Below are 144,179 nucleotides of genomic sequence, written 5' to 3'. Positions count from 1 at the left end.
ACTGGAATACGCTGCCAAACTACATGAATTTAGACGCGCAACGCGCAACGCTCTTGATAAATCGGGTAATTGCAAGTAAACAATGGAATTTCCCTAAATAATTTAACAGATTAATATTTTTAATCAAGATTTCTATCTTTTTCATTGTGATACTCTAGCAGTAAATGTGCTGGCACACTAGTTTTCAGTTGGCACCTGTTTTCGAGACTTCTTTGTTCCTTACAGGATAAGAATTAAGATGAGATTTAGTTGATTAAACGATAATAGATTTAGTTAATCCAAGTAAAAAGAACGTACTTTATGTAATATAATTTTATGTAATTTTATTACTACTAGTTGATGATACAGATATTACTTGTCAGTTTTATTATGAAATTTAAAGGTCCAGAAACCCTTTCTAAATTTCACGCAGTTGTACCTCATTCCTAGACTGTCATCTGTCTAAAAAATCTTTAAAATTATGGCAGAAAAGGACATGTAACATACAGAAACATTATTGCAAATGTACGCGAACATATTTCCCAGATTTAAAGGAGTTCGGATAAATTCGCCAATTCTGAAAATGACACTGCTGAATATGTTGATAGAACAAACGAAATTTCTTGTGCACTTCGATCTCCTGCCATCACATTGATTAGAGATCAGTAAAATCCTTCGCAAAATAGCTCTACTGAGTGTGATCACAGACACTTGGGGTTCGGACCCCCACATACCCCATTCTCCGCCGCCCCTGGTTAAGTTTAGCCAATGTTTTTAGCATTTTACCATGACGTAGGTGACGATTATAAAACGCATTTTGTAACATTTCAACGTGTTTTTAAAAAATGTATTTTTACCATAAATGCTCTCAATATTAATATTAAACTTAACCAGGGGCGGAGGAGAATGGGGTGTGTGGAGGTCCGAACCCCAAGTGTCTGTGAGTGTGATCAGACATGTAATATTAAAAATCATTTTTCACTTTCAAGTGAACCACTATAAGTGAAGACAATTTTGATACATGCAACTATGACAGTTCATCTTCAGACACAGATTCTAAAGACTCTGTGATACATATTTCTTGTTTGTTTTTATGAAATGACTTTCTGTTAAAAGACTTCAGTTAGAGATGGTACCTGAAAAATTCAACTTCATCTTTATATGTTTTTTTTTCAGAGTGAAATGATAGCTAAGTGCATCAATTTTCTAAATATATTTATGGTTTTCCTCTTCTCCATGTCAAAAATAGAAATATTTGATATCTAAAAAATGACTTTCTCAAAATATCTGAAGCAAAATGGATAACTCCTGTATTGACTGTTTTTCAAAGATTTTAGGACTTCCCCAATTATAGTCTATATCAAAAGCTCCCACAGCTAAATAAATTCAATAGAGTATAAGGTAATTTTACTCTACTTTCAACATTTTGAAAGAGCCTATACTGAACTTCCTTTTGTCTTTTAATAAAGTCAAATTCCCAGACTAGCCAAGAGTCTAAAACGCTTGAAAAAAATTCTGAGTGAAAGAGAATGACATGCTCTTTATAATAACCTTACCAAAACCATACCAAAAATGTACCTTAAAGAAGTTATTAAAGATTTTATATTGTAAACAAACCCCTACACCATTTTACCATCAATATTTTCCACTCATGAATGCACTCAATTCAGGTGATAATTGTTGATATATTTGTAAATGAGAGGCCCCAACAAAAACCTTTTTTCAAGTTGTATAAACAGTATAAGTTTTAAATTAATGTTGATACTGAAATTATCCGATTACTTTGTTTTCAACAATAAACAAAACACCTTTTAGTTTGTTTAGGGTAGTCGACCTGTAATGAAAATCATCAAATAGAGTAATCTCCATATGCTTTTTCAGCATTTATTCGTTTTTCAAGGAAAGCAAATGATCGTGCTAGTTCCCTCCAGAGAATGTTTAAATTGAGAATTGCTTAAAATACATTACATAGAGTCATTACCTGTCAGTTACCTTAACATGTAGTAATTACAACCACTACCTTAAAACATTGTAATTATATTTGACGACAATGAATTTTTGTGTTACCAGTTTTTTGTTATTTCTCGTTGTTGGATATATACATTTTACATTTTGATATATTAATGTTGTGTAAACCAATGTATCACCATTGAGAACAATAAATAAACAACTTTGGCTAAAAGATCAAAACTTAATAACGTTTCTTAATGTCGTTAATTTTCTTCAAAGGAATGTATGCATTATTCTATATAATCTTCATGCATTACTAAACTTTCTATCAGGATCTCACTACAACTTACAAAATAACTGTCAGTGTAAGTCATGAGAAAAGCGTGCATATTGTATATTGAATACAAAGGGATTTAAACAAATGTAGGTCATATTTTGTCTGCCTGATAACTTGTTTGAAAAAGGACCTATCTGATTTTTCTTTCACTTTTGATCAATGTTTAATGTTGGCTTCAGTTAATTGTTCAATTCAGAGTTGTCCCCCTTTGATTTATTTGGGTAGGTACCATCTCTACTTCAGTAGACGACAGCGATAAGAGAATATACAGGTTTTAGACTATGTTTGATTTATGGGTGTAGAGATTATTTCCAAAAATTGTTGGCATACAGACACTAAATAGAAAAGGGCGCGAAAAAAATGTTGTTGTTTTTTTGGCTCTGTAGATCTATTTTCCTTTCTTTTTTTGCATTTGTTTTTGCTAAAATCACATGACAGATCTATGATTGACATGTAGATAGCATTTTCATAATGAAATAACAACAGGACAGAATTTTTCACGGAAACTTAGATCATACACCAACACTACAATTTTGGTTCTCATTTTTAGCTGATTTTGCACTGAAAATATTTTTCTTGCATCAAACATGACACCCACTTTTCTTTTCTCCATGTTCATAATTCTACGCTTCTGGTTAAAATATTGTCAATATTATGGAAGCCCTGGAGGGCCATTTAAAATTGATACTTAACATTTTAAATGGCACTCCAGGGCTTCCATACAGCTGCTTTTTGGAAACCGTCGCCAAATGCATGTGTCGTGTTCTCGCTCTCTCTACTTAATATTTAGATATTAAGTTTTAATCAATTAATATTAAAAATTAACTTTTAAGTTTTGAATTTTAAGTATTAATTTTAAATGGCCCTCTAGGGCTTCCAAAAGTGCAAGTCTCGGAATATATGTGTGATGTAAAATAGATAGAAATAAAATGCACATTATATAATCATTTTACGACCGTAAAAGCGTTTAAACGCTGGTCTAAACATTGAGCCGTCTTTTCTTCGTTTTATGCAGGCGAATCCATTTTAACAAATAACAAAGTCATAAACGCGCAAACGGAAGACATAAAAAGACACGGAAAACGGTTGTTTTATGATGGTAACAAAATTCTTTCTTTTATATAATGAACATCCCCGGAAACTCCAAAGAAAGCGTTGCTTTAATAACGTAACACGATATTGTGTGTATCAATAGTATGATAAATACCTAATTTTAAAACTCTAAAAATGTATTTCTAAACGGAGTAACTCGAACGCCATTAACAAAAAATGAAATCCAAAACTGACAAAACGTTTACAGGATATTAAATTACATCTGCTTTACTACGGCTACTTTTGTTACCCTACGGCTGGTGTTACGTAATCGTTTAGAATATTGTTCCTTCGCGTTGTGTCTCTGGTGGGTAATCAAGAACTCATGTATATGTGAAACGAGAAGAGTTGGAAAATAAACAAACACACTGTCAGTTTTTATAATGTATTGATTGTTAACTAAAATGTGCAGAATTAATCACACGCGAGCCTCTCTCTGTATTTACGTATATACAAGTTAAAATAGGTAAAACAGTTAATAGTAAAATAGTCCCAAATGTCTTTCAATACAGCACACCCTGACGCAAAATTGGTGGCTGGAAAATAACGTGTGTACTCTACAAGTATCTGTCTAACAATGCGCACCACAGTACCGTGGTATATGGGTTTTATAACAAAACTATGTGACCTTTAACCGTCTAGACATGAGAACATAGTTATTATTAGCCTCTTTCTAAATATATGTTTGACCAATGCCCATTTGATATGTCACGCGCCGATGTGTGTGTACCTGTCTGACCGGTTAAGGTATTTCATGTTTAAACTGAAATATACGAATATACATGAAAGATTGAATGCTAGATATCATAATGATCAGGGTAAACGTTAAAGTATAACACTTTGGCCAACTTTATCAGAAAATAGTAACGTTGAAAATAAACCGTGTATATCTTTTTGTCTCATTCTATATTGCCCAATATAATATTCACTATATATTTTGTATGGAAAGAAAAAAAAACGTTTATTTTCATGTAAACAACATTAGTTTAATAATATCAACAAAAGGCCCTTTCAGCGAGATTGATCGTGCAGTCCGCCTTCATTCGCAAAAAATGGCGTCGTGTGAGAAATTCTTTCAAAATTGGACAACAAAAGTTAAAAAAGAACATTAAGTTAAAGACAAAACTAATTTTTCGACGGAAAATATCAAAATTCAACCGACACTTCTGTATGACTTGTCACTTGATTTAGCAATATTCTAAATTTAATCCAAAAACCAATTACAATTCTTGTCGGCTGTTATATTTAGATGTTAAAGAAATCGATACCACGACATTTATTTTGATTTATTTTCTGATCCTCATTTCGTAGCAAGCTTCTTTAATTTGAGAGTTAAATCTTGTTTTTGTCATTCGTTTATACGGGTATACGGGTATAAACCACATTGTGACTTCTAGCGCGATTCATGGATTTGCACGCTCAAAATAGTATTTAATTCTTAATAACAAACTAAAATAAAAAATATGCCGAAAATGTTCCATTTCTAAGCTCTTATATATTGCTGTTGATCATTGTCTAGGTGCCGTTAGAAATCTGTGGTACATGTATTACATTTTTGCCTGGTCTTTTGGTATCATGGAGTCTATTAAATGTTCCTGTTTACAGCTCGAACTAGAGGGGAGTGAAAATTTTGCAAATTTCATTGCCTCGTGGTAATTGTTATTCATTTTGTTGATTTCTAAAGGATATATTTTCTTGTGATCAAAATACCTGATGAGCCGCACCCTGAGAAAACCAACATAGTGCATTTGCGACCATCATGGATCCAGACCAGCCTGCGCATCCGCGCAGTCTGGTCAGGATCATGCTGTTTGCTAACGGATTCTCTAACTGCAATAGACTTTGAGAGCGAACAGCATGGATCCTGACCAGACTGCGCGGATGTGCAGGCTGGTCTGGATCCATGCTGGGCGCAAACGCACTATGTTGATTTTCTCATGGCGAGGCTCAAATGTGAACAGAGAGGATATCTTTAATTTCCAGTCTAGAAATGGAACACCCGAATATGCTTTGTACCTCGTTTATACTTGTCTGCATATGATGTTTTTCCTCATACTTACATGTTTCATATATAGCTTGAAATAATACGTATTAAAACCTTTGATCTAATAATCTTTGGCGGAGCATTATCATTAATATAAGTTTCACGCATTGATGCGACGTGACACTAACATCTAAAAGTCATATAAAACTATTCATCCGTACTAGTATAAAATGTAAATTGCATTTTGTGTAGTATAGACTGTGTAAAATTTGAATTTTACTCTTGTTATGGTCTATTACAGAAGAATAAACACAAACAAATTGTAATGTAATCCTATTATTACACTTAAATATAGGAGTGCATCCAACTGGAATTTTACATAACAAGTCTGGATAAAACGGTCCCGAGGAGTTCGCTGAAACCGGAATTCACTGTAATTATATTTGCTTTAAATTATAACACATTCTTTGTTTAGACTTTTTTTCTCATATAACACAGTAGCTATTGCTTACAAGTACAAATGCATATTACAGGTTTACCTATAACGTATTTATTTTTCTTTGCTTTTACTTTGTTAAAATAATTCTGCTTGATTCCTTGCAACGATACTGTTTTAGCTTGTACCTTCGTTTATAGGTCGATTGTGAAGCAAATTATACAACTTATAATTATATTAATCACTCTCGCCACGTCGTTCCTGGTGAAATCTATCGCCACGAGGGTATGAAGGAATCTTTCTGTACTGAGAGCCAAGCAAGGGGGCTACTGAAACGATTTTTCACGTCTTAGTATGACGCCGCCGGGGATCTAACCCGCACCCGAAGCGGACCCTCTACCGCTAGGCTATCGAAACCTGTATCTAATAATGCGGTTATTCAGTTATGGTAGCAACAAACAGAATCAAAATCTTACATATTTAAGTGCCAAAATTGATCACTTCCGGCGAAGCCGATTGGCAAACAAATCAATGTCGTCTAAATTAAAACTTATTGCTGACTTACAAGGTTCTTTACAACCCTGTTAAAGTAACTCTAAAGGTAAAGCTAAGCATATCTCATGGAGCCTGACTTACAACACCCCAAATGTGATAAATGCTGTTTTTCTTGCACATAGAATAAAAATGGAGTGCATCTTTCAATAAGTTATCATTAGGAATCATTGCAAGAGCTTGTAATAATTTACTTTATTTTTGTTTTGATTTCGTATGTACCTCGTTTATATTTGTCTACATATGTTTTCCCCTTATACTTACATGTTTCATATATAGACTGAAATAATGTATGCTGAAAACTTCAGCCTGATACCGTTTGGTGGAGCATATCATTAATGTTTGACACAATTATGAAACATATCAGAAAAATCGAAAAGTTGAATAACAATGCGAAACATATTATGCATCCGTTTTAAAGCTTCAAAACATGAAATGAGCCGCACCATGAGAAAACCAACATAGTGCATTTGCGACCAGCATAGATCTAGACCAGCCTGCGCATCAGCGCAATCTGGTCAGGATCCATGCTGTTCGCTTTCAAAGACTATTGCAATCAGAAAAACTGTTAGCGAACAGCATGGATACACAAGCCGGTCTGGATCCATGCTGGCCGCAAATGCACTACGCTGGTTTTCTCAGGGTGCGGCTCATATATAAAACGTCACTTATTACTTTTACATATTTAAGAAACTTGCCTTTGTTAACTTTTATGCTGCAAAATTTCTAAAATAGGCCGGTCCATAATTCAGTTTAGGCAGTTCCACTTCTTATTCAACGGGATGTTCACTGAAAATTTACTGACTGAATAGCGAACAGTGCAGACCATTAGGCTGATCTTGGTCTGCACTGGTCGCAAAGGCAGAATCACTTGTCGACAGCAGGCTAAAGGGTATATCCGTCATAACTGCCCGTGAATATTGTCTTTCCCGGCTGTAGTTTCGGTATTTTAGCTGAGTTACCAGCACACATACAACATTAGCTGTGCACAATTACTGAACCGTTTAGGAAAGTAAACTTGTAACATTCACCTCGTAAAAATACAAACTTCAAGTAGGCAACGCAATCTTTATTTAAATGACACACTTGTTTAGGTTTATTACAATAACTGATAGAATAGATTCAAACCATGTTGAAATTTATCAAATATACCACTGTCAATAAAGAAAATTTAAATTCAGTGTGTGTGTGAATCTAAGTTGTATGTTTAGGGCATGCATTTATTTTTTCTTAAGATTAAATTATATCAAGTGCACGACATCTTATCTCGAGCGCACGACATCTTATTTTGAGCGCATGACATCTTATCTCGAGCGCTCCACATCTTATATCGTGCGAACGACAACTAATCTCAAGCACTCGACATCTTATCTCATTAGCACGACATCTTATATCGAGCGCTTGACATCTTATCTCGTGTGCACAACATCTTATCTCGTGCGCAAAACATCTTATCTCGAGTGCTCGACATCTTATTTCCTGCGCTTAACATCTTATCTCGAGCGTTCAACATCTTGTCCCGTGCGCACTTCATTTTATCTCGAGCGCACAACATCTTTTCTCTTGCGCACAACTTCTTATCTCGAACGCTCAACATTTTATCTCGTGCGCATCACATCTTATCTCGAGCGCACCACGTCTTATTTCGAGCGCACGACATTTTATCTCGTGCGAACGACATCTTATCTCATGCGAACGACATCTTACCTCGAGCGCTTGACATCTTATCTCATGCGCATGACATCTTATCTCGAGCGCTCGACATCTTATCTCATGCGCACGACATGTTTTCTCGTGCGCATAACATCTTATCTCGTGCGCACAACATCTTATCTCGAGCGCTCGACATTTTATCTCGTGCGCACAACATCTTATCTCGAGCGTTCGACGACATCTTGTCTCGTGCGCACTACATCTTATCTCGTACGCACGACGTCTTTTTTCGTGCGCACGACTTCTTATCTCGCACGCTCAACAGCTTATCTCGTGCGCATGACATCTTATCTCGATCACACGACATATCTGTATATATATATGGGCCCTTTTGTGTATTTAGGTCATCAGTAAAAACGTATGGACAAGGTCCCGCCTAATCAGATGTCATTTAAATTTCGGCTTTTAACCTTTAGCCTGCTGGCAGCAGTGATTCTGCTTTAGCGACCAGTGCAGACTAAGATCAGCCTGCACATCCGCGCAGGCTGATCATTGTCTGCACTGTTCGCTAATTAGTCACATGCGCGGATCCAGAGGGTGTGGGGGTCCGGACCCACCTCCCCCCACTTGAAATCCAAAGAAAAAAAAAGAAAAGAGAAGAAGAAATGAAAATGGTTTTTCGAAAAGTGTATATGGCTGCTGCTACATACGACCGTGGCGTAATTCATATTTATGTTAATTATCTCAAAGAAATAAAGACTTTTACCTTAACTTAATTTTATTATTTTTCCTGAATTTAACAGGTGAGCTCATAAAAACGTGAAAATAAAGGATATATTGTTTATATAATTGCAGTGGAAAATGTGCTCTTAAATGCTCCAAAAATGCCCCAGAATGCAGGAAATGAAGCGCTGAATCAAAAAATGTTCCAGGGGGGCATGCCCCCGTGCTCCCCTAGGTAGTCGACTTCTTTTCTACTTCAGCCTGTTCAACAAACTATTTTTGGTAATCCTGTATTTGTAAACGGCTAGCATCCACATAAACATACATCAAATTAGTTAGTGTATAGAGACAAATGTTTGTCATAGTGAGGGGTCGTCGGATCCCCTCTGAGAAAATTGGCTGGATTCGCGCATGAGTCAGTAAGTTTTTATTTAACACCCCTTGAAATGATAAATGATATTGTCCAAATTGAACTGTAGACAAGTCCATTTTAGAAATTTAGCAGGCTAAAGGTCAAAGCTAATTTTCACTTTTGATTTCAGGATTGGATTTAAAGATCAAAGAGATGGCACGGCAGTGGAGATTAGTGTCTTTAAAAAGTCCACTGAATATTGGAAGATGGAAGTCATCATCTTTGATTGCAGCAATTTCTATTATTCTGTTGTTCTCGATGAGTATATACAGAATTACTGACAGTATTCTGGACCGAATAGCATATCCTTACAATATGTACCAAGGCTATCCATTATCCATTTACGACAATCCCTTTAACATTATTACAAACAATACATGTTTGGATAATTCGAGAATCAACATAATAATCGTTATTCATTCTAAAGTAACAAATTTTGTGAAACGTGCATCAATAAGACAATCATGGGCCAATAAACATCTGCTATCCGGGTACGGCGTGAAAGTTGTTTTCGTCTTGGGTCTGCCTTACAATAATGATATACAAGCTCTTGTCCATCAAGAGTCTTTGTACTATAACGATATTATACAGGGAACAGTCTATGATTCATACACAAATATAACTCACAAAGCTGTTTTGTGGATGAGATGGGTGAAGGAATATTGTCCAAACGCGCCTTACGTTCTCAAACTTGATGATGACGTTTTTGTCAACGTGTTTTCGTTATACAACCATATTTTACTAAACTATAAGAATACCTCAATGAAAATGTGGTGTGAAGTTAAGGATGCTGGAAAACAGGCAATTTCAAGATTGAGGGGGAAAAAGTGGAGAGTTGCTAGTCATGAGTTGGTAGGTTTAAAATACTACCCTCTAACATTTTGTAGAGGATATTTTGTGATAATGACACAAGATAGTATTGGGCCGATGTACGAAACAGCAAAACGGACACCTTTCTTTTGGATGGATGATTATTATGTGTTTGGAATTTTAGCAAATGCTACAGGAGTGAAACATTCTTCTCTATCACAGTTCCTTAGCGACGAAGATAAAGCTTTTCTATGTTTTAAATCGAGAACACAGTTATGTCCATTACTTGGCGCTTTGCTTGAATCGTCAGATTCAGATTCTATGAAGACACTTTGGATACAGGCAACTACCCATGTAAATAATGATTTTAGCTTGGATTGATACTTCTCACACTAGTCTTGTTCCCCGAGAATGTATGATATACAGTGCGCAGGTTCCTTCAATCCATTTCATATTTTTATAAAGTTGTTCCTCTTTTTCGACTTATGTTTTGTATGTAAGCTGGTAATTCAGTAACCTTTAAATTTCGCACACCTATAAACTTTCAGCGCCGTAGCCACACTGAGGTAATTTGAGAAGCCGAAAATATATCCCACACTGATGAAAACTTGAGTTATAAAAGTTCAAAAAAGTATATCAGGTGAGGCAGAAATCCTTACAGTCGTATATCCAGGGCCGGGCCGAGGAGCCCATGCCCCCCTCCCCCCTCCCCTCTGACCCCAAGTCATAGTCTCATATATACTCATCAAAGCTGCACCCAGTTATATATTATTACTATCAAATTTAAATCAAAAAACGCATTAAAATGGGGGGACCCCCTCCCATACCTTAATATTTAGGTAGAAAATGCGCTAGAGGCCACCATTTCATACCTGTATTTAAAACATTTCTAGGTGAATAGCCCCATGATCCCCCCCACCCTATAAAATGAAGGGCTTTCCCCTACAGTACCTCAACATTTAGACCAAAAATTGAATGTACTATAGACCATCATTTCGTATCTGTAAAGTTCCCAGGAGTAGACCCTCCTGACCCCACTAAAATGAAAGGGTTACCCGTTACCCCCTTCCCTTCAGTACCTCAAAATTAAACAAAAACACCTGTATTTCAAGATTTCTATCGGGAGACCCCATGACACCCCTCCCCCAACACGGACAGAACGCCCCTCACCCTTCCGTATCTACCCCCTCTCGGGCTATAAACTAGTAAGCTATTGGTAAACTGAAAAATAGCATGTTGTTGTATGTCTTTACTGATGGTTTTTCTGATTTTATTGCCTTTCAATTACAAAAATGATTGTATATAATTAGACTACTCTTGGGAGGAACGAAAAGTTGTCTTAAAAAGGTGGTATTTATTCACACCTTTAATACTAGTATTATATTGTTAATAAGCACACTAAATGAAATTATTTTGTTATCATAGATGTATCAGTTCAATGAAATGTAAGACTGTTATAGTGTCATTTACAGAACAGAACAGAACAAAATTTATTGATTTAAGCATCCAAGCTCATCATCATAACATCAATATGACAGTCGCTATAAATCATGTATAAATCATAATATAGATACATGTCAATGTCAATACAATCACATTCAAAATAACAATAAATAATACATATCGAGAGTGATCATATAAAAACAAACATAAGTCAAGCGTTTTTTACGTATTCAAAGTATCATTTCTGAGTTTAAAGCTTTTAATGCAATATAGTGCCAGTTTAGTCAACAAACTTTTGTTTTTCTGAGTTCTACAAAGATACAAATTTGTACAATACTAGGTCGAGTCGTATAGAACCTCGGAATATACATATTTCTAATCTGGGTATACAATGCACATTCTAATATAAAGTGAAACATTTAAGTTGCATAAAGTACATATTCGTTGATTCCTTTCAATATTTATATGGCAACCAGTTTCAATATTTTAGTTATGAGAATTCAATCTTATTTTTGCTATAATATTTTTAAACTTTGGGATTTCTGTAATATTTAGGTAATAAGCACGGGATATACCAGTACTGATATGTCTGTAAAGGTACAATAAAGGACAAGCTTCCACTCGAACGTGCCATTCTGTTTGATATATATCTATAAGTCGAGTATTAAACAAAGGTATAAAAACAATTATATTAACTGATTCTGGAAATAACGACATACCTGGAAACCCTGAGGTTTACAAAATATTTCGTGCCTTTGATGACTAATTTGTAATTGTCGGTAAGTATTTCCATTCTTTGTTTATCTACAATTGTTTTTATGATACGTACAAATATTTTGTTTGCAACCATATAGTTTCAACCAGTATTTTATAATTATAGTTTGACGATTAACATATAGTGGAAATCTACCTAGTTCAGCATATAAAGACAATGTATTAGTTGATCTTTTTACATTTAACAGCCATTTGCAATACTTTCTATGGATGCGTTCTATTTTGTCTCCATCTCCATATTTCACAACCATAGTTTAAAACAGATAAAGCATATGAATCAAACAAGTTAAAAATTATATTTACAAGTACTTCCATATTTCTAGTTACACTAAATAGAAAATTCATAGCGCAAAGACCTTTCCGGCTTTTCTGACATAAATATATGATCAATTCACGGAACATTTGTTAGCAAATCAAAATAATGCAGGATGGAATATTAATGCTGGCGAAGCAGTATGAACGATTCTGTACCGATTGTTCAGAATAACCATTTCCAGTTTCGCTATGATTTTAATCATCATTCGACCACGGACCAGTACCGTCATACTATAGTAGAGAGACGCACGGATTGTTATTATCGAAAAGAAAGGCCAAAACAGAACGACTAGCCTCAAAATAAGTGTCTGTCCCCATTATCTAGTTTACATACAGGACCTGGAGCAAAACTGACATTTGACACTTAAAGAAGAACAAGACCCTCTGTAACAACAAGATGATTTCAGGAAGACACGGTCATGTGACTCGCAGCTGATCACTTACACTCAGAGCATCACCTGTTCCGCAAGTTCCCTTTTGGAAAAGGCCAAATAAATGCAATTCTGCCTGATTTATCCAAAGATATTAACAAGTTCCCTCAACCATCGGCAGCTGTTACAGCTCGACTTCTACGGCATGAGATACAGTACCTTCTACTGGATCAAATCCTTCCATGCCTTACTTGATGGCACAGACAATTCTATCCAGCATATATCCCAATACAAACTAAACGTACATTTGTATTTCATTCGCATTCACTACTAACTTACAAGGAGTTACCACGTCATCCTATACATGAACTCAGTAGTTTCACAATTTCTGGACTGACCAATATGCAAGAATTCTCAAGGAAAAATTCTGCTCTTTGGATAGATAGGAAGAGAACTGGTAGATGAAATTTCTCCCAGAGAAATGTCAGTTTATTCACGGAAGCACCGACACGAGAAACATATAGTTAAAGATCGTTCATTGTCATACTTGCAACAAAAAGCCTGAAAAAACGATGCTACGTTACCTGTGTAGGACCTTTGATGTCATACTTCAGCTCATAGAAATCAACTGAGGTTACCTCATCGAACCTGTTTATAGGGGTGCGTTTGTGTGTTTGTGAGTCTAAAGCGGTGCCCTTCTGTGTTCTTGTATCTTACTTGTCCGTTTTTCTATGTTAGTTGCGCTATTGTGGTTTACGTTCAAGTGTAACTGTGGTTAAGGAACGTAGCATTCCCTTTGTATATTCATCCTTGTTCTAATTTCCCCTTCAATTTCCTCCCCTAACCCCCATCCCCTATTTTACCCCTAACCACTCTCTCCCCCTCTTTCTATATTTGGCATACATTTATACGTACTTGTTAGATTTTTGAAGCAACCCGTCTGTAATATTTTTCCATCACGGCTTCTTTTTTGTTGTGGGCCTTCTTTGTAAATACGTGTCTCTGAGGCTATGTTTTGGTGCTCTGTGCTTCCGAGAAATCTACCCTTACCTATTATCTTTTGTACTGGTACAAAATCCAGGAATAACTGCCCGCCCTTACATAACTGAAATACTGTTGTAAAAAGGCGTACCCAAAACAAGAAATATATTTGGTCTTCATACATGACCCACCGAACGAGTTACCCTCCTCTGGGTTAGGCGTAAATGTGGGTGATATATCGTGCAGCAATGCCATATTGGCTGACGATATCTCACTTGTTGTATCTTCACCAAAACAATTGCAAATAATGCTTAATTGTTGGTTCAAGACTGGAGGTTTAAGTTTGAAATAAATCTCCAGAAGTCTTGCACAATGGCCTTCTCAAACAGAAGGTAAACACAGCCTGTCCACGTTACCTACAATCACGCTTATTTAACACAAGCACATAAAGCAACTTTGTTGATGCGCCTTTGGGTTGGGTGTTACCATCTGGAAGATAAATTCGCATAGTGTTTTTGGCTAAGTATACAACCCTAGAGTTAGATAATATGTGAAAGTATTGTATCGCCGGTAGCTTTTTTATTTGCGATATCATCCTGTTTATATGCCTACCCATAGATACACTTCTTGGGCAGATAAGACATTCTTACACAATCTGATAGCATTTGGTATACAACCAGATTTTCACATCAAAATTTATCTAACCTTTAGCAATGATCATTTGCTTCTGAATAAAAATACTCAACATGCTTAAAATGAAGCCTGTTATTGGTGATAATATAGAACAGTACCCATAGCGAGTGGAATAAATCATACCGCATTTAGAAAAAGTATCAGAATATCATTTATTTTTGAAGAGTAAATACAAGATCAGAAACACATTTATTTACATGAGTTTATAGTAAATTTAGTAATGTGTCTAACAATTTTATTCGGTGTGTGTATATTGTGTATTAAAGTATATATAGCAAATAATGTTACCCTTCCTCCACCCCCGTCATCCATACAAATAAAAGAAAAAATAGTATTGTCGATATTGAGTTTGATCTATGTCAGGATATTTTACTTGTTATTGTATAAAGATGATTTCCTAAAATAAAACAAAAGTAGATGATAGTAAATGATAATCATGAATAAGATTAACGTTTGTCCATACAGTTTCTTAAACAAATACAAAATTGCACGGATTTAATACTCAGGAACGCTTAAATGAAGAAAATAAATATCCTCATAACAAAATATACTGCACGTACACACATAAGACGGTAATAAGATAATTAGCCATATGCAATTTTATGAATGTGTCTGCAAAAATGACAATGAAATACAATGTCCAGCAGTTACAGAATAGAACAAAACAAATGTGTTGGTGTTGCACACGAATAAAGGGCATTACCTAAACATTTGTGTTGCTTATATACACTCATGGGCTTTAATAACCCTTCGTCCGTATATGGCATTTATTTCATTGTTGCGACTTGTATTCAAATTTTTCGATATTCAGTTGTATCCATTAAATCTGATCTAAACTGGTGGTTTGTTTTGTGATACTTGATGCGTAACCGTTATCACCTGTGAATGTGTACAAAATGTACAGTGCATATTAAAAACATTAAATGTTATTTCATGCTAAAGTCGATGACAAACTCATGAACAACCTTTATTTAAAAAAAATAATCCAGACTTGTTATCAAATAAAATCTGTATTCATTAGTATTGACCTTTTATTATTCTGAAAAGTAAGCGTTTCTCAAAATCTTTTATTGAAACGGTAAAATCGGCAATATCAAACATCATTTTTTTTCCTGATGGGAGAGTCACCACAATTATACCGGACTGGCGTTTTGCTACGTGAAAATAAACAACCTTTTATCAATGTAAAACTGATCAATTTATTTATCTTTAGACGGCGTATCGGCTCAAAGGGACGTTTGATATTCTTCTCCGGCGGCGACAACCGAATCTCTGTGGATCCAAATAAACTTATCCGAATACGAGCTTCAGTTTAGCACAGAAAAAAATCATTTTATATCCTTATTTATTATGCATATTTCATTAATATGCATTACAAAAATCTTCTTTGATAGGATTTTCAAAATACATCGATGAGGCGTTTTAAAGTCTTAGAGTGTACATATTATCTGATAAACCAAAGACGCGGCCTATGTTATTTCTGAAACATTTTTCACTACATATGTAAAATGTTAAAGATATCTACCACAATCATTATCTAATAATTTATATCTCATCAGATCTGTACCTTCCTCATTGTCTCACTCTAAGCCGGGTACCTGGTGTTCACAGTCCATATCAGCACATATCAGTGCATTTCAATCCGTTGGACAAACAAACAAACGTTGGAAGTATGCAGGCGGGTCAATAAATTAAGTACAGCCTCGAGTGCTGGCTAACCATGTGTACCACTAACTGTTCAACGCCGTCGTCTTCATCTATCTTCCATCCTCGACGAACAGGACTTGGTGTTTTGGGGTCCTGTTTCAAGCAACGTCTCCATACTGCAGCCTGATAGTTTGCTCTTTGTGTGTTAAGCAGTCCCAACACAGAGGAAGCTTGTGGAGATCCACCAAGCCGTTTCTGAGATGAAATCATTTAAATTTATTTCTGTTTTTTGCTTCAGCGGTCCATAAAAGGGGTCAGCCTACAACAGATGAAGCAACTTAATAGAGGACTATGCAAGGACGATACCTACCGAGTTTGGTGTTAAACGTAAAAATGATAGCAAAAATGCTGGTATTCATGAGTAATAATCCAGATAACACATGCCCCCGACGCTGACAGATGTATAGCCATAGTTCCCCGGACTAACGTCACGGCTAACTAAAAACTTGTTTCCAGGCAACGGAAGAAGAGGGGAATTAAAAATCAGATAAACCCAAAATACCTTTACTTTTGAGTGCTCCACCATTTGGTCGAACAATTCTGAATATTACAAGATTGACTTACAGATGTATTAGATAGCACGCTCACCAACAATCAGTAAAATGCCTTTAAAGTATCATAGTTTTATGTTTCGTTGAAAATCATGCAAGCCTGGCCTTCTGCCTTTATGAATGAGCAAACAACCTTTCTAACTGCCTTTTATGATCTTTAATGTATAAGGACTGGTCTATCCGTGCCTGTAATTGCCCACACCACTAAATGCTAGACAGGCAACATTTCAACATCATTTCTATAAAAGTATACCACACCTCCTTGGGCGGAAATAATAATATTGAATTGAATTGAGTTATGTTTAACTGGAATAAAAATGTACCCAACATATTTCCCATGAAAATACCAAACTACATCTGTACATAAACATGTCATAAATATTATGAAGTCAAAAAGAGAGGTGCTTTACAAACTCACTGGTACAGTGAGAGTAGCTTTATTGAAATTATATGCCCACTATGGCAAAACGTAATTTGATTTATAATGCAAATAGTTTGTCTGCATAGAAATATATGAAATAACTGGTATGTAAAGTAGAGACATGATACGTGATTAAAGAACCTTTTCATGATTAAATTCAAATATAAGAATATCTGAAGATTCAGAATCGTTCACTGTACAAAACCTGTATTACAATTTATTTAGAATTTCAATATACTTTATCACAGTATCTACTAAAATAAGGTTAGATCTAGTAATAATATATAAACTGTATCAGATTATGTGAGTAATTTAGCAACGGCTGTTATCTGTAACTCGGATCAAGTTAACATGCACAATGCGGAAGTATAAAATAACCTCCACATATATCCGGTATGTTTGATTCATAAACAAAATTTTACCTCTCCTTTTCTTTTAGTCATTAATGCTTTATAACCAGTTGTTAAAATATCATGGATATAAAATCAAAGGAAATAATTTTATTTTTCATTTCGGCAATTATTCTCAGTAGTATATATTCGACACATAGCAAAACATCTAATGGCAGATATTATGATAAATTTAGTAAAGACCTCGGGTGTAGCCGTGGTTATAATGGCGTTGCACGTTATGCTAAGAAACTAAAATTAGTAGGCGAAGGATTATCTCTCCTAAAACAAATATCTGGCGATTTTCACAAAATAGAGGACTTAGAAATATCAGGAAATGAAGATGCGTTCACAGTTCCATACTGTTTGCTACTACCATTTTATAACCTGAAGACATTGCGGTTTTACAACTGCAACGTGGTGGACATAGAACCTGGAGCTTTTCGCAGTTTGAACAAACTAGAGGTTCTAGAAATATCGGGAAATCCTTCCCTGACCTTTGATAATATTACGAAGGGACTTAATCAGCTGAATTCTTCAAATCTGCGGGTGTTTAATATTAGCGGAAACCATAACGCCACAAATCTTCCTGGAGCGTTTATTAGAAAACCGATGTTTGAGCTTCTTTCTAACACTTCCTTGAAAATTCTGGACGTCAGTTGGACCAAATTAACAAGATTGTTGGCACCATTCGATTCACTACCTCACCTCGAAACACTTAATATATCAGGTACTCTATTACAAGGTTCCACTAGTTGTTTTTCTAGTATTATATCACTGGCCAATTTTTCTTTTGTGGCATTTGACCACTGGCCGGTTTTACAAAGAGGATATAACAATATTCAACGGAGAGCAGGGCCGCGCGGTTTGTTCAAACGGAGTACCGAAAATGCTTGTACAACCAGGAAGTATATATCGGAAAATGGATGTTTTATTACAGGAAAAAGTATTCGTACTTTACAGACAAAATATTTTGATATCAACAATTTCTTCTTTGATATAAGTAAAGATGTGTGCATTGATGAAAATAATATTTTATATCATACGTTATCAAAAAGTAAAATTTCAAAGCAGCTTGGAATTATATCAGGATACAATAAGCTGCAGTTATTTGACATGTCATATCCAGACGTTTCATTTGGAGGCCCTTTGATAAAGCCAAATATGTTTTATGCAATGCCTTCTTTGAAAGTTTTACGATTGGCGGGATTTCACCTTAATAGGTTGAGTAATGAACATATAGAAAAGCTTGTCTCCCGAAATAACAATCTGACTGAACTGGATATTTCACACAATCAACAAACATACATACCAAAGAAAATGTTCGTCGAAATTATAGTCTTAGAGTATTTGAATATATCATGGAATAAACTCGCTGTGTCTGAAACAGATCTTTCACCTTGTGTAAATCTTTTGTCGGTAGATCTTTAACAAAATTTACTTAAAGTGATAGGTGTAGCTGTGATTCAACATTTTACTTCCTTAGGAAGACATATCGAAATTAACTTGAAGGATAATGCATTAGAATGTGACTGCCAGCTTACTGAAGATGTAAACGTATCAACAACACCCTTCAGTTGTAGCTTTGAAGGTGAAAATATATTGATCAGTAAAAATATTGCTCATGCATTCGTACAAAATGTTTGCGCTGAAGAAGATGAACGTAATTTGATGACTTTGTTGAGTGCTATATTTGGGGCAGTTGCATTGCTTTTCGTGGCAGTTGTGATTTATAGAAAAAGAAAACATTCTGCTGTCAAAGACACAGATCAACAAAACATACCTGTCATAATTCATTTGAAAGACTGTGAGTCAATGGAAGAGTATCCTCACAGAAACCCAAAGTTTGTCGTATTCCTTGCATATTGTTCCAAAGATTCCGAATTCGTCCTAAAGAAAATTTACAGAAAATTAAAAAATAAGTTATTAAAGCTGTTGGAAAAACACTAAATGTGTAAAAGATCCAGATCATTTAATTATTCTATATGATAAACATTTCTTAGCAGGAGTAGATATTGATGAAATTTGTCGTAAAGCAATTACAGAAAGTCATGTGACTGTAGCTGTAGTAACTGAAAATTTTCTAGAAAGTTCATGGTGTAATTTAGAAGTTAAAATGGCAATTTCTTCAAACGTTCCGTTATTGCCTTTGTTTATTACAAAATGTGACCCAGGAAGGTTGACAGGATTTTTAAGAGTCGTGTATGAAGAAAAGGTTAGACTTCTCTGGCCGGATACATCTCTGTTGGACGATAGGCTGACGGAAGCAGAAGAAAACAAGCTCTTGGACACTTTGTGTACTCACATTATGTCTTATGTTAAGCTTCATCAAGATCAGGCTTGTAATTTGTAACTGAGAGGCATTAAACAATAACGACACAGTATTTAAGTCGCATCTTTATTGAAATATGGAAAGTTTTATTTTGTTGTTACGATACTTGGATTCGCGCACTACTATGGGAAAATCTAGGATCGGGCATTGCATCGATTATTTAATTCTTAGACCAGTCATAAACTAATTTGTTTTACACCTTCTGAAAATAATATTCATGTACAAATTGAAATATATGTAGACATATGTGAACCAACAGGGCATGCAAAAAGCAACTGAAAATATACTGAAACTTATGTTATGTGTTATGTTTACTTTATTAAATTAACCCGAGCTTTCAAGGTTTCATTGTTTCCAATTTGAACACGCACCATTAACAAAGATTTTGTACCATTAACAAAACGACACAGCGAAATATGCCCCAAAAACCGCAAGCACGCCAATGCGACATAACGAAATGTCCAATATCAGCCACCATAGGGATGTGAGTCCGCAGTAATTTGTCATGAAATGTTTTATCGGAGAGTATTAATTCTATCTTGAATACAACTTAGACAGTCATCAGATTTACAACATAGTTTTTTTGTGTGCTTGAGATATATCATGTCGTGACAGAACGAGTTGAAAGCTCGGGTTAATTTAATAAAGTAAACATAAAACATAACATAAGTTTCAGTATATTTTGTTGACGTCACGTCGACTTGATATTTAGCGCCATGTACGCATCGAGAAATAGCGTTTTCAAATTTGATCAACTATTTTATTTAAAAACATGTTTAAACCAAATTGTCACACAGCATATCTGTCTAAATTAATGTATACACATACACACAGGGCAAAATAATCCGCCATCATTTGCGCCCTAATGGAACTATTCCGCAACACGTATTACCATTTCCTGTCTTGGCGTGTATAAACAAAGGAGCGTGTCGACCTATACCGTTTGGCGCCATTAACAGTATCTAAATTTTACAAAAAAAGATATATTAAAATCGAAATAATTTATAACAAAACCGTGTTTGAACACTATTTATACACTCAGGCGGTTACTCGTCGCACTGAATAATTTCACTTGGGCTCCGCCCTCGTGAAATTATTACTCCCGACGTATAACCACCCATCGTTAATAAATAATGTTAAAACACAGTGTTATAAATTATTTCTTAATTAGTGTCATTGATTATGTGTTTCATTATTAGTTTAGTTTAGTTTATTTCAGTCTCTTCCATTTACATTTACGTAAATATACATATAAAAGACACTAAAACTACATGTAAATGACCATTCATATAGATGAATTATAAAAGACTATACAAATATCATATCACATTTTAACTATACAATAAAGCACTGGCAGAGTGTCTTGATACGGTTGCAGCGTCAAGCAACCCCTAATGACACCCCACCACATAGTCCAGCGACTATCGATGAAAGCGCACAACAACAGTTTTTGCTATGCCCTTCCATCAACAGAAGCATAACCCCCTAGCAACCCACCACAAAATCCCGTCCCACATTGCAACACTAAAAGATCAGTGATCTTACATTAATTAAAAGTCAGGCAAACTGTGTTAATCCTACCATTGGTGTCATGGTTAAAAACTGCCATAGAAAAGTACATTAAAACACTGAATTGATAAAAAGACTATTGCCAAATTAAGATACGTCTTAAGATTTTTATCATTTTAGACCAGGCCTAAAATGAACTGATTAGCACAGCCTGCATGCACTCTTGTAAAACATGTCATTCATTAAGACAATATTGCATTACTAATATTTACTGTATTATGTAAAAACTATTCCATTATTTTAAAAGAAAAACTTGTTTTATGATGTTACCAAACTTTGCGCCGCAGTGCGTTCTGTTGACGACAGATATACTCTTCGCATGGAGGTAATGAATTAACTGAACATAGTAGGCCTATAGATTCTATGGTTTCGGTAATTATTACCGATACTGAAACACTGCATTAAAATGAAAAGATAATTAAATCAGTAATAGATCAATGTGAAATCATTTATAACTAGTAACTAATATAAATACGTCGTTACAATTTTATTTGATTAAACAGCAATTAAACACATTAACAATAACAAGAATCACAGTTTTGCCCGTCCTGTTCACTATACGTCAGATGTTCGTTATAAAGTTGATTCAAAGCGAACTAGCGTCGAGTTCTTTATAACCGAGTTTTAATGTGTTTATAACTTCTCTCAAAATCCATGAACAATATCTGTCAGTTATAAGACATTATAGCCCATACATACTTTGCTGGTTTAGGCTTCTGTTGTGTCCCCTGGAAATATCAAACGACATTCTAAAACTTGTGCCGACTGATGAGGACTGTTTCAACTCGGATTAATAAATGTGTGTAAGATGACCATTCCCATTCCCATTCCGATGTATTTTAGAGGGTTGATATATGTTTTAAGATGGCTGGGCTAAAATCTATCAGCCAGGCCATCGAACTCTTTAAGGGTCATAATGATTTTGTTTATAATTTCACTGCCGCATTTTTTTGTTATGAACATGAACTACCTTAATTGCTTGTTGTTTCCTGTGGTAATATAATGCAATTTTATTTATTTTAATACAATAGAAAGTTTTACTGCCTCAGTTGCTTTTTATTATTTCCATTTATGGCTCATGTTCATCTATGCAGAGTATATACGGTACATCACGTGGTTATGTACTGGCAGGAATCTCATGTAATAATAGGTGTGCATGCTTGATGCTGACGGTAGTTGTATATTTGTCATTTATAGGTTGAAGGTCAGTAATTCAAATCTTTCTTTGTTTCATATAAAAAGCACGAGAATTTCAGGTCGTCTTTACGTATCTTTATAGAACATCACTTTTTCCTACACCTATTTTTCATGAAAGTTATATCATAAATTAATGAAAAGATGAAATGGAAATAGGGGGTTGAATAGTTCCTAGTGAAATGCCAGTCAGTTGTGGTCTGCTACCCACAATATGATGGTGCATATTTGCTCTTGTTTGCACAATAAACACCGGTTTCGATCTGCAAAATTGCCACGTAGGGTGTATAAACACGAAAACCGTCTCATTTCATGCAGAATGTATTCCAGCAGTGAAAAATGTGATTAAAGCGCTCGTTCTACACGAATTTGCGCAAACAATGGCTATTTATTATGGACTTCTTTCGACTACACCACGGACGCATATTTTCGACCGAATTATCGACCTTATTCCTATAAGTATGGTGGTGTATTAAGTATAGGTTAATAAATGGGAGTGCGGTGCTTTTGAGTGATAATGGCCCTGGCCGAGGGCTATTATCTTCTTCCAGGGCCATTATCACTCAAAGGCACCGCTCTCCCATGAATTTAACTGTTTATTACATGTTTACCTATAATATAGTAAGAAAAGTTTAGTGTGTCATTTTGATGGGTACTGGCATCTTCTGGCATAATAATTTACAGCTTTTCAGTTTCTATATTCAATGTATAAGAGACTATATACTGTATAAAATCAATTACCTTGATAATTGTACTAACCCACAAAGTGTTGTCTATATAGCACTACCATATGCAGTATTGAAAGTAGTGTAATTACGTATACTTGTTATTTGGAAAGCTGCTTTATCTGTTTTAACATCAAATTAAAAGTACTATGGAACTTAAATGTACTATAGACATTTTATCTACGTTCTACGACCCAGGTCAACAAATTCTTAATATATATTTAGATATATGGTCAAGCCATGCAACTAGTTCTCAATGTATATTTGATGGTTGATCTACGACCTACAGTCCAGGTAAACTAATTCTCATTGTATAGAGATGGTACCTACCCAACAAAATCTAAGGGGAACAACTCTGAATTGACCAATAAACTGAAGCCAACATAAATCATTGGTCAAACGTGAAAGAAAAATCAAATAGGTCCTTTTAACAACAACTGATCAGTCAGACAAAATATGACCTACATTTGTTTAAATCTCATTGTATTCAGTATACAATATCATGAATATGCACACTTTTCTCATGGCTTACACTGACAGTTATTTTATAAGTTGTAGTAAGGCCCTGATAGAAAGTTTGGTAGTGCATGAAAATAAAGTAAAATATTATGCATAAATTCCATTAATGAAATTTTACGACATTAAGAAACGTTATTAAGATTTGATCTTTAAGCCAAAGTTATTTATTGTTCCAAATGATGATACATTGGCTTATTCAAATTTTATATACTAAATTTTAAAAACATAAAATATATGTATCCAACAATGAAAAATTACAAAAAAGTTAAATTGGTATCACGTTTGTGTAACAACGTAGCCAGACTCGTTATATTCGTCATTTCAGTCGATCATTTTGGAATTAATTTTTATCTTTTAGTAATTTTGAAGAATTTTCTGATACTTATCAGAATATAATCTGATGTTCTTTGCTGCAAATAATGTAACACAAAAAGTCATAATCATCAAATGAAATCAAACATTTTAAGGTAGCGATAGGTAATGACTCTGCAATGTATTTTTAGCAATTCAACATTTTCTGGATGGAACTCTCACAATCATTTTTTTTTCATGAAAATCGAATAAATGCTGAAAAAGCATAATATTATGGAGATTACTTTGATGATTTTCGATACTGGTCAACTACCCTTAAAAAAACTACAAGGTGTTTATTTATTCTTGTAAACAATGTAAGTGGGTAACTTCAGATATCAACATTAATTTACAACTTAAACTGCTTACACAACTTGAAAAAAAAAGATTTTGTTAGGGCCTCTCATTTATAATATATCAGCAATTATCACCTGAATTGAGTGCTTTCATGAATGAAAAATACTGATGGCAAAATGGTGTAGGGGTTTGTTTACATTATAAAATCTTTAATATCTTCTTTCAGGTACATTTTTGGTATGGTTTTGGTAAGCTTATAATAAAGAGCATGTCATTCTCTTTCACTCAGATTTTTTTCATTAGTTTTAGACTCTTGGCTAGTCTTGGATTTTGACTTTATTAAAAGACAAAAGGAAGTTCAGTATAGGCTCTTTCAAAGTGTTGAAAGTAGACTAAACTTACACTATATTCTATTGAATTTATGTAGATGTGGATCCTTTTAATACAGACTATAATTGGGGATGTCCTAAAACCATTGAAAAACGGTCAATACAAGAGTTGTCCATTTTGCTTCAGATATTTTGAGAAAGCCATTTTTTAAATATCAGATATTTCTATTTTTACATGGTGAGGAGGAAAACCATTAATATGTTTAGTAATTTGGTGCACTTAGCTATCATTTCACTCTGTAAAAAATATGTAAAGATGAATTTGAATTTTTTAGGTACCATCTCTAAATCATTGTATTTTGATAGGTAAATTATAGTCTGTGTTTAGACTCCGTTTTGTGTTCACAGGAGATAACTCCTGAGGCTATTCAAATTTTGTATGATTATATCCCTTTTCTTCCCAATACACTGGCTAATCAGAGCCAAGTAGATTGGTTAGAAATGATTAAAAAATTTAAAAAAATTATCCAGTCGGTAGCCAGACTAGGTAATATACATTGCAGATGGCTGAGCTACTGATCTATGGAGCCATTTAACCACTTCTTCATATATTTTAGATTGTTGATCTACGATTTACGAGTCAAGTTAGTTAACCTATTCTCAATATGTTTTCACTTTTAGATACTAACTTCAACTTTTAATGTAGAACATCAAATGAATTTTACATGACTAAATATATAAACTAGCTGTGTTTGTAGAGCTGCATTCACATTAAATGTCATGTACAAAACAGCCATTTGTTAACAAACTGCCAGTTGTTAAGCGGTAGTACATATTTATACTGCTTATTAGGGGTGTGCAGTCACAGCTCTGTTAGTACACACAAACATGTTCATTTTAGATTTACATAGATAAGAAATATGAAGTGATTGTTCTTTTTCCCAGATGAGTTTGGGTCTAATATATCTTTCAACAAACAAACAAACAAATATATATATATATATATATATATATATATATATATATTAATTGAGCGAGCTACGATCTATGGTTCAGGTTTATTTAAATTTCGTTTTAAACTTTTAATTAAAGCACACCCACCATAGCCCGTTTTACGCTTTGTTATATTAGTCGGTAACCCGTTTTTACAATAAGAGTTGTCATTGGTTATTGGTAATCAATAATGCCCAGTATTTTGTTTGGGTGTAGGGTATAACTATCCTTTAAATTAGGAAACGCGAATCTTACCGTCACTAAGAGCGGACGATGTAGTAACACATTCTGACTACGAAACCAGGGTCGTGAGTTCGAGCCCCCGCTCCACCAATTAAAAATGACCAATGTGCTACCACGAAACAAGGGATCGCGAGTTCGAGTCCCTCTCCTCTAACTAAAATTACTTTAAGTTTCAAGTTTATTCCATATCAAGTCTTGTTACAAGCATGTGATAAGAATAAGATAAACAAAAATTGAAAAACAATAGCAAGACATGTGTGACAAAATGAAACAAAGCGAAACAGCACATGCATTATTCAAGGAATGTACAAGACTAAATATGGAATGAATAAACCCATAAAAGTAGCCGTACAAAATGCCCAGATTGAAAAGGTACCAGAAAATATATGTTACAATTTACAATTTTGTCAGTGGAGAACGAGTCTAATTAAAACAAGCTATAATATTCTTACAAAACAAAGCAAGTTTTACAAGTTAAGTCTAGATTTACTACTATCATTCATGAGCTGACTTAACTTTAAAGTATTTGGATGTCTCGTATAATAATAATTCATTAGAACATTATTTTTTCTCAAATTGTGAAATAATAATGAAATTTGTCTTTTAAGCAATTATAGTTACAAGGCTGACGAGTACGTTTATCTCTTTCAATGCCAAAAAAACTATCTTTTTAAAGAGTGAATGTACTCAATTTTTAGGTAAAATATCTAAGTACTTTTCATAACCAAACTCAGCTTTATACATTCTATAAACTAAACACTTAGGACACTGTTCTAATCGGCTATGCCGCTTCTGAAGAAACTGATCAGTAAGTCTTGTTTTAACCATTGATTTAAAACTATTTGTACTAACGACTGTCTGACTATGAAACACATCTGATAAACTAAGTCCATCTAATGTTTTGTGAACAAAAGTAACCTATGGGGTTTGTAATACATTGCCATTATAAAGACCAAGAACAGTTCTATACAAAACTTTACCAATTTTATCATCCTTAGCATTCAACAGCTACTAATATGGGGTCTCGTGTATGGGTACTTTACACCTTGCACGCTAAAGAACCTGGGAAGCTTCTGGAATTCGAGCGGCTTCTGCATCTTCCACGATCCTCCCACTAACATTACTACTTCCGCGGAGAAGTCGCCCATACGGATAACCGGTGGCGACTATAAATAAACTTACATACAAACACACTTAGCTTCACTTAGTTCTTAATTTGTGAAGTGTCATGTCGTTATTGGAATTAAGATTATAGTAGTAGAAGAACTAACTAAAGAAAATTGAATTTTATAGGATTTAAAATTGATAGTTAACAATATGTGGAGTGATATAAAAGCAGAATTTAAAGTGTAATAATCCCGCCTGGGTCTATTGAAACTAACCAAAAGGTCGTCGTCAATATTGTGAATTTAAGCGGTTTTCAAGTAGTAAATTATATGAAATTCCAAAAGAGTTCAAACTAGACATTCTAAGGTGGAACAACGTTTTACCATTTAATATTGGGGTTTCCCTAATGTCACTGGGGTCGTGGTCAACTGCAGATTCAGTTTTCTCTTCAGATTTTTGTTTACAATCTGTGGTGAATTTCGGAGCAGAAATCCCTTTCATTCTAAGTTTCCGTAAGTATTGCATATATTTGAACTGTTACACATAGGAGTCAGTAGTGGTTGGCTTCGATTATGGGAAAAACACTTAACACATTGAAGAATAGTCAAATTATGTTTGTATTACTTTTAAAACAGGTCGGTCCGTTTCTGCAAATTTGTCGGCGAACCATATGTTATATAGCAGCAATAAATTAGTTTAAAATCAGAGCTCAACATTTACGACTGGAGGAAATACGTATTGCTGATCATTTGTGAATGTGGATCTAGGTGAACGTCTAGGTGAACGTCATGAACAGGAAGTCAGAAAATGAGTTGAAGGGTTAGATTTTTGTATAGGAAGTCGTGTTCTAGAATTAGATTTTAAATTTATTAATAACTAATTCAGTTATTGTCCCTGTGTTAACGTAGTGTTCTAACTTGTAATTTCAGAGTCTCAGTTTAACATTTTGAAGAAAGATCTTAGAGTTACGTGTGCTAACAAGGCTGCTTACGAAGAGGGCGCAGTGGTCCTGTGATAAATCAACATTCCATGAGCTCCTCCAACGAAACATTACTAACATTGCGGTAAGGGTCCCGTGTATGTAATGCTAAAGAACCAAGGAAGCTTCTTAAATTGGAGCGCCGTCAGTATCTTGCACTTTCCTCCTACTAACGTTTCTAACGTCTACTCGAGGAGTCGCCAATGTGGGTTAGCGCGACTACTATGAGTTGGTATACAAACAACACAATAGCGTCATATTTAAAAAAACCCAATTCTTTTTTTCATTATTTTCTTTGTTGGTTTAATACTTTGGTTTGCATAGTTGCTTGCTTATTTATTTGCGCATGTTTCTTTTCAAAGGTTCTTCAGTCAGTTTGCTTTTCTATGTTTGTGCTTTAGTTAGTGATAATTAGTTACCAATATGTTGTGTGACGGCTGTGTCAAACATTTAGCTTTCTACTAAAGTGACATTAGGACAATGTTTAAGTATAGAATGTGAGGTACACTTTTTCACAGTGCTTGAATTATCAAAAGTGACAGTGTTTTACAGTGTTTTATATATAGTGTAATTCTTTCTGGGATTGGAGATTAATTTGTATTGCTATATTTCAACTGAATTCTGCACAATGTGTTATTCTAAGCGGATGTATGCGGGTATTTCAGTTTTCAACTAGATTCAGACCCGTATTTAAAATTGATTCTGCTTGTCGTTCTTGTATGCCTTTCGTGACACATATGCTGATATTAAATTGATATTATTATTATTACTCCTTCTTTTCTTCATTTCTCTTAAGTCTAAATGCTGGGATTTAATGTATTTTATGTGGCTGATATACGACAGCGATTCTTAATGACTTTTTATTGTTGATTTACGATCTACAAGTCAAGTCAACATAAGTTCAATCTATTTTAGATGGTTGATAAATATTTAAAATATCTAAGCTACGATTTAAGAGCCTGGTCAACCAATTCTGAAAGTATTTTAGATGACTGATTTACCATCTACGAGTCAAGGCAACCAATTCTCAATGTAAATTGTATTTAGATGGTTTATCTACGGTCTTCGACCCAGGTTTACTAATTAGAATTTTACTTGTTTGTACGACCTACGAGCTACGCGCAAACTTCTTTTAACAAGTTGATATACTAGTATACTTAAGCCAGGAAGTTTAAGTATACATCAAGCCAATTTGTTAAAAAATATTTCATTGGACGATAAATATATCAGTTATTTCATGTTTTGTACTCGTAATATATTGTCTTATAATCAAACACTTTAAACATGGACACCAAATTTAAAGAAATGATTTTATTTTTCATTACGACAATTTGCTTTGACAAACAGTTTCCTGTTTAAAAGTAATCGCCATAATTGTTCCGCTGATAAGTTTGACTCGAGGTGTTTAGATGCAGTGATATTAAAGGACGAAGGATTATCTTTTCTGGGACAGATACATGGAGATTTTGGAGAAATAGAAACTTTAGAAACATAAGGGAATACAGGTGCGTTCACGATATCTTCCGATCTGTTCTTACAATTCTTTAATCTGAAAACGTTACGAATTCACAACTGTAACGTTGTAGACATTGAACCTGGATCTTTTCGCAGTTTACACAGACTGGAGCTTCTAGAAATATCTAGTAATACCAATCTAACATTTGATTCAATTACAAAGGGACTTAGACAGCTGAATTCTCCAAATTTGCAGGTGTTTAATATAAGTGGTAACCATAACACCGAGGATCTTCCTGGAGCGTTTATTAGAAAACCGATGTTTGAGCTTCTTTCTAACACTTCCTTGAAAATTCTAGACGTCAGTTGGACCAAACTAACAACATTGTTGGCACCATTTGACTTAATACCTCACCTCGAAACACTTAATATATCAGGTACTCTATTACTGAGTACACCGAGTTGTGTTTCTACTATTACATCACTGGTCAATTTGTCTCATACTGCGATTGACCACTGGCCATTTTTTACAAGAGGATATAACAATATTCAATGGTTGGCAGAGTCGCGTGGTTTGTTCAAACGGAGTACTGAAAATGCTTGTACAGTCAGGAAGTATATATCAGAAAATGGATGTATAATTACAGGGAAAAGTCTTCGTACTTTACAGACAAGATATTTTGATATCGACATTTTTTTCTTGGATTTAAGGAAATATTTCTGCATTGAAGAAAATGATATTTTATATCATACGTTATGAAAAAGTAAAGTTTCAAAGCAGCTTGGAATTATATCAGGATACAATAAGCTGCAGCTATTTTACATGTCATATCCGGACGTTTCATTTGGAGGCCCTTTGATAAAGCCAAATATGTTTTATGCAATGCCTTCTTTGAAAGTTTTACGATTGGCGGGATTTCACCTTAATAGGTTGAGTAATGAACATATAGAAAAGCTTGTCTCCCGAAATAACAATCTGACTGAACTGGATATTTCACACAATCAACTAACATACATACCAAAGAAAATGTTCGTCGAAATTATAGTCTTAGAGTATTTGAATATATCATGGAATAAACTCGCTGTGTCTGAAACAGATCTTTCACCTTGTGTAAATCTTTTGTCGGTAGATCTTTAACAAAATTTACTTAAAGTGATAGGTGTAGCTGTGATTCAACATTTTACTTCCTTAGGAAGACATATCGCAATTAACTTGAAGGATAATGCATTAGAATGTGACTGCCAGCTTACTGAAGATGTAAACGTATCAACAACACCCTTCAGTTGTAGCTTTGAAGGTGAAAATATATTGATCAGTAAAAATATTGCTCATGCATTCGTACAAAATGTTTGCGCTGAAGAAGATGAACGTAATTTGATGACTTTGTTGGGTGCTATGTGTGGAGTACTGGGAGCAGTTGCATTGCTTATCGTGGCAGTTGTGATTTATAGAAAAAGAAAACATTCTGCTGTCAAAGACACAGATCAACAAAACATACCTGTCATAATTCATTTGAAAGACTGTGAGTCAATGGAAGAGTATCCTCACAGAAACCCAAAGTTTGTCGTATTCCTTGCATATTGTTCCAAAGATTCCGAATTCGTCCTAAAGAAAATTTACAGAAAATTAAACAATAAGTTATTAAAGCTGTTGGAAGACACTGAATATGTAAAAGATCCAGATCATTTAATTATTCTATATGATAAACATTTCTTAGCAGGAGTAGATATTGATGAAATTTGTCGTAAAGCAATTACAGAAAGTCATGTGACTGTAGCTGTAGTAACTGAAAATTTTCTAGAAAGTTCATGGTGTAATTAAGAAGTTAAAATGGCAATTTCTTCAAACGTTCCGTTATTGCCATTGTTTATTACAAAATGTGACCCAGGAAGGTTGACAGGATTTTTAAGAGTCGTGTATGAAGAAAAGGTTAGACTTCTCTGGCCGGATACATCTCTGTTGGACGATAGGCTGACGGAAGCAGAAGAAAACAAGCTCTTGGACACTTTGTGTACTCACATTATGTCTTATGTTAAGCTTCATCAAGATCAGGCTTGTAATTTGTAACTGAGAGGCATTAAGCAATAACGACACAGTATTTAAGTCGCATCTTTTTTGAAATATGGAAAGTTTTATTTTGTTGTTATGATACTTGGATTCGCGCACTACTATGGGAAAATCTAGGATCGGGCATTGCATCGATTATTTAATTCTTAAACCAGTCATAAACTAATTTGTTTTACACCTTCTGAAATTAATATTCATGTACAAATTGAAATATATGTAGACATATGTGAACCAACAGGGCATGCAAAAAGCAATTGAAAATATACTGAAACTTATATTATATGTTATGTTTACTTTATTAAATTAACCCGAGCTTTCAACCCGTTCAGTCACGACATGATATATCTCAAGCGCACAAAAAACTATGTTGTAAATCAGATGAATGTCTAAGTTATATTCAAGATAGAATTAATACCCTCCGATAAAACATTTCATGACAAATTACTGCGAACTCACATCCCTATGGTGGCTGATATTGGACATTTTGTTATATCGCATTGGCGTGCTTGCTGTTTTTGGGGCATATTTCGTTGTGTCGTTTTGTTAATAGTGCGCGTTCAAATTGGAAACAATGAAACCTTGATTTGACGTTTTATGGCGCTCGCGATATCACAGCGACATAACAAAATGTCCTAAATAAGCCACCATAGGAAAGAGATATCATAGGCCATAAATTTGCATTTGATCCTTGTTATCCACAGCAATTTTACTTTTACTCGTTGACCTTAAAAGCTGCTGATTTTAAATAAAAGACTCTGTAAGAATTCATGAATACAAATCGAAACACGCATTTCAAAATTATAACAAGTTGAACTTTGTTTAAATTAAGGTAGCAGGTGTCAGTTGTTAAAATATACTATAGACAATTTATGTACGATCTACGACCCCGGTCAACAAATTCTTAATATATTTTAATTAATTGGTCAAACCATGTAACTAATTCTCAATGTGTATTAGATGGTTGATCTACGACCTACGGTCCAGGTAAACTAATTCTCAGTGTATTTTGATAGGAAATTATAGTCTGTATTCAGACCCTGCTTTTGTTCATAGGAGATAACTCCTGAGGCTATTCAAATTTTGTATGATTATGTCCCTTCACTACCCAAAACACTGGATAATAAGATCCAAGAAGATTGGTCAGAAATGACTGAAATTTTTAAAAAGATTATCCAGCCAGTAGCCAGACTAGGTAAAATACATTGCAGATGGCTAAGCTACGGATCTATGAGCCATTTAACCACTTCTTAATGTATTTTAGATGGTTGATCTACGATTTACGGGTCAAGTTAGTTAACCTATTCTCAATGTATTTTCACTTTTAGATACTAACTAGAACATCCTCATCAAATAAATTTAATTTGACTAAATATATAATTAGCTGTGTTTGTAGATCGAACTACATTCACATTAAATGTCAAGTATAAAACAGGCATTTGTTAAAAATGCTTCCGGTTGTTTAGCGGTAGTAAACATTTATACCGCTTATTAGGTGTGTGTCGTGTTAAACCTTAGACACAGCTATTTTTATCTATTTATTTTGTTGGGTTTAACGTCGCACCGACACAATTATAGGTCATATGGCGACTTTCCAGCTTTGATGGTGGAGGAAGATCCCAGGTGCCCCTCCGTGCAGTATTTCATCACGAGCGGGCACCTGGGTAGAACCATCGACATTCCGTAAGCCAGCTGGATGGCTTCCCCACATGAAGGATTCAACGCCTCGAGTGAGGCTCGAACCCACATCGATGCAAGTGATTTGAAGTCAGCGACCTTAACCACTCTGCCACGGAGGCCCCAGCTATGTTTATACACAAAGACATGTTATTTTATATTTTCATAGAGTAGAAATATGAACTGATTGTTCTTTTTCCCCAGATAATTTTGTGTCTAATATATCTTTAAATGAGCGAGCTAAGATCTATGATTCAGGTCAACCATTTTGATTAGGTTTATTTTAATTTGTTTAAAACATTTAATTATAGCACACTCACTTCAGCTCGTTTACGCTTTGTTATATGAGTCGGTAACCAGTTTTTGTATTTTGTAACAACGAATGCCATTGGTCATTGGTAATCGATAATGCAGGTATTTTGATTGGGTGTTCAAGTAGAAATAAACTTGTATATATTTCCGTGAACTTGCAGAATGCCTTGTGTTAAAGAAAATGTAAGAATATATAAGAAAGTAGAACGAAAATCATTCGCAGGATAGTATAATTTATGTGATATATTTAAATACCAAGGTCTTAACACTTGTACAAGTGAACTTTAAAGAAAAGGATCAAGCTTTTCCTCTTCTTCAAATGAAGCTTACTGCGTCCACGGCGTCGAATACTACTTTTCAATTTAGTTTCGGCAGTTATTACAACGTCGATAAGAGAAGATATGACACTTAAACTAAAAATTACTAATGTGCAACCACGAAACCAGGGGTTATGAGTTCGAGCCCCCTCTCCTCCTAGTAAAAATTACTAATATGGGTGTCTCGTGTATGGGTACTTTACATCGTGCACGCTTAAGAACCAGGGAAGCTTCTGTAATTCGAGCAGCTTCTGTATCATGTACTGTCTTCTCACTAACATTACTACTTGAGTCGCAAATATGGATAACCGATGGTGACTATAAATAAACTTACATACAAACAAACTTAGCTTCACTTAGTTCTTAGGTTTTGATGTGTCGCGTCGTTATTTGAATTATCGTTAAAGTAGTAGAAGAACTAACTAAAGAAAATTGAATTTTATAGCATTTAAAATTGGATAGAAAACAATATATGGAGTGACAGAAAAGCAGACTTTAAAATGTAATAGGCCCGTCTGGGTCTATCGAAACTAAGCAACAAGTTGTCGTCAATATTGTGATTTTAAGCGATTTTCTGTTCTATTAAGAAAAAACACAATGATTAAAAATGGCTTCAGGACTGAGAAAAAGTAAAAAAGCAACATATTATTAGGTCATGAATGAACAAGGAGTTTTGCAGGCAGAAGATATTTGGGCTGATAGGTTACCTGAAGCACACGCTTCTGTGGACATCTAGGAATGATTCAGTTTTCTTTTTGGTGAAGAATGGCGCAGGTGCAGAATCGAGCGCACCAATTTCAAGCATTAATTCTGATAAATTAAATGATAAACTTTGGCGATGCTGAAAGAAATTAAGTTGGTAATGGAAAAAGAGGAACTACGCCAAAAATTATAAAGGAAAGGGAAGAAGTCAACGCATTGAGAGGTTTGGACATTTCTTCCTGTAACAAAAGATCACATTCCTGAACCAACGAACTACACTTCTACTAGCAAAATTAGTGTATTAGACTTAGCTTTAAGAAAACACAAGGCGTTAAGGAAACAGACCAACAAACATATTAACAACTAGGTCTGCAAGTTGATTTAAATAAATCCAGTTCGGACATCTCGGATTTGAAGAAACAGTTAGTTCTTGGGATGTTACTGACGAAACCAGTACGAACTATGAACAGGTTTATAAGGTTCATACTTCAAACTCCAAACATAAGTAAGCTAAAAATCTAGTAGTACATTTTTGTACCATGAAATCTTCACAAAAAGTAGAGAACAGAAAAATATATCCTCATCCTCAGTTGAGAATGATATTGCTAATCGGCATATTTCTTACTCAATTTATTTGAAGCAGGTAAATTGGAAATTATTTCTGGTGCTTCAAGTAAGACTTTGCTTAAGAAATGTGTCTTTAATTTCCTCACATGATTTTAAAACTCTTAAGTAGAAATAGTGGAAAACTACAAGTCGCCAAACACGACATAAATGAAAAAGTCGCAGGCTCGGTTTGATTGAGCCTCTTCTTGGACGTTTATGGAAGTGCAAGCTGCCGTCAACGCCCTATATCCTGAAGTCATTTTACGCTACAATGCTGAGGAAAATTGAGCTCGGTATTAAGAACTGGTCAGATGAGTTTACTTATTTAGAACTAATTGTGATACAAATCTGGAATGCATCAGGGTGTTACAAGGAGGGATAAACTTGAACCCTCATTTCAAATAATCTCCTGAAGATGAGTCGCCTGTTCGATTTTGTTCCATTTATCGGCGAAATGAGAAGTCATATTGTAATATTAAATGGTACAATAAGGTATACGCAACACATTTTGTGCTACTTGTTGGATGCAAGACAATGTTATGCTTCACCGTACTGAATTTTCACCATCTTGCCCTCATGTGACAGCATGACTGAAAAATTGTTTCGTAGAAATTAAAAACTAGGAGAAGCCAGAGGATTGGTTCTTACAAAAAATTGTTACAAAATTCAAGTGAGAAATATAAATATAAGGATTGAATCAATTTGCATATGCAATTTATCATGTAAACATTGCAGTAGTTAATGATCAGTATCTTCTTTTTTCTCAATTAGAACAAAAAATACAAATACACGAACAAGTAAAATGCTCAGCCAAATTCAATTTTAAAATGTCGCATCAAAGGTAACAGAAAAAAATAATACACACTATATGCGTACAGCTTTGAAACATTTCCGTTATAAAGATATATTAGTATGATCTTGAATATGGTTTTCCTCTTGGCTTCTTGGGTATGAAAATTAATTTCCAGAAATAAAGGTAATTTGGAAATGCAAAACTTATCCAATCCGTTTTTTCAAGTAACTTGGTTATCTCTCCTTTAAATTCAGTTTCGAAGAAGTTTGTCACTGACAAAAGAATAATGTTAGATTTGAGTCGTTCAAAAGTCACTTCAGTTGACTATTACGCAGCCAAAGACTGCCATCTAGTGAACAAGTTACATTATTATACCAAAAAATAGACGACTTTGTGAGTTCGATTTTATGTGTCAAGTCCAGTCGAGTTTTCATAAGTCGTTTACTAAATTTGTTGAAACAATTATACTTTTTGAAAAGTAGGAAATTACATGACATTACATACTCATTTTATGTTATAATATGTCAGTTTGTATTACTTTGAACACAGGTCGGTCCTTTTCTGCAAAGTTGTCTGCGAAACATATGTTACATAGCAGCAATAAATTAATTTAAAATCAGAGCTCAACATTTACGGTCGGAGGCCGCCCGTGTTGCTGATCATTTGTGAATGTGGATCTAGGTGAACATCATGAGCAGGAATTCAGAAAATAAGTTAAAGGGTGAGAGTTGATGAAAGTCGTATTCTAGAATTAGATTCTAAATTTATTAATAGCTATTTCAGTTAGTGTGCCTGTGTTCACATAGTGTTTAAACTTACCATATGTACTAACAAGGCTGCCTAGGGCTCTAGAAGGAATATTAGAATTCAATGTTTATATTTTAAATTTTGTTCCCTACCAGTTTAAACAGAAACTCTTTAATTATATGCACAATTTTAAGCAAATGTTTAAGAATAGTAGACCCAGTTAAGATCGGTGGGTCAGAGTAATCCATTGGTTATTAATAATTAGCTGATATAAATACCGGTACCTCCGTAATCTCGCTAAAAAGGTATTTCAAGGTTATCTTTAAATAATTATATTTTCACTGATAGTAGTTTCTGCATTATTGCAATTTTGTACTTATACGGAATCCTGTTCGTGCCACTTAAATTGTCGCCTCGCCAACACGCGACAACGCGATAATTATCGCGTTGTCGCCTTGTCCGAAAACATACTTACATGCGAGATTTAACAATCCTCGCGAGGTTAAGAGGGCGACAATTATCGTCTTAATTGTCGCTTGTCTTTTTTAAACCTCGCATCGTGAAATTGAAATCCAATAGACATAGTTGCGAGAATTAGTAAAACCTCGCATTGTCGCATTGTCGCACTGTCGCTTGGGATTATATTTCTGGATAAATTGATCGATACAATTCTTCTTGGGTATTATTTATCAGTACACCGATGACAGTCTCTGCTGGCTGAACACCACTAAATCCGATTGTACTTTATTTCACATAAAATAAAGTTTTCGACATTTTCTAGCATATCAGATTTTCAGAGACTTGTCGCTATTATAATATCTGAACGTTTGTGACAAAAAAGACAACATCTGTTCGTCCGTATGTACGTAATTTAGGGAAAAGCTGTATTTCTGTACTTTCCATACGGAAAAAGTTCGTGTTTTTCATTAACTTCAAATAATTGTAGAATGTTCCAAGCTCAAGATATTTTAATGAATATCTTTTATAAAATAAATCTAAACATGATCTAAACAGATATGTAATTTATAGTTTTTTACCGCCAAAGGTTTCGTCGGGGGACCGTCTAAAAGTGTACCATTTTTGGTGAAAATATGCATATTTCTTCATATACTAAATAGAGGGGTGGGCCTTGTCAGAGAAGCTATATCTTCATAACTTGATGTCTGATTTTAATAAATGCAAAGAGCAAGCCAGTACCTCGAGGAAACAGGTCAAGTCAGGTTCGAACCCGGTCGGCTAGGGGTCAAAGTCATAGGTCAAAGTTCGGTAATATTCTCAAAATATGAAGTTTTCACAGCAGTCAAGGCAGTCCTGAAAACGAAATACAATCTTCACTAAGTCCAACAACACCATTGGAACAATTCTCTCGGCTCCCCCGGCCGGGCCAGCTTAGTCTTGGTCTGCACCTTACTGCATATAACAAGTTTGGTAATTTTCTGATACCTGTCCTGAGCTCTGATGGCATCATATTGACTTGTAAGTAGCTTTGACATCTACCAACATATCCATATATGGTAAAGGTAGGTACACAGGATGTAGAGACTCGAACTCAACCCAAACCCAACGGCTATCCGAGGTACTCGTACATAGCATCAATCGATAGCCAGGACTTTATCGAAAACCTTTCCGACGTGGTCAAAATAAGCAGATTTTCAAAGTTCGAACACTGCCTGGTGACCTTCTACAACCTGCCCTGACTCTTCGGGCTACACTAGGTACCTGAACTGGGTCTCAATCTTTAGCTAGGACCTATACCTACACGAGCATGTATAATATATATACTATGTCATGGTCACAGGGGTTCAAACCGGGTCTAAAGCCGTACAGACATGATCAAATTTGACGTATTTCCTAAGTTTCAACACTACCCAGTGACCTTATAGGACCTGCCATGACCTTTATGGGTATGTCAAATACTCAAACTTGATATTATTCGATAACAAGGACCTATACCTATCTTATGATATAACATAGTAGTATATACCGGGTCACAGGGCATCCAACCGGGTTGAATTTGATAAAAATAATGCTGTTTTGACTCCAACATTCGTCCATAATTTTATCATATGTCCTGACCTCAGATGGTATCCAGTATACCCAAATTGGATTTTGAACAGTAGCTATGATCCATACAAGTGAGATCATATGTAGTAAGGGTATATGTGATGACACAGAGGCTCGAACTAGGGTCTAAACTTGTTCAGTTAGGTCTAAAAACTGATGTTTCATTGTTTTTGCTGTAGTTGATTTCCATATTTCATCTCCTGTGACCTCTAGGGGTTATCCTTGCACCTTCAACCTACCTTAAAATGTAGATATGTTATTTAGGTACACTATTAAGTACCATTTATGTGTAAAGTGGGCTGTTTGGCTTCTCATCAGATGAAATATCAATCAAAATAGGCCCGTTTTATGAATATTTCCTTTACCGGACATCCGTTTTTTCATTTCCTGTCACCCATGTGCGTCGTGAAGTTAGCAGCCTAGCAGTCTAGCGGCCTAGCAGCCTATACATTATCTTGTCCACTTATTAAGTCACTGGCGCATCAGAGATGTATAAAAAAAATCTTCTGGATTTAGATCAGGCTGCACGACTGTTATCTATGTTTCAAATAATAATTGTTTAGAACATGTATAGGTTAGCTTTGTGAAACCAATTGATAATGAGCCGACCATTAGAACTTCTTGGAGTGTTTTTTTTTGTTTTTTTTTTTTTTACATTTGATATTTTTCACTGTCAATATACTAGATATATCTCACACTATTATTTCGATAATTCAAGGGAAAATCATGTAATTAAAAGAGTTTAAGTTATGAATTTCTTTATTTCACTTTACTTTTTTGTCCTTTGTTTATTCAATGAAGTGTTTACCTTATTTTTAGGCATTGATGTAAATTTCTGCAGGGGAATTTTGGGCGGTGGGGGGTGTGGGGCGGTACAGGGCTGAATATTGTGAATTCTAGATGTTTTCAACACTGATAATATGGTTGTCGGTTACTCTGTTTTCTTGTTTGCAAGCTTATTTATAGTCGCCACTGGATATCCCTCCAGAAGACTGTTCAAAATGTTGCTGGGAGGATAGTGCAAGACACTTCCATTCCAAAATTATGTTAGGCAAATTGCGTGTATTAAATTTATATATATGCTCAAATAATTCTATCTTGGCTGCACAATCGTGATTCTAGACAAATCGAATTTGAGGAATACCTCTAATAAAAAATATGACATGTTTAAAGTGTGGCCCCGTTAATTGTCGCACCACCGTTAATCGTTAAATCTTTTAAAAATGGCATACTGTTCTGAACTACATGTTTGCTTTTCAATGGTGCTACACTATACATACGTTATTGATTGAATATTTACAGGGTTGAGCCTCGACGCGGTATGCGCGACAGAACTTGAATTATTTAAGGTCTTTACTACGGAGTTCTGTTCAGGTAATAGGACATTCGCGTGTCTTGCAACCCCTCGTATGTAGATGAAGATGGGTTCTGAACAAAAACGAAAGCCTTAGTATAAGTTGAAAAATACTTTACATGTCTTTTTATATGGTGGTATGTTTAGGACACATTTTTAGATTAAGTTATCTCGAGCACTCGACATAATGTGTCGTGCGCACGAGATAAGATTTCGCGCGCTCGAGAAAAGATGTCGTGCTCTCGAGATAAACTGTCGTGCGATCGAAATAAGATGTGCACTCGAGATACGATTTTGAGCGCCAAAGATAAGATGCCATATCGAGCGTTCGAGATATATTTTTCTGAAAACAAATAGGTCATGATGGTCTCTAGATCGATCACCTGAGTTTCACCGCTCGACAGATATTATAATTACTACACACACATGTTTTAGCAAGTCACGGCTACCAGCGGCCATCACTTTTTACAAATCATATTGTCCACAGTTTCCCTGAAATATCGTTTTCGTTAAATTGTTTTTACAAGGCATTTAGAGAAAATAAGTCATAGCCACCATGTTTTTACCATATCAATGTGCCATAAACAGTCGATATATACAATTTGAGCGGTCGAATGACGTTCTCTCCTCACTGTAGAGAAACTACTTCCTAGCCGCTAAATGCGCCTTGCTAATTTCCGGCAAATGTTCTCAAATTCATCACTGTGTAGAAATACATTCACGTTACCGTAAAGTTGGCTTCTAAGAAGGTCATTCGGCTTCTTATGCTATGTTTGAAATTTGGCAAATATCTTTAAAACTCCCAAAACTGCATATCTTTGTTTAAATTTAATTACGCAAATTTAGAACAACGTGCTTTCTCTAACATATTGCAATTTCAGTAATACGAAACAAACTTAATATTTCATAATATAAATTATAGTCAATAAGTTAAGAAAGTCACTTTTGAAAATGAGAGATTAGATCGTGGAAGGAGTAAAACCTCAAATTTACTAGATTACATGTATGTTGAAATTCAGAAAATAGTTTTAAGACATTTTCAAATTATATAGTACTGCCAAACATTAAATTTGTAAGTGGATAGAAAAAATAGCTTTGTATCATATTATTGACCATAATTGCTAAATTCAGACTAAAATGGAGTTCCTGCATTTTAAGTACAAAGGAGTATATCTCAAGATACCGGGGTAAGCTATTATATTTCAAGTTCGTCTTTGAGGTTATCATCTTGAAGTAAAACAATTATTACATGTAATACACATTTGTATCGTTTGAATATGATCATTTGATGTAAAAACTTACTGAGAGGGCACAGCAAAAACTGAGTTGTGTGCACATTGTGTATGATGGTAATTTAAGTAACCTTTGACCTACACATATCTCTCATCATTTTACTCAATTTAATCAAAGAATGACAATTCAATTCCATATATTCCCCCTGCTCTAAAGGAGCAACATGCAGACATAAACTGTTATGCACAAGTTGTCAGAAAACAACATCTTAGCAATGAATAATAATTTCAACTCGACATCGTACATTTTAACTGTTATAGAAATTATATCCTGGAAGTACTTACCAGTCTCCTGTCATTTAATATCATTCATGCTTATTTCACATGAATAAAATTAGTCTTTTAAGTTGTTTTAATGAACAATATATTCATGTTTCAGACTTAATAGTGTGCAGATTACAAGAAGTCCTACCTATGTAGATGTAGATGTTAAGGGTATGTCACAGTGCAATTCTGGTAAAAAATATTACGTTACCGTTACGTATGTAACATTTCTAATGGCCATGCAACTTGATTATAAGTAAATACTTTACTGAAAAAAGGAATGTCTCATATAAATATATATAAGAGAAAGCCAACCTATTAAAATTCCATACACGCATCTAGCATGTAGCAAATACATAGTTGATGAAGTTTTGATGCGCTTTTCAAACAAAGTAAAGATCTTTGTACCTTTTCAATAGTTTAACTAAACTTTTTGTTAAACATGCATAACTTCTAAGTGTTATCACGTTTTAATTACGAAAAGTTCTGTAACTGGCCTCTTGCTTAAATTATTCAAAAAGGAAAAGAAAAGGTAAAAAATCAGTCGTGTTATGTATGCTACATGGCTAATTTTTGCGAAAAGCATTGACATTTTCAATTTATTTTACACAGTAAAACGCATACTTGCAGGAACGTTAGAAAATGACACGAAGTTTTCACATTGTTATCATTTTACATCAATATATGTTATCTTGAAATGAATTAAAGGATTATATTTGTAACATATTTTTAAGGTTTTTGCATAAATGGAACACAGGTAAATGTAGTAAAAGTAGTTTTAAACTAAGAAACATTGATTTTACATATTTTGATCAGATTATGATTGAAACACTCTGTCTCAGATGAAACGTCTTTAGAATTAAGGTATTGCAAGTGAAAACATTTTGAAACTATCGTGATGTAAATTCTACAGTACCTTATTATGAAAGGTGTTACAACCACATTTGTAATAAAAACCAGATTTGTAATAATTATTACATTTCTCGTTGTTATTACAAAAGTGGTTGCAATGGTTCTATCACATTTGTAATAACCAGATTTGTAATAAAAAACGCAAACTTTTTTTTTCTGGAGATGTGTTTTCCCACGTGATATTCAAGCTTATGCATGCGTTATTAAGCACGTGCAGGTCGAATTGAACTGTCATGGGTCATTTAAGACTTCAAATGTTTTACATGAAATCCTTGTTCATGGACATATTTTACTTTAAAAAATTATTACATTTCTCGTTTTTATTACAAAAGTGGTTGCAAAGGTTCAACCACATTTGTAATAACCAGATTTGTAATAAAAATCGCAAACTTTTCTTTTCGGGAGATGTGTTTTCCCACGTGATATTCAAGAAGATGTCGGAAAATAGTTATGAATCTGGTCCAGAAATTCTGATGTATATTTATCTTTTCAAACAAATTTTACATGCCAAAAGGCCTGTAAACAAAAGCCATTTCATATCAGCAGGTTTTAGGGGATTCTTTATGTAAGCTAATTCGTACCTATATATCACACATGCGCAAAATAATTTCTGTAGGTACTAATTCCTCAAAATTTCATAAATACTATCTACTTTTAATTCTTAATGACCATAATCCCGTTGTAAACGTTGTCGTCTTGGGGTATTCAAGATCATCTTTAGTGAAAGGTCGTTTTTGCATTAAGCCTATTCTCTTACAGCTTACCTGACACATGGACATAGACACTAACACCAATGGCAAATTTTGGACTTCAGCAGAATCAGGAAATAATCAAATAACAAGCTTATTAAGATTTAGCTAAATTTATTAGGTCTATATCCTTTAGACCTTTTAAAGACACATGCTCACAAATAACGCAAAATTACACAACAAGTATATAAGTATCGTAAGCAGGCATGAAGTAAGGGACAATGCTACAAAATCAGGGTTACAACATAGCTTTTAGTATCAGTCAAGTCAGTGTCTTTGACTCTAATGACCCCAACACCTAACGTCTTCCACGATTCACGTGCTGAGTCAAAGCAGGCGACAGATGCAAATAGTTACAGACACACATACACACGAACATTTACACACACGCACACGAACGCGCACACGCACACGCACAAGATGACAACTGTTTACAACGGGATTATGGTCATTTAGAATTAAAAGTAGATGGTATTTATGAAATTTTGAGGAATTAATCCCTACAGAAATTATTTGCGCATGTGTGATATACGAGGGGCGTTTCAAAAGTAATGCAACTGGGGTGATATAAAGCGCACGTTTGATAAATTTTTAAATTATGTACGCGTCATACCGTCAAAGTAATCCTCCTTGTTACGTACACAAAGTTCAAACGTTTAATCCAGTTTCTTAAAGGCATCTTCATACTCATTTTAAGGTATACCCAACATGCACTGATAAACAGCGAACCCCAAGGCCTGTCGGGACCTATACCGTCTACCAGCTAAATGTTTTGTTTTTCAATTTAGGGAACAAGAAATAGTCACACGGGGCTAGGTCTGGGGAATATGGTGCCTGTGGAAGAACTCGAACCCTTTCCTTGTTCAAAAACGAGGTCACAATAGCAGACTCATACGCAGGGGCGTTGTCATGCAACAAGGATAGGTGCTTAAAGCCAGTGTGTGGACGACGTTTGAAACATTGCTTTTTAAGTTTCTTCAACACTTTTTCTTTATAAAGTATACCAGTCACAGATTTTCTATTTGGTACAACCAGTTGCATAATAGGGCCACGTATATCAAAGAAAATAACAAACATTGCTTTCTTAGCACTAATCAATCTTTTGGCAATTTAGGGGCGGCGGACAGTTTTTGGTAGCCCATATTTGTTGTTTATTTTTCTGGTAGGCTCGAAAAATGAACCCATGTCTCATCTCCAGTAATAATGTCAGAAAACTGCTTTCTTTGATATTTTGGAAACATTTTAAGCAGTTTTGCGGTTTCAAGTCGGGCATGCTTTTGCTTGTCTGACAACAAATGAGGGATCCATCTAGCTGTAATACGTCTCATTTTTAAATTACGTTTTTAGAATGGGGAAAAACGCTTGCGGCTGAAATACCAACTCTACTAGCTATCTGATGAACAGTTAGTCTGGCGTCAGACTTAACCACATCACATACTTTGTTAACCATAGTGTTAGAAGTAGCACTACAAGGACGTCCCGAATTTGGTGCATCATTAATGGAGTCACAACCGCTTTTAAACTTCTTAATCCACCTCGTGACGGTGGCATACGACACTTCATTCTGTCCATGAACAACACACAATTCGTCAAAAATCTCCTTCGCTGATACGCTAAGCTGGCATCGAGTCTTTATATAACCTCGAATTTCAGCTGCCTTTACACTTCTCTTGCCAACCATTTTACTATAGTAATCAATGACTATAATGTTGCGTTTATCACTGTATTAGCGATAATACTGGTGTACACCTGTAAATGTAGTATATCTGTGTAGAGAATGGATGTCGCGCTATATCGTACAATTTTCAAGAAAATCCCGTGCAAGGCGAGGCCGCACGATAATCAGTTGCATTACTTTTGAAATGCCCCTCGTATAGCTACGAATTAGCTTAAATAAAGAATCCACTAAAACCTGCTGAGATGAAATGGCTTTTGTTTACAGGCCTTTTGGCATGTAAAATTTTTTTGCAAAGATAATATACGTAAGAATTTCTGGATTAGATTCATAACTATTTTCCGACATCTTCCATCAAGCTAGAACCTTTAAAAATGCCAGTTCAGTGTCTTCGGACAAATATTTATACAGAGATTTCAAGTAATACATTTCGAGTTTCTTAAATGACCCAAGAGAGTTCAATTCAACCTGCACGTGCTTAATAACGCATGCATAAGCTTGAATATCACGTGGGAAAACACATCTCTCGAAAAATGTGTTTGCGATTTTTATTACAAATCTGGTTATTACAAATGTGGTTGAACCTTTGCAACCAAATTTTGTAATAAAAACGAGAAATGTAATAATTTTTTAAAGTAAAATATGTCCATGAACAGGGATTTCAGGTAAAACATTTGGAGTCTTAAATGACTCAGGACAGTTTAATTCGACCTGCTCGTGCTTAATAACGTATGCATAAGCTTGAATATCACGTGGGAAAACACATCTCCGGAAAAGTAAAGTTTGCTATTTTTATTACAAATCTGGTTATTACAAATGTGGTTGAACCTTTGCAACCACTTTTGTAATAAAAACGAGAAATGTAATAATTTTCTGAAATAAAATATGTCCATGAACAAGGATTTAAGGTAAAACATTTGGAGTCTTAAATGACCCATGACAGTTTAATTCAACCAGCACGTGCTTAATAACGCATGCATAAGCTTGAATATCACGTGGGAAAACACACCTCCCGAAAAATGTGTTTGCGATTTTTATTACAAATCTGGTTATTACAAATGTGGTTGAACCATTGCAACCACTTTTGTAATAAAAACGAGAAATGTAATAATTTTCTTAAGTAAAATATGTCCATGAACAAGGATTTCAGGTAAAACATTTGGAGTCTTAAATGACCCAGGACAGTTCAATTCGACCTGCACGTGCTTGAACACGCATGCATTAGCTTGAATATCACGTGGAAAAACACATCCCTCGAAAAAAAAAGTTTGCGATTTTTATTACAAATCTGGTTATTACAAATGTGGTTGAACCTTTGCAACCACTTTTGTAATAAAAACGAGAAATGTTATAATTATTACAAATCTGGTTTTTATTACAAATGTGGTTGTAACAAAGGTGTAATTCAGCGACGTCTGGCGGAACGCCAAACGTTACGCATCGCAACGTCGCGACATTACGTTCTATAAAGCTGTTGGAAAGAGCGATGCAGTAGGGCGATACACCGGACATTTTGTTTTTTATTCTCGGCTGGATAATCTTGGTGGTTAAGCACTATATATGCTGTGTATGTGCAAGTCTTTTCTATATGACAATGGGTTCATTTAAGAATTGGAAAGGCATTTCAAACTTCATATATATTTTGAAGACAGCTGATGTGTATAAATTTTATTTATCATTCAGATATTTTATAACATTGCTGTATTACATACAACCATAGAAGTTATCAAGCGCATTGTCATAATAAATTTGAAAAATTATGAAAACATTTGATGTTTGTGTTCTGTTTTGTATTGTTGGTAGTAATTATATACTGACAATTTAACTGTTATTGTTTCCGAAGTTCGGAACTCCCTACCGGTATTAACTTGCTCAACATTTGTTACTGACAACATCTCAACAAGTAACAAAAGCGGATACTTCCAGTTGTCCGATGTTCAAAAACGAAAACTTTAGTATGACTGGTTGAATCTTTCTATACATCTGTCTGAGTTGTTTAGATGCAGTAGTTTCAAAAGATAAATTATAGCAAAAACAAGTATTTGGCGGTAGCTCAACCCCGAATATGTTACAACTTCACATGCAGAATACTATTTTTAAGATATATGCAACAAAAATCTTGAAGCACTTAATGAGATACATGTGACACAAACTTTTATGTATATTTTCGACTACGTCAAGGGCCATAACACTGGTCTGACTGTGTGAGATCAAATTAAAACATTTTATTATACCTCTCTTTTGTCTACAATGATAAAATCCCATTAGTCGGGAAAGACATATTTTGACTATCAAAATCATTTTCAACCTTTCCTCTTTTGTATACAATGATAAAATCCCATTACCCGAGAAAGACATATTTTGACTATCAAAAACATTTTCAACCTTTTTGACACGTAACCAAGCGAAAGTGACTGTCAGGTCACGTGACCGCGCTGATATTAACCCGAGGGCAGAATGTCATCCGAGGCGAAATTATAATATACTCAAATGGAAGTGCTGATAACAATCCTGGGAGGTTTGATGACTCTTGGTCAATACTTTCTGAGATATGCCCGACACTAATTCGGACTGACGGACAGACGGACGGGTGGGCTAGGGCAACACTAATTGCCCCACCCAAACACAACATGGATAGGGGGGGGGGGGGGGCCAGCTCAAAGGTCATTATCAGCTAGAGTTTTGATAAACTAGATGCTCAGGGCTCAGAGGGAATTTGCTTAGATAGTAAAAGAGAAAAAAAAAAGATTATTAAATTTTTAGTTGCGTAGAATAAAATACACTATGTGATGAATCTGTTACAAAGAACAAGAATACGTTCTTATTTCAGATATTGGTGTAAAATCTAGAATTCAGATAATATTTTAATTAAAAAGCTGTATGATGAAAGTTTTAAATTGTGCAATGAAAGCTGTAAAAAGTGGATCTATAATGTGAAAAACGCTAAGTCAGTATGGCTTTTTTTATATGTTTTCGATGATAACTTTTCTGATTTTAAATTCTTACCCATATTGTTTAAGCAAAGGGTAGTATTCAAGAATGGCGTGGGTGTTTGGAAAGAAGTCAGGTTTTATTAAATTATAAATTTGTTAAATCTAACCTTGAGCATTTGAATATTTTGCCATTCAGTCTTCGAAATTATTTTTGTAGATTGAGGGTTTCTGCATTACTTTTAGGAGTACAAACCGGCCGTTAGGCAAGAAATAATAGAGAGTTTGAGATTTCAACCTTCGCCTTCCCCTTCAACGTCACTTGCGAAGTTAACGTATGAAGTTGAAGTTCGATTAAAATTCCTTGAGATTTCCAACTTTAGAATAAACCTTACTTCTTTTAATCCGCCCATTCAATTTATCCGTAATTATGATCGTTTTTTTTTTTCGTGCATTTTGATATCAATTGTCCGAAAGGGCAGGACTTTTACAAGAGGTTTTAAAAATGAAAATTAAATAAAAACATTTCAGTTAATATAACCATCGCATGGATATTAGTGCGATTACGATAAAAAAAAAAAAAAAAAAAAAAAAAAAAAAAAAAAAAACGAAACAATGCGAACAATGCAATGGTGTTGCTCCGAACATTTAGGTTTTATATGAAATGATGTCACAATGCACGATTTACAGTGCAGGATTTCGCTCACTTAATTCTTACAGCATGCCGTCTTACGAAATAAAAATGATAATCATATCAACGTATTCTATTGTTGATGGTGTTCTTGAAAGATAATACAGTTAATATTTTTTAAACAAAACATGAGACACAAACTATGACAAATGCATTTCTCGATATATTTTGAAAGTAAGTTTAATATATGCGATAAAGCAAACACAAAAGGCATGACCACAAAATATAAAGGACAGATTAATCCGTCGTGCTGTTGACTAGTATTTCATAGTTTTTCTTAAAGGTTATTTTTACTTTGAATTGGTACTTTGTACATCGAATTCTTTAAAAGACGCGTTGATAACATGAGCCAATATACACAATTTATGAATACATTAAAGTGACATTTAACAAGCTTTGAAACAAATGTAAGATACTTTCGTGATATCATACGTTTTGGCATCATGACACTCTAAATGACTCTGTATAATGCCAAACTCTCAGACAGCACAATATAATCGTGCGAAGTCACCAATTGTCTAGCGAAACAGTGAAGAAATGTTAGATGGAGACGAAAATTGTCGCACAAAATAACATGTGGGCATAAACACGTATTTGTTTGAATACACTATTTCATAAGTAAATCATGTACATATCAAGGAATTTTGGTTAGAGGGACACCAACTTTAAAGAGGGGGTCACCCATTTCAGGGAGGGAGTGGGATGGGGGGGGGGGGGGGGGGGGCACACCGAGTTTCAAGACCTATTTTCTTTGTAAAATGTAAGAATCAAAGGGGGGATTGACCCACAATGCCCCTTTGACAGGCTCTAGGTCCGTGCATGTAAAGAATGGAGTAATCCCATACGGCTAACAGGAAACTTCTCGCATCATCATATCATAGATCTGAAATTGTCTGATACTTCAGAAGAATTTTCCGTCTTACTAGTACCATTTTATGTTTATAATTAAATTGCAATTGTCGTATCAAGTGTTCGACAGTAACGGATTGATTTCATTTGGAAGTGAAAATAAAATGTTGCGCCAATTGATAATCGCGCGTTATTATTCATTTTTCAAGTAAAATGACTGTCATGCCATGTGCCTCCATCCAGATTTCAGTCTTTGATGCCGAGTAGGTGGACAGAATAGATGTAAAAAGACTGAAGTTTTGACCTCCGTGATATCACATCTTCGGACGTTCAAAACTTCACTTCATACGACAAAAAGACCCATCTTGTATAATCGATACCGCCTGGGGACACAAATATGCAGTAGAAGTTAAAGTTTGAACAAAATCTCAAAGTTTCTCAAAATCAATTAATAACTTCATGCGTCCAGGTTCAATTCAATGTATTTAGTTAAAATCATTAGCCATACAAAACTTCATTATTCTCATACTTATTGGTAGTGTTTCGCATCAAATTTAGTCTAATTATACATATGGATAATCGAATAACTTAATGAGCAAAAATCTTGAAATTAAGCTTTTTATTTCACATAGTAATAAAGAGAAGTCTTAGGCTTACTTGATATTACATGGAAAACTTTAGTAGCAACGTCTGATATAAATAAAATACACGCATATCGGTGACGTTTTACCCCAAATATATATGAGAGACGTTGATGAGGCGAAGGTTGAAATCTCAAACTCTCTAGTATTCCGAAAAATGAACGGAAATATTTTTGTTGTAATTCCAATACTGAATTAGAAGATTAATTTAACAAAATGCTCATGTTACGAGGTCCTGCAAAAAGTTCTGTCGCTAATGGGCTTCCGTAGTTTTATCACTGGTATTTTTAAGACGCTTCATTGCACTTGAATAGTGTATCCGATAGCTAATGATATCCGTTTATTTCGTGCAAATTGCTTTTCAAATAACAATTTGATATCGAAGCTATAGTGCATTACTTAGATTGGTTGTTGTCAAAGACATTGTCAACAGGTGCCTGGAAATTCAATATGGCTGACCTTTAGATGACCAGCTACTGAGAACGCTTTTATGTAAAAGAACAAACAAACTACTGATAGTTTTTCAATCATATTTACAGGAATTTCTGTTGACAGGTAAACAACTGTCTTTAGGAAGGAGATATAATGATAATTATCAGTAGTTAGGTCCTAATTGAGCAAAAGTGTCTGCATATACAGAGAAAGTAGGTCAAAGATGGACATGTTACATAAACAAAATTGTTATTTGGCAATATCTGCTAAAGTCCATAAACTTGGTAAGAATGCAATTGTACAAAGCTAGATTTTGAAGTTTTGTAGAAGATATACATAATTTTATTTTCAGTAAGGCTAAATTGTGTAATTATGTAAAAATACGAATAAACTGCTGATCTAGCACAATGTTTAGCAGCAGTCCGCAACAACTTGAGGGAAATGTAGTTTTGAAGGTTTCTCAGAAAATGGGTTTATGCTTATGATAAATCTCTGCCAAAAGCATTATATGTGGACTTGCATATATGTACTTCAATATGTAGCCTAATTAATAAAATAACAAAATAATTATATCTAAAACTAGTCCCACTAAAACCCGGCTCTCAAGGCCTAACTAAACTAAAGGAACCAGCGTGGGAGCCATCTGGTCTAGTCGCGTAATGGCTGCCAGGTATTTGAACACTAATTTTTCACTTGGCATGGCAACAGAGATCTAAATTGAGGCTAGTTTTTGTTTAAATTTCATTGTGGATGTATTGTTGACATTTTGGTAGGAGAAATGGGAGAGCAGCTTGTATTTGGTGAAGTCAAGCTCAATTATAGTATGAGTAGTACTTCCAGGTCACAGCAGTGTGATTTTGATGTCAGTTTACAGTAAGTATATTGGACGCAACTTGACCCCGATGGTTGACCTTTGTATTATAATACATAATGAGGCACAACCTATCATTGAAAAGGAGTGCATTGTATACAAACTTACTGCATATAAATATAAATGGTTACCCTAAGCACCCCTTATTCATACTAATGAAATAATCGATATGAATAATGAGCCTAAGGTCAACCATCGCGGTCAAGTTGCGGCTACTATAAATGTGACCAGAGAAATCTTTCTTAGAAGATACATGACCCCTACTTTTCTCTTCATTTTATATCAGTTTTATCATAACTCTTTAAAATGAGGTAAGGATTTGTTCTCTGAAATGGGTCTAGCTATGTTTGGTAGCTCTTTGAAAAAAGGTCAGTTTTATATAGAATATATAGGGGAAACTATTTAGGCTATTGTGACCTCAACAAGATTTCAAAAATGTGTTTCGGTAAAGGAGGAATACTTTGAAAGTTTGTAATAAAAGTAATTTTGATAAAACATAGCACTTTAGAGATCCGAACCCAATAACAGAACTGTTTGCAGGACCCTCGTATAATGATCTTAGAAACAAGTATATTACACGTCTTTTCAGCAAAAGACAGTCTATGTTTAAACTTATTGAATTACTTAATTCTTCCGATAAGCACATTCTAATACGAGTAAATATTTTCAAATTTTAAAGCAAATATTATGTGTGAGGGATGCTGTCTTATATGTGTAATTGTTCATTCTCTGTATACTTCAGATTCAAACCTGTAATTTAAAAGTCTGTTTTCTCATTACACTTGTTTTGCTTGCTATGGCTGTTATTATATTGTATTATACTATATTTATACTATAACAGTGCATTTGTACGCGTCAAAAATAATGTTTTGTTCTGGTCTGTTCTGTTCTTATTTCAAATACTGATAGTTGTCCTTACTAGCGAAAACGTCAGGACTTATTTCTTTTGCATGTGTGAAGTAAAATAATTTTTCATTTTCATCACAAATTAATTTTGATATTAGAAACATTCTGTTTACTTACGTAAGTGTATAAATAATTTTTGCAGGTAGAACATGGATGATCAAAGATCAGCAAGTCATAAGGGGCTTGACCGCAACATTATACTGTGGTGTTTCTCACGATCAAAATATCGAAGTCACATGGAAGTGGACTCATCAAAGTGTACTTCATAATATAGCTGTGCAGATACCATCTGACTCAAGACGTTCCGTCGCTGCTGATGGCACTTTGACCATCAATGCCGTAGATTATAAAGACAAAGGATATTATTCGTGTTATGTGACAACTGCAAGAGGAAATTACGTAAGATCTCAGAAACTCACAGTTGTTGGTATGTAGTTACTTCGTGGTGAGTTTGTTTTATTAGGTTTAACGCTGCACCGTCACAATTACAGGTCAAAACTTTGACGGTGGAGGAAGACCATATGTGCTCCTCCATGCATTATATTTGCTTGGTGACTGATGTCAAGATATATATTGAAAGTTCAAATTAGCAAATACCAATTGGCTTAAACCAGTAATAGAGGGTCTGATGGTGTTGCCTATTGCATTACCTCTCATGAACAAACTCGATCAAAAATTTTCTTGGGTGCGTTCTATGCCTCTTCCTACAGATTTGACGGGTTATTACATCCTTTACACATGTTTTTATGGGTAGAGATAATTAATGTTAACCAGTCACCACATACATCCGACCAATAACTACAAAGCGTTCAGCAGTACATTCCATAATATATTCATTCACACAATAAGAGTATTAATGTGTGTATTAATGGGCTACACATTGGTACTGGTTCCAAATTTGTATGTTACTCAAATGTCTGTAACCATGTCTCGCAAATCAGCAGTGACAATTTAGTATTTTAACTGGTACCAGGGAAGTCGTATATTCTCTCTCTGGAAATTAAACAATGATACAGAGGATTTATAGAGATAGTGTGCATTAAGGTACATGTGTATATAGTAAAATTCAGAACAGTTGACTTTCATATAGGTGAGATCCGCGAGGATACAAATTCGCATTATAAATCATAAAAAAATTCGAACCAATCACCACCACAGTAAGGACAAAACGCCTAGCAGTAAAAATGAGCGTGCAGACTCCACAAGAACTCCACTAACTCAATAAAGTTGGTTTCAGCCCTGCTTTATACATATGCCCGTATGTCACACCAGTACTGTTACACTGGAACTGGTTCAATATTTGCATATGAACTCATGTCTCACAAATCAGCACATGGGGAAAAGAAAACAATATAAACCTCCCCAGTGCCAAATGGGTATGCTAGAAACAATTAGATCAAATTACAACATAGTATCAAGACATTATTCAAATATCTATCATGATTGCCGTAAACAGTGATACTGCTATATTTTCCAGGCAAACTTTTCAAACCTTTTATTATTGTTGAGTGCTCTTTGAGTCAGTGATTGGCATGTTTTGGTTGTTTGTTTTTAAACAGCATTTTAAATGTATTTGTCAAATGACTTAAACATGGCTACAAGTTTTTATGTACTAAAATATGTACAATAATGAACAATCGTCGATATGAAAATATCTGGATTTAACATAACACAAAGTCAAAGAAAAATAATTCTTAAATATAGCAATGCATCAATGTAGCCTCCTGGCCAGTAAACATTTCCAAATGTTGTCACATCAATCAAATTAACAAACTTGACTCTTTCATGCATTTGTTAATATGCTGGAAATTCTCGCAATGATAATTTGTTAACAACTTGTTTCAAAACAGTGGAAAAACAACAATTATACACGGTTTATAAAGTTAAGAATTGATAACTACAAATGAAAACATAATGTTATAATTAACCTGTCGAATATTTAGAAAGCAATAGTTTTCCTTGTTACATTGAGATTTCTTTTAGTTCCAAAGCAACTGATATTTGGTGTATCTATAATTTCCAAAATTGTGATTGAATTTATTATATTTTATACTACATGGTCAATGTTTTACTGTTCAACAAAAACGTTATCGTTAGTTATTTTGCAAAATTAATATATGAAGCTAATTAAAGGCACTGACTTCTGGATCGTACGACAACAAAAATAAAGTTTGGATATCAGACAATTATTGTTTTATTTCATAAGAAAGCTTAGTTACTGACATATTATATGTTATGGAAACACATAAGAATAAGATTCTTGTTCTATTTTTTCCCCAATTAAAACGGGGTACCGGGGGTAAACTGTATATTTAACAATTGTTATTTACGTATTCCTCTGTAGTATACAGGTCAAGAACGCAGGAAAAGTTCTACGGTATAAAACACTTAACTGAAAGCTTTTGTCATTCACTATTAGCAATCTATTAACGGGTGTGTTATGCCTTATCACGTTAACTATTTCTCTTTTTTATTTCTGCAGTAACTCAAAGGTTTATGCTGCTCTTGTACTTAACCAAAGAGCTAACCCAACTATTGTGCATATTAGAAATTACAAAGTACATTTCTTGAATTAAGGTGACAGTTAGATCGATCTATTGATATTAACATATCAAAATTTCAATGATATGATTATTAAATTACGCAAAATATTATTTTATTCATTTAACTACTGAAGCCCGTTTTTAAAAAGTCACAAAATTTCACTTTTGTGTGTTTTTTTTTTATAATGAATATAGACACTATAGAAATAAGGAAGTGTTCATTTTGTTTTTTTACTGGGCCATTTTAAATTCACGCTTATTTTCGAAAGGGCTTGACAACGCCATTATTTTTTGTTGTTGTCATTTTCTTCCTTCTCTTATAACGTTTTTCGCTAGTTTGTAAATTCTAGATGTTTTAGTGTATTTTTGTGAATTGTTAAATATAGTTTGAGCGAATTTATATGGCAGCATGGATTTCCTCGACAGCGTATATATCCCGTATCCGGTCAACAACAAACCATGTAAGTAATAATATTTGAAAATTTATGTAATTTAATAAAACTTAGTTATCATGAAAATGTATTTTGATCATTAAACAGTCATGATAATAAAACACAGCAGAATATGTTCAAATTCGTGATTTACAATGCAATTGTGAATATCATTATATGTAGCCTTGCGGTAGGCAAATGGAACCTTTTACATATGGATGAAAAACTTAAGGATATAAAGACAGACCTGAATATTCCCATATTTGTAAAGGTTTATGAAAATAAAAGAACTTTTGTTGATCGGTATTTGAAGCACTCCGCATGCTTTATGTGTATCTTTCAGTCGTGGCCTGCTTTGTAGAGTGTGCCTCTGGTTACGTGTGTACGCTCCATGCATTCATTATTTTTTTGTTCTTTTTGAAATGTAAATATGATCTCATTATAATGTAAGATAGATATAAGGCTTAGGAATATGTCACCAAACGACAGAACTATTTGATGAATGAACCATATCTTTACAAACGACCTACCTGCCCAGTGCATGTCTTACCGTATGTCCATATAAATTAACTAGTAACATAAAATTTCTGCACTAGGAAGTTATTGCCAATTCATCGAAACGAAGACATGAGTAACGGTTCTTTGAAAATGATGAGTTTTGAAAGGTGTTGAACTGTCCGAAAGTTTGGCCTCTTTTTGTAGTCGTTCTCCGGAACTCAAAACATACATCAGTAAATAAATAATCATTCTATAGAGTAATATACAGTTTATAGAGCTTTCTTTGATGTTCAGTTTTCATGTGAAACACTGTTTTCTTATATAAGTTCGTTAGTTGCGAATTCAATGTGAGGGCAAATTAACAACTTCCTAAAAATGTATTTATCAATAATTTCAAAGGGCTAATATACTGTTAGCTTTGTTGATTTTTGTTGAAATAAGTTTTCTAAATTTCATATCTTTTTCAAATGTGAACCAAGATCGCATTTATCCTGTGCCACTTTCAGAGTATTTGTTATTCATAACGTACTTGTTTTGAGGATTTGCCTGTCCATAATGGATCACTTGTTGAATTTTAATTCTCAAGTTTTAGCCCATTTCATGACAGAATCAAGGTCTTCTTGGAGTGTATCTGTTTCACATGTAGGTGCATAAATCTTAGTGTCATCAGCAAAAATCTTAATATTGGATTTTATATGCTCTGTGACATCATTCACATAAATTATGTAGAGCACGGCCTTAACATACTGACCCCTCCCCCACCCCGGGGCACTCAAATATCAACCCCTCCCTTGATGTACTTCCTTCGACTGACAGACATTGTCTTTTGTTACAGACAACGTCTTTCATCAATTTCAAAATATTCCTCTCTGATCCCAAAAGATAAAACTTTTTGCAATAATCTTAGACTTTATCTAAAGCTTTTGCTAAGTAAAGATACACTGTGTCCAAATTTCGTTGTTTTTCAGTATAGTTATTCCATAACGTACAGAAGCTGCAAATGCACTTGATCTACTTTTTTAGATCCTTTCTAGTTCTTTTTTTAAGAAATCGTATTTGTCATCGAACAAAATTTTTTTACATACATCTACACGTTTCATGATATGTTTCCAAACAATGTTCTCAAGAGTTTTTTGAGATCATTATTTCATAATTTCTCTAACTATTCTTAATTATGTCATTTGGGGGCATTTGCACTCATTTTTTTTGTATTCATTATAACCCTCAAAGCGTCAAGTTACCAAATACCTATCCCATGCATGCCTTTCCTTTTTTAGTTCCACTATTCGGAGAATAGGGGGGCTATACTATACCCTTCTTGGTTAAAGTTTTTCGGCAACCTTTGTTTTTCTGTCATATCTTTGTTACTATTGCTTATATCTTACTGTAACTCCAAATAAACATTGTCCGGTATATAAACAATGTATGTGTAGTGGCTGAGCCCATTATACCTAAGGTCAAGGTCACCAAGCTGTTATACTTAGGTTGTTTTTAAGGTTTAAGTTTTCCGGCAACCTTTGTTTTTCTGTCCTATCTTTGTTACTATTGCTTATATATTACTGTAACTTCACATAAACATTATCCAGTATACAAACAAGGTATGTGTAGGGGCTGAGCCTATTATACCTAAGGTCAAGATCACCAAGGTGTTATACGTAGATTATTTTTAAGGTTAAAGTTTTTCGGCAACCTTTGTTTTTCTGTCATATCTTTGTTACTGTTGCTTATATCTTACTGTTACTTTACATAAACATTGTACAGCATACAAACAAAGTATGTATAGGTACTGGGCCCATTATACCCAAGGTCAAGGTCACCAAGGCCTTTTACTTAGGTTATTTATAAGGTTAAAGTTTTTTGGCAACCTTTGTTTTTCTTTCCTATCTTTGTTACTTTTGCTTATATCATACTGTAAGTTCACATAAACATTGTCCAGCATACAAACACAGTATGTGCAGGGGCTGGGCCCATTACACCCAAGGTCAAGGTCACCAAGGAGTATACTTGGAATTATTTTCATGTTAAATTTTTTCGAAAGCTTCGTTTATAGACATGTCTTTGGTACTTTAAAAGATAATGAATTGAAATTAAATGTATTTGTTTATACTCATCTGCATGTGTGGTTACATACCCCATAACTCAAATTGTGTTTTTGACAGAATTATGCCACTTTTGTACTTAAACCTTTATTTGCAATCTTCACTTTCTAGATATACTTTAATGCAATATAAGATAAAGACTTGAAACTTAAAATGTATCTTTATCATCACCATCTGCATGTGTGGTAACAATCCCCATAACTCTGATTTGTATTTTTGAATTATGCACCTTTTATACTTATTTTTTTTACAAACTTTGTTTTCTGGACATAACTTTGGTTCTATATAATATAATGTCTTGAAATTCAAAATATATCTTTATTATCATCATCTGCATGTGTTGTAACATTCCTAATAACTCAAATTTGTGTATTTGATGGAATTATGCCCCTTGGTGTATCTTCCTTTTAAAGTAGAGGTCTCTTATTCAGATATATATTCATTTTACTGTCAAATCCCCGAATAGTGGAGCGCTCTGTCTTACGGACAGCTCTTGTTATGTTTCACCAGTCATCCATAGCGGTATTAGTTTATATCCTTCCTTTGACTTTGGAACAAAATTTTCTACATTTTCATTAAATTTCTTAGCAAAATGCTTCCACATATCCTCAATCATCAATGCCACAATTTTTAACAGTCAATTCCCAGTCAGTTTGATGCTATTCATCTGCAAATACCACTAATTCATATTTTATGTACATATATGCCCCAATTCAATTATAAAAGTCCTTTAAATCAAAGTAAACATATTTCAACAAAAACCGTAACACTATGTGATCACTAGACCCTAAGGATGGCAAATATTCAATGTCTTCGACATAGTAATTCTTCAGCAGCATTGACAAGATCCAGAATATTCCTGTTCATTTCTGCATCTCTTAAACTTCGACACTCGATAAACTGACATTTATGACGTCTGTCACACAGACACTTCGGGTCATGACACGTCCACACTCTTCCGACCCTGCAAATTGTTGAGAGTAGGTGATGGTCAAAAAACTGAATTTGTTAAAATTTCAACATGTTTTAAAAATGCACTTTTTTACCATCGATGTTCTTTAAGATTAAATATGGACATCTGTGAAATTGACACTAGGAAACAACAGTCGAACCTATAAAATTCTAGTATCAATCGACGATTCTGTAACCATTCTGTCAAATTACACCGGTCCTAAAACTGACATTTGGGTTCCGACTATCATAAACCGATCTGTGTTACTTGTATGAAACATTTCCCTGCCAATTAAATCTGTTTTGTATTGCGCATATCGTAGGCTGGTACCAAAACTGGACTTTTATCATAGTAACTGATGATCCAGTTTAATAAAGTCGTAAGTGTATTAACTTTGATAGCTTGTTTACGACACGCACGGTACAGTGCGGTGGTTCCAGACTAGTGTCTCCATCTTTAATCTTAAAGAGCATTGATGGTAAAAAGTGCATTTTAAAAGCATGCTTAAATTGTTACAAAACCCGTTTTATGATTGTTACCTACGCTCAGTACATGTTATATTACTGGAAATTACTGACTAATAGTTGGCAGGGGCTGTAGAGGGGGTGTACTTACCCAAGTGTCTGTGGTCAGTCTGTCTGTGGTTGTGAGGGATGCTGTAGCATATCCAGTAAATATCTTTTATATTGAAGTAATTTTTTTAAATGCTAGTTTACTGTTTTGCAAGCTTGATAATCATGACTCCTATAAATGCAGCCAACAACTACTTGCTTATCCTTGACTATCCATTCACACTAAGATGCATCACAATACATCTAATTTTGGTGAAATGTCAAGATATGATTTTGCATATGATATCACAATTCTCCCAGTGTCAGAGCTAGGAAATGCCACTTCATCGTCTATATCATATAACATTTATTAGCTTGATATGTTGTCAATATTGAATTTTGGAAGTACTTCAGTTCAGTTACATATAGAAAATCTTGCTGTATATTACACTGTTGTATTTTCAGTTCGTCCTCTTATTACACAACTCGTCTGAATTTGTATTAATGTTTCTGTAGTGCTAGAGCTGTTTTCAGAAATCTAGCCCACTGTGCCATTTTCATCTAAATCATAACCATGAATGTCATTTTCCACTTGATTTTCATAAGCAAAGTGTTGAACTCATTTTACTGATTCAGTACCCTGAGTATTTTGTAACAACTTAGATCAGTATTTATACAATTATTGACAGGTCCACAACAATGTCACTATGACTGACGGTAATGTTAACAGTTTCAAGTATTCATGATATCTTGACTAGCTTTCTCGTTAACAGGTATCATTAACAAAATTTTCTTCAGTAGGATTAACAATAATGTTTACACTTTGTGCATGTCCTTTCTTAAAATACCTCTTAAGCTCGAAATACCTGACAGTGACAGGCCTACCCCTAGCTGATCCGCCCTTGGCTGAAGATCCTCTATCAATACTAACGTGTAATTTTGATTTTCGTTCAATAATCTCTCCACAGAAAATTATTAAATTGGGACTTTGTTAAACCTTCCTTCTCTTTTCAAGTTCCTCTTTCTAGACTAATACACTTTGTACTCTCATGTTTTGTCTGGTATGCAGTAATAAATATCTTACTCTATACATGTGCCTGTTCATGGTCCCTCATTTCCCTTAGAAACTTGGTGCTTCCTAATACTCAGTTTATCTGCTACTGTCTGAATTGTACTTTATTCAGCCTTGCTTCAGTCCCAGGATTACCAAATCTAATTAAGCCAAATATCTTAATTCTGAACAATTATCTATCCTAAAAATGTATTTAAAGCTCTTTTCATCAACTTCCTTTTTTGTGGATTCAGGCACATTGTGCACAATAATATTACATTTTCTCCCATCCCCTCTCTCCCTATGCTCTTTGATTGCAATTTCTACTATGTTGAAATACTAGTAATATCAATCATTGCCCTTCTTCTCATATTCCATGACCGAGAATTTTACTGAGAGCCGAGCCGAATTCAACAAGCTTAGGCAGTACCCTGGTACAACCGTTCCAATGAAAAGGCAAAATTTTAGTTGGTTCTTGGTTCAGGGCTTCGAATAGCAGACACAGTAAAGACTACAATCAAGACAGAACCAGTACTTCCAGATCTGACAATTCTTTGAGTTTTTTTTTTTATACAAATGACATATATTGTAGTTTTGCTTGTAAGACAGTGACTTGACGCTTTCGTGTGCTTTTTTGAGGAAATCTAATGCTCTGTTCGCACTTGTTGTGATTTTTAGATATGTGTGTTCCAGTTAAGATAATGGCTAATGTCGACCTTTTTTTATCTTATGTGACTATGACACTTGTGAGTGAATTTGTTGTGCATTTTATTTTGGCTGGAAGACTTGACATTTACTCGGATTAAGTTTCATGTTCCGCAACTTTTCCCCATTTTTCCAACAAAATGATACCATAGTGTAACCTTATTCAGTCTGAGTAGAAGATGATGAAATAACGGTATGCAACACCCATCAAGTCCCATTAACACCTATGTAAGTAGAATACTATTATACAGATATACTGAACGGTATCTATAATTCCAAAGGACCACAGATATATCAGAACTGAGTCTAGGTACGAGAAAACCGTTCTCGGAGCACGCCGATTACTCAAAAAGATTCCGAATTGCCATCCGTGTGGTGAAGACGTGAGTCACTGCTAAAGAAGTATTCTACCAATCATTAGCACTAATCTGTTACAGAAAGATTTAAGTAAAAGGAAAATAAATTCAGGAAAATACCCTAATGGAAAAAAATGAGAACAAAAATAAACAATCATATGATAAAATATCATGGTTAAACTTCCTTCTGAAAGGGAATTTAATGTTAATTTGTCATTGAACAATAGTCAGTGCGCCCTTACTTATCAATATAAAACCTCTTAAGTGTTTTTAACTGGATGACATTTGTCATTTTGAGGAAGTCTTGATAAATGTAGTCAATACGAGTTTTTATTTTCACCCTTTTATGCATCAGATTGTTAAGATGAGCCGCGCCATGAGAAAACCAATATAGTGGCTTTGCGACCAGCTTTCAGCTGTTCGCTTTCAAAGTCTATTGCAATTAGAGAAACTGTTAGCGAACAGCATGGATCCTGACCAGACTGCGCGGATGCGCAGGCAGGTCTGGATCCATGATGGTCGCAAAGCCAATATGTTGGTTTTCTCATGGCGCGGCTCAGATATTCTTTAATCATTTGCGGAAATGCTGGTCTCACGAAATTCCTGAATCCTTAAAACATCTGAATATGACACAGTGTTTTATAAGTGGTAAATGAGTGGTTTGTTCCTTCCGAACCGTTGTGTGACAAAGCTATAATGGAACCGCCTCCGCATCATAAAAATTTCCCTGCCATGTTGACCAATACACCAAGCACTGCGTTTATAAGGAGATAACCCGCCATTTGCTATTTTGCAATTAGTTTAAAGATTACTGAAATTACATTTCTTAGATTTAGGTGGCAGTTGATCAATTTATTAATATTAACATATCAAAGCATCGATAGTATTAAGTTACGCAAAAATATAATTTGATTCATTTTACTACCAAAGCCTGTTTTTAAAAACTCACAAAAATAAAAACGACAGGGCATGAAAACGCCATTATTCTGTTTGTGTTGTCATTTTCTTCCCTCATAACGTTTTTTGCTTGTTTGTAAATTCCAGATGTTTCAATGTATTCTTGTGACTTTTCAAAGATATGTTGAAATCGTAAAATGAGCGAATTTATACGATAGTATGATTTGATTTTGTTGAAATTGTGAAAATTATCAACAACATAATTTATTGTTCTAACCGTAGACTAAATTTCAAAATTGCACATTAAACACTTTTTAAATCACTGACAAAAGAGCTAAACGCGGGCTAGCTGTTTTGTTCAGTAAACTAAAAACAACTAATTCTCATGTGTTCCCGTCAGATATAATATGCCAGTAACTAAGGTTAAGAGCCTTGTTGACAAATGTAACAATAATTTCCTGATATCTTAAAAATTTCTTTTTGATGTTATTGTACGATCGATCTTGAGGTAAGCGATGTTTCAAACGGATGTTTGACGGATGTTTTTGATGTTATTGTACGATCGATCTTGAGGTAAACGACGTTTCGACGGATGTCCAAACTACCCATAATTCTAAGATATACATCTGTCATATTGTAGACAGATACTCGTGACATGTAAAACTGGGTCGTTCTGAAATCCATGACATTTCAGAGACAAAATGGCATTAGGTTTATTTTGCTGACTTCAAAGTGTTTGTTCTACATCATCAGCCATATCACATGTCAAATGGGCCATAACTCTGGCACTGTTATTTCCTTTCCTTAATTATGTCCCTTTTTACTTAGAATTTCGTCCCTGAACACCCTCATCATACATGACAAGGTAAATATTTCTGATACTTAATATGAATGTATGTCTCCTTTAACTTATTATTTCAGGGTAGGTTTATGAAGAACTTTGGATATAAATGTATCTATGTTATCACTGAATGGATTTGATTCAAACTTGGTTGTTACATATCACAATCAAAATTAAATATGAGCAGGTCCTCAAATCTGGCACCAATCTTTTATATATATTTTCTCATAACTCTTTCCTCGGAAATGGTCTATTTCACTACCCAGCATCAATATAGGTGAGAGTGCTGTCACATTCTCAGCTCTTATTTTTTTGCATAAAATGATTGCTTTTCTCACCTTCAGTCCATAGAACTACACTACAACATACAGAGTTCAGTGAAACAACAAGACTTAATATAGATATTTTTTAAACGAATGTCTTTATGGTTAACAAAATAAACTTTTAGAATGGCCTGGCCATGTATGTCCAATATGTGGTGTTGGTCCACGGACTGCGGTTTCTACCTAATATGACATTTCTAGGATGCAAGCTTTTCCTGCTAAAAAAAATCAAAATTTCTTCTTTTTACCTATTATGCAGCAAGTCAGTTCGACCAACGACTTCTATATACTTAAAACGACGTCAAATTCAAAGCTTTATTACACTAGTACCAAAAATATGTAATGGCTTTATTTCACGCGAACGACGTAAAGCATGTGATAAACTCAAGTTATACTTATTTAATGCATTTTTTCAGGCAGGCAGGAATATAGGGAAAATCCAGGAAAAAAGGCGGTTCAGCCATACTGTAACCTTAAGCCTGCTGGTGGCAAGTGCTTTTTACAGTGCAGACCAAAATCAGTCTGCACATCAGTACTTCATTGTTCGCTATTCGCTCAGTTAAATCAAGCGAACACCCCTTAGAATAGAAATTGGTACTGTCCAAATTGAATGATGGACAAGTCCATTTTAGAAAAAGCAGGGTTTTCTTTTATACAGATTGACTTTTTTGTATACGAAACATCAAAATCGCATGAATTATGCAGTAATTTCAACCACAAGACAACTCCATTACTGACCTCTCCATTTCTTTATTATTGTACTGTACAGTATAAAAATATATCTTTACAAATCAAAGTCAGGATTTGAAAACAAAACAAACAGAGTGATACAATAGCAATATAATCTAAGGTATACCTTACTAATAATGAAATTTCCATATGTTCATAAATGTCAGGCTCAATAGAATGAAGAAACACGCTTTCCTCATAGACATGATACGCTTAAGCTTGCGACGTGACGGTTGTGGTATTCTCAATTTTTCCGTAACCTTTGGTAGAGCGTGCGTTAATACGCCTGCTCTCTCCAGCCCATGGGTCAGTTTCTCTGTCAGTTTCTCGGTAGGGCCCACGGCGCCTGCGCTTTACTACTATTACTATAACCGTCCCAGCCAAAACACAAGCAAGCGTTGCGCAGATGGATACGGCGGCAATACTGCCACCTGAAAGTCCACCGGACTCGGAGTTTTCTGAGTTGCCTTTTTTATTATGTGATTCAGCTGTTGGTGAAAATGTGGTAATCCCATGTCTGGCCATGAAAGCTGGTACTGCTTCACTTGCATCTTCCATGTTTGTCCATAACGTTCCATCACTGTTGAGTACAATAGCATCTTCACCTATCTTGGTGAAGCCGTCTCTAGGAGCTTCCATAAACGGTGGCCTCTGTACCTTTGGAATGCCTTGTGCTGAGAGGGCTCCTGTTTTTATACAGTAATTGATACTACATCCGTTGTCGACGGTGGCTAAATGTTGGCTGTAGCCTTCTGGGCATGAATGCGGATATGACGTCATACCTTCCGCCATCATGAATTCTATCATCATGCTACTTTTGCCATTGCTTTTAAGAAAATCGTTCTTTTCCTTCAGCGCCAAAGGATTACCAGCTTTGCAGCTGTAAAAGCCAGCAAAAGGGAGTGAGTATCTATAGCCTAGTTCGTAGTCGTCACTTACACAAACTGTTAGAGAGGCAAGAAGTTTTAGAGGATAGAATTCTGGTGGACAGCTCTGGCTCTGGGTCAAGACGTTCGCCATGGTCGGAGTATATAGCCCTCCGAAGAGGAATCCACTGTCGGCTTTTACTTTCCCGGTCGCTGCGCACCAGTACGCAGAAAAGCTCGCGTAGGCTGTATCCGTAACTGAATTACAACAATGAAAGAATAACCAACAACTATGGCATGATCGTCTGCTTCGGGAAGATGATTTTGTGCCTTGCTGGAGCGGAACGGACTCATAACCATCTGGGCAGCTATAACCCCCAGTCTGAGGATTCTTTTGGGACATTCCATTGCACAGGTCGATGTATCCACTTCCTTGACACGATTGATAAACCCCTCCGAACGTAAAATTTGTTTTTGGAGGAAGGCATGTACCATCATCGACGTTAGCTTGAAAACTGAAGTTCGGCGAGTCTTCATTCGTGCAACCTCTATGGGTGTTGTGTTCGTAGTATTGGTGAACGGCGTCTTTGACGTAATCGTAGACGTCAAAGACGATTGACTGCGGTACGTCTGGAAGGCTGACCTCACTTATTTGGAAATATATTGGATCTCCACTTCTGTCTAGAGCCACCATTTCGTTATGAATGAAATCAGTCCAATTATTTGCTGTAAAATTTGTCGGCCTGAAAAATAAATATAAACACAAGTCAATGTTAAGAAAGTCATTATGCTAACAGAAAGATCGTAACGCTCAACGTGAGCCATGTAAAACATTTACTGATGTAAAAATAACTAGCAAGATTGCCACAGCGGGTCTGAACAAGTACAACCACGCGTCCGAACCATTATCACCACGGGACCGCAAATTACCACCACGGGACCACAACAGATCTTTCTTCCTCTGCTATGTCTCTGTTAACAGCCTGAATAAAGTATCACCCTTTAAAGATTATACATACCTAAATATGGGACCACCGAATGTTATAATCTTTGATGTAGTTCTTTCTTTTCGGTATTCGTCTATCATTGTTTGAGATGTGGTTTGAGAGTAGCCGGCTCCGAAGTCGAAAATTCCAAAGAAGCTGGCACTTGCCGAAGCAAGGATTTGTTGTTTCTGGGACTCGTACTTTCTAACAAATGTTGCCGTGAGCTCATCGACCTACGCATAAACAAACACCATGAAATGGTTAAATGAAACATTAATGCTTGTGTACGTGCCGCAATTACAGTCAAACCTGTTTTATATAAGGGTCAATTCTCCATACTTCGAAAATATTATTATAATCAACATGACTGGATTAGTTTTAGACAGCAGTTATGCATTTAAACGGCCTAAATTTGATATATGAAATATGCATTAAAACGTCCTACTGGGTTACTAATGGTGTAAAAACCTTGATTTAACATAAAAGATAGTCTGTTGTAATCTAAATTATACTCTTAAATTATAGCTTATAAGTACTGATTCTGAAATTTTATATTATATATATATGTTACAGTTTGTTTTGAAAATTGTGGTGTAGTCATTGTACATTTGGAAAAATTCTTTGAAAATGTTAAAATGTATCTTTTTTTCAGAAAAAACTGGACTATTTGTAAGAAAGATGTACAGAAAACATTTTGATCAAGTCAAGATGAGGTTTTTATATTCTGAAAACGGCCATTGATATGAGCAGCGCCATGAGAAAACCAACATAGTGGCTTTGCGACCAGCATAGATCCAGGATCGATGCTGTTCGCTTTCAAAGCCTAATGCAATTAGAGAAACCGTTTGCGAACAGCATGGATCCTGACCAGACTGCGCGGATGCACTATGTTGGTTTTCTCATGGTGCGGCTAATTTTACATTAAAATGAATAAGTTTGTTTTACATACTTGAACCAAAGCAGCTCCGACATCTATGCTGGTAATCACGTGTGTTCCGAAATCTCGTACAAGAAGCTGACTCTCGTAACGAGCGAGATCTGTACGGTTCAACGTCAAATGAGCGGCTATCCTGCGCAAACGTGCCCTGAATGCATCGTTGATCGCGGTGTCGGGTTCAAGCTTAGCTGTATACTGAACATAGCGGGCCTGAAATATATTAGATAAAGCAATTCGTTAAATGAACAATTTTTATACATCCGTCTTGAAAAAAAGCCATATATTGGCAATAAATGCTTTAATGGCTGTTTGGTAGTAGTAAAACGATGGTGAATATTGAAAAGCAATGCAGAATGACTTGAAGATCTGATGTAGACATGTAAATATAGTATCTATATCATAGTTCAAGACACCTGTTTGTAACGCTTAGAAATTCGAAAACCTCAGTAGTCGTCTGTAAATAAATATGTTGGTACCGAGTTTCAAAGGACTGCAAACAGACAAAGGGAAATGTCCAAAAACATGCAAATTCAATCCAGTAACGTGACTCAAAATATTTGCAATCTTTAAGTAACATAATTCTACATTGAGAGACAGATTGGCGCATATTGCGTAACAACCTGATAGTCAAAATTGATTTATAAATTCAAACATGCAAGATGTTTTGCGATGACTGATTACGGAAATTTTATGAATAATTTATCTCATTTGTATTTTCGGTTTCGTAATGTTTTTGCACGAAATTGCATGACCGATATTGAGAAAATGAATTTAGTATTATGTTACATGAACAAATAACCATCTATCCACAACCAATGGCTCAAGGCCAGAAAGAAAATTCTACTGAACATATTATACCCTACCCCTAGGTATACTGTAAGAACAATGGTCATGAACGGGAAAATATACTAAATAAATTCAATCGCGCATTTCTCACTTAAAACGCGCAGTTCGGTAAATGGGTAATAAGCATACTTAACAAGTGGTACTTTATGTTTTATGATATATAGGTCAGTGGGTGATTAAAATTATCATGACGTGTTGCTCAAAACCATACACAAGAGAAAATTTGCTATTCTCAGATTTTTATTTTCGCCATTAAATCATCAATGTGTTAACAACTGGCCTGGGAGACTGAAGTACACCCTACATCGATCACGCCTATTTTATATAAACGTTGCTTTTGACACTGTGGACGAACCGTCAGGGGAGGTAACGGTAGTCACGGATTGGGTCTAGACAAATTTGCGTTCTGATACAACAAAATAAGATATTGTCTTTTGGCGTGCTAGTTCGTCATTCTGGCGTCCTGGCGGTCTTCAAACACACCAACACACCAGAACGAAATGGCAGAAATCAGCCACCATACATGCTAGTTTCAAGCAATCTCATTTACCCGGTTAGACATGCAGTAAAATTAAGTCTGACGAGGATCCTTACTATAATTATTTATAGGCTTGTAAATCTTCACGTAAATTGTAAATTGTAGAAGTGTATACGTCATATCCCATTGTGGCTTTTTTGCAAGAATGAGCATAAAGGAAGATCAAATAAGGGACAGGGGCCTCAGTGGCCGAGTAAATCACTTACCCCTCACCAATGTGGGTTCAAGCCTTACTCGAGGCGTTGAAATTGTCATCGTGGGAGGAAGCCGTCCAGTTGGCTTACGGTATGTCAGTGGTTCTACCCAGGTGCCCGCAGTGATGAAATAATGCACAGAGGGGCAACTGGGGTCTTCCTCCACATCAAAGCTGGAAAGCCGCCGTATGACATAATTTGTGTCGGTGTGACGTTAAACCCAACAAAACAAACAAACAAACAGAGGTAATGTATGTCTTATTAAGGCCCAATAATGCTTTTAATTCTGTTTTTAAATTTGCAAATGGGTTTAAAATAAGTCTAGATATAAACAGTCACATCTTTCTATAAAAATCAGGGTTGCGAAAGCCGAAATTAGTCTTTATCTATAGGTTATTTTTACTGCAAATTTTAAAATAGAAAACGAAATTAGTGGTGGTTTCTGGTTCTGAAGTACTCATCAGCCTACGTTTCACTGCAGCGAAGCGTATACAGTAATGTTGTACACTTATAACCAGCCTTGAAATTATATATATATATAAAATGTATAAAGAAAATGTATATATAGCTTTTGCTTTGTCACACTGATACAGTTATGGTCATATGGCCGCTTTTCAGGGAGACCCTCCGAGCACTATTTCCAGCACGAGCGGGAACCTGTGTACGAGCATCGACCTTCCACAAGCCAGCTGGATGGGTTTCTAAATGATTATATGTATACATGTATGCATTTAGGAAAGTATGTAAAATGATAAAATTGTTATGATTCACACACACTAGCGACAACCACTTATATACACAAGTATGGGGGTGATGCACTTGTATACAGCGCGTTAATGTTTGATTTTTTAATGAGCTCAGGCATCGCTTCCGATTCAGTGTGTACATTGACCTCCTGAAAACAAAGTCCCTCAATTATGACCTTTATGTCCATGTTTAACTTATCAAATATACATTTAAATTTATCTTGAGAAAATTGCGTGCTTTAAGATAGTTTAGGCCTGAGGTCATAGTGACATTACACATCGCACACATTCTAAAATAAAGCAATTGTATGCCTTCTTGGATGGGGTTTAAACGTATTTTAATATGTAAGATGGAGATTAAAACATATAATGAAGTAAATATTTGAAACAAAAATGACATGCCAACTAACCTGAACACGCGTCGTCATAGACTTGTCGAAATGTTGTTGGGACTTCACACTCTCGTATTCGTCGGAAAACTTCCCGCTTATCCCTACATGTGTAAGATGTAGTCCGGCGTGCACGTTGACGGACCTTGAAAGCGTGCTGGTGAAATTATCCCAATGTGTAATTAACTCAGCGTACGTTTCCACTTTGCTACTTTTTATCGGTATTGTCAAAATGCCGTCGGGAACAAGAAATTTTCCATCGTTGGTGGTCCTGCACTGAGAGTAGTTTAACTTTGCTATCATCCCCATGTCTCGATTACGAAGATTATCCCATCCGCCGCCGGGAATAACTTCAAACCTCAGAATCTGGTCGTTCTTGCTTACTGTGCATCTCCGTGGATCGCCAGCGGGAAATGTATCCCCGCTTCCCGACGGCGCCGGTAGAAGAGGTTCTGCTAATACCGCAGATTCTGCGGTGATCAGCAGAAATAGGACAGCAATAAACCTCATAACAATTTTTAGTTATTCAAACTAGTCCATACGGCCACCAAAACAGATTTAACTGAGTGACGAAAGCAAGCTAACGATTTATAGGAAGACAAAAAACAACCCGGAAGAAAATTTAGATAAAGCTACTTTAACAGAGCATATAAAACGCATTATATACATAGACTGTGACGTTACTAGCTTGCATAAGTATGAATGTGCACAATGTATAAACTTCTGCTTTTATTAATAGTCCACCCCAAAACTATAACCTCTTTGATGTATCATACTAATCAGTTGGGATTGTATTTCAAACGAGTTCGAATATCTAAAATCAAATTTCGGACCAGCTCGAAGTTTGAAGAAACCTGGGGTGTGTGAGGGGGGTGGGGCTGGAATTTCGCGCCAGTCTGGCTTGAAAAAAAATCAAAATTTTAAAGTCAGATTTTGAGCTGGGATGAAATTAGAAATTCATATTTTCAAAAGTTCGAACTTGGGTCAGTTTCGAGCCATTGAACTTCGAGCCTGCTCAAGGATGGATTAACAAATTTTCAAAGAGTGCTAAGGCGACGTTCAAACCAGATCAAAAGCCGAAATTCGTGCTATTACTGAATTTCAGGCCAGCTCGAAGATCTAAATTCATATTTTTCAGAAAAAGCCTAATTTTAACAGCTACGATTGAATTTCGAGCAGCTAGATTGAAAATCAAACTTTTCAAAGAGTTGAATTTCAAGCTGCTCAGTTTACAGCTAGCTCGAAGATTGAAATTCAAATTTTCAAAAAGCTGAATTGTCAGGTAAGGTTGGATTTCGAGCTAGCTTGAGCATCGAAATTTACATTTTCAAGTCAGTTTCGAGCTTGGGTGAATTTATTGTTAGTTCGAACCTCTACTTAGTCAGTTTGTGCATACAGAACTTGGAGGTTTTTCATACGTTTGACTTCAACGAAATATTTTGAGAACAGAAAATGTATAATATGAGCATATCAATTTAGAGATTATAAATTACATTTTTCTTTCAAGTACATAATTTCCCCTATACAGTGACAACAAGAAACGGGAAGAAAAGATAATCTCTTGCATATCTTTGTTACTTAATATTTGTCAATAATTGGGTCATATGGATTTTCCGTTTAGAATGCGATGTCAAAAAGGGAATATTTTACTAAAATCCCCCTCCGAGTTTTAAGTTGTTAATATAATATACCAATTAAACTTGTTTGCTTTAAGTGCATGTGTGTATATTTGGTAAATACACCAAGTGTGAAGATGAGTTAATGTTTATAAATAAATCTTGGGAAATACCTGAAGTCGTTATTTATTTTATTCAAAACAGAAAATAAAGAGCAAATAAAAGTAATCTTTAGAAATATTACAGGTATTGAGTCGCACGTGTGAGTGTCAGAATTTCAGTTGGGTTAACTCCGTATGCATTAGGTGTATCTAGCCGATACATATTACAGATGCGTGTCTATACGACACTCGTGAAGTTTCGAGCCAAATTGTACAGTGCTCCCTCACGCCATCCAATTTCAAAATTTGTTGTTTTCATTTATTTGTTTTCGTAATTCTTCATTTTTTGTTCGGACAAGAAATTTTACGTACTTAAAGCTACTTTTACCACATCTTTTGCAATTATTTTTCATCGGAAAGCATTTATAACTATAATTGAGCCGCGCCATGAGAAAACCAACATAGATGTGTTGTGTGACCAACTACCCAATTCTTTCACGCTCCTGCCAGCTCTCCATTACAGTTTAATTTTTTACTTAGTTTCTCACGTTTCTTGATATTGTTTCTTAGAAACATGATATGAGCCGTGCCATGAGAAAACCAACATTGTGGGTTTGCGACCAGCTTGGATCCAGACCAGCCTGCGCATCCGCGCAGTCTGGTCAGGATCCATGCTGTTCGCTTTCAGATCCTATTGCAATTAGAGAAACTATTAGCGAACAGCATGAATCCTGACCAGACTGCGCGGATAAGCAGGCTGGTCTGGATCCATGCTGGTCGCAAACCCACTATGTTGGTTTTCTCATGGCGCGGCTCATATCATCATGCCCGCATGATCCCGCCCCCACTCCCCCAAACACACAGACGACTTAATAGCAAAAAATGCAAAATTCAATCGTACTTTCCTGAGTTTCCTTTAAAAGTGATGAAAATCAACCATTTAGCACTCAGATCCCACATTAATCAAACCTTAAAACTGTTTATGTTATATAAATATGTAAGTCCAACAAGTAAATCTTGTCTTCTTCAAGTTATAAAAATGAAACATGCAAGGAATTTCTCTATAGCAGTTAGAAATTTTTGCTATGAATGTTTACTAAAATCCTAAAAAACATGTATGTGATATGACTCCGGACGAACAGAAAATTATATATAAACACTAAAAATTCTGTTAAGTTCTGTTGAAATCCTTCAAACCATGTCTGAGTTATTACTGGGCGGACAGAAATGGAATGAAACACTATGTTAAATCTATACATCAACAAAAGACCATAAACCTTGTCTAACTCAGGCACACACTAAGACTCTCAACACAGAGTCCCTGCCAATCTGCATGACAATTTAATGCTATAGCTATACTGGAGTAGGGGATGAATAAAATTTGAATGTTAAGACAAATTTTATTTATTTGCGCAAGTGTAAAAGAAACACCTTTTTACAATGATTACTATTTTGTTTAAGTACGGACGCATAATTATAATCTTTTTCTTCCCCTCTTGTTGTTTGTTCGGGGGCCGGGGCTCGAGGGCATGGACAGTAGTTTGCATTTCCACTACCGTCTACGAACAGGCTCATATCGTGTTGGGCCACCTGTGATTTCCCCTTTTTCTGCTTAACAAGGAATGAATGAACAAATGAATGAATGAATGAATGAATGAATGAATATAGTTTTTCATTCTTGAAAGGATAGACAAACTGAACTTAATGAATGAAAAAAAGAAAGGCAGGATGCAGTCATTATCTTGTAAAAGGAATCTAGTGCAAAACAACTATATTGGTTTAATGTTCAAAAGGAATTATTACAGAATGGAAATAAAATGTATTGATAGCTGTATCGTTTAGTATAGATAAAGAGAAATGCATAAAGAGAATCATAAAGATATATATAATTATATTTTATCCCTCTTTAATGATTCTACTTTAGGTACAAGAGAGGATGTTTCGTCTATATATAAGAATGTTGTGCTACCAGTTGAACAATTAAGTGTAATAAGTAGATGCCATATTTGTCCAACACCTTTTTATACATATTCCAGAGTTACCTCGAGCACCAATTATCACATCAGTTAAGCTACATTCTACAGATGAACGAGCTGCAATTGTGAAATGGCACCCGGGCTATGATGGCAACACTCCCATTACCAGGTTCAGTGTACAATATACGAAGGTCCCCCACGGATATGAAGGTGTGTATCTGTGTTGATACCCTCCTGTTGTTTTGGACTTTTCTATAAATAACAGTATGCAGCTGTTACAATAGATAAAAGATATCGTCTATTAGGAAAATGCTAACTTGCTATGAACAAACGTTTGATGTGCCTTTTATAAAGTTTAAGCGTTCTGCTTTAGTGACTTTATGAAAAGATGTTGCATTTTAATGACAACTCTGTGATGTATGCTCGCTATGATGCTCATTTCTTTGATCTAATAATCTTATAACCGAATGACCTCTGCAAAGTTTTCAAAATCAGTGTTAGTAATTTGTCCAATTGGAATTGTCCATTTTTGCAAATGAAGAACCATATTAAATTTTAAGATTTTAGTGAAATTTGATACAATCAAGGTATAAACATTGCATAACACTTGTCGACGTAAAAAGAATTGATGGTTATAAATACTGATAAGTGTTATTTCTATGTTTGTGAAGATCATTTTTATTGACTAATTACATTTTTTAAAATAAAGATCATCTTGATTGGGTAACTTATGATGGTGATGTAGAGCCTGACGTTAGGGAAGCTACAGTGACCGGTCTCCGGCCTGGTCGATCTTACCAGTTTAGAGTGACTACTTCCAATGAAGTTGGTGAGGGATTACCAAGTACCCCAAAACCTGCTCCTGCATTGGAGATGCCCCAACAATGTAAGTTAATATTAGATATTTTCATTTAAATTGATGATATACATGTGCAAACCCTGTCGATAAGCACGTTTGGTTTTCTTGTTTATTTATTCCTGTCTACTTTGTATGAAGATTAAATAAGGAAACCAGTCTCTGCATAATGGACACCTCTACAGACAGAATGTATTTCAATAGTCTACCGTATAAGATGTACATGAAAATCTCTTATCAAAAAGTGTTTTATAGCATTTACCTAAAACGAGTGTTCTTCTTCCGTCATCTATAATTGGTTCAATGAAAATATCAAAGCCTTCTTTTGTTTAAAATAGAATAGATCCAAATGACAAATCAAGAGGTAACATGTTAGATACCCTAGAATATTTTGAATACACATTTACTTTGTAAAAGACAATAGATCTAAATCTTAAATAATCGACAATTTCTGATGCTTTTAGAGACATCTTTAGCTGTTTACAGCGATCAAGCTGGTACTAGGATAGAAACAAGAAACAATGTTTATGTTAACTTAAGAATTCACCCTCTCATAAATGAAAAACAGTTTTGGAAAATGATATTGCAGTTAAACAAATAAATACAAAAGTAAAATAGAAAAGTGGAAACTCTAAAGATCGCCCAAAAAGCCAAAATTAAAAATGTTAAGGGCTCGGTTTGATTGGGCCTGTTCGTTGACGGTGGTGGAAATGCAGAAGTCCAATTACAATGAAGATTAAGTCCTGCTTAATAAATTAGTACAAGTAAGTGTTCGTGAAACAAATATCTCTAGGCATAGTAAAAGGAATCAAAATAATTACACATTTACTAACCCATTTGGTGATGTACTATACGATGTATTATCATTTTGTTTTATCATAAACTGTACCTTCTTTCACGCCCCGATTTGGTTTCCTATAAACAAAGAAAGCCAAAACTGTGTTATTCTGCAACAAACAAAAAAAACATTGTTTTTTCCTCAAAAGCGTCGAATGTCATAGCGGGGTGCTGGAACAGAAAACCTCATAGAACAAGCATATATTTAATTGATAATGTCAAAGATGTAGATATTAATCCTTGATATTGTGTTAGAATCAAATAATAGATCTCAAACTTACAGTGAATTGTTGTTGAATAAAATCGTTGTTGTTCAGATGCATATTATTATATCATTCGGACTGTGCACTCGTTATACAATTCGTTCGCATCTGAACTCCAAACAGTGATTATGTAGGGATAATACACGTTTTTTGTGTATTAACGTCTGCAGAAGCCCGCGGGATTGTTTGTGACCGAGACGAATCCCGCGGGCTTCTGCAGACGTTAATACACAAAAAAACGTGTATTATCCCTACATAATCACTGTTTGGAGTTCAGATGCGAACGAATTGTATAACGAGTGCACAGTCCGAATGATATAATAAAAGGTCGAGGTCACAAACATATCCCAAGGGCTTCTGCAGGCGTTAATACACAAAACAAACGTGTATTGTCGCTATTCTTGCATAAAAAACATTACACGACGACTACATGCATTGTTTTCATACGTGATGACTTGACGCTTCCGGTACATTTTTTATTTACCATTCTTGTTGTTATTGGAAACGGTAAACATGTTTTAAATATCCATAACCGGGGCACACATAACAACACTACTAAAAGCGTGATTTGAAGGTTTTTGAGCATCTTATTTTTATTTTTAGTTATTACAAACGTTACATTACACATAATTTTGCATATAACTAAAAAATTTGACAAACAGGAACACAATTATTTTAAGAGTAACAACTTTACATTCGAATTATTTTGAGTACGAACAAACAGAGTACGGATGAGTACGAAGCTAGTGACTAGCTTTCGAGGTTTATTATATGAATTCTGCGAACAATCAGGTAAAAACAAACCGACTGATACTAACAAAAATCATTAATATAATACCTAAAAACGGGCAATAGCACAAGTTACACACGATACTTATTTATTCACAGTTATTTACAATAACTGAACAGACGCTTTGTAAAGGGAGTAAACTCTAAGAGAAGCTAGTGCGTACATTGATGGGGGCAGTACGTTTGGGGTTGGAAACTGATACAGCTAAACATACTATGGATTACATTGTGTCTATAATGCTACAAGAAAAGGTTATTATGGAAGAAACAAGATGCAGATGCCAAATATCAGTCTGCGCAGAAATACATACATACGTCCCTGGCAAAGCATTTCAAAAATAAAAATCATGTATTAACAGCACGTGAATTGCCCTGTTTGCACACGATTTTTCTCCCGTTTATACATGGGCGGATCCAGTGAAAAAAGTAGTTTTTATGCAAGAATATTCATCAACAAATCACTGTGTGGGATTGACGTCTTCTTAAATATCGAAACTGCACTGTTAAATACAGAGCAATGCTGCACTTCTGACTTGGACTGTTGAAAGATATATGTATTTGTAAATAAGCTTACAAAAGTGATGCAAATATTAGCCAAGTTGAGATGATTTTATTATGTTGCTGAAAAATGCTAATCCTATTTTAAAATTTATCATTTTTATCTCCATTTGACCACACTGGCCATAGCTTTCGCAGAAGCGGTGGTTCCAACGCTGCGGCAGTGGAGGATTCGTCGCAGAAGCGGTGAAGAAATATGGCCGACTGACTATATTTACGCTGTCATCGATATTTTTTCTAATGAGTGTTTCACGTTTGACTGAAAACAACCAGTGAGACAGGAGCCCACATGTGTATTCTTCCAGCCACAAACATTTGTTCAGTGCAATTCTTTGTCATTAATGTAAACACTTCTGTACAGTTTGACGAGGGACTGCCGTTTTTGTAGAATTTCTATCAGAAATGGTAAAATCTTGTACAAAACGACCCCTGAGAACGTTTGCATCAAAAGTAAGTCTGACACTGTCAAGCAGAAACTTTTTTTCTCCGTAATCGGTGATTTTTTATTGCAAGCATACAAAATGATCGATCAAAAATCATTCCAACGCAGTGTGCGGTGGGTACAATTGCAACGCATTACGGTGGGTCTTGTTTCGTTAATGTTCGCTATTGACTTTAAATTGGAGTAAACAGCATTTTCCCAGAATTTTGATTGGGTAGGGCCATGAAATCATTTTGACATTAATTAGATAGCAACAGAAACTGAAAGTTAAGAATAAATATGACATTGATTTGCACATCCGTAAATACATAATAACAAGTGACAATATTAATTTTCTGATTTGACCACATGCTACTTCTGCATCGTTTGATAAACCAACTTGACTAAAGTACAATACAATTACTAATACGTAGCAGATGCCATTGAGCAGCTGTGTTACTGGAGTTAAGACTTTTTACAAGCAGGCTAATTTACCTCTTCTTCAACAATATCCTTTTATTTTTAGACGTTAATCACAGAATCACAAAGTGTCAAGGAAAATGTTTAGATTTTTTCTTAGTTATACCCCAGTCATACATACGGCGCGGATAGCTACGTCTAGCTACGGATAGAAACGTAGAACTCCGTACCGATCCGTACCTGAGCCGTATCTCAAAGTAGTAATCCGTATCAATCCGTATCAGTCCGTACCAATCCGTACGGCTCAGGTACGGATCGATACAGATTACTACGTTTCTATCCGTGGCTAGACGTAGCTATCCGCGCCGTATGTGTGACTGGGGTATAACAGTATGAGATTATTTGATTGCCCTTCGTCCGTCGTCCGTCAGTCGTCAGTCCGTCCGTGCACAATTTCTTTTGAACACGATAGAGACCTCATTTTTCAACAGATTTTAATCCCTGAAGGAGCCAAAATGTTCACCTTATGAACATGATAGCAGTGACATTTTACTTTCGACTTATACCACAATTACACACAAGTCACAATAAGATCTCGCTTCGTATTAAAAATCAGCTAGATTCCATCATATGTTCAAACGATGCTACCCCTGAAAGAGGCAAATTTTCTATTCTGACCTTCTCAGCCATAAAAGGTTCATTTATGCTTGGATTTGATACAAACTTGCATATATGTGCCCAATCACATGATCGCGCTACGTCATTTTGAGCCCGAAAATGAGAGTGGAAACGTAAACAAAAGTTATAAATCAGGGCGTAAGTTTTGTTATTCAATATAGAGTGTGTTAATATCATGTTCATCATTCGAAACTTAGTTGAAAGTGCTGCCCACGGTACTACAATTGTCCCGCCAAAACCTTCTCGTTTTAACGCTATTCCTGTCCAACCACTTTCGACAGTATAAGCTCAATGTGCAAGTCAATTGAACAGGAATAGAATTAAAACGAAAAGCTTTTGGTGGGGAAATCATAGTACTGTGGATAGCACTTTCAAATAGGTTTCGAATCATATGCATGATATAAACACAATATATAGATTAAAAAACTTACGCCCTGATTTTCAATTTTTGTTTTACTTTCTACTTTCACTTTCGAGCTCAATATGACGTAGCGCGATCACGTGATTAGGCACACTGTGCATGAAATTTTTATCTCAATAATCTCTAGGTCAAGTTCGAAACGCTGTCATGTGGGGTCAAAAACTAGGTCACCAGGTCAAATCAAAGGAAAAGCCTGTTAACGCCATACGCCACATTCATGGCCTTATGTTCAGTAAAGTTTATCTTGATGATTCTAAGGCTAAGTTTAACATTGAAAGATAAACGGAGAAACAGAGTACAAACAACTAACAACAGACAAGCAGAAAGAAATGTTACAATAAATGAAAGACAAAAGTTTCATTCTCCTGTGAAAACTGTCACAGCGCCAATCAAACATATTAAGAGACCTTTAACTCCTTGTTCTATTGCCAAGAGGACGACAAGAAATCAACTCATTTCAGTTATTCTTATTATAACAACTGAAGAGAAATTACAGCTGGGAACATATTTAAATATGCTAAAACATGATTAAAAAGCCTATAAAAATGACAAATGGTTGCATCATGTGCAGTATGTTGGAAAATATCCCCCTCATCCCCCCCCCCCCCACCACCACCACCACCCCACACCCCAATGCGAACCCGACTTCGATATTATGTCGCCAAAACAAAAAAAGGACAGCAGTCGATTTGTATATTAGATAAGTTGATCTGTTCTACGATATAAAAGTCGCATGTGGTAAGCATTTCATCAAACAATCGATATTGTCAGTTGATATTTTGTATATAATAAGGGAAAAGGAAAATGAAGAAAACTTTCATACTTTAATATCAATAATCATAATTGAGGTGTATTTAGTACGAAAGAACATGGCGTTATTATTTGGCAGTTGATTTAGTAAAATAATTATGGTTTAAAATAAAGCTTTTCGTGGGTGCATCCAACAGAACGGAAGTGCAAATCAACATTATGTTATTACTAAACATTAAGTTTCTATTGCTGTCTGATGTCAAAGTGATTTCATGGACCTAGCCCAGTTAAAATCCCAGGAAAATGCTGTTTACTTAAGTTAAAAGTCCATAACGAACATTAAAGAAACAAGATCCACCGTAATGCGTTGCAATTTTACCCACCGCACACTGCGTTGGAATCATTTTTGGTCGATTTTTCATATGCCTGTAATGAAAATTCACCTATTACGAAGAAATAGTTTTTGCTTGATAGGGCCGTACTTACGATTTGCTGCAAACGTGCTCAGGGGTCGTTTTGTACAAGATTTTACCATTTTTAATGGGAATTCTACAAAAACGGCAGTCCGTCGTCAAACTGTACAGAAGTGTTTACATTAATGACAAAGAATTGCACTGAACAAGTGTTTCTGGTTGGAAGAGTACACATATGTGCTCCTGTCTCACTGATTGTTTTCAGTCAAACGTGAATAGGACATTAGCAAAAGTACCGATGACAGCATAAATGTAGTCAGTCGGCCATATTTCTCCACCGCTTCTGCGACGAATCCTCCACCGCTGCGGCGTTGGAACCACCGCTTCTGCGAAAGCTATGGCCAGTGTGTTGACCGTAAACTGGAAAATAGAGGCATTTCAACCACCAGGTAGCATGTTAATCATTTTTGTTCATTTGCAGGATTTGCGAGTAAAGTTCATTACCTTTTGCCATGTAGAGATTTGTAATAAGTCCTTTGTACGAATTACTAACTCCTACATATGACTCACATAGAGTAACACCTGCGTCATACATGCGATTTACTAACTATTACGTAGATAACATCAGTATACGACATCCTAACTCCTACCTATACTTAACTACGTGCTACCTAGGAATTAGTTAGCCATATCTCACAAATAGTAAGTCATGCGTTGGAGATACTACACATTTCTCCACTGACACCAGGATGTGTCCATAATTAAGGCTTTATCTGCAAAATACTAACATTTAAGGTGTCAACATAATAATTGTAAATTGAGTACTAAAGTATTCTAATATGCTTGTCCCTGTTAAAACACTCTTACGCTAAAATGACGTAACGTTAACGTGCGGTGACGTCAAAGTTTTTGTTGCGACCAAGAAAGAGCGCTTCTATATTTTATCTAGTGTTTTAGATTAAGTGCATATTAGAATCGAAATAATTTATAGCACAACCGTGTTTTAACACTATTTATACACTCGGGTGGTTATACATCGTACAAATAATTTCACTCGGGCTGCACCCTCGTGAAATTATTGCGCCCGACGTATAACCACCCATCGTGCATAAATAGTGTTAAATCACTCTTTTGCTATAAATTATTTCTTAAATATAAATTATATAAGCGTTAATATTTCAACAATCGAACTGAAAACAGTTATGATTTTCTACGGAAACAGTTATAAACAATTACGAAGGAGCTTAATTCAAAGACGATATTTATAAAAGTAATGCATATGATCTAAAGTATTATTTCTATATTTCAGATGAGGCAAACTTCCTCGTGTTCTCCAGGACTACAAGTTTGGAGAGTTTCGACCTGGATGATGAAAATGACAAGAGTCCTCCAATGTACACGTTAAGGAATATCACTTTCCTTCGCCATGTGATAGGCCTGTCGTTTGATTATGAGAATGAGGTTATTTTCTACAGTGACATACTGAGATGGGATATTCAGGCCGTATCATTTGATGGAACAAATATCCGAGCTGTTGTTGAAGGTATACTTGCTTACTTGTTCCTTTAATCTTTCACAAAACGTTTTATATCAAAATTCCAAAATCAGTTATCATAAAGTATGAAAGTAAGGGGGGACAAATGTTAAGCCTTCATACTATACATGTACGTAGGATAAAATTGCTTTGCTTATGTTGTTCGGTTCATCGGCAAATCATTTTGCCTAGCATAACGACTGGGCTTGTAACCGTCAAACCTAGATTATCTGTTGTCAGTAAATAATTTCTATCGTTTTGGAGATCAGTATATCAAGGCACGAGTTCAAAATGACTTTGAGACTGAAAACAGTTCCTGCAGCTGCCAAACTTGGGATCTTATCTTGCAATATAGCATTACCTCACTTTCACTGAATATAAACTTAATATTTTTACTGAAATTAAATGATCAGTTAGTTAGAAACTTCTTATGCCTTGATTTATTTTCTCGACAGAGATGCTGTTATTTCCAGTACAAAAGTAATGTATTACACCATGTACAGTTTGAACATCATTTAAGATTTTAGCATCTGCCGTTTTCAAAGTAGCCGGAGTTTAAATTGTCACAATAGTAACTTTTAAGTGCACTGTGACGGTCGTAAAGAGCCTTTCCGTACTTGGATTAAGTGTTGTTATATCATTTTCTGGTCCTTTTGGATTATGGATTTCATTCAATAGCGGTCGTAAAATTTTACTCAGCTTGGTTTCATTCTATATTCTGAAAGGGTGTCCTTTAAGAGTTTATATTTATTGAAGTTATAAATGCTCTATTACATCCTGTGGTTGCATACGACTGTCAGAAATGTATAGAGTAACTTTGTAAGTTTAATTTGCAATTCCTGGTTTTAGGGTGGTGTAGATTTTAAGGTTTGTAATTCAATTTAAAGTTAGTGTTTTATATTACCTTTTATGCATTTTGGAGGGTGTGCAAAGGTTAAGGTCATAGTGACCTTTTTAGTGGAAAAATATTTAGTAAATTGTTACAGGTTTTCCGTTTTGTCGCCTTTAAGGTAAATATGAGGGTAATATCAAAATTAACATTTAAAATTAACACTCAGTTGTGATATAACATCTTTGCTAAAGGGCATATATATTTTAAACCATCTTTTTAGTACTTTCTTTCTTTTTACTAACAATAACTATAGGTGTAGGACCGGTAGAAGATTTAGCATTTGAAAAAATGAATGGCGACATCTACTGGACAAGTTATCCCTGCTCCTGTATCAGCAAAATTAACGTTCACAATGCGTTAAGTGAAAAGACACGCGGACCGGAAGTTCTAGTTCAAATGTCGAGAAAAGATCACCCGAGATCAATAGCTGTGGACAGTTGCTTAAAGTAAGTTGAAGGCATTTAAATGTGAAGATTTCCTGAGAAATATTAATCGAAGTTGATTATGTTTCTATGGTTCTGAATGTATTTCTTTGATAGAAGTTTTGAAATACATTTAATGAGAAATAAATTGTCTTAAAAGTCTTATAGGTGGTTAATCCGATTTGGTTAAGTAACGGATAAGTTCGAAACTTTAACATCTAATCATTTGCTCTTATTTGTGTTCTCTTATCGCTCAATACCGGTTAGGTTTATCACTATTTTTTTTATTTGTTTCAAAACAAAGATATATTTTTTTTTTACTATAAGAATAAATTTATTAAACATACTTTGTCTTTGGAGTGATGCAATACAAGGTAGATAGAAAATTAGTAAACTCAGAAATTATTATTATTATTATTATTATACCAGATTTATATAGCGCCCTTTTCATGATCAATTTCACGTTCAAAAACGCTTTACATAGTTCAAATGCAGCCACACAGGGCGCATAATTCATCCTCTACTAGTACAGACACAGAGCGATCTGACCAGAGGGACAGAGTGAGACAAAGCCCCCACGACAGAGAGATCAGAAATCAGATACAGGCCTGTCCGGCTAACTTAGCCTAGCTCGTTGCGAATAGACAGCCTGGTTCTTTAACGTGACCAGTGTATAGCACTGATACACGCAAGGATTGCCTGGGTTCCTGACCAGTACACCTCTAGTTGGGTGGGAAACACTGAAAAGTGTTTCTGAAAATTCCCGAGTAGCTGCCGGGGATCGAACCGCCGACCTCATGATTGGAAGGCCAGTGTGCAAACCACTGAGCTATCCGTCTACCAAATTAGATGCAGTTTTAAAACTTGCCTTCTAGTCCCGATTTTTGAAATATCCCGGTAGCTATCAAAATACAGATGTAATGCTAGAAATTAAACTGAAGTAAAAGAAATACTCATCGTTTTGAAATAATGTCTTACTAAATGGGATTACTTGCAGACTTTCATAAAAATACTAAAACCTATATTTGCAATATCTACGTTAAAAATGTTATGAAATATAAACTCTTCTTGAAATGTGAATGACGGTTCTTTAAAATATTTCATTTTAAGAATCTGCAATATTGAAATGTTAAACATTAGATACGACATTGAATTGCCAATAAAATCTCTGTAATAAGAAGTGTTACTCCCACACAATCTAAGGGGGGGGGGGGGGGGGGGGGGGGCAATAAGATTTAGATTAACTTCTAGTGCACTTGTGATAGTCCTTGATAAGGAAGATTGTTATGGTATTGATATGTTTATTTTTAATTATTTGAAATCAAAAGGTTCACAATTCAGTTTGAACATGGATATACTATAGGTGGGCCGATGGTCTAGTGGTAACACACTTGACTGTCAATCCATAGGTCCGGAGTTCGAATCCCGGTCCAGGCACTGGAAATTTCTGAGATACTCTTGAGTGTCTCCCACCTAACTAGAAGCCTATACTGGTTCTTCCCAGGAAAGACAGCTTCGCTTGTATCGGTGCTATACGCCGGGCACGTTAAAGAACCAGACTGTCTAAGCCGGACATGTCTGTATCTAAAAAAAGTTCTCTCTGTCTGTGCTGGGGGCTTTATCTCACTCTGTCCCTCTGGTCAGACCGCTCTGTGTCTGTACAAGTAGAGGATGAATTATGCGCCCTGTATGGCTGCGTTTGCTACATATAAAGCGCCTTTGAATGTGTTTATCATGAAAAGGGCGCTATGTAAATCTGGTATATTAATAATATACGTTTTGCTAATTTGAGCACATGGTGAGCTTCTAGGATCATTAGATGTCCGCCGTCCGTCTGTTCTCCACGGTATCTTTACAGAGTATCTCCTCCTAGAATACGAAGCCAATATCAACATAACTTCACAGAAGTATTTTCAGGTAGTCCTTTTTCAGATTTCTTCAAACATTTTCATTGTCATTTGTGCAGAATTCTGACTTCTATGTCAGTCACTAGAAAAACTATGAAAGTCCTGTTCTCCGATATCACTGGACCGACTTTAAAGTAATTTCACAGCTACTATCTTCCAAATTCCTTCAAATTATTTTGTTTCGTTTAAATATGACCGCCAGTGATCATGGCTATTTTACCTTATATGGCTACCCGGAAAACTTCAAAAATCATCTCCTCTTAAACTGCTAGCTAGGTTTCAAAATTATTTCACAGTAATATTCAAAAGGTGGTCCTAATGCTCTTTTAAGGTGTTCTGATTTCTCTGAAAACAGGACCACCAGGATAATTGGGGTAATTCTCTCTGAAAGGCTATTTTGAAAACTTTGAAAATTTTCTTCTAAGTCAGCGATTACAAACTAATTTCATAGGAGTGCCCCTTAGGTGGACCTCTTTCTAATTCATTCGCATCATTCTGTTTCCTTAAAACATGATCTGACCACCAAGATTGGAGAGGCAGGGCCATTTGTCAAGCAAAGTTATACGGGAAACTCCGAGATTCTTCTTCTATGAAACAACTAGCCTGGTTCCAAAAAAAAAAAAACTAATTCAAATTTAAAATTTTGTTTTTTTTGGTGATCCTTCATCAAATTCCTTTAGGTTAACACTAGTTTTAAAGATATAGCCGCCGGGGCTGCACTAAGTTTCTCTATACATTTATTTGCAAAACCTTGTAAATTTTCTCAGAGTCCAATTTCAAATATTTTCACAGCAATATGCATTAGGTAAAACTCAACAAAAATCGTTCAATAAAGATGAGAATCTCAGGTAATATATATAAAATTGTCATGTCCCTCTTAACAACATAATATGCAATGTATGTAATATGATATTCTGTTCTTGGCAAGTGAGAAGTATACTTTGCTAAATATTATAGATTCATGAACATCAAAGCCCTGTAACATAATAACCAGTATTCCATAGTTTTGCCCCATCGGGTTCGGGACGATCTGTGTATGAAAAACGTTGGAACCACTGCCTTACCCTTGCATGATCGTAAGAGGGACTAATAGGGTCTTAACACTTGGTTTTGCTGTAACTCTGTGATTCCAGCAGGTATGCAAAGTTTGATTCCATACCTAATGTTTTTATTTCGATGTAAATGAGATGTGAAACCAAAATTTGTAGTCCTGTTTGGCGCCATATAACCTATACTGTGTTGGTGTGCCGTAAAACCCAAATAAATAAATAAATCCCATAGTTTTAGTAGTAGCATAATTAGCATAAGTATGACAAAATGCATAAGACAAAAGTTTTTAAATTAATAGTAATATTTCAGAAAATGCAACAAGACATAGAAATAAAATAGATTGTATTTTTTTACCCACACACTGATGGCTAAGTGTCGACTAAAAGAGGCTACCAAAATTACAGGTTTAGTTGTATGTATTACATCTTTTTGTATTGGATCGACTTACCTTTTACACAATATAGAGATAATCGAATACAGCGTTTGATTTAATTAATTGGGTATCCTTTTCTAGATTAATTTACTGGACTAACAACAACGATGAGAGACCAAGTATTCAACGATCGAACCTGAGAGGTGATGGTGTGGAGGATATTATTTTAAAGGATATTATTACACCACATGGTCTCACAATTGATCATAAAGCAAAGAAGTTTTTCTGGTATGACGCCGAGCTTCACAAGATTGAGAGATGTGACATGGATGGGTCAAACAGATTTGTGCGTTCAAAATTCTGCATTATTCCTCAAACTTAAATACCCTAAACTAATTTCAAAATGCCTAGAAAAAATCTACAAACAAAAATATTTTTCACTCTGTCCTCCAGTTGGGACTTCTTTTAATAACTTCACCAAATACTGTCATTCACTGCGAAAAAGTAGTTTTAAATGTACAAATCAAATTCATATTGAAGTGACATATTGAAAACAAAGATGTGTCCTCTTATGTTAATTTTATTGAAATAAATGACAAATAAATGAAAGAAAATCACATAAGTACAGTACGAGATGCGGTCGGAAAATATACGGATTCCTTGCTCTTTCTCAAAAACCGTTCAATAAGTTTTTTAAAAAAATCAAAATTGAGCCGTGTCATAAGAAAACCAACATAGTGGCATTGCGACCAGGATGGATCCAAACCAGCCTGCGTATCCGCGCAGTCTGGTCAGGATCCATGCTGTTCGCTAACAGTTTCTCTAATTACAATAGGCTTTGAAAGCGAACAACATGGATCCTGACCAGACTGCGCGGATGCGTAGCCTGGTCTGGATCCATGCTGGTCGCAAAGCCACTATGTTGGTTTTCTCATGGCGCGGCTCATATTATTCTCTATCAAAGTATTCTCCATCTACTTCTTTATTTTTTTTTACCATCTTCGTGTGAGCTTTTGTATTCCTTCTGTAAACCATGAAGCATACCTACTACAGAAGTACCGATTTACATGAGATCAAAGCCGTCCTGGTCTCATATTTGTTTCCAAATAGCTATTTTTCAGTTCTGGAAACAAATAAAGGTCGCAGGGGGCAATATCTGGGCTGTATAGATGGGGGACAACAGTTCCCACCTGAAAAAGTTGATAAATTCTACCGCAGATGAGGCAGCATGATGGGGAGGGGGGAGGCATTGCCTTGCAAAAGAATGACATATTTCTGGGCTAGCAACTTTTTTCAGTTTTTCTTTAAGGTTTTTTTTTATCAAAATTACTTCTGAATAGTATATAGCTTACAGTTTGACCTTCTGGCATAAAAAAAGCTAGTATTATCCAATGTGAATCCTACAAAGCAACCAGCATAACCTTGGTTTCCATTGCTTTGACTCAGGTTTTATTTCAGCTTCAGCATAATAAACCCAAATTGCATCCCCAGTGACAAAACAGTTCAAAAACTTCATTACGGTTAAAACGCCCCAAATGTTCTTTTGCTATGCTCACCCTGGATGCCTTTTGGTCGTCTGCCAGCTGTTTTGAACCGCCAAGCACTTACCATGCTTATACTTAATTTTGCGTTTAAAATCTTATGTGCCGACGCTTTACCGACTCTATATTGTTTGGCCACTTCCTGCAATGTCACTATGCGATCTTTTTTTGACAAAAACCTCAACATTCGCGACCATTGTAGGGGTCACTGCCTCCATGACCTGGGCTTGTCCCTTAAGCTTATCCTGCTCTGTCTAAATTGTAAAACCCAGCTACAAGAAGTTGAACGGAAAATATGCAGGCTTTAGAAAAAATGTTTTAGCAGCCTTTGAAAAATGTGGAAAGGCTTTTCACCCTGTAAAAGTGGGAATTTTATTACAGATCTGTGTTCCTCCAGCTGGGAGTTTATAATAACCATAGCACCTACTTTGTTTAAATGTTCAATACTTCGTGTAAACAGAAATTTCATTGAAAATAAACTCATCGATTTATAAGCGATAAAATTTAGTTTTTGCTCATATGTAATATGTGTTGGTAGCTGCATGTGAAAAGACATGAGTATGAAAAGTCTGGATATTTTCCGACCGTCCCTCTTATTTAACCAAAAGATGTTACTAATAATATCTGTCATGTGTTTACGAATCGGATAGAAATATCCGTCCCGAGGGCACCTGCGCATTGGGTGGTAATGATTGCAAAATCTATCATTTATACTTGCACACATTACTTTGAACCAGATAGTATCTTACAACATGTTTTTGCTTTTTTAGATAATTGCCACATTTGAATCAATGCACCCCTTTGCTCTAGCTGTTTACAATGACTACCTGTTCTTGACTGACTGGATGCATCGTGCAGTCGTACGTATCAGTAAATATGATGGCACGGATATCGTAAGGCTTCGTGAAAATATGGACCGTCGTCCAATGGGAATCATAACTGTTTCCGAAGAAAGCGAAAACTGCATGATAAACAAATGTTATGGCAACAATTACGGATGTCAAGACAAGTGTTACACTGATGTTACCGGTCAGGCGTTCTGTGAATGTACATATGGAAACCTTAAAGCTGACAAGAAGACCTGCGCATGTAAGTAACTTGTATTCTATGACTTTGGTGGAAATCAGTCGACATTATTGTTAATACTGGCATCTTGATACCTCTGTTAGTTCAGATAGGAGGTTGCTATTATGATCTTATTTGGTGAGATTACAAGTTATATTAAATGTGTCCAGTTATTGAATTTTACAATTGTTAATATTTCATTGAATGGAAACATTCAGTATACCCTTTGATGTGCACGTAGTTGTTTGCAGAGGATGCTTTGTCGTGTTGTTCAGGTCTGAATGTTTCATATTTTATTTCTCATGACTCAATGACATTGCAACAATGCCCAAGTATATAATTGTTATCCTCTATGATATATTTACTTAAACAACACCTTTTTATTTTGTTTTCTAGTGATGAAGTTATGCAACTGTTCAAGTTGCCATGGCCGCCAATTTTTTAAATAAAATACTGGTGCTTTAAACTGCAGAATGAATGAAGAGTTTTATATAAATTTTGATATTGAAATGAAATATATTTTACATTGTTTTCCCAAACAGACTACAAAATTTATTATCAAGAACAACTTACAACTGGGGTATAAATTTTATAGACACTTAAAATGATTTTTACTGTTTAGAAAGCAAATGGAATAACATATGAATTTGAAAATCAGCGATTACGTCTGAAATCTTCAAAACTGATACAGTGGAAGTTTGACAACAAACATCAAGCACAACATTCTGTGGATACTTTAGATATGAGTCCCCTCATATGTATATACAAGTCCCTTTATATGTGTATATGAGTCCCCTTATATGTTAATACGAGTCCACTTATATGTATATACGAGTCCCCTGATATGTGTATACGAATCCCCTCATATGTATATACGAGTCCCCTTATATGTATATACGAGTCCCCTTATATGTGTATACGAATCCTCTTATATGTGTATACATATTTTAAGCCCTTGATTTGTCTTGTTTGCGATTTAATGATGAACTTGCAATTTCATTTTTTTATTTGTATTTTCTTTTTTTTTTTTTGTTAATTTTTTTACTTAATTTTATTGCAATTTGTGTAATATATATATATTTTCATAGTAGTTTCGAAAGAAATTTCTTTGAGCCTCCCAAACAATTATTCTAAATTTTCAAAAGTTAAATGTTGTAGTAGAATTTCTCATGTCTGGTCTCTGGTAGAATTAATTTGATAAACATAAATCAAATATTAGAGGAAGTTCAAAGTTAATTTTAAAAACTGTAAGTATGAATTGACCAAATTGTTATTCAAAATTTTGTTGATAGTAGTTCATCCTCAGCAACATTGAACTTTTGATAAGAACTTATGTCTTGAATTATAATAGATAAAATATGTAAGGACATTCTAAAACTAAAGTGTATGGGATTGTGCAGTCCATCCAATGAGTATGTGTAAGAGAGCTCCGCCTAAGTCGGCGTTGGTGGACATGAGATGTGTTGCACATTTTAGTATTTTAATGAACAGACTTGACCAAACCGAGTCTAATACAAGTATTAGTTTCTTTATTCTATTTTATTTATAAACTGAGATCAAATATGTTTGCACTATGACATTGACCCATGATTTGTGACTTGTTTTCTAATATTAGAAAAAAATGATGAAAAGCTAATCATTATCTTATTTAGGAAAATTACAAAAGATACGAACATACAATATAAAGACATCAAATACTTATATCTCTAACATTAATGCCATTTCAAAGGGCAAAAAAATCAACTGTTAAATGCTGAGACGAGATAGCTTGCTTTCACTAGAAAGTGCATCACATGCATCAAAACATGCTACAAACAGTTGATAAAAAGTACAATATTTAAAGTCGATATAATTGTTTTTTTATTGCAACTTTATCCCAAAATTAGATATGGTGTTAATATAAATAACTGTAATGTGTTTCATAATTGGTTATTTATCCACGTATAAATGATGTTTACAGCGCCGACAGAGATCGTGAAACCACCTCAAGATCAGAAAGTTATTAAAGGCTCAACGGTAACATTTTCTTGTGGTGTTTCTCACGACCCAAGTATCCAGGTGACTTGGAAGTGGACGCACCGTGCGCTGCACACGGATGCAAATGTAGACATTCTCCGTGATCCTAGACGCTCTGTCGCAGCTGACGGTACCTTGACCATCAGAGATGTCAATTATATTGACATCGGATATTATACATGTCATGTGACATCTAGAGTAGGAAATCACACAAAAACTGTGTCACTCACTGTAATTGGTATGGCTTTTTATGTTGTTGTTCCATGTGTTGTTTTTCTGATAAGAAATCTTTAAACAGACGCATTGAAACATCGAGCAAAGTTTTAACTGTGTCAATTAATCAATTATAGAGCTATTATAGAATTCTACTGCCATCAGTCTCTCTTACAGATTCTGGAATATTAGGATCACTGACAATGTTTAGAGAGTTTGATTGTCAAGTTGAAATATTGAATCTCGGTATTCAGTAAAAATCCGTTGCTTGTCCCACTAAAGTAATGAATTCCTTATGTTCTCTTTTTTTCTTTGTGGTAATGCCTTCAGAGCTTCCTCAGGCGCCAGTTATCACATCAGTTTCACTGCATCCTAATGATGTAAGAGGTGTAATTGTGAAATGGATCCCAGGCTATGACGGCAACACCCCCATAACCAAGTTTAATGTACAGTATCAGGAGGTCCTGCCGGGAAATGGAGGTTTGCATTCATGCATTTTTGTGGATATAACAGTTTAAATGTCTTATTTAATAATTAAATGCTGAACAGTTTTTATTGAAATATGTGTATGTGCTTTTTCGTTTATGAATTGGAAAGCGAAAATTGCATTAATTTTTTTGTTGTTAAAGGGGGGAGAAATATGGATGAAACAAAACAGTAAAGACTCATACATTCCGTTCCACAAAGCAATCATGTATATCAATAATCTACAGAGAGTTTCTGGATATGCAAAACATGAAGTCTTAAGTCGGTGCCAGGTGGGGTGGGGGAGGGGGGGTGCGGAGCGTGAGGGGTGCTAGAGGGCGTTGACAGTAGCTTGCATTTTCACTACCGTCCATGAACAGGCTCAATCAAACCGAGCCTGCAACACTTTCATTTTGTCGTGTTAGGCGACCTGTGGTTTTCCACTATTTCTCTTTGCATATTTTATTACCTCTCATGAACAGACTCAATCAAACTGAATATGCTATTATTTTGTTGGATTGCATTATGTGCTTCCAAAGATCTTCTAACATATTTTATTAATTATAAATGTGACATTTAGTAATACGGAGGGACGATGCTCAACTTTTCTTTGATTTAGTAGTCATGCAAATGAATATGCTTCTAGACTTGATACGTATTTAACTGTTTTGTTTTAACTTTTAAGCTGAAATTTTAATGTAAGAATAGAGAACCGTATTTAAGATTGGAATCAATATTTGACTTTTATTCAATACTGCAAAAACATAACATAACACTTTAATTTAAGTTTAATTTTAAGTTCCGCTTTATGTACCTGGTTTGTGAAGATCATTAAAAATTTTACTGATTGTAGAAAATGACAATCATCTAGGTTGGGTAACATCTGATGTTGGAATACAGCATTCAGCTCGGGAAGCTACTGTGACTGGTCTCCGGCCTGCCCAACATTACCAGTTCAGAGTGTTTGCTTCTAATGAAATAGGCGAGGGACTTCCCAGTGACCCAAAACCTGATCCTGCGCTGGAGATGCCACGGCAACGTAAGTATTTATCAGACTGATTAATATCTTTTGTCTGAATATTTCTTTTTTCAGATGTAATATGATTTGGCAAAAACGGTTAAGACTATCGAAATATGGCGTTCGAATATTTTTCTTCATTAGGTTTAGATTATTTAAATATTCTTCGGTTCATTTACAGTCTGAGTGGTGTTTAGTTTATTCTAATTTGTTTTAGCTCGATTGTGATGAAAGCTTCAAGCTTATTAGAACCAGTCTCGAGTCCGCTTCCTGGAAAAACCAGTACTGGTGTCATATGAGAAGTCATGGTCGTGCCCCATTAGGGCTCGAACTTCCGACCCCTGGGTTGAGGGGCGGACACCGTTTCCCACTAGACCAACGCTCATGTTTTTAGATAGTAGGTACCATTCCGTCATGTCAAATGTAAACATACCAAACATACCATAAAATAATATTTAAATGCTATATATCTGTATTTACTTGATGCGATTTTCTAAAGTTAGCTTTTATCTACAGCCCCAAGTAGTTCACCAAAGGGATTCCTTGGCATGCCGAGGACTAACACCTCAGTTATTCTGTACTGGCTCCCTCCGGATGAGGATACTTGGAACGGACCCCTGCAGGGTTACATCCTACAATATAAGTTGACTGGGGACCCTAACAATGACTTTAACAGGGAAAATGTCTCCCTATTAAGAGTATCATATGAGCTACAGGGTCTGGTGACCTTCCAGGAATATGAGGCCCAGATAGCTGCCTACAATATTGAAGGAGTCGGTGTGTTCAGCAGTCCTATACATGTAAGCCTCTCTCTCTCTCTCTCTCTCTCTCTCTCTCTCTCTCTCTCTTTGCAATATAAATGAACTTATTGACTGCTTTAATTATTTTTTTTATTTTTTGAAACTAATAAAAATGTTGTGAAAGTTTCGAAATACTCGCAATTTACGATATATCAGAACTACAGTTTTTGAAAGTTTTAAATCGTTTGATTTCGTGTGTGTGTTCGCAAAAATAACATGAATAATGGCAATATTATTTGGAAATTATCTGTTTGTTGGAATTCAGTTATTAACGTCAGTAGCATATTGTTATAGGTAGATCAAAGGCTGTATACCTGGTATCTTCATTCGTTTTAATTGATATTGACATTAGTGCTGTGACAATTTGAGTGTTCTGTGTTACGTGATAATGTTTGTTATCCTCTGTTGTTCTGTTGCACTTTGTGTGTTTGATATCCGTTGTTGTGCGTTGGTGATCTGCTTAGGGCTGTAGAATTTATTTGGATTCCCTGATAATCTGTTGTTATCAAATCTAAGGTAAGCCCACTGCATGTTTTGATTATGATTGTACAGTAATTTGCTATATCAAAGGCAGTGTATTTTACAGCAAGATGGTCTCTCTTCAGCTGTTTATTTTTTCACGGTTTTTTGAGGTAAAGATTTAAATCATAAATTTACAAATGTAGTAAAAGTAGACTTTCTTAAAACAAAATGACTTAAATTGAATTAATTAAACTTAAAACGACAGTATCATTTTGTTCTATGTCTTTCTTTAAAACAGGCATAAAAAGGCTGAATATTTGAAATAAGATATAGATGAAAATATGTTATTAACTTCAGTGACCTGAAACACTTATACATATACTCATATACACAGTGGATATTACATATATCTATCTAGGTTATGACATTAGAAGGTCACCCTACTGCTCCACCTGAGGACCTGGAAGTAGTTCCATTGAATTCCACAGCTGTGAATGTCAGTTGGACCCCGCCGAAGAAGCAGTTTATAAACGGAAGGAACCTAGGCTACAAGGTGCTTGGAAAAAGACTGGAAGGGGAACCTTCAGAGTTTGTGTCTGTTGTGCCACACGATCCATCAAATCCATCTGGTGCACAGCAAACAGTTCTTCATAGGTAGGCTGTTATTTTCATTACAAGTATAGATATCTTCTCCGCTTTCATGGAGACAATCCTCCTGTGTTTGAATGATATCATTGCTATTTAAAATTAAACATAAACATATATTATAATCATATGACAAACTAATGTTAAGGTTTACTCTTGTATTTCATGTTGTGGAAAACTTTTCGGGTTGCATAGTATGTACTAGTGTATTAAACCTGATTCTTGCATAAAAACTACTTTTTTCACTGGATCCGCCCATGTATTAACGGGAGAAAAATCGTGTGCAAACAAGGCAATTCACGTGCTGTTAATACCCGATTTTTATTTTTGAAATGCTTTGCCAGGGACATATGTATGTATTTCTGCGCAGACTGATATTTGGCATCTGCATCTTGTTTCTTCCATAATAACCTCTTCTTGTAGCATTATAGACACAATGTAATCCATAGTATGTTTAGCTGTATCAGTTTCCAACCCCAAACGTACTGACCCCATCAATGTACGCACTAGCTTCTCTTAGAGTTTACTCCCTTTACAAAGCGTCTGTTCAGTTATTGTAAATAACTGTGAATAAATAAGTATCGCGTGTAACTTGTGCTATTGCCCGTTTTTAGGTATTATATTAATGACTTTTGTTAGTATCAGTCGGTTTGTTTTTACCTGATTGTTCGCAGAATTCATATAATAAACCTCGAAAGCTAGTCACTAGCTTCGTACTCATCCGTACTCTGTTTGTTCGTACTCAAAATAATTCGAATGTAAAGTTGTTATTCTTAAAATAATTGTGTTCCTGTTTATCAAATTTTTAAGTTATATTCAAAATTATGTGTAATGTAACGTTTGTAATAACTAAAAATAAAAATAAAATGCTCAAAAAACTCCAAATCACGCTTTTAGTAGTGTTGTTGTTATGTGTGCCCCGGTTATGGATATTTAAAACATGTTTACCGTTTCCAAGAACAACAAGAATGGTAAATAAAAAATGTACCGGAATCGTCAAGTCATCACATATGAAAACAATGCATGTAGTCGTCGTGTAATGTTTTTTTATGCAAGAATAGCGACAATACACGTTTGTTTTGTGTATTAACGCCTGCAGAAGCCCTTGGGATATGTTTGTGACCTCGACCTTCGGTCTCGGTCACAAACAATCCCGCGGGCTTCTGCAGACGTTAATACACAAAAAAAACGTGTATTATCCCTACAATAATATTCCAACCTGTTAAACGTTTACGAGTGGCAATGTTTGTGATCGTTTAAAAAATGCTACCTCGATTTTTTTAATTTATAAAATATGAGAATATTCTAGTTTTACTAAATAGACCAATGGCAATGTGAGGTGGGAGCCAACATACTAACAAAAAATGAAATTTATAAGAAAATCCATCTGAAGCAAAGAAACAGTCAAACAGAATAACAAACTCGGTTTGATTGAGTCTATTTATAAGAGGTAATGAAACGTGCAACTTCCCTCATACCCTTCTAGCATCTGCTTAAGAAGAACTACAATTTCAGCAATCCCGTTTAGTTTCTTTAACATTTTTTTCATCATATTCATTACTTTCTGAATACCTGCAACGACCTTAAAACCACAACCATTAAGCTTTAGAAATGAAATGAAAACCTCCATTCAAAATACTTCGTGTAGGGCCCCATTTCATGTAAAGGATTCAGCTTATAAAATATATTAAAAAAAAGTTATTTGGAATAATGTCCAAATGTGTAGATATGCATCTAAACACATTAAAATTTGATAAAGTCAGGTTTTCCAAAGACGACTGTACCGAAAGTGTTTGTGAGGTTTAGATCTAGCTGATGACAATTTTTATTTTGAAACTTCTAAGCAGTGTTTACCAATTGTCGTTCTGACTGACTCACCTTCATTCGCTACAACAGTTACAAAAGTACAAAACCGCATTTATCGTCATACAACCGCTACTTTACTCGTTATACATGCATTCCTCATGTTGCATAGCATCGATAGATTAAATAAACAGAATTAGCCACTACAAATATACCATTTCGTTGCAGTCAAATACTTCCAAAGGTTGTTAATAATCTCAACAGTCTTTGATTGTCGTGCGTTGACAGAAAAATTTCCTAGGAGTTTTGTTATGTTGTCTGCTTCTTTTGGGTCATAGTGTCCATTCATTTTTTACTCATAATAAAATTCTTATTAAGCTTGTGTAAGGAGAGCATGGAGCGCTTTACACGTTCCATTATGAAATCAACTGACAGAATGTGCTATCATTTTGCTCTGTTTGCATTTATGTTTCAACATGATATTTTCATAGAGTGTATATCAATATATTCGTTACAGTTTGCAGAAATACACAGAATATAATATAACAGTATTGTGTTACACAAGTCAGGGTGATGGTCCAAGATCTGTCCCTAAAACAGTGAGAACAATGGAAGATGGTATGTAAAACGTTATCAAACTAAATCTGCAGATCTTTCTAAATTTTATTTTGGTACATACAGCGTGTGTAAATGTTTAGTTCTGCTCAACCCGGGGCTAGGGGCGTGGACGGTAGCTTGCATTTCCACTTTCGTCAATGTATAGGCTCGATCAAACCGGGTCTGCAACATGTTCGTTTATGTCGTGTTAGGCGACCTGTGGTTTTTCAGTTTTTTTATTTAACACTCATTTCTCAAGCTTTTGTTTGTTTTACATGTTTAATACTATTTGAAAGTTATATTTTGGTAGTATGTGAACCTTACCGGTGTCATCAGGGTTTTCTCTAGTATTAACCTGCTTTCCGCAAGTAAAGTTATCAAAAGCTTTTTCACAAGCATTTAGAACAGAGGACCGATGATTCTAAACATATTTTTCAAATTTTATATTTGCCTTTCGAAGTAACTACATGCAGGCTTGTCAGTAATTTGTTACTATGCTTAACGCTTGCATTGTTTGAATTGTAGTTCCATCACAAGTAAGAAGTTTAACAATTAGTGTCATTAGTGCAACATCATTGAAAGTTGACTGGGAATCACCAACTGAAATAAACGGCATTCTTATTGGTAATGTATATATTACACGAATATAAATTACAATTAAACTTAAAATGTTTCATGAAAAGGCTCAATCAAACCGAGCCTGCAACGTGTTTCCCGTTGTGATAGCTTTCAATCGACGTATAAACTATACATGTAGACACAATATCTCGCTCACAATTCACATTTGCACAAACCCTACTCGTAGGCGGTTAGGCAAAATGGTTGGTAAAAGTGTAAACAATGCGAACGAAATTAGGTCTTACATTAATACTTGCGCTTCTCTCGGAAGAGGTCAAAGGACATTTATGCTGACATATGTGTTGTTTATGGTAGTAATGAAATGTCCTTTTCCAAAGTTTGCAGATGGGTTAGGAAATATTGTGCAGGCGTGGTCTGTCAAAAATGCGCCCAAAACAGGTCGACCTAAGTCTGCAAGTAGTCCAAGGATTGTTGAAAAATTCAAACAAATAGTACTTTCTGACGCAAGATATATTTCTCAGCACATTGCGGATATGGTTGGTATTTCAAAAGCACCATGTGTTGCGCATTCTGCGAAATATTTTGAAATTGAAGAAGAAAAGTACTAGTTGTGTCCCGCATTTGCTCACTGATGAGCAAAAACGCAAGCGCGTTAAGATGGCGCGCAAGCTTTTGAAAATGTTTCCAAGATACGATCAAAAAACATTTATGAATGTAGTAACAGGTGATGAGTCTTGGATACATTTCTTCGAACCGCATCGAAAAATTAGTAACCGAGTATGGCTCACCAAAAATGCCAGAAGGCCTTGCATTGACAAAAGGATTGCAACTGTGAAAAAGGTTATGTATGCCATATTTTTCACTACGAAAAGTCTCGCCATCCAGGTTCTTGTACCTAAAGGCAAGTCAATGAATGCCAACTTTTATAAGAAAAAAGTTCTTAAAAAGCTTCTCAAGTATTTCCAGAAACGTCGACCAAAGACGGGTATCCGAGGCATCCATTTGTTACATGACAACGCCTCGAGTCACAAGACTGGGATTGTGACGTCGTCTTTGAATGAACAGGGAGTATGTTCTAGAACACCCACCCTTTTCTCCGGATCTAGCCCCCTGTGACTTTTTCCTTTTCCCTCGTCTCAAGAAAAAGCTTGCAGGCAGAAAATATACATCCCGCCAAAAGTTGGGGGCCGCTATATTTAACCTCTTTAGTGATATACCTGAAAAAGACCACCAGAAAGCTTTTAAGGATTGAATTAAAGATTGAGACGTTGTGTATCTGTCAAAGGAGATAACTTTGAAGGTTTGAAATAAAGATTTTCTTAATCCAACCTTTAGTTGTCATTTAACACCATTGGTTGCATTACTTTTGATCCCACCCTCGTATTATGACCCCATCGAAGGAGGGGTTTATTTTTTGCTGATGTTGGTTGGTCTGTATGTCTGTCTGTTGGTCGTTCAATCCATAGTCTAATGGGTTTTCAGATGATAACTCAAGAAGGCTTGGGCATAGGATCAAAGGGAGGTTGGTCATGACAAAGCCCCTATTGGTTTTGAGAATAGTAGGCGAAATGTCACATTGATTTTGACATCATAGGTCAAAGGTCAAGGTCACAGTGACCCAGAACAGTAGAACTTCTTCTGCCAAATAACTAGAGAATGCTTTGGTCCAAGATCACATTTGTTAAAGACGTCACTAATCACTAGTAAAAGACCCATAATTATTGATTTCAGGAAAGTACGTCAAACGTCCAGTGCACAGTGACCAAATAATTTCTGCAGTTACTGAATGCATGAAGAGGGGCATTTCTTTTTCTACGGGCTCATGTTTTGTTTTGTGACGTTCTTCTAAAGGACCTTTTTATAGGTTTTATTTTAACTGATACAACAACTGTATTTCAGTGTCATGTGGCGGCAGTTAAAAGTCTCCTCGTATCTGATCCTTTGATTACAGAATAGTTCCAATATATCTGTATAATAGGGTTCCGCTTAATTCGGTTGGAGAGGGCGGGTGAGGTGTTTGTCATTTCAGTGGCATGAACTGACTCGTCCAAACCGAGTATACTATTACCTCGCTTCGTTGCGTTCTATGTTTCCAAATGATCATCTTGCAGTTTTTATACACTAAGATGTTGCCAGTTATTTTAATTTATGACATTTTTTTTCTATCTTGAGACTAGTCACTGTCGGCACCTTGCTCCTTATGCATCCATCATCATGAGAATATGCGAGAAAAGAAGCCAGTTTTCCTTTAAATGCGGAGCGCCAAGCAAAGAACCACATTTTAGATATTCCGATGTAATTCCATAGTGTTTCAGTATAAACAGCAATTCTTATAACAAATTTCAAAGCGTTGAATAGCCTAGACTCATTGCTAAGTATGTTTTTGTCCATGAAAGCTCTTACTCGGACATAAACAACAAATTGATTAATTAATATATTATCATAGGTTACACATTGCTATATGAGAAGAAAAATGACAGCAGTACACAGCGGAGAGTTGACTTCCCACCTAGCAATCTTACCTACACCGTGTCCAGTCTGACTCCGAATACAAAATACACCATTTCTATATATGCTTCAACTAGTGTTGGAGCAGGTCAATCAAGATCTGCCGATACTGAGTCTGGTGTACCTCCTGGTAAGTTGGATATACTTATAAATAGATGTACCAAAACATGCCAGGAAGGAAGTATTCAGTGCAAAATAACCAGGATATTTTGAAATCTAAAGTTCGGTTTAAGAATTGGAAAATATATAAACATGTTCGTATGCTTTCTTTCCGTCTTATGGCTGATTTTCTTTTCATGAATATTTTTATATCTGTTTATTTATGTACTATTCAGTTTTCGATAAAGGAGCAGCTGAATAAGACGTATATCCTTCTGCATAATTATTTCTGTCTAAGCATAAACGATGTGTCATTGAATGAACGAAAAGAACATGTACCATTTTCATTTTTTAATCCAACTGTATATTGTGGGTCATTTATCTCCCATTTTCTAAGAAGAAATTACTTACTGATATTGTATTTGACAGGGCCACCGGCACCACCCTTCAGTCTTGCAGTGTCACATATTAATGCAAGGTCAGTAATACTGCAGTTCATACAAGGATCTGATGTTAGAATTCCTATTACTTTATGGATTGTTGAGGCCCTAGAGGTGAAGTCTACAACAGAATGGAAAACTGTGTACACGGTAATAAATTCTATCAAAATGAAGAGTAATATTATAGAATACGTCTTTATTAATAATTGGAACTACAAAAAATAAAACGTCTTATTTCAATAATTTATCAGTCATACAAGTCGCGAAGACTATAGAGTATTTCAAATAATTCTTGGTTCTATTTGTTTGTATTTTATCATGTTCTATAAACGTATTTTTGTTGTTCAGAAGTACGATCCCTCTGCCAGATCTCTGCAAGTGGTAAACTTGAAGCCCTACACCTTCTATAAGCTCCGTATTATAGCGGAAAACGTGTTTGGACAGAGTAGACCCAGTGAGCCAACTCGGTTATTTCAGACTTTGCAGGATGCTCCGATTACTCCTCCTGTTAACGTGACGGTCATTGCACTAAATGCCACGGCTCTCAGAGTTAGTTGGACGGTACGTAAACTAAATCTGTAATAGTCTGTGGTTTTTCAATATATTATTGAAACTATTTATCCGGTAAATCATGAAATACAATTGTGTGACATAAAGGTTAAACCATATCATATCATCATATGCATATGTTACTCATACTTGTAAATGTCCGCTCTGCTCTTTGTGCACATCCATATAGGTGCATAGTCCCACTTGGCCGGTTGCTCTCGTTTATTTGTTTTGTCTCTTTTTTATATATATATTTTGTTTAACGCAAATGTCACAATATAAGTTATTTACTTACTTACTTGCTTACTTTCTTACTTACTTACTTAACGATATATTATAAGCAGAGATGGTCGAACTTTAGATTCAAGCTTTATGTTTGTTTTCCTGCAATGGCTTTATACCAATTTGTCACATCGATTTTCTTTCGTCCTATCATTTCCTTGAAATGAGTATAAAATATTTTGAGAATTTTTCTTTGTGTAAATTGATACCAGTTCTACAACTACATTTGCAATATACCACTCAAAACTCAAACTAAATCCTACATTTTTTGTACACTTTGGCCATGATATAACGAATATATACAACAGTTGGATAAGGCTATATATTTCTTCCTCACAACTTTGCGGCTTCTGTAGCGGAACAATTCGACAAGAATTTACACTTAAGACTTTATTTTTTCTAACCCGATCTTCACAATATCGAAATCAAAGCCTTTGTTTACAGGCATCAAACACGCTGATATCCTATTTCTTACATAATATTCTATCACATAAATTACAGCATTACAAGTACCTTCTAGATAGTTTGGAACCTATCAAATTATTATGTTACTAATGGCAATAAGCCCTGACCTCAGATGAACCAAGCTTTCTGCAGAAAGTAGCAGAGATTTTCTACTTGGAATTTTATCACTGCTAACAATCATGAAACATTCTTAAAATTGCGACAATATCAGGCCATCCAACAGTGGTCCTAATTCCCGAAGGTAGATAAACTGTAACAGCCCATACTCTGACCTTAGGAAACCTGAAAATCTGAACAAAAAACCATGTGGTTCTCTTTCACTTCATGCCTGTATAGCTCAATAGGGAGATCTACGGATCTTTGGGTTGTAAATTCTATCCCTGGGCGAGGCGTATCTTCTCCATGACGATTTCATAGAAGACATTGTGTCAGATGTCATGTCCTCTTTTACCTCTAATTCATGTTGGCCGATCGTTACTCCTATGGAGAACATGATTGCTGGAACAAATCAAGGAAAACTTTGGTTAACTGCTCGCCGCTACCGTTGAAAAACAGCATTCTGAATCTGATATGTTTTATATTTACAGCAATATTCCAGAAGCGATTGGAATGGGGAACCAAGAGGTTTTAAAATATACTACAAAGTTAAAGATGATGGTGCTGATTTCAAGGTATAGATCTGTAAAATAATTGATTACTCTTTGGCCTTTTCCGCTTTTGAATGTACATTTTTGTAGATGTACTGTTACATTATTAACTCAAAAATAGAGTGTACAAAATGGAAATGTAGGATGTGTAATACACATTGGATATGATGTGTGTGTGTAATGAAATATACTCACAATTATGCTATTTGATATGGGTTCGAGCCTCACTCGGGGCGTTGAATTCTTCATGTGAGGAAGCCATCCAGCTGGCTTACGGAAGGTCGGTGGTTCTACCCAGGTGCCCGCTCGTGATGAAATAATGCACGGAGGGGCACCTGGGGTATTCCTTCACCATTAAAGCTGGAAAGTCGCCATATGACCTATCATGTGTCGGTGCGACGTTAAATCAAACAAACAAACAAATATGCTATTTATATAATAATCAGGCGATGGATTTGGACCACAGTATAAACCTGGCTGTATTAGGCGGACTTCAGGAGTGGATGCAATATGAAGTAATGATGGTAGCTTACAATGATGTTGGTGAAAGCATGCACAGTGCAATAGCCTTAGAAAGAACAAAAGAATCCGGTCAGTATCTCTCGGTATCTCTATCGGTATAATTATCATTTTATGACCCGGAAGGTGTCGAAAGCTTGGCCCTTATTTTAGACCACTTCCGTTCCGTTTCTTGAATACAAGTTACATATATCAATTTTTAAGTATTGGTGTAATAGTAACTTGCCTGACTGGCAAATACAGAGGTCTGGGACCAGGTACCGTACATTACAGAGATACTTAGATGTTTTAATGCCTCCCATCCAACTAAGAAGGAAGTACGTACTTGTTCTTCCCAGTTAACAGGGTTTTACTTCAGCGCAGCTTCTTAAAGAAGCAGACTGTCTATCAAAAATTTCCTTAGACATTAATTTGTTTGGGCTCTGATATTTTGCATAACAATTGTAGTTTAACTTTGTACCTTTATATTTCAGTGCCCAGTGAGGGACCACGGAATGTACAAGCAGTGCCTTTATCATCTACCAGTGTAAATGTATCCTGGGGTGATGTCCCAACCAGAGAACAGAATGGACAGATCCTTGGCTTTAAGGTATTGTCAGATATATAGTTTTACAGTACGTAATGTATTTCAAAGTTTTGTTTCACAATATTACGGTCCAACTCTTGTACATTATCTTGTTCAAGTTAAAATAATATGTACAGTATAAAAGTTTCAGAAGAAACAAAAACATCACTGATAGATCATCTTCCCTGACACTTTTTTGACAACAGGTTGAGTACAGATCCTCAAAGAAGAATATACCTACACAAACAAAAATTGTGTCTGGTAATACAACAAACCATGTTCTGTTGGAAAACCTCCGCAAGTTTGTGACGTACGAGATCAGGGTACTTGCTTACACCAGAATGGGAGATGGTGTGCCTAGTGATCCTGAAGTTACTGTACAGACTTATGCTGATGGTATGTTAAACAAGTATAGGCCTATTATAGCAACATGAGTTATATTATGCAATGAATGATATGTCTAAACAAGTATACTCTAAATAACACAGTGACTCTTTGGCTCAGTGGTTAAAGCTTGGAGTAGCACCAGAACGACCCGGGTTCAAATCCTGCCACAGGCACTTTGGATTTTTTAGTCATAACACTTTTCGTGTAAACAGTAGAAGTATGACAGGTCTGGTAATTGTTTTAGACATCTTAAGTTGTCTTTAAGGTGTTTATAGATCTTATCGGAACGAAGAAGCCGATAGATAAATAGCGGTATGTTCGAGAGCTTTATTTCCATAATGTAACTGATTTTCTATTCGTAAACATTTCTGTTTCTATCTGTTTATGTCTGTGCTTAGTGACTTAGTGCTGAATAAGACTTATATCCTTAAGCATATTTGTACCCCACTGTATATTGTGCTTTATTTGTCTACCATTTTCCAAGAAGAAATTATTAGTAACCAGTTTTGGGAACTAAAGGAATGCTCTTTTCCGCCATTCTGTCATTCCGTCGATCCTACCGTCCGTCCGCAATTTTGTGTCCGGAATTTTACTAGTACTTAGCACAACTGTTCCCCATGATAAGACGACGTGTCATGCACAAATCAGGACCTCTAGCTCAAAGGTCAAGGTCACAATTGGAGTTCAAAGGTCAACAGGGTTTTTTTCTGTCCGGTCTATAACTCATCCATGAAGGAATTTTAATATTACTTGTCAAAAATGTACCTCATAATAAGACGATGAGTCAGAACCCTAGTTTAAAGGTCAAGGTCACACTTAGGAGTTAAGTGTCAACATGGCATGAACAGGGTCTGTTTCGTGTCCGGCCATAACTCTGCGATTTATTAAGGGAGTTTAATATCATTGGCACACATGTTTCCCATGATGAGACAATGTGTCATGCGCGAAATCCGGACCGCTGGCCCAAAGGTAAAGGTCACAGTTTGGGATCAAAGGTCAACAGGGCTTTTTTCCTGTTCGGTCCATAACTTTGCCATCCATGAAAGAATTTTAATATTACTTGGCGCAAATGTTCCCCATGATAGACAACGTGTCGTGTGCAAAACTCAGACCAATAGCTCAAACGTCAAGGTAACAAATGGAGGTCAAACGTCAATAGTGTTTTTATCCTGTCCGGTCCAGAAATCTGTCACCAATCAAGGGATTGCAATATTACTTAGCATAAATTTTGCCCATGATGAGTCAACATGTCTTGCGCAAAATCCAGAACACACTTTGAGATCAAATGTCAGTAGGATTTTTCCTGTCTGGCCTATAACTTTGTCATGCAAGACAGGATTTAAATATCAGTTGGCACAAATATTACCCTTGATAAGACAACATGTCATGCAAAAAACCACGGTCATAGGTCTAAGGTCAATGCCATACTTAGAGGCCAAAGGTCAGATTCAAAAATGACTGTCTGGAGAATTTCTTCATGCATGGAGAGATTTTGATGTTACTTGAGAAGGATTGTCATGCAAAAGAACCAGGTCCCTAGGTCTAAAGTCAAGGTCATACTTGGAGGTCAAAGGTTATGTTTTTTAAAAAATTGTCAGAGTATTTCTACATCATGCATGGAGGGATTTTGATGTAACTTGGCACAAATGTTCACCACCATGAGGTACCCTAGTTTTTAGAATTACGTCCTTTTAATTTACTATAAAGAGATTATATATTGTTGCTTATTATTACTGGCCATACGGAAAAATCGAGACCACTTTTCTGTGGTACAACATGCATGTTACATTGAATTTTAGGTGTATTTTGACCTATTGACCTGTCTCTACCTGGTAAAGAGTTTTATGTGGACTTAAAATAGATTTTTTGTAATAATACCCCTTTGTTGATACTGTAAGTAACTTATATTTGGCCAAAAGCATTCCATATAAAACAACTGTAGGTTGTTATATATGCAAATTTTAATCCAATTATTTTGTTATAACATATTGTATATATAGTACAGCATTGGCAGATATCAATTTGTTACGTTATACTGCAGTAGAGAAAATAAGGTTCCTGCCAGCAGGGGACTTTGTATTGCATGGCAATACTTCATTCACATGTTTATTTATATTATATGTGACAGAATCACCGGCTCCACCCTTCAGTCTTGCAGTGTCACATATTAATGCCAGGTCAGTATTACTGCAGTTCATACCAGGATTTGATGGTAGATCTTCTATTACTTTGTGGATTGTTGAGGCCCTGGAGGTGAAGTCTGCAATAGAATGGAAAATTGCTTACACGGTAATATTGTACTAAAAAGTACAACGTCTTGATATTCCGCTTGTGTCAATTAGGGAACTACAAAAAATAAAACCTCTGATTTGAATAATTTAGCAGTCAAAGAATTCGCGAAGGGTATAGAGTATTGAAGGAGGTAGGTTACCTTAATATTTGCATGTGCGCATGATCAACCGGAAGCTAGCGTGAGGATGACGTTTACGACAAACTAAATGTGTTTGTATATCCATTCTTCTGAAGAAGAAAAAATGGACCTGTCTTTGATCTGATGCTTCATGGTTTAATAATGCAGATATAATGAATAAATTGACACAAAAAAAGCTTCAAAACAGCGTTGCCTTAAGATGACTTTGTTGACGTAATGGCGTTACGTGTCAGTTACCGCGCAAAATTAACAGTTTTTTTAAATACGTAATTCTTTGCATTTTCTTCGTTTGAACTATTTTCAAACAGCCATTATTTGCTTATTTTTTTATGAGTATTTTGCTTTGATTAATGATCAATACTTTGCTTCTTTAATTTTATGTAGTTATATTGAAATAATATGCGGAATGTAGGAAAATGGATGATGTAATTGGGAATATAGTTTGATGAAAGGTTACTTATTACGGCCATTATCAAATTAAATTGGACAGTTTGATTTGTAATACCTATTTTTCAGTTTCCGTTGATAGTATGTTCCTGATATACTAAAACTAAGCTCTTAAATTGTTCAAATTTCAGAAGAAAATTGTAGTTTCTTGAAGTAGGTTGAAATTACCTATATATCTAAATGTAAAATCCAAAAGCGTTGACACTGGTCTGTTTAAGGAAAACAACTTCGGCTTTATATTTGCATTTCAACAATATCCATGAGAATTATAGCAACATGCAGAACTATTTTTCCGTAAAAGCTGTCAGACGAGGTATACTGCTGTAAGTATTTAAGCTGTGAAATTTGTTTAAATAAATGCAAATAAAACGGAAAAATCACTGACGATATAGACAAGATGTTTTAAAGCTACATTGACAAGATAATTTTATTTCACATGTTTATAAGAAATTACGATAAAAAGCGAAATATAATAATTTGACATCTCTATTGCAGTGGTAATTTTTAACTTTAAGAAAAATAGGGTACCATGTAAAGTGCTTGGTACTTTGCAAATAATATTACCCAAACATTCCATGTTGGTCATTAAGGAGGTAGGTTACCTTGTTACAAGGGTAAATTCAAATTAGTTGAACCGCAGCACATTTTTGTATTTCGTGTAATATGAAGTTTTAACTGCTACAATCTCAATTTCGTTTGTCTCTGTCCCTTCAAGTTCTATTTGTAGCCAGGTTGCAAGAACATGACCCTCAAAAGGTATTTTATATTAAAAGAAGAAGAAAAATACGTATATTTAACACTTTTCAGTGTATTTTAGTTTCATTAATATCCGTAGAAGTCTGCATAATTGATACTTTTACTAGCATGCACGCTATCTTTCTAATAAAAGCTTAAAATGTATATGTCGCGGGGCTCGTGTTTCCATGGTAACGCATTTTCTTTCATTTTTAAACAACAATGTATAAAAATAGGGGTTTTCGACGGCTTCAGTGCCATTCTGTTAATGACCAACATGGAATATTTGAGTAATATTATTAGCAAAATAGCAAGCACTTTACATGGTACGCTATTTTTCTTACGGTTTAAAGTAACCATGGCAACAGAGATGTTTAAAATAGCTTATATCTTGCTTTTTGTCGTAGTTTCTTATAAAAATATTGAATAAGATTATCTTTCTAGTTAATGTAGCTATAAAACATATTATTTCTAACGTAAATTACATTTTCGTGTTATTTGCATTTATTCAAACAAATTTCACAGCTTAGAATACTTACAGCAGTACCCCTCGTCTGGCATTTTTCATGGAAAAATCGTTTAGCATGCTGCTATTATTCTCATGGATATTGTTGAAATGAAAATAAAAAGCCGAAGCTGTGTTTCTTAAATAGACCAGTGTCAACGCTTTTGAATTTTACATTTAGATACATAGGTCACGGGCTTCGTTTCCATGGTAACATCAATTCAATTCAAGAAACCACAATTTTCTACCGAAATTTGAACAATTTTAGATCTTAGTTTTAGTATATAAGTAACAAATTATCAACGGAACCTGAAAAATAGGTATTACAAATCGAACCGCTAGATTTTTGTTTTGAAAATGGCCGTAACAACTAACCTTTCACCCAACTATATTCCAAATAACATTGGTTACCATCATCCATTTTCTTACATTCCGCATAACATTTCAAAATAACTACATAAAAGAAGCAAAATATTGATTTTTATTCAGAGTAAAAGACTCATAAAAATATTTCAGCAAATGATGGTTATTTGAAAATAGTTAAAATAAAAAAAAATGCACAGAATTACGTACATTCAAGATAAAAACTATTAATTTTGCGCGGTAACTGACACGTAACGTCATGACGTCAGTGACGTCATTTTAAGGCAACATTGTTTTGAAGCGTTTCTGCGGCAATTTATTCATTATTTCTGCATTATTAAACCATAAAGCATCAGATCGAAGACAGGTTCATGATTTGTTTTCAGAAGAATGAATATACAAACACATTTAGTTTGTCGTAAAATTCGTCGTAAATCGTCACGTTAGCTTCCGGTTGGACATGCGCACATACAAATATAAAGGTAACCTACCTCCTTAACAGAATGCCAGTGAATAAAATCTGAAAAGTAGATCCCTCGGAAGCACCGAAAACAAGCAAACAGAGAAAATTGCAGACACGGTTTGATTGAGTCTGTTCATGAGCAGTAATGGAAAATGCAACACTGCCCACGCCTCCTAGCACCGGCTTAAGCAGTATCTTTCAAATCTAAATGAATTGAAATCAATGATCCCGAAGGACCAGAAAATATAACAACACTGAGATGAAGCCGTCGAAAAAAACCCGAATTTCATCATTATTGATTAAAAACGAGAGACAGTGGGTTAAATGGGTTATCATGGAAACACGAGCCCCGCGACATATTCATTTTAAGCTTGAATTAGAAAATTAACGCGCATACTATTAAAAGTATCAATTATCCAGACTTCTACGAATAACAATGAAACCAAAATACACTGAAATTTTTTTCTTCTTTCAATATAAGATGCCTTTTGAGGGTCATGTACTTCAAACCTGGATAAAATTGTACTTGAATGGACAGAAATAAACGAAATTGAGATTGTAACAGTTAAAACATTAAATAATTCGATATACAAACAATTGTTGCAGTTCAGCTAATTTGAATTTATTCTGGTACCTTAAAACTCTTGGTTCCATTTATTTGCATTTTATTATGTTCCTCTAAATGTCGTTTTTTCTTTGTTTAGAAGTACGATCCCTCAGCCATGTCTCTGCGAGTGGAAAATTTGAAGCCCTACACCTACTATAAGCTGCGTATCATAGCAGAGAACATAGTCGGACAGAGTGGACCCAGTGAACCGACTCGTTTATTCCAGACTTTACATGATGCACCAGGAGCTCCTCCTGGCAACGTGACGGTCAGGTCACTCAATGCCACGGCCCTTAGAGTTAGCTGGACGGTAAGTACATCTGTAATAGTCTGAGATTTTGAATACATTATTGATACTATTTTTCCGGTATATTATGAAATACAGTTGTATGTCATCAATGTTTTACTATGTCATTTCATCAAATGTATATGTTATTCATATTTGTAAATGTACGCACTGACTTTTGTACATATCTATATAGGTGACTTAGTCCCACTTGGATGGATGCACTCGTTTATTTGTTTTTGTGTTTATGTTAAATATATTTTGTTAACGTCTTAATGTACCAAATCTATACAGCAGTTGAATAAGGTTATATATTTCTTTTTCAAATTATTGTGACTTCTTACAATTCAACAAGAATTTACCCTTAAGGCTTCATCTTTTCTAACCTTTTTTTCCAAGTATGGAAAACAAACCGTTTTTATATGGGCATCAAAAACCTTGAAACGTTTTTCCTAAATATAGTGTGCTTTCTCATAAGTTACAGCATTAGCATTACCTGCAAGGTAGCTTAGAACCTAGCGATATGTTTAGCTTTGTGCTGAAATACCCCCTGACCCCAGCTGAACCAGACAGAAAGTGGCAGATATTTTTGCATGACATTTTACCACTGCTAAAAATCATAAAACAGTTATAAAATTGCAACAATATAATGCCATCCAACAGTGGTCCTAACTGTCGAAGGTAGATAAACTGAAAAGAACCCTAACTCTGACCTTTGGGAAACAGAAAAATATGTATACAAAATAAGTCATTTGTTTCTTCTTTCACGCCTGCTTAGCTCAGTAGGGAAAGCGCAGATTTGTGGATCGTGGGGTTGTAAGTTCAATCCCCGGCGTATGTTCTCCGTAATGATTTGATAGAAGACATTCTGTCAGATGTCATTTCGTCTTCTACCTCTTATTCATAATTCTGGAAAGGTTGGTCGGCCTGTACAGAATCAAAGAACAATTACGTTAACTGCGTTAACTGAAATACCGTTGAAAACGGCATTCTGGGTCAAATTCAGTTAACTGTTTTATATTTACAGCAATTGTCAAAAAGTGATTGGAATGGGGAACCAAGAGGTTATAAAATATACTACAAATGTAATGATGGTGGTGCTGATTTCAAGGTATAAATCTTTAATATCGTTAATTACTTTTTGGTTATATTCGCTTTTACATGTACATTTTTATACGCCCGAAGGAACGTATTATGTTATTACGCTGGTGTCCGTCTGTCTGTCCGTTAGCAATTTCCTGTCCGCTCTGTAACTATTGAACCCCTTGAAGGATTTCAAGGAAACTTAACACAAATGTTCACCACACCGAGACGATGTGCAAAGTGCATGTTTTGGATGTCTCGCTTCAAGGTCAAGGTCACACTTAGGAGTCAAAGGTCATATCAGTTTGTTTTGTGTCCGCTCTGTAACTCTTGAACCCCTTGAAGGATTTCAATGAAACTTGACACAAATGTTCACCTCACCAAGACAATGTGCAGAGCGCATGTTTCGGACGACTTGCTTCAAGGTCAAGGTCACACTTAGGGGTCAAATGTCATATCAGTTCGTTTCGTGTCCGCTCTGTAACTCTTGAACTGCTGAAAGGATTTCAAAGAAACTTGGCAGAAATGTTCACCACATTGTAACGATGTGCAGAGCGCATGTTCCGGATGACTCGCTTCAAGGTCAAGGTCACACTTAAGGGTCAAATGTCATATGACTTTGATTTGTGTATATTGCTCTGCATTGCAATGCTCTTGTTTTTATTTGGCAGATGTCTATTTTGTACTTACAATAATTTTTTTTAATTACTTCCCTTTTATGTTACTATAGATAGCTTATTTTGAAACGTTTTTATTATTGGCCGTAGGGAAAAACCGAGACCACTTTTCTGTGGTACAACATGGATGGTACCTCCAATTTTAAGGTGTATTTTTACATACCTGTACCTGATAAGGATTTTTTGTAGACTTTGAATATTTTTTTTGTGGACTTAGATTTGTTTTTTGAAGTTTTCCTTTTGTTGTTCCAGTCCTTTTGGGCTACAACAGTCAAGTTCTTAAAATTTTGCTCCCATCCTATGATGTAAGCCTTCGGGCGTATATTGCCCCGCTTGGCGGCGCTCTTGTTGTAGATGTACTGATAGTATATAATTATCTTGGAAATAGAGTACACAAAATGTAAATGTAAGGTCTATGATAAACTTTTGATGTTATGTGTGTGTATAATGCAATATTTACAACAATTATGCCATATATATTGTAATAAACAGGCGGTGGATTTTGACCATAGTATAAACCTGGCTGTATTAGGTGGACTTCAGGAGTGGATGCAATATGAAGTAAAGATGATAGCTTACAATGATGCTGGTGCAAGCAGTCACAGTCCAATAACCGTAGAAAGAACTAGAGAATCCGGTCAGTATCTTCCGATATCTTTATCGGTATAATTAACATTTTATCATCTGGAAGGTGACGAAAACTTAGCCCTTAATTTAGACCACTTCCGTTCCATTTCTTAGATACAACAGTTGTATTCAACATATCAAATTTGAATTAATGGTATAGTAGTAAATCGTCTGTCAAATCCAGAGGTCCGAGGCCAGACACTTGATATGACGGAGATGCTCTTTAATGCCTCCGATCCCACTAAGAGGCCAGTACTTGTTCTTCCCAGGTAACAGTGTTTCGGTTGTATTAGCGCAGCTTCTTAAGAAACAGACTGTCTATTCAAAATTGTCGTGGACAGTAATTTGTTTGAGCTCTAATATTTGGCATAACAATTCTAGTTTACTGTTTGCCTTGTTCTCGGTGCTTCCGGTGGACCTGCTTTTCAGATTTTATTGAATACCTATATATTTCAGTGCCCAGTGAGGGACCATGCAATGTACAAGCAGTACCTCTATCATCTACCAGAGTAAATGTATCCTGGGGTGATGTCCCAACCATAGAACAAAATGGACGGATCCTTGGCTTTAAGGTAATGTCAGATATATAATTTTGCAGTACGTAGTGTATTTCAAAGCTTTGTTTCTGAATTTTACGATCAAGCTCGCTCTTGTACATTATGTTCTTCAAATTAATAAAATGTGAACAGAAAAAGTTCTTTCAGAAGAAATAAAATCTTCACTGAAAGATCATTCTTCACTGACACTTGTTTGACAACAGGTTGAGTACAGATCCCCAGAGAGGAATATACCTACACAGTCAAAGATAATGTCTGGTAATACAACAACTCATGTTTTGTTGGAAAACCTTCGCAAGTTTGTAACATATGAGATCAGGGTACTTGCTTACACCAGAATGGGAGACGGTGTGCCTAGTGATCCTGAAGTTGCTGTACAGACTTATGCTGATGGTATGTTAAACAAGTATATTATAGCGACATGAACAATATTATACAATAAATGATAGATCTAAACAAGTATATTATAAAACACAATGTGGATAATCACGTGACCTTGAGCGATCCTTCAACGAACATAGGTCTCCTCGGTTCAACCTAAAACTAGTAAGTTTTTTCTTGTTCATTTGTGCATCGATAAAAACAGTACGTCCACGGAATGTGCGGTTCTTTGTGCTTCCAGAATATACTTTGCTTTTGACATGAATTCCTCTCATTTTTAATGCAGGTCGAAAAAGTGTTCTGTCTGTTGTAAACTAAGAATATTATTTGAACGAACGAACTCTTAAGTTGCAGCTACGTTAATACATTTCCATCGTTAATACTTGATGTAAAGTCTTCAATACCATTGTACTAAAAGCATGAAAAGTCAGATATGTTTCAAAGGACCATTGTTCTAGTATAGTATATTTTGTAAAGCTCAATTTAAATTTGAAGTTGGTAATTGCAAATGATTGTTTCGTTTCAATTGGACGGTAGAAAATCGTTTTATCCTTAGAAATAATGTACCCACTACTCGCATAAAAACATTATTACTTTAAAATAGTTAACTATTTTAAACTCCAAGAGATCTTTGTGCATCTAAACATGATGGGTAAAGTAAGGGTTAGTCAAGGAATGGAACGTCTAGAATGTAAATCAAAACTGCATTCATTTATGTTTCATCAAAATTGTCTCTGAAATGTGGCTGCTAAGTACATGGGTATATATACCAACCGTGGAATTAGGAACAACAAACAATCCTCGTACATACATCAGGTAAAATCATAGAAGATCACAAGGCAAGCAACTTCTTACAATATTAATAAAATAAAATTATTTAATATAATATTACTACAAATACTGTGGTAAGTATCAAAGAATAACATACAAATGATGTTATCTTTACATACAAACTCAAAGAACGCATTACATTTTCAGGTGTATATCACGGTTGAATTACGCTGCGCATCTGAACACGGAAGTATCCATGCGACAGCTTTTTATTGTGACCCATGAATGGTGGGGGCATATAGATTTGGTCTTGTCCGTTCGTCCGTCCGTCCGTGCGTCCGTCCGCCCTAAGTTCGCGACGCGCCTAGCTCAAAAAGTATTTGATATAAACTGATGAAACCTTGCATGGGTCTTTATCATGATATGATCTTGCGCATCTCCTATTTTTTATCTGGCTCCGCCCTCTTTTTCCAGAGTTATAGCCTCTGAAATAGTCAGAAATGTACATTTTCACGTTGTGACACGCCTAACTCAGAAAGTATTTGATATAGATTCATGAAACCTTGCATGAGTCTCAATCATGATATGAACTTGCGCACCTTTTATTTTTTATCTAGGTCCGTCCCCTATTTCCAGAGTTATGGCCCCGGAAATAGTCAAAAATGCACATTTTCACCTTGTGACGCACCTAGCTCAAAAATAATTTAATACAAATTTATCAAACTTTGCATATATCTTTTTCCTGATATGAACTTGCGCACCTTCTATTTTTTTTATCTGGGTCCGCCCTCTATTTCCAGAGTTATGGCCCCTGAAATAGCAAAAAAATGCACATTTTCACCTTGTGACGCGCCTAACTCAAAACGTATTATATAAAAAATTGATTAAACCTTGCATGAGTTTTATCATGATGTGAACTTGCGTACCTCCTATTTTTTGTCTGCCAGTTATAACCCCTGAAACAGTAAAAATGCACATTTTCACCTTGTGACGCACCTAGCTTAAAGTGTATGATATAAATGGATGAAAACTTGCATGAGTCTTTATCATGATATAAACTTGCACACCTCTTATTTTTTAGCTGGCTCCAACCCCTATTTTTAAAGTTATTGGCCCTGAAATAGTAAAAAATGCACATTTTCTCCTAATAATGTGCCTAGCTTAAAAAAGTTTTTTATGTAAATTCATGAAACCTTGCTTGAGTCTTTATCATGATGTGACCTTGCACACTTGGCATTCTGAATATTTTCAGTTCCTGACCCGCCGCAGATAATCTGGTTCCAAGATGTGTCCTACAGTAAAGTTACAGTGGTATGGGAACCACCTGTTGAACCCAATGGAATCATTACAGGTAATTCTTTATTTCACTAATATTGTCAAGCGTTTATTAATGTATAACATCTGAGTTAAAGCAAAGTACTGCCAAACAGTCAAACCAAACTGTTGGTCTGCCTTTCGGTAAATATAGATGGCAATATATTGAACAAATATACCAGACGCCTTATACTTTTAATTTGAAGCTGTTGCCTTCGTGCTTAAAACAATTATTTATTTGTTCTCCATTTTTATGCCCCCACTTGTGGGGGGGCATATAGATTTGCTCTTGTCCGTCCGTCCTTCCGTCCGTCCGTCTGTCCGTCCGTCCGTCCTTCCGAAAGTGTTGTGTCGCGCGTAGCTCTGAAAGTATTTGACGTAGAGTCACAAAACTTCACAGGAATGTTGGTCAGCATGTGTAGTTATGCACCTGGGGTTTCGCGTCCGGATTCATTCAGTCATGTAGAAGTTATGGCCCCTGACTTTGTAAAAATTGGTCATTTTAATGTTGTGTCGTGCCTAGCTCCAAAAGTATATGACCTAGAGTCACAAAACTTTACAGGCATGTTGGTCAGCATGTGTAGTTGTGCACATGGGGTTTCGCGTCCGGATTAATCCAGACATGTAGGAGTTATGGCCCCTGACTTAGTAAAAAATTGGTCATTTTAATGTTGTGTCGCGCATAGCTCCAAAAGTATTTGACCTAGAATCACCAAAGTTTACAGGACTGTTGGTCAGCATGTGTAGTTGTGCACCTGGGGTTTCTCGTCCGGATTCATTCAGTCATGTAGCAGTTATGGCCGCTGACTTTGTAAAAATTGGTCATTTTAATGTTGTGTCGTGCCTAGCTCCAAAAGTATATGACCTAGAGTCGCAAAACTTTACAGGCATGTTGGTCAGCATGTGTAGTTGTGCACCTGGGGTTTCGCGTCCGAATTCATCCAGTCATGTAGGAGTTATGGCCCCTGACATAGTAAAAAATTGGTCATTTTAATGTTGTGTCGCGCATAGCCCCAAAAGTATTTGACCTAGAATCACCAAAGTTTACAGGAATGTTGGTCAGCATGTGTAGTTGTGCACCTGGGGTTTCGCATCCGTAATCATTCAGTATTGTAGGAGTTCTGGTCCCTGACTAATGTCATGTAGTGGGGGCATCTGTGTCCCATGGACACATTTCTAGTTCTTTGCGATTTCAACAGTTAGTCATAAGAAATTCCATGTGTTTTTTGTAATTTTACAGAATGTATTGAATTGTAAGGAACTTTAAATGAACTTGGTAATTCATCAACACCGTTTACTATTGATATAGACATTTTTGACATTGAACAGGATACATGGTATCATATAAACTGCGAGACAGCCCAGGTGAATATGCAGACAGCTCCATCCTGAGTTCTAACACCTTAAACTATACCGTTGACAGTTTGCACAGAGAGTCGTTCTACGAGTTTAGAGTGAAAGCTAAAACAACACTAGGCTGGGGCGAGACAGCATCTGTTGAAGTGATTACTATGGTAAACAGAAGTAAGTTGTTCATTCTACAGTGACGTTGCAAATTGAACTGTGATTGTTAAAGCTGACTTATAACACGGGATAATTTTTTTAGAAAGAAAAAGTGCATCCTTCACATTAATCTTTACCAAAATGGACTTGTCCATCACACAGTTTGAGCAGTGCCACATGTTTATCAATGGGGTGTTCACTGAAAATTTACTGACTGAATAGCGAACAGTGCAGACCATGCACAGGCTGATTTTTGTGCTGGTCGCAAAGGCTGCAACCAGCAGGCTGTAGGATAATGCAGGAAAGTAGAACTGTATGCTCGGTTATTATTTTGTTGGCGTTAATCAGCGAAATTATGGTAGGCAGCCTTATTCACGATGTTATGTCTGTGGCCATGATAAAGATTAATGTTGACGAATATTTTGAATTCACGAGTGGCATTTTCGCGAATAATAGATAAAATAAATTGTCTGATTTCTACCCTATGTACAGTACTCAAATTACAGACACATTAAAGACATTGCAATCACTTTATAGCACATGCAGTAGATAGGCTGGCCAATGCGGAGAGGTATATGAATATTTTTATAGATTTTATGCAGCAGTAATACTTATAATATTTGATTTTTACAACACACGTGTGCATATGAATATTTTTATAGATTGTGTGCAGCAGTTATTCCAATACACTTGTGCATAATTCTTTTAATACTAGTATGCTGATTGACTTGTATTTCAAGGTCCTCCAGACAGTCCGTCACAACCAACAATAAAATCATCTAAGGTTCAATCTAGATCTGTGACAATCAGCTGGATCCCATCTCCATTCAATGGGTATGGTCCCCTGCGTAATTTTACAGTACAGTACAAGAACGGACAGTCTTGGATCAGTGTAAAGGAACCAATTCCATCCACTGTTACAACATATCCAGTACAAGGGTATGTATATTTAGACGCATTTTAAATAAACGAAAACTGAATGTATAATTTAAGCCACTGTGCTAGTCTGTATATACCGAAATTATCACTATTATTATTATTATTATTATTATTATTATTATTATTATATACCACCTCTTTTCATATAAAATACGTTCAAAAGTGCTTTACACAAAAGCATCATTATAATGTTATTAAAAAAGGTGATTGAACTATTATTGTATGAATTCAAAATTTTATTACAGTAATGAGATACATAGCGTTTTAAGGTGAAGTTAAGCAGATCAAAACATGAAACAAAATACAATAGCGTAAAAATTAGCTGATCAAAGTTACAGGTTAGAACAAAGTAGAACAGAAGTCATTCTATAATAATATTATCAGAAAAAAGACAGAATTAAGCAGTATGATGCCTGTGAAATGCATCACAGCATGAGCACCGTCCCGAATGACTGGGTCAGTTCCCACCTTTACGGTCCGGAGAACATATAAATATAAATATCAAGCGAATAATTTTGACTTTCTTGTAGTTAAATAAAACTGAAAAATGAAACCTTTATTTATTGTTGGTTTTCAGACTGCGTCCTGACACAGAATATGTGTTTAGAGTTGCTGCAACAAACGACATAGGAACCAGTCCATTTGGTGAACAATCTGACAGTGCCCTAACTCTGGAAGACTGTAAGTGTATTTCTAGATGAGCTGTTGTGAAGACGTGGTGTACAACTTGTGTACACATTTCTTCAAACGACATCTCATAGGAAAACACTAGTTTTTAGTTACTTAACGTGGATGTTTCTTAAATGGTCCTCTTTCAAAGCTGTTCAAACGATTCAGCTTGGTTGCAGATAGTGTCACAAGAATTAAAAAATAGAAAGATTTCAAATGACATTTAAAATGCTGGACCGAACTTAAAAGTATTACAGTGTAACTTCCGAAAACCGGACCTTCTAAAAACCGGAAACCTTTGAAAACCGCACGAAACTCAATGTCCCGTTTTTTTTTCTGTTCTTATTTCAATATTATTTTAACTTCTGAAAATCGGAACTCCTGAATTCTGAAAACCGGACGATTTTCGAAGGACCGTTTAAATTTTAACACTAAAGTGGACTTCCGAAAACCGAACAGCAAAATATTAGCCTGATTAAAAGTGTCACCTGTCTTTAACATATTGTTAATCCAAAAACGCCCGTGGCAAGTTGTCAACATGTTCTTTTTTCAATCTATTGGCGACGTGTGTTTATTTTGACACGTGTAATAATACTGAAATATTGAAATGTTCTTTTATTTAAGTCTCATTCACTTACATTTATGCAGTGGGTACATCTAAAAGCATATATACATAAAGTAAGATAAAAATGTAAATGGTCATTCTGTTTAAGTATTATAAGAGACTGTTGATAACAACAATATTACAGTATCACATATTAATAACATTTATTAAAAGTTAGGCTATCACTGCTAATCTATTACTTAGAGATAGTACATAAGTTTTTCAAATCATAGGTTTGAAGTTAAAAAGCTTTGAAATGAAGACAAATGTCCATATATTTCTCAAAAACAGAAATATAGACAATATTTTAACCAGAAGTGCGGAGTTATGAGCATTTAATATTTTCATGATAACGAAAATTTTGTGATCAAGGACATGTAACTCTTCTTGAACATGGAGAGCATAAACATCAAAGGGACATAATACAGTCAATATTTTCTAATTGGGTGCATTTGATTTAACATTCAACTTTGATCTGGATTGCTAAATACTGATCCATGATACTGTGTGCTAAAAATTAAGAACATCTGGAACAGTCTATTAACAGAAAAACTATACTTAGCAGAATCTAAATAGTTAAGCTCTAACTGGGACTCGAACCCAGGACCTCTCACACCTAAGGCAGACACTCTACCACTTCCCTATAACAGCAGTAGATAATAGCTATGCAGTTTAATTGCTGGATTACATTGCGTGGACTGGAACAATAATCGGTGAACTCCGGATTTTCGGCGTTTTCGCTTTGTTACCTAACGGCATTTTTTGTGTAAAGAAAAATATAATCTAATGCTGCCAACGTCATAATTGGTCAAATCTGCCCAAATTTCTCTGACGGGTTGTTCAGAGTATGAACTTACTAACTGGCAGTACCAGTGAAATATTACTTACACTGAATATTTTATATTTGCTCTTTTTGCAGCTGCCGAACGGCACAGACGATAAAATTTGTCCAAATATAAGTAATTATTTTACCAGTTTTGAGAGAATTTCAGTTAATGGGAAATTACAGTTACAAACTAAATACCTTTCTGCAACACATGGAGTCATTAGCATTCATTGTCAATCAGTATTATGACTAAGATCGACTGTCATTCATTCATTTCAAAGTTTCATAGACAGAGTCCGTTGTTTACATTTTTATCGTAACCGGTGCACTTGTAAAAATCACTTTAGTTTGAAAAATCAAAGTATGCGAAGAGCTATGGTACGGTCTCTATATTACTAAAGATGGCCGTAAAAAACACACTTTTAAAATGCTCACTTCGAAAACTGGCTCTAATATGCATTATAAAAAACAAGAGCTGTCAGTGGACAGCCCGCTCGACTATTCTCAGTGCTTGATAGTATAAGAAATGAGTAAAAATTTAACATTACAATAAGCATATTCTCAGTAGACGCGCTCGACTAGTCTCAGTGCTTGATATAATATAAGCAATGAGTAAAACTTTAACATTACAATAAGCATATTCTAAGTCGAAAAGGGGCCATAATTCAGTCAAAATGCTTGATAGAGTTCCCTCCTCCTTTTTACAGACTGGGGTCATGATAGTAAACAAGTATGCAAAATATGAAAGCAATATCTCAATGGACTTTGAAAATATTGGGGTGGTACGCAAACTTTAACATTTATTCCAAGTCGAAAAGGGGCCATAATTCAGTCAAAATGCTTGATAGAGTTGCTTCCTCCTTTTTACAGACTGGGGTCATGATGGTAAACCAGTATGCAAAATAAAAAAGCCATATCTCAAAGGACTTTTAAAATGTTTGGGGTGGTACGCAAACTTTAACATTTATTCTAAGTCGAAAAGGGGCCATAATTCAGTCAAATGTTTGACAGAGTTGCCTCCTCTTTTTTACAGACTGGGGTCATGATGGTAAAGAAGTATACAAAATATGAAAGCTATATCTCAATGGACTTTGAAAATATTTGGGGTGGTACGCAAACTTTAACATTTGTGTGACGCTCACGCTAACGCTCACGCCGGGGTGAGTAGGATAGCTCCCCTATCCTTCGAATAGTCGAGCTAAAAATAAAAGTCTTAAGACATCAAATATCAGCCCTGTTCCGATTAGGGATGAATTGACTAGCAATGATTACCTAAACTTACTTAAAAGGGTATAACAGTATTACAATCGGGATAAGTATCCCTCGAACGTTAGATTAAAATATACCTTTTTATATATACAACATTACTACACATTATTATTATTATTATACCAGATTTGTTGAGCGCCCTTTTCATATGTAATATACGTTCAAAGGCGCTTTACAATTAAACAATATCATAAATGGACAATGATAATATTTACAGCCTTATTGTAACAAACAGCCATGATCGCACCCCCACCCTTGAGGTCGTTTTACCCCTATTGCCAATACCAGTGCTTTAAACATCTGGTACGCCCAGACGGGCTGCATATAGTGGTTCAACCTCCCGATAAGTGGTGCCTTCATGTACTGTATTAGATGGAAATACCACACATTTCAAGTGAAACTCAAGTCTTGCGAAAAACACACACATAGAACGTCATAATCCTTAAAATGTTACATGATGAAATAAAAGATGGATTGTCAGTTTAGTTAATTACATGATGAATTGTACAGTTAAGAGATCTTCGTCAGCGACGAATGACTTGCTGTAGTTCTGTATTACAAAAATAACAATGGCATATTTATTACGAGTAGAAACAGTCACAGTTGGTATCTATGTGTCGTAGAAAATTTTGAAAAGGTGTGTTTTGAGAGCTCTTTTGAATGAATTAAGTGATGAATCCTTTCTGAGATCGTCAGGAAGAGAGTTCCATAGTTTTGCGGCGGCAACCCTGAAACTTCTATCCCCGTAGGTAACCAGTCGACTTTTTTGTGGCACAAGGGTTGTTGCTGCATTTGCTGACCTCAGATTTCTAGTTGGCACGTACACCTCCAGTAAGTGTCTCATATACACCGGCGACTGTCCATGCAAGGCCTTGAATGTTTGAATGAGAATTTTGTATTTGATTCTATCTTGTATTTGAAGCCAATGAAGATCTTTAAGGATTGGTGTTATATGTTCAAAACGGGTTGTTTTCGTAATAAGACGTGTAGCTGTGTTTTGGACATTTTGCAGTTTGCTTGTTGTTGATTTTGGCACGCCGTACAAAAGAGCATTGCAGTAATCTAATCGAGTTAGTATAACAAAATGTTAATTCTCGCTTTGTTGATATTTTTCACATATATCATTCACCACTAAACCCATCATGATCTTTTACTACTTGAATGGAGTATTATACCAATCTTATTTATCTCCCTTACACACTACAACATCAATCTGCCAAATATTCAAATATATCCCATTCAAAAGGTAAAGATCATGAATGCACTTTGTTTTGTTAACTATGATATAGGAGTTGTGTTCTAGCTTCTAATATAAGGTAGCAGGACTTTGCAGCAGTTTTAACAATATCAGTATTTGAAAAGATAAAATTTAACTTATGCTCGTCTGACAAATTTGTGAAGTGATTACAAATCTCTCTGATGCTTTTCCAAAAAGTTCACTTCTGATAATATCCTATGCTGGACATTGTAGTATTACATGTATCTCATTTTCTACCCTATTACTACAAACTGGACATATCCTATCATTTACCGAAAGCCTTTCATAACGTCCAGTCTCCAATCTGATAGGCGCTACACCACAACAAAATTTTGCTAACGCTGATCTGTGTTTATATGACATTAAAATTTTTAACATATTCTTCAGTGTCATGCACAAATTTAAAATTTCTGTAGGTCCTTAATTTGTTAGAACCTGTACCACTTGTACTACTTAGTGTATGAAGGGACTCTATCCAATGATCTAAATATTCATTCATGACATGTTTTTGAACTTTATCTCACAATGCTTTTTTATATAAATGTACATTTTCAACACCAGTATATTCTGCACATTGATATTTTCTGAGAAGTTATACAACATTAAAATTAAAATTTTTACAATTTCTGCCAGAGATTCTCTGACAATAATTAAAAACAAGCTTATTTGTTCTATTATCATTCATACTTGACAATCTACACCATACATTGAAAACACACTTTAGTTGTTTGGCAAATTTACAGTCCCAGCCCATGTCACCAGCAACAGCAGAGTTTGGCGTATACCTTCCTGTCCCCAGAAAAAAGCGCATAGCCCTGTTCTGTACTGCGTCGATGCAGGAAAACCTTTTTGTACCCATATTGAGGCGCCATATGCGATTACTGGCCAGACCAGTGAGTCATATAATTTGGTATAAACTTGATAAGGCATCCCCCAATATTCTTAAACTTAGCAATAAGGAGTCCCAAAGCTCGGCCAGCTGCCTGTGACACAAACTTGGCTGTTATCTTATAATCCAAATATTCATTTAAAGTTATCCCCAGATATGTATATTTATCTGTGTATTCAATTGCATTATCATTATATCTGAAAATATATTGTGACCTAGGCATAGACAGTGTTCTAAAATGCATAACATTACTTTTAGACAAATTTACATTCATATGATTTACACCACCGACCTAAAATACTGAGCATAGCTTGAAGACAAGTCTCATCTTCAGCAAGTAACACTATATCATCAGCATACATTAAAATTGACAGCTTTTTATTCTCTCCAATGTCAGTTCCAAGACCTGAAGTATTAATTTGTACAGCTAGGTCATTTATAAAACAGTTAAACAACACAGGTGATAAAATTCAACCTTGACGGAGACCTATTTTAACGTCAAACCATTCAGACACGTAACCATTTAGCTTAATACATGACCTAACATTATCATAAATAGAGACGACAGCTTTTAGCATCCGATTATTGACTCCCATATGAACCAAACGTCTCCATAAAAGAGAGCGGTCGATTGTGTCGTATGCTTTTTTAAAATCTATATAAGCCACAAACGCGGCAGATTTCCTTTTAAGCCGAGACTCAATTATGGATGTTAAAGTTGACACCTGATCTATTGTTCCCCTCTCTTTTCTGAAGCCGTTCTGTTCATCACATAATAGATCGTTGTTTTCTAACCATTTACACAGTCTATCATTTAACACCGAACAGTATAACTTATACATTGCTGGGGCTAGAGTTATTCCCCTATATGCCATCTCTAGGATCTGTAGAACCTGATTTTGGTATAGGGTTTATCATACCTTTCCCCCAGTCGGTTGGAATTTTACCAGTTTCAAAACACACATTGAAAAGTCTATGTAGAACTGTAATAGCCACCCTATTTTTATATATGAGCCGCGCCATAAGAAAACCAACATAGTGGGTTTGCGACCAGCATGGATCCAGACCAGCCTGCGCATCCGCGCAGTCTGGTCAGGATCCATGCTGCTCGCTAACGGTTTCTCTAATTGCTATAGGCTTTGAAAGCGAACAGCATGGACCCTGACCAGACTGCGCGAATGCGCAGGCTGGTCTGGATCCATGCTGGTCACAAACCCACTATGTTGGTTTTCTCATGGCACGGCTCATATTTCATACGGAATACCATCTATACCACAGGCTTTGTTTTTTCCAGCCTTGGAGACTGTTTTATCAACCACAAGAATCGATATATTACTGTATAAGTCTGACCTGTCCGTATCATCGGACCCATAGTTATACTATTTATATCAAAATTTTCAACACTATTATTTGTATGTGGTAAAGCAGCATGCAAGGATTCAAAACATTTTTCCAGTGCTGCAAAACATGATCAGGGTTGTAATCATATGACACATCTTCATTTACAATTTCAAGTGGAATATTTTTTCTTTATCAGAAGCAACTCCAACTTTCCCGATAGATTTCCAAAACTTACCCTGATCATTTTCTACATTGCATAACATATCTTCTTGTAATCTAAACCAATAACTTCTCTTAGCTCTCATAATAACAATGACCATTTGATGCAAAGTGAAATAATAATAGACAATCACATTAATTTGTTTTCAATTAATGGAAACATGAGAAATTAAATATCTTACATTGGAAAACTGTCTTATTATTGAATGAAAGAAAGCTTGGTGTTTTAAGTGATTTAGTTAAATCGACTAAACTATGCATTACAACAACAATTAAATATTGACAAACTGGGAATTTGAAAGATGGTAAAGTATTATTATTATTATTTTGTATACAAACAAAATGAAAATTTATCATACATCCTCGATTATCTTTAATGTTTGTATAAATTAATAAATTAATAAATGATTTAATTAATAAATAAATTACTTTAAAACTTGTACAATTATAAACTAAGGATAATAATCTCCTTCATCCTACGTGTAAGAAAACATAACTCTAGTGCACCACTTCCACTTTGACTGCAAACTTTAATATACATGGTTTAAATGCTGTTCAAGTTTAGCAACTTTTTAAATGATTTCGTCAGAAAAAAATGGCTACCAGAGTAAAGATAGAAAACTATTCGAAATCCATCGTCTTCGAAACTACTGGTGTCATTTTAAAGTAATTTCACGGCCATATTCCTTGAATGTTCCTTGATCAAGAATATTCCAACTTTTCCTATACGTGGAAAAACATGCCCGGAAGATGCGTGGTCACTTGTAGTCTATAAGTATACCAATCTGATTAAAATCATCTCCTCAATAACGCTACGCATGATGATCTGATAGCGACAAGTCGAAGGTCACCTTCTCGCGACCTTTCCACTAACCAATCGACGCCTTGCTTTGAAGTTTTTTGAAAGTGAAAGTAGAAGTCCAAAAACATGCGTTTATGTTTCTTATGACGACCGCATTGAAAGTTAAGCGACGTTCTTTTTCGTGAAAACCGTCCATTTGTTTAGGTTTAAGTTCTTTTAACTTTTCCCCGAACAGAATAGCGCTCAAAACACAATGGGAAGAACTATTTTGACGGTCGACCCTACGTTAGATCTTCTTGTACGAGAAGGTCGAGCTTTTAATCAGATTGTATGTATACAGGAGAATCTTAAGTCTTCTTGTTAGAAACTGCTGACCCAGTTTTAAACTTATTTAATACAATATTTATGACCTTTTGATGGCCCTCCTAAATGTTTTCACATTATTCCAATTTGCCAGAAGGCGTTGTCACTTCTCCGTGGTCATTTGTAAACAGTTAAGAATTCGGTTTAAATCCATGTAGGCATGCGGTTATAAATCCATTTAGACATACTTAGCTCCTTTTTGGATTTCAAATTTTTGTTTTTTGGTCCCGATTTCGGCCAGTGCTAAACAAATACTTGATATTTATTATTGTAAAAGACAGTACATACATATTTTGTTTCTCATTTTGCTTCTTTTTTAATTCAGTTTATCTTTCTGTAAGCAAAAACATATTAGTTCGAGTCTGATGTAGCCTATGCTTTTAGATCCAGAAGGAGCCCCAAGAAACGTAAAAGTAGACCGCATTTCTACAACATCAGTAAAAGTCGCTTGGGAGGTATGTTTTACAAGCTCTTACCATAGAAACTGTTAAGGAATAAATGAGACATAGAAACTGGGACCATTAATCCCTCAGTTCAGTCTGTTCGCTCAATATTTTCATAACCGCTGAGAACACTTTCATAGAGCTAGCATCAGTTGTTAACGTACAGAGCACACAACCCAAATCGCTGATTACTACAGGAATTCAAGGCCAAATAGCTTAACATGGTGTCCGCACGATATTGTCTAAACCACTGGGAAGATTTTCATAAAACAAGCATCAATTGCAATTTTTCGAAGACGATTTGCAGAAAGCACTTCCAAGGTCAACTAGGTAGAGGTCATACATGGAAGTAAAATCTCAGATAGCTTAACTTCTGTTCTCTCTATATCTTCTAGACTGCTGGGAAGATTACATAAAACGTAGCCTAAGGTCAAGGTCATGTTAGGGGACAAAACTCAGATATTTTAAATTTATTTCCCCTCAATATCTCCTAAATCTCTAGAATGAATTTATATTTTTCATTAAATTCGCATTAGTTAACCTCATCAAGACGACATGCAGAGTGCACAACCAAAGTCATTAAGATGTCACACTTGGAAGACAACGATCAAATAGCTGAAATCTTTGTCCGCCCCATATATCTTAATGGATTTTCATAAAACTTGTATCAATTGTTAGTCTCACCATGACCACATGCTTTGTGCACAACCCAGGTCACTAGATCCAAGGTCAAGGTCCTATTTGAAGGTTAAATGTCATTATCACAGGAATTCACTTTCCCTGTATCAAAGTGGCATCTGGAGGTGTTAATCGCCTTTTGCTGATAGCTCTGACTTTTCTTTTAACAAAAAACATTATTTCCTGTATTAATCATGGTTGTTACTTAATTTGGTGGACATTTTGAAATTTTTTTGAAAATGTTTTTGAGTCTGAAATTTGATTTAGAAGTGTAACCTCGACATTGAATGTTGATATATATTTCATTAAAACTGCTTTTGGACAATGTAGAAGTAAGACATAGCTGGAAAAAATATTATGGAGAACATCTTCAACTCGTATATATAAAATCGTACATTCGGTTTTATACTATAATAGATAAGATGACCCTTTTGAAACATAAAATACGACCAACAAATTAATAGCACACAAGGTTTGATTGGGTGTGTTCATCATTTGTAATGAAATCGCCCACCTAGCACTGCCTTGAGCAAACTTCTCTTATAAATGGGATAGTCTCAATGATCTAAATGGAAAAGAAAGTATATTAACACTGATTTCAGGCATGAGTATAATACTTATCTGAGGGTGTACTCCATTAAGTATTCAAATTGACTGCGTCGACAATATTCTCGTTGGTACAATATATGATATAATTTGTAATTTAAGCAACCTTTACCCAACACATGGAATGGAGACTTGCTTGGTTATGTGTTGATGTATAGACAGACAGGGAATATCGACTACATGGCGGTGAAGATGCCCGTTGTAAATACTGAGAAAGTACTGCCAAATCTTACCAAGTTTGTCGACTATGAGTTTCTTGTGAAAGCTTTCAATACGATAGGGGAAGGTCCTGCTAGTACACTAATAACTGTGTTTGTAGGGGAAACAGGTATGATTTTCTTTTACGTATTAAATCAAACCTTCAACTGAAATACGCATTGAAAAGCAGATTGGTTTACTCTAACAGCTCGCAAGCATTATTTATTTTCGGAACAGGTACTGACGTAGTGCAAGAAGCGATATTTGAACCCGTGACCAACGTAATGTTTGTTAATACCTTTTAGCTCACCTGAGCATTTCTCAGGTGAGTTATTGTGATAGCTTGATGTCCGTAGTCTGCTGTCTGTTCACACTTAGCTTGTGTGTGCAATAGAGGCTGCATTTTGTACTTGATCTTTGTGAAATTTGATCAGTATGATTGTCTTGATGAACTACAGGTCAATATTGAATATTGTTTATCTGAGAGAAGAAACTAGGTCACTAGGTCAAATCAAAGAAAACATCTTGTGTATGCAATAGGGGCTGCATTTTTCACTTGATCTTCATGAAATTTGATCAGAATGTTTGTCTTGATGAAATCTAGGTCAGTTTCGAATATGGATCATCTGAGTTAAAAAAGAAAAGGTCACCTGGTCGAATCAAAGAAAAACATTGTCTGTGCAATCGAGGCTGCATATTTCACTGAATTTTGTGGAATTTGATAAAAATGTTTTTCTTGATGAAATCTAGGTCAAGTTTGAATATGGACCATCTGTGGACAAAAACTAGGTTACCTGGTTAATCTAAAGAAAACTTGTGTTTGCAATAGGGGCTGCATTTTACACTGGATATTCATAAAGTTTGATCATTCTGATATTTTTGATAAAATCTAGTTCATGTTCTAATATGGGTCATTTGGGGTCAAAATCTAGGTCACCTGGTCAAATCAAAGAAAACCTTGTGTATGCAATATGGACTGCATTTTTCACTGGATATTCATGGAAATTGATCAGATTGTTTGTCTCGATCAAATCTAGGTCAGGTTTGAACAGAGGTCATCTGGGGTCAAAACCTAGGTTAGGTCACTCTGTCAAATCAAAGAAAAACTTGATGTGTGCAATAGGGGCTGCATTTTCACTGCATATTCATGAAACCTGATCAAGATAATTGCCACAATTAAGTCTATGTGAAGTTCGATTATGGGTCAATTAGGGCCAAAAACTATGTCACTAGATCAAATTAAAAAAAAACTTGTGTATTCAATAGGGGCTGCATTTTACGCCAGATATTCATGAAATTTGATCAGATTGTTTTTCTTGATGAAATCTAGGTCAAGTTCGATTAATAATCATTTTGGGTCAAAAACAATGTCACCTAGTCAGTTCAAAGAAAAACTTTGTTTATGCAATTAGGGCTGCATGTTTAACTGGATATTTAAGAAATTTGAGTGTATCGGCCTAAATGCTTTTCAAGTTCATGTGTGAAGGTCATTCGGGTCTAAATTATTAAAAACAGTTTCCGTAGCATTTGTCGAAAAGCATTAAGCCTATGCCCTTCAAACTTGTGGGGGTGATTGGCCAAATAGAGTAGATATCAGTATTGATTTTTTAAGATCCATAGGTTAAATGTTGAGAATGCAACAGCCGGAATGATTCCTCTAGGGGATGTTCTTAAAAAAATACAGAAAAAAATAGAGAACAGTTTCTTCAGTCAAACTTTCAGAAAGATTATTCCAGATTCTATATTATTCCTCGGGTGAGCAATCTAGGACCATTTTGTCCTCTTGTTTACGTACTTTTGGTTGTTCTTTCAGTGTACTTAAATAAAATATGTGTAATTCCAAAAAAAATAGTGCTAATAATATTGCAGATTCAAAATGGTTTAATTATCGCAAGTATTCACAGAATTTGCCTCCAAAAAAGTCTGAGTTTTCAACCAAGCAATCCAGAATTGTTGTCCAATAGTAAAGTAAAAGCGATATGAAATGTACTTGATCAGTAGTAGCTGGTTTTGTTGTCTAAGTGGTATCATGTAACCACATCAAAATGAATTGTTGTATAATTTAGCACCAACAGTTGCTCCGGTGAATATTGAGACGACAGCCTTGAATTCTACAGCGATTCAGGTCACATGGCAACCACCACCACCAGAGACACAGAATGGAGGCATATCTGGATACAGGGTATAATGTTTGAAAAAATGTTAAGGAAATAAAACATCTTACTTGAACACTGCTGTTTATGCACTTAATATCTGCCAGTCATGTGACTACGTATTGATTTGATCAAGATGGTGGATATGCTATTCACATGTTTCCTCGGGCAAGTCATCTTCAAGCAAATGAACACTCTTTTTGTTGTTGTTGTTGTTGTCAGACTGTATAGGGTTTTGCTATAATTATGTTACAACGTAGATGTTTATGCTAACATGGTCATCTTGTTTGCTAGAGTAAGTCTGAAACAACCAACAGTTCGTATATTGTTATTAATTCAATATCTGATGTTATCAAAACTGAAAGTTAAATGTATCGCAATCAGTAAGCGGTGAAGTGTTTTGAAATTGAGTTTGGAGAGCTGTCTCTTAACTCAAAACTTAAGTATCTGATAAGTTGATTTAGAGTACAGTTTAGAATCAGATAATGCCTAGGTTGCAATTTAGTCTGGCCCACAAGCAAAGGTTGGACACTTTTGTCTTTTGTTAGGTATAATTGTAACTTTGATGATTTGAACAGCAAATATAAAGAAGTTGTGATAAAACAGATAAATTAAATGACAGATCATGGCAAGGAGAATTCTCAAACATTTTTGTGATTAGGAAAGATATGAAATATTCTGTTTTTCATTTCAGATAATGTACTGGCGTAGCATAGACCCAGATAGTACAGCGAAGCAGGTTACCAAGCGTGAACAGACCGTGATACTTGCTGGTCTTCATATCTACACAGAGTATGCCATCAGTGTACAGGCTATCAGCTTGACTGGGAATGGACCCAAGAGTGCGGTCAAATATGAGAAAACTTTGGAGGGATGTATGTATACTGATAAGTTGTCGGTACTTTGATCTCTAATTCCGTTTAAATATGCATGCAAATACCTTGTTCCATTGTTTCGTTTTGATTCTTTTCTGCGTTCATCCGGTTCCAAATATTATCAGATGAGTGGTGCCATGAGAAAACCAGCGTAGTAGCTTTGCGATCAGCATGGATCTTGACCAGACTGCGCGGATGCTCAGGCTGGTCTGGATCCATGCCGGTCGCAAAGCCACCATATTGGTTTTCTTATGTCGGAGCTCAGATATTTTAAAGACTGTATATCTAAGAAAGTTTAAAGCACTTTGGTTGGCTGATTAATGAGTATCTCTAGCGCTAATCGGTTAAAAAGACTAAACTGTAAGACATCATGATAGGAATTGAGTACCTATTCAAATGTTAATCCCATTCTGACGTGTACTTCTATCCGAGTGTGTATACAAAGCTGCATCCACATTAAATTTGTTGTCAAATATGTACACTCGCCTGTGCTTTTAGGGTCTTTCCCATACTTGGTCTGGTATATTGTGGTGGCGAATTTTTCAGATATAAGTCAACTTTTATGAACGAGTCTGTTTTGTACAGCATCGATCGAAGCTATGCCAGAATGATTAATAATATTTTGAGAAATTGTTTGTAAATCTTTGTGCAGTTGAAATGCTTGTAATATTACATAAATTGCTCTTAATTTCAGTGCCAGGAAAGCCGGCCTCACTGGAGTTCTGGAACGTGACATATTTATCACTTGATGTCCACTGGGAGGCGCCTGTTAAGTCTAATGGCAAAATTATCAGCTATGAACTTTCCTATGTAAAACAAAACACTACCAGTATGCACATAGGTTTTAACTATACTTCGCAATGATACAATGTGATTAAAATTCTGACTTAGCGTCACTTGCCACTCACTGCAGTAGGTTCGAACATAATTAAGGATGGACATTTTTATGTAAGATAGCATACAGCTTAAGTATAGACGACTAGATTGTTTGGATGTGGCATTTCCTTTTCTTTATGACTTTTGTCCTTGTTGTTGTTTTTTGTTAAATGTCTGCCTTGATGCCGGTCTAATGAAGTATTTCGACCCCCATACTTAATTTTTAGAATAAGGACCCCCAGTCATTATTCTATAGAAAATGTGACTCCTTTCCTGTAAAATATTGACTCCCCTTATAAAAAACTCACTCCCTTTGAAAACTCTATAGAATAACGACCCCCGGTCATTATTCTATAGAAAAACTGACCCCTCCCAGTAAAATACTGACTCCCTAAAGATGACTCCATTCGAATCTCATAGAATAACGACCCCGGTTATTATTCTATAGAAAAAATTACTCCTTCCATGCAAATACTCACTGCCGAAATTACTACATTCGAACTCTCATACAATATCGGTTCCCGGACATTATTCCATTTAAAAAAGTTACTCTTTCCGTGTAAAACACCGGCTCCTAAAAAGACTTTCGACGATAATATCTATTAAAAAGTGATCCCCACCAAAACTAACGGACACATTTACTAGATCTACAACTCTAATACCCTCCATTGCCAATAGTTAACATTTTGATTGTACTACTACTACTAGTGCCGCTACTTCTATTGCTATTACTACATGTACTTCTTCTTCTACTACTACTTCTACTACTACTACTACTACAACTGCTACTACTGATACTACTATACCTGCTTCCACTAATACGTCTTGTACATCTACCTCTTCTTCTCCTGTTGCTGTTGTTGCTGTCACTTATTCCTCTGCTGCTGCTGCTGCTGCTGCTGCTGCTGCTGCTGCTGCTGCTGCAACTGCCACTACCACTGCCACTACTACTACTACTACTTTCTATTGTTGCCGCTACCGTACTTTACTGCCACTGCTAAGTATTGCAATTTCTATTAATACTAAGTTCTATGCTAGCAGTTTCTTGTGCAGTTTTCTTCTGAAGAATTACTTCATACCGAAGTTTGCAGGGATTATTGACACTGTGTGTTTTGTGAACGTATTGTGAATTGTTATTTTCCTGATAAAAAGTGTATACACCAAGATACAGCGTCTAGAAATAGAATCCCTTTTCCTGTTGCGGAATGCTCTGATTTCTGTGTCAAGTGATGGTATCTGGGGCTAATGGTCAAACGGAAGGACGGACGGACAAGGGCAAATCTATTTGCCCCCTCCCCCGAGTGGGGTCATAAATTGCAGCAATTAGGCCTTAGATACATGAGTTATCACTAAATTTGACCAAATGACCGGGAACCGTTTTTTTTATGGGTGTCAATATTCTTCGTGAGGTTCAGTTTTCTTCACATGGGGGAGTCATAGTACTATGATCTGGAGGTCATAATACTATGACCGTGGAGTCACTTTTTCTATGGAATAATGACCGGGGGTCATTATTCTATGGGGGTCGAAATACTTCATTACACCGGCATGTGCCAAAAAAATAACGGAAAGGAAAAGAAATCACAATTAGTCCGTTACATAAAGTTCTCGAAAAAAGAAATCGATGAAGTTGTTATGTTTGATACCAGCTTTCACAACTGAAAAAATAGAAAATGCCACTTTAATACTGTTTCATGAGTCATTGGTTATATACGGTTGGCAGATAATTGTTCAGTTTATCTTTTTGCATACTAACGAAATTTTCTTCAACAATAGCGGATAGTAAAGCAGTAAAGTTCGATCTTTCTGGCGACTTGTGTCAACTCAATATCAAAGATTTACAAGAAAATGTGACCTACTTATTTAGTTTGTCGGCAAGTACAGCCATTGGGCATGGAGGAAAAATAGAACGGAGTGTTACAGTAGGTCCACAACCAGGTAAAAATAGTTTTGTTGAGTGGCCAAAATATATTTGCTTGAAAAAATAATACACAAATAATATGATGAACAGTAAACTAGTAAGTTATCTTATCTTTTCTTGTAAGTAATTGTTCCTATATATTTTAGAAATGTATTAAAATGCTGTGGAACTTTATTAGTAGAATGTGGCAAACAATTGCTTCTAGCTGGATAAATCTCAAACATGTTAGGTTTTTACTTTAATACATATAGCAGTCTAATACATTTTATGTAGGTTACAATTAAATCAAACATTGTTAGCTAATTTTTGGATCATTGTTAATCTAGGTTCACCGGAGGCCCCAGATCAACTGAAAATCAATATGGAAACAAATGAACAAAAGCTAATGCTCGAATGGAAGTCGGGTTCACAAGGACAAATGCCCATATATGGACATTTAATTCAAGCTAAACAAGCTTGTAAGTGCAAAATATTGAATACCATTCAATTTTTGTATACTAGACAGTCAGTGGCTTAATACTATCGAAGAGTCATTTCTAACCTCTTAATTTCTAAACGGAATTTATTATGCCCTTGAATAATGATAAAATATCTTTTGTAGATATCTATTCTGTTCGAGTAAAATCAAACGCTTAGCACTCATTGAAACCAAAATTAACGAGTTCGTACCATTTTAGAAAAATAATGCGAACCAATCGTATCAAACAAGCAGTTGTTCCAACAAAACCTTGCTAAGAGTATTTGATATACATTTTCATAGTCTCATATTCTTCATAAAGTATAAACTAAAATGCATCTGTTTATTCTTTAAAGTTATTATCTTCCGACTGTATTATTAAAAAAGAAATCAAAAGCTTAACTTTCTTATTCTGTTGTCGACAAGTACTGTTTTATGTTTTGACGACTTATAAATATTCTGATTTTATTAGCAGACGAGAAAAAGTAAAATTATGTTATAGATTCCAGTCATTGGAAACATGTAAAACAGTTCGGTTATGAGACACAAGCAGAAATAAACTTGTCACAGTTTAAACCAAATACCGAGTACATATTACGAGTGATTGCATTGAACCCGTGTGGTATGAGCCCTTACAGTGCCCCTTCACGGGCTTTCAGGACACCCGCTACAGCTACTGGTAAGTAGTTTCAAAACGTATTGGTTTTAAAAATAAAGAATGTATTACATAAATATGTCAAGGCTTAAAACAAGTTTTACAAGTTAAATCATCCTTTTTGGATATGGTGCTTGCTTTTTAATTTTGTCTTTTGGCAGTTTCTGTGATATATAGGTCCCATAACATCAAATTCCCTCTCTAAATTCTAGTTTGTTTTAGTTCTGTTCATTGGTTTCTCATTTAGGGCGAAGCCATTATTTTAAATGGGGACCATACGCCGCTTTTCATTGAATTGCACTCTGTGTATCAAATGTATTACCGAAGGTTTCATGTGCACCGCCGTAATACATCTGCGGATGTCTCTAAATTATATTCTGGTACTAATAACATGTGTAAATGTTGAGTTCTACTCAACCGGTGAGTAGAGGTCGTGGACGGTAGCTTGCATTTCCACTACCGTTCATGAAGCGGCTCAGTCAAAGTGAGCCTGCAACATTATTTTTTTTTTCGTGTTGGGCGACCTGTGGGTTCCCACCTTTACTATTAGATTGCATAAACTAAAGAATCAAAGGTGATTTCTTGTGATCTTAAGATTTTTGAAATGCTTTATATTTACATTTTATGTCTTGGTCACAATCTAAAATGGTTTTATTGAATTGTACATATTTTGATTTTTTCCAGCCTCGTGTTGGGATTACTTTCCGCTGCTTATAGATGTTTATGAGCTTCAAAATGATGTGCAGAGGTCTCATGGCCGATTGGTTAAGGTCACTGAATTCGAATCACTTGCACCTCACCGCTTTAGGTTCGAACCTCGCTTGGGGTGAAGAACTCTTTCATGTGAAGAGGCATCAAGCTGGCTTGCGGAAGGTCGATGGTTTTATAACCTGGCTTGCGGAAGGTCGATGGTTCTATAACCTGGCTTGCGGATGGTCGGTGGTTTTATAACCTAGCTTACGGAAGGTCGATGGTTCTATAACCTGGCTTGCGAAAGGTCGATGGTTCTATAACCTGGCTTGCGGAAGGTCGGTGGTTCTATAACCTGGCTTGCGGAAGGTCGGTGGTTCTATAACCTGGCTTGCGGAAGGTCGATGGTTCTATAACCTGGCTTGCGGAAGGATGATGGTTCTATAACCTGGCTTGCGGAAGGTCGATGGTTCTATAACCTGGCTTGCGGAAGGTCGATGGTTCTATAACCTGGCTTGCGGAAGGTCGATGGTTCTATAACCTGGCTTGCGGAAGGTCGATGGTTCTATAACCTGGCTTGCGGAAGGTCGGTGGTTCTATAACCTGGCTTGCGGAAGGTCGATGGTTCTATAACCTGGCTTGCGGAAGGTCGATGGTTCTATAACCTGGCTTGCGGAAGCTCGATGGTTCTATAACCTGGCTTGCAAAAGGTCGATGGTTCTATAACCTGGCTTGCGGATGGTCGGTGGTTCTATAACCTGGCTTGTGGAAGGTCGATGGTTCTATTGGTCAACGAGAGGGTCATGGCGGCCCTATATCGCTCACCTGATTCGCTTGGTGGTTACATATCGGTTCCGATCGCGGTTCCTGATTCCAAAATTAGGGTCTGTGCAAGGGTCAGTATTTTTACGCAGAGTAAGATATTTAGAGTTTTTCATTAAACAGTTTTTAAACATAACGCGAAGCATTGACACGGGTGGTGTATAAAATGCATATAGGTTTGGTCCTTGTGATACAATGTGCAGACACCACAGAGATCAAAGTCTTACGTTCAGATACAGTTTTGTTAAAGCTTGGTTTTTGGGACAAAAAAGGCAACAAATATTCAAGACTTCTCAGCTTGAATATTATTCAGGTATAAAGTCTTAAAGTAATGTAATATAAGTGATGCTTTTATTTTTACTGTGTAACGAACAGCGCAAATAGAAATTCTAAACTGTTAGTTATCTTGGAAAAATATACCCAGCAATACTGCCGTTAATTTCAAGCACGATATCAACAAGAGGGTCATGGCGGCCCTATATCGCTCACCTTAATTAAGTTGCTTGTTTGAACAAAATTCTTTAACAAAACAAAAAATAAATCTGAAAAAAATGTTCTTTTATATAATTCTGTGTAAAACCAGTGAGCCCAAGGCGGGGCAATTTGACCACATGGGCATATTTTGGGATCACTACATGAGGCTACGTGCCTAATATCTAAGCTCAGGACATTACGGTTTCAGACAAGAAGTTTTTCATATACATTGTACATAGAAGTGTGTAATTTATGCTTAATAAGGAGAATTAATTCTTACTCAGTGGAACAGTATACTGTTTAGTAGTTTTCTCCCTTATTCGATATGCATTATTACAGTTTAGTTAGTTTTTGCTCTAGCGGCCCCTAAAAGGGGCCAAATGCCCACATTTGAACAAATTTAGGAGATGAGCATATAATTATGCTACAAAGTTTCATGCAGATCCATCAAGCGGTTCGTGAGAAGACTTTTAAATGTATTCTATCTTAAACTCTAGCGGCCCCTAAAAGGGGCCAAGTGCCCCCATTTCAACAAATTTGGGAGAGGACCATATGATGCTACAGACTAAGTATAATGAAGATAAGAAAATGTTTAAAGGTATTTCTACTTTTAGCTATAGCGGTCCCTAAAAGGGGTCAAATGACCCCATTTGAACAAATTTGGGAGAGGACGTTAAAATTATGCTACAGACAAAGTTTGATGAAGATCTATCAAGCGATTAAAAGGTATTTCTATTTTCGGCTATAGAGGCCCTAAAAGTGGGCTAAGTGCCCCTATTTGAACAAACGTGATAGGGGACTTCGCCGGGATGCTACAGGCCAAATGTGGTGTTATTTTGGTATTGATAGTTTCAGAGGGGAAGATGTTTAAGTGAAAAGGTGGACGACGAACGCCGGACCATCCACCTATACTAATAGCTCAAATATATATCAGAAACTGAAATTGTGTTTTATTTTATTTTTAGATAGCAAAAGATTCCTCGTATTCTCGCACACTTTCCTTTTGGAGAGTATTCATCTAGGTGATAAGAATTTCAATGCTTCGATGTTTACATTACGGAATACGACTTTCCTGCGCAGGGTGGTAGCCCTTACGTTTGACTATGAGAATGAGACAATTTTCTACAGTGAAATAATAAGAGGGGAAATTCAAGCCGTGTCCTTCGATGGAACGAATATTCGAGTAGTTGTTGAAGGTATGTTTAACTGTATGTTACTTTAAGTCTCTAACTGTCTTTAAAATCTAAACAATTTATGCTTACAAATGTAATTCAAATTTAGTATTGGTCAGACGTGAACGTTAATGCACACTTTAGTTACTCGACTGCCTGATCTTCTAATGGGATTTATTAACTATCACAACAGCAATCTTTAAGTGCCGTGTGGCGGCTGTAAAAAGTCTCCCCGTACTTTCGATTCAGTGTTGTTATATTTTCTAGTCATTTGGTATCATGAAGTCCATTCAATACCGATGTAATAGAGTTCTGCTTAAGCCGGTGCTAAGGGCGTGAGAGGTGTTGCACATTTCATTTCCTCTCATGAACAGACCCAATGAAACCGAGTTTGTTATTATTCTGCTTGGTTACATTCTATGCTTTCAAGGGATCTTTTTTACAATTTACAAATTTCATTTTCTGGTCAAACCAACGTGTTGTAACGTGGCTTTCCATGTTGGATATTTATCCTTGCTTTTTACAAATAGCTTTTGCTTTTTCTCCTTTATTGTGAGAAAATTAACAATAATTTCAGATGTAGGAGCAATAGAAGGCTTAGCATATGAAAGACTGAGTGGCGACATCTACATGACAAGTTATACCAACTCAACTGTTAGCAAAATCAACGTAAACGATGCGTTGAATAACAAGATAAGTAAACCTGAAATTCTTATACAACTGTCGGAAGAAGATCATCCTAGAGCAATAGCTGTTGATAGTTGCTTGAAGTAAGTACAAAATATCTTAATTCGTTATGAAAAAATATCATGATGCAGAATAAGGATTTGCTTAGAAACTTTGGTCAAATATGATGAAGTTGTAGTTTTCATTGACTTTAAAGTTACTATGTTCTAGCACTTGCAGAATACACATAAAGTTAATCTGTTATTACTTTATTCTATCTAATTTCTTTTAGACGTCTTTTCACATCATAGATCGTAAAAGTGTTGTAAGGCAGATGAACAGACGATTTCTGACTCCTAAAATGTAATGTATTTAACAAAAGTGTCAGAATGTCATACTTTACACCCGTAATTGCAAATTACATTACATTGCAAACCTGTAATTTTTAAGTTTCCATTTATTTGTGTTTTTTGTCTTTGAACACACTGACCCAGTAAAACAAATTTCACTAGAAATATTTGCGGAAAGTTTCTTGGTTCAAGGTGTAAAGAAATAAATTACGAAAGAAATGAAAATGTTTAATGTTCGTTTATACCGTAATATGTTATTATCTCCTCACGACAAGGTTTGATTGTCAGGATACGAGTTACATGGGAAGAGTTACATGGGAAATGCCTACGCCTTTAGTATCTTGAACAATGAATTTGGTCCAATCGCTAAAGTGACTATATCTTACACTGGCCGACAAACTATTGGTGCTATTTATAGAACTTGTATCTGATTGGTACAAAATTATACTTAGTATTTTACAACAAGTACTTGCTCTGACAAATATCTGGTTCCCTTTGACAAAATGCGTGATGCTGGAATCCAGCTATCAACCAGCCACAAATGACCTAAATCCTATGATTAACAGCAATTCAACAATAATTATAGCAATGATAGCATGAAAAAGGAGGCAATCACCATCTGTGCGTATGTGTTTTCAATGTGTCAGATATACAAATAATTCTGACAATGATAAGTTGGCAGATATGTTGATCCAGTACATGTACCTCTGAATGAAGACCACTTGGTTCTAAAGGTTAAATTAGTTCCGTGTCGAAATGACCGATTTGGAAATAAATTACTATCATATGACTTACAAATTGGCAATTTTCATTAATTCAGTAGCTATAACGTAAAGATACTAATTCAAATTAACTGCTTATCAAACTTGACCTAGATGTTACAGTAAACATATCCTGTATAATTTGTCTCCCACCGCTTACCATGCAGAAGTTGTGAAATGCCACAAATTAAGGGCCATAACTCAGCGAAAATCACTTAACCATTGCATTCAAACAATATACACAACAAGACTTGGTAATTGTTACTTCTGTTAAGTTTGGTTTCACTCAATCAGTAGTAATGGAGCAGTATCGCAGATCAAATAACTTGACATGACTCCTCTGAAAATCATTTAATCAGGACATGATGATAATATGCACAACTATGTTAATTTCAGCCTATCTGTATACAGCAAGTAGTGTAAACACTGTAAAATATGACAAATCAAGGGCCATAAATGACGACCGATGATGTGCACACCTAGGCTTTACAATGATGACTTCTGTGAAGTTTGGTGTAAATTTGTCCAGTTGTGTTGGAGGAGTTGCGTCAATTAACTTTGTGAAAGACAGATAGACGGACAGACAGACAGACAGACAGACAGATAGACAGCACTAAATCAGTATGTCCCCCACTGCACGTGGGAGGCATAATTCATTTAGGTGTCGCGAAAAAATATTTTGGCAATTTTTACTCATTCAAGGGTCATATCTCTGGAGATACTAATCTAAGATAATAAAATGGGTGGTTATCGAACTTAGCCTAGATTTTATAGATAAACAAACTTCTGTAAGTCGAAGGCTGAGCGCGAAACTATTGTATCTTGTTCTTTATTAATGTACAGTTACAATAGTTTCGCACTCAGCCCACGAAGTGTAGTGTAGTTTTGTTGCAAAACACTGTAGCAGACACCGATTTTTTACGCCCGCCACACCACCTACCCGTAAAGGACGAAACCATAATGGGTCCCGTTTTTCAAACGGGCGCATATAAACTCTAAATCTCGAATATAACAGACTTAGAATTGTTATTTATTTATTGTATAGGAATGAGTAACTGAGTAATACATGTAGTTTATCATTCCTCAAATACGAAGTGGTATAACCCTATTACGATATAACAAATTAAGATAAGCTGTCCATAGCATTGCCGAAAGCCACTTCAGACAGACCTATAAAACAATTATAGAAGGCCATTGCATTTCCCAGATTTTCTCTACGTGATGTATGAATGTGGAATTACTTCTTTACAATAAATCAGTTCTTGTATTTATATATTTTCAGATTAGTTTACTGGACCAATTGGAATAATGAGGAGCCAAAGATTCAGCGCATGAACCTAATAGGCGAAGATGTGGAGGCTATTATTACAAAGAACATTCGCTTTCCAAATGGTCTCACAATTGATCATAAAGCGAAGAAGTTGTACTGGTCAGACGCAGGGCTTGACAAGATTGAGAGGTGTGACATGGATGGATCAAATAGAGTCGTAAGCACTAGATCTATTTCTCTAATATTGATTCCATTCAGAAATAATGTTAGATGATAAGAGGACTGTTTCTTAATCGTTTAGCTCAATAGGGACATCGCAGATCTATTGGTCGCGGGGTTGTGACCTCGATCCACGTCGAAGCGCATATTATACGTAACGATTTGATAATTAAGAAATCATTTATAGCAAAAGAGTTTTTTAACACTACTTATGCACGATGGGCGGTTATACGTCGGGCGCAATAATTTCACTAGGGCGCAGCCCGAGTAAAATTATTTGTGCGACGTATTACCGCCTGAGTGTATAGTGTTAAAACACGGTTTTGCTATTAATTATTTCGATTCTAATATGCCCTTAATCTAAAACAGTATACAGAATATAGAAGCGCTCTTTTTCTGTCGCAACAAAAACGTTGACGTCAGCGCACGTTAACGTGACGTCATTCTACAGTACTGAAAGAGTGTTTTAACAGAGACAAGCATTTTAGAATTGATATTTTGTTAGGAGTCGCTTCGTCCTCGACCTCTGAATCGTGTGGAGCCGTTGGCAGTTACTAGTACTTGCGGAGAACAGGTTAATACTGATCCTGATTCCAGGGTTAGTGGTTAGATGAACCGCCCGCCATTGTATAACTGAAATACTGCTGAAAAACGGCGCTATGCCCTGCACAAACAAACAAATACAAATTCCTCCATAAACAAGTTTGTGTGATTTTTATTTAATACAAGAAACGAATAGATAGACATCGACGAAAGATTAAAAAAAAAAACTTGTAAAGCAGCAAAAGAGGTCATGACGGTACTGTTTAAGTTTAAAGCTGAAAGAAAACATCCCGGTGGTAATGATCATCGTAAATACTGTGCCTGAATGATAGACGAAATAAGGTCTAACATCCTAAATCCGATCGCTTCTCATTGAATAAGTTCTATATTTTATTTTTAGGTGATTATAAACTATGAACCACATCATTCATTTGGTCTCACTGTATACGACAACTATCTATTCTGGACGGACTGGTATGGGAAATCAGTGATGAAGGCCAATAAATATGACGGATCCGGTATGGTGCAAATTCGTAACGATATGAAGCAGCAACCAATGGGAATCATCGCAGTTGCCGAGGAAAGTGAAAACTGCATGATCAACGAATGCTATGGGGATAATTATGGTTGTCAAGATAAATGTTACACTGATGTCACTGGCCAGGCATTCTGTCAGTGTACACGTGGAGTACTTAACGCTGACGGAAAGACCTGTACGTATGAGTAACATTCGCACTTTAAACCTGCCGGAAAACAAATAATCGGCCTTAGTCGAAATTACTGAAAGTACAGACATGTTAGAAACTCTTCTCAACCGTAACTGTAGGAAGCCGCTGATATATAATGAGTAGGTTTACGTTGGTGCAAATTACTTGTATTAAAGAAAATATGGTTCTGACAATAATGAAAACCTTAATAGAACACATGAATTTTTACTTCGTCTTATATTTATTTCTTTCTGACATTTTACAGCATTGTTTATGAAACTTTGGGTTTCTCCCTACCAAGTTTATCCAAATCATTAAAATTTGCCACTTTACATGAGCCCTATGGAACGCTGTCACATTTCCTTATATGTATATACTTGGAATGCTAAAGATTTTTTTTCAGAATCCGCTTGGCTTAAAGAACGAAAAAATCAGTAGGTCTGTTATTTGAAATTCGTTTGGCAGAAATATTTCTTGGGTGACTATCAATATTGTTCAAGGCGTCGGCTTTTTGCCCCGGTATTCCAATGAAGAAACGATTGTCTTTTTACTTTTCCGATCAATATCGGAAAAGTAAAAAGACAATCGTTTCTTCATTGCACTATTTGTCACGTGTTGAAGCTAAAGATCTTCTCATGGTCATCTTCTGTCAGCTTCTCTCTAAGTAAATTAGTACCATACAATAATGACAGATTTGTTTATCTGTTATCTCTACACCTGTCTTAAGCACTCACACACACAACCACCTCCATACCCCATCTTCTCACACATCCCGTCCTAACAGCAAAATGATTAGTTTCGCGGTTTGTTTGTTAGTTTATTTATAGTCGCCGCCGGTACCCCGTATGAGCGGTTCGGTATGACGTACCGTTTGGGTCAAAAGTCTGAAATCGCTCGAGCGATACCATAATACACGGTTAGCGCGTAAATTTATACGCTTACCGTGTAAATTTACACGCTTACCGTGTATTTCAATCGGCAGATCTATAAATGTACACGCTCACCGTGTATTTTTACGCGTTTACCGGGTAAAATATACGCTTAGCGTACAAATTTATACGCTTAGCGCGTATCGCTCGCTTGAGTTACACTTTTAAATAAATTAGCCAATCAAAATACATGTTACAAAGGAAGATATTTATAAAGTTTAAGATTGAATTATTACTTTTAAGGAAACATACATAATATTTTCATTATATTACGAAATGTTTTGCCACTGTAAAGATGATTTCAGTCAAGTAATTTATTCTACTGTATATATGCTTCGATTAAAGACATGTATATTTTATCTTACCTGAAAAGCCTGCTTTACTCTCATTTTCGTCAGAAAAGAACAAGCATTTCAATCTAATTCCACACATCATACACATATAAAACTTGTACTTTACATTTTAAGATGTCATTTGTTATCATATATCTATTTTTTACAACTTCAAATAATATATATATAATAATAGTATTTATTTTTCTCCGACTTTAATGACATGTGGGTATCGAGCGGCTCCATGTCCCTGAAGTTGCTGTTTTAAGTGATCTACCGGAAATCATTACATAACTTTTATGCAAAATGACATGATAAAACATATGTCACCTAGGTTATCAGAACAGGAAATCCTTTCGAGATTCCCTAATTAGAGCGGATCATAAAATTTACTGAAGCATATAAGATGGCTTTGATATGATACAATTTAATGCCTTCGGTCATCAATGCCACTATATGAACGAACACGGATTAATATGTCACGTGTATGTTATGTTTTATATGGGTTTTTAAAGTTT

The 144,179-nt window shown here is 35.5% G+C and overlaps 4 protein-coding genes across 5 annotated transcripts; 3 read left to right on the top strand and 1 right to left on the bottom strand.

Moving 5' to 3' along the window:
* The first annotated feature begins 5,642 nt into the window (after positions 1-5,642).
* Positions 5,643-10,610, top strand: LOC123562581 (UDP-GalNAc:beta-1,3-N-acetylgalactosaminyltransferase 1-like). Its single transcript, XM_045355211.2, has 2 exons — positions 5,643-5,775; positions 9,249-10,610. The coding sequence occupies exon 2, from the start codon at positions 9,272-9,274 to the stop codon at positions 10,307-10,309; it is 1,038 nt and encodes a 345-aa protein (XP_045211146.2). The 5' UTR covers positions 5,643-5,775; positions 9,249-9,271; the 3' UTR covers positions 10,310-10,610.
* Positions 10,611-26,908: 16,298 nt separating this feature from the next.
* Positions 26,909-31,488, top strand: LOC123561988 (toll-like receptor 4). The gene is made up of 4 exons (XM_045354648.1): positions 26,909-26,933; positions 28,162-28,243; positions 29,823-30,103; positions 30,860-31,488. The coding sequence occupies exons 1-4, from the start codon at positions 26,909-26,911 to the stop codon at positions 31,486-31,488; spliced, it is 1,017 nt and encodes a 338-aa protein (XP_045210583.1).
* Positions 31,489-52,658: 21,170 nt separating this feature from the next.
* Positions 52,659-142,628, top strand: LOC123563304 (protein sidekick-1-like). 2 transcript variants are annotated; one of them, XM_053530799.1, is made up of 43 exons: positions 52,659-52,942; positions 73,747-73,896; positions 74,396-74,572; positions 81,402-81,635; positions 82,772-82,964; positions 86,412-86,616; positions 88,582-88,900; positions 90,837-91,130; positions 91,436-91,585; positions 92,442-92,609; positions 93,105-93,388; positions 94,269-94,504; positions 96,816-96,916; positions 97,421-97,519; positions 99,921-100,112; positions 100,511-100,671; positions 100,870-101,082; positions 102,405-102,488; positions 102,911-103,055; positions 103,457-103,572; positions 103,755-103,944; positions 106,064-106,224; positions 109,584-109,796; positions 110,800-110,883; positions 112,025-112,169; positions 112,616-112,731; positions 112,920-113,109; positions 115,121-115,219; positions 116,512-116,706; positions 117,426-117,624; positions 118,202-118,305; positions 126,249-126,319; positions 127,694-127,919; positions 129,856-129,971; positions 130,637-130,817; positions 131,512-131,646; positions 133,470-133,631; positions 133,941-134,072; positions 134,574-134,750; positions 137,678-137,908; positions 138,462-138,654; positions 140,944-141,148; positions 142,094-142,628. In XM_053530799.1, the coding sequence occupies exons 1-43, from the start codon at positions 52,669-52,671 to the stop codon at positions 142,418-142,420; spliced, it is 7,647 nt and encodes a 2,548-aa protein (XP_053386774.1). In that variant the 5' UTR covers positions 52,659-52,668; the 3' UTR covers positions 142,421-142,628. The 2 variants fall into 2 exon arrangements, with proteins under 2 accessions (XP_053386774.1, XP_053386769.1); XM_053530794.1 differs by having other exon boundaries at positions 92,424-92,609.
* LOC123563306 (macrophage-expressed gene 1 protein-like) lies at positions 64,497-70,573 on the bottom strand. The gene is made up of 4 exons (XM_045356027.2): positions 70,015-70,573; positions 67,293-67,490; positions 66,377-66,576; positions 64,497-66,100 (listed from the first exon to the last, which is right to left on the bottom strand). Exons 1-4 carry the CDS (start codon positions 70,501-70,503, stop codon positions 64,705-64,707), a joined length of 2,283 nt encoding a protein of 760 aa, XP_045211962.2. The 5' UTR covers positions 70,504-70,573; the 3' UTR covers positions 64,497-64,704.
* Positions 142,629-144,179: the final 1,551 nt, after the last annotated feature.

Source organism: Mercenaria mercenaria, chromosome 2 (assembly GCF_021730395.1).
Source record: "Mercenaria mercenaria strain notata chromosome 2, MADL_Memer_1, whole genome shotgun sequence".
NCBI lineage: Eukaryota > Metazoa > Mollusca > Bivalvia > Venerida > Veneridae > Mercenaria > Mercenaria mercenaria.
This window is presented reverse-complemented; position numbering and strand designations above follow the sequence as displayed.

What these genes read in the sequence shown, in the direction of transcription:
- LOC123562581 (XM_045355211.2), top strand. Translation starts at nt 9,272, where the DNA reads ATGGCACGGCAGTGGAGATTAGTGTCTTTAAAAAGTCCACTGAATATT.
- LOC123561988 (XM_045354648.1), top strand. Translation starts at nt 26,909, where the DNA reads ATGCCGCTTCTGAAGAAACTGATCA. An exon ending in GAAGAGGGCGCAGTGGTCCT is followed by an intron (nt 28,244 to 29,822) that starts GTGATAAATCAA and finishes ATCTTTTCGCAG; the next exon opens with TTTACACAGACTGGAGCTTC. An exon ending in CGAAACACTTAATATATCAG is followed by an intron (nt 30,104 to 30,859) that starts GTACTCTATTAC and finishes TTACTTCCTTAG; the next exon opens with GAAGACATATCGCAATTAAC.
- LOC123563304 (XM_053530794.1), top strand. Translation starts at nt 52,669, where the DNA reads ATGATCAAAGATCAGCAAGTCATAAGGGGCTTGACCGCAACATTATAC. An exon ending in ATGATGGTGCTGATTTCAAG is followed by an intron (nt 102,489 to 102,910) that starts GTATAGATCTGT and finishes TATAATAATCAG; the next exon opens with GCGATGGATTTGGACCACAG. An exon ending in TGTAAAACAAAACACTACCA is followed by an intron (nt 131,647 to 133,469) that starts GTATGCACATAG and finishes CTTCAACAATAG; the next exon opens with CGGATAGTAAAGCAGTAAAG.
- LOC123563306 (XM_045356027.2), bottom strand. Translation starts at nt 70,503, where the DNA reads ATGAGGTTTATTGCTGTCCTATTTCTGCTGATCACCGCAGAATCTGCG. An exon ending in CTATGACGACGCGTGTTCAG is followed by an intron (nt 67,491 to 70,014) that starts GTTAGTTGGCAT and finishes AATATATTTCAG; the next exon opens with GCCCGCTATGTTCAGTATAC. An exon ending in TTCGGTGGTCCCATATTTAG is followed by an intron (nt 66,101 to 66,376) that starts GTATGTATAATC and finishes TTTATTTTTCAG; the next exon opens with GCCGACAAATTTTACAGCAA.